This window comes from Magallana gigas, chromosome 7, assembly GCF_963853765.1.
Source record: "Magallana gigas chromosome 7, xbMagGiga1.1, whole genome shotgun sequence".
NCBI classification, from domain to species: domain Eukaryota; kingdom Metazoa; phylum Mollusca; class Bivalvia; order Ostreida; family Ostreidae; genus Magallana; species Magallana gigas.
In genome coordinates, this window is record NC_088859.1 from 34,644,243 (window position 1) to 34,788,421 (window position 144,179).

The 144,179-nt window shown below is 33.4% G+C and overlaps 4 protein-coding genes across 11 annotated transcripts; 2 read left to right on the forward strand and 2 right to left on the reverse strand.

Annotated features, from left to right (window-relative positions):
* The first annotated feature begins 3,923 nt into the window (after nucleotides 1-3,923).
* Nucleotides 3,924-10,616, forward strand: LOC105322782 (beta-1,3-galactosyltransferase brn). 2 transcript variants are annotated; one of them, XM_011421664.4, is made up of 2 exons: nucleotides 3,924-4,495; nucleotides 7,906-10,616. In XM_011421664.4, exon 2 carries the CDS (start codon nucleotides 7,941-7,943, stop codon nucleotides 9,228-9,230), a length of 1,290 nt encoding a protein of 429 aa, XP_011419966.3. In that variant the 5' UTR covers nucleotides 3,924-4,495; nucleotides 7,906-7,940; the 3' UTR covers nucleotides 9,231-10,616. The 2 variants fall into 2 exon arrangements, with proteins under 2 accessions (XP_011419966.3, XP_065923755.1); XM_066067683.1 differs by having other exon boundaries at nucleotides 3,924-4,336.
* Nucleotides 10,617-17,440: 6,824 nt separating this feature from the next.
* Nucleotides 17,441-50,783, forward strand: LOC105333893 (uncharacterized). 2 transcript variants are annotated; one of them, XM_066065079.1, is made up of 9 exons: nucleotides 17,441-17,491; nucleotides 29,756-30,005; nucleotides 30,120-30,233; nucleotides 30,407-30,585; nucleotides 44,093-45,007; nucleotides 45,488-46,990; nucleotides 47,226-47,383; nucleotides 47,482-47,603; nucleotides 49,270-50,783. In XM_066065079.1, the coding sequence occupies exons 2-9, from the start codon at nucleotides 29,774-29,776 to the stop codon at nucleotides 49,443-49,445; spliced, it is 3,399 nt and encodes a 1,132-aa protein (XP_065921151.1). In that variant the 5' UTR covers nucleotides 17,441-17,491; nucleotides 29,756-29,773; the 3' UTR covers nucleotides 49,446-50,783. The 2 variants fall into 2 exon arrangements, with proteins under 2 accessions (XP_065921151.1, XP_065921150.1); XM_066065078.1 differs by lacking the exon at nucleotides 17,441-17,491 and adding an exon at nucleotides 26,367-26,513.
* A 3,436-nt stretch (nucleotides 50,784-54,219) lies between these two features.
* Nucleotides 54,220-80,941, reverse strand: LOC105333894 (receptor-type guanylate cyclase Gyc76C). 5 transcript variants are annotated; one of them, XM_066065080.1, is made up of 23 exons: nucleotides 80,924-80,941; nucleotides 80,695-80,806; nucleotides 74,905-75,448; nucleotides 69,694-69,997; nucleotides 65,252-65,398; nucleotides 64,429-64,604; nucleotides 64,054-64,189; nucleotides 63,507-63,655; nucleotides 62,671-62,776; nucleotides 62,362-62,440; nucleotides 59,952-60,087; nucleotides 59,445-59,600; nucleotides 59,229-59,333; nucleotides 59,039-59,110; nucleotides 58,335-58,497; nucleotides 58,024-58,167; nucleotides 57,746-57,920; nucleotides 56,913-57,053; nucleotides 56,512-56,635; nucleotides 56,122-56,365; nucleotides 55,635-55,733; nucleotides 55,436-55,527; nucleotides 54,220-55,211 (listed from the first exon to the last, which is right to left on the reverse strand). In XM_066065080.1, the coding sequence occupies exons 3-23, from the start codon at nucleotides 75,289-75,291 to the stop codon at nucleotides 54,606-54,608; spliced, it is 3,741 nt and encodes a 1,246-aa protein (XP_065921152.1). In that variant the 5' UTR covers nucleotides 75,292-75,448; nucleotides 80,695-80,806; nucleotides 80,924-80,941; the 3' UTR covers nucleotides 54,220-54,605. The 5 variants fall into 5 exon arrangements, with proteins under 5 accessions (XP_065921152.1, XP_034313977.2, XP_065921154.1 ...); XM_034458086.2 differs by lacking the exon at nucleotides 80,924-80,941 and having other exon boundaries at nucleotides 80,695-80,909; XM_066065082.1 differs by lacking the exons at nucleotides 80,695-80,806; nucleotides 80,924-80,941 and adding an exon at nucleotides 76,669-76,689.
* Nucleotides 80,942-90,022: 9,081 nt separating this feature from the next.
* On the reverse strand, nucleotides 90,023-126,344 carry LOC117685067 (uncharacterized). Of its 2 annotated transcripts, XM_066066033.1 has the most exons (24): nucleotides 126,223-126,328; nucleotides 119,307-119,367; nucleotides 118,971-119,081; nucleotides 113,330-113,479; nucleotides 113,041-113,250; nucleotides 111,302-112,786; nucleotides 111,077-111,185; nucleotides 110,931-110,989; nucleotides 110,151-110,371; nucleotides 109,949-110,036; nucleotides 102,243-102,316; nucleotides 101,975-102,011; nucleotides 101,495-101,595; nucleotides 101,296-101,412; nucleotides 100,965-101,110; nucleotides 96,383-96,518; nucleotides 96,113-96,262; nucleotides 95,851-95,950; nucleotides 95,289-95,353; nucleotides 95,037-95,165; nucleotides 93,309-93,434; nucleotides 93,073-93,227; nucleotides 92,720-92,855; nucleotides 90,023-92,521 (listed from the first exon to the last, which is right to left on the reverse strand). In XM_066066033.1, the coding sequence occupies exons 2-24, from the start codon at nucleotides 119,365-119,367 to the stop codon at nucleotides 92,459-92,461; spliced, it is 4,029 nt and encodes a 1,342-aa protein (XP_065922105.1). In that variant the 5' UTR covers nucleotides 126,223-126,328; the 3' UTR covers nucleotides 90,023-92,458. The 2 variants fall into 2 exon arrangements, with proteins under 2 accessions (XP_065922105.1, XP_065922106.1); XM_066066034.1 differs by lacking the exons at nucleotides 90,023-92,521; nucleotides 92,720-92,855; nucleotides 93,073-93,227 and adding an exon at nucleotides 94,431-94,510 and having other exon boundaries at nucleotides 126,223-126,344.
* Between the last annotated feature and the right edge of the window lie 17,835 nt (nucleotides 126,345-144,179).

The following is a 144,179-nucleotide window of genomic DNA, read 5'->3' on the forward strand; positions in this document are numbered from 1 at the left end:
CTTTAATGATTTAAAAATATGTAATATGCAAATGAAAAGCGAGAAAACTGTAGAATTTTTGTTTTCTGTCAACTTGTGTTGAGTATATTTGTTAAACCGTTTTTCATAAAAGAGCATTTTGTCAACCATAAATTTCCAATTGAAAGGGTACAGGACCCTGCACCTAAAAGGGTAAATCAAGCCCTGTCACTGTCACAAAGACTTCCATAACAAGTGAACTATAAATGAGAAATGAAAAAAATTTTAAAAATCCATTTCATATCCAAAAAAAATTTATAATTTGAAAATCAAAATATTAGACAAGATTTGCCAATGTCTGAGACAAACTTTTTTCAGATGTTATACAGTATCATAAAATGGCACAAAACTTGTGTCTGATGTATTCTGACTCAGAATTGGATGATTTTAGTAATTTCCTCTCTTTAAAAAAAAAAATCAATATGATTTTGGTATTCAATATCCTTCACAGAAACAGAAGTCCATGTTGCATATAAATTAAAAGAATTTTAATACTAGAACCAGACATGGGTATAATAACTATAATGATAGTTATAAAAGGAGAAGGTGGAAAAGCATAGTGTCCCTAAATATAGTAGTTCTATACTATATAATAGTCTGTCCCAGGATATTTATGCAGCGCATTTTTTAACATTATTTGATATTTATAAATACCTGAGGGTTAAAACGATGTTCATTCAACAGTATGAAAAAATCCCCTGCCAAGATTCCTCCTTTGAAACACCCCTTTTACATGTAGTTTGTCTGGTTTTAATATACACAGCTAAAAAATAAAAAGTCTATGGGGACTTTGAATTGCAACAAATTTTAAAATGTAAGTACCCGGATTATAACATTGAAAACTTGTGCAAGGCATTCTGAGTGGCTTTCAAATGTAAATAAGATCTAATAAAACATTTACCATTATAAATTTCCATGTGAAATCTGTTTTTGGTCCTTTGAATTTTTCCGATTAAAAAATGATAATGTGTCAATGAAGATATCTTGGATATTTTCCCTTTAAACGATCTCAAGTGCACTTATTTCACAGATTTTTGTATTTTTATCAAATATTGTTCAAATGTGCTGCAAAAATAACAGACTATATATACAGATAGATGTAGTTTCCCTAAGGGAAAAATGGGCCCATGGTTATTCTTCCTAAAGGGAAATACCAGGCCAATATTTCTGGGGGGGGGGGGGGAGTCTAACCCTGGGGAAAGTCTATGCTACAACACCTGTGTTAACAAAAATGAAAGCATTCGCTAACAATGTAAGTAAAGTAACAATACAATAACTGGAAGCAGCTAGTATTCTCAGTACTTTGATTATTACCAGTGGCATTATTAAGGTTATTTCCCCTAGCACTAGTTCAAACGTAGTGGATTGTTTACGTTGTTTTGTGAAGGATTGTTTACGTTGATTTTTTTTTAAAATTAAATCTACACTTTAGTAAATTGTAGGCCTACAGATCGATGCCGATGGCTGGCCTGAAATGAATGCTCGAAAATTTTACCTTTCCTGCATAGTGACTTAATGGAACTATTTTCTCTCCTTGCTTTACACTAAAGCTGAAAAAATTATCGGAGGTTTCTACAGTTGTCAAATAGAACAACATTAGGAGCATCATGACGGGGTTGATGATGTTGACCATCTTCCACGTGTGTCATTACATTGCGGTGTGCGAAACGTTTGTTTATGCTATATTTTCAAGAGTCGAATCAAAGCATTTTTGCACACTGACAATGCACTTCATAGGCGGATCTAAAGGTATTGTTGTAGGTTATAGCAAATTAATATTTTTTGCGGAAGCAGCGATTATTCGGTATTGTTCAAATATGTGACTGCCTATTTAACAGTTTAAGTCAATCAAACCTGTAATCTGTAATAGGTTAATTCATCTAACAACTCTCAACTCTCAATATATAAATCTATTTTAATCACGTAAATGTAACATACATGTTAACATAAACATCGCTAGAAATGCGCACTTATTGAAAAAAAAATTAAAGAGCATTTGCAGATCCAGAATTATCTTTTTCCCAGGATGCCAAGGGGCGGGGATGGGCGGGTTGGTAGTCCTAAACCTTTTTCGGTTTTCGGGGTGGGGGGGGGGGGGGGGTCAGAAGTCACCCCACCGAAGCCTCTCTCTTTATATCCATGCATAGAGAGTCCTGGGCTGCGTTTTACAAAAGAACTTATGACTTACGACCAAATTAATGAATGCTTATTAATTACAAACTAATCAATATTTGGTGAATTTATTGGCTATTAAAGATAAGAACAGCAATCAAAATGAGGGTAAAATAATGATTTTTTTTTTTAAATATTAACATTCTGTGAGACTGAAAATATTTACGACCCTGTCGCAAGTTCTGTAAAACTGACCCCTGAATTCGAAGTTACTTAAAAAAAATTAATTAATAAAGAATGTTTAACATGCATGGCTGTAATTCAATGTATTAGTTGGTTCCTCAAACCTGTTTGGCACATCCAATGAAGAGCAGTGAAATGGTAAAAATTTTCTTTTCAATGGAATGTTCTAAACTTTGTATCGAACGTCAATTGTTACACAAGTCACGCCCATTTCTTTTAAAACGAGGAAAATAGTATTCGTTTCAATGTATATGTACCTTCTTGGACGTACCGTTTCCATTTTTTAGGACGGTTTTAACATGCACACACTTCGAATTTCCTTGCGGGAAAATACTCCCCATTGCACTTTACGAGTTACACTATTTTGCCATTCTCTATTAGTTACCGAATTTATTTAACAAGAATCTTAGAACATTTTGGCATGAATAACTGGGTTATGTTTGATATTTAAAATGCAAATGAATGTAAGAACATTTTCACTTTGAAAGAAAAAAAGGGGTATTAAAATCGACATACATGTAAAACATGTTTTTAACTCATGTGGTTTATCAAATGTTTGGCATAGTCAGTTTTTAAATATTGTTAACCAAAAATGGGTTTCAACGGCAGTCAAACAAAGATTACAAGATCAATTTATTCCAAAGTGGCATGCTGATATAAATAACTCATCAAAAGGAGTAATATATAAAACCTTTAAAACAAATTTTGGATATGAAAAATATTTAGATATTTTACCCCTGAATTTCAGAAAAATTCTTAGTAAATTTCGTACTTCAAATCACCATCTACCAGTTGAACTGGGAAGATGGAAGGGTATCCCATTTTTCGGTTAGACCAAATGTGTTAAAATATTCGTATCTTATGACAACATGTAATATGAAATTGTTGAGAAAATTATGTATATTTATAACAAAGATATACGAGGTAGTCTGTCCTCCATGAGTTTCATTTTGTATAACTTTTCCTAACTCTCTAACCCTTATATTTATATATGTTTATCTCTGACCAATTTATAATTTATATGTATATTTTAATGTTATTTTTTGTCCTCATGTACCATATGTTTGAAATGGTTTTGAGCGAATAAATGAACTGAACTGAACTGAACCCTTGGACCCTGGACATGTTGACAAAAGCTGCATCCCGATTTTTAATTATATGTAATTATGTCTTTTATGTTGTTTATGAAATCATCTTTATAGCATTAAACGGTGTACTTTCAAAATATTGAATTGTACATTCCTCGTTTCAAAAGAGATGGATGTGTCTTATGTAACAATAATTTTTATTGACGTTCGATACGAAGTTTTGAACATTGCATTCAAACGAAAAATTTTACCACCTCAATGCGCTTCATTGTATATAACCATGTTATGTAACATGGCAGCATTTACGTCCGCTCCGGTACTTAGTGAGCCTAAACAGTGTATGTCTCAAATAAGTGCTTCATACAGATAGAATAACATAAACACTTTTTAAGGCCAACCCGATTTGCAGTTACTCTTAATTTCAAGAACTAAAACTTCATGTTCATGTAGTACATGTCTCTACAGATCGGGGAGAGGGCATGCATGTATGAAACAGGGAGTCAAATAGGTTTCGTCGTGAAGATCCGTCTAGAAATATGTATGACTGCGTTGCCATAGAAATGATCATTGTAACGTGTAGTAAAAGCATCATCATTAAAATATTGATTGCCGTTCGTATTGATTTTCCTCTATGTTCGGAGCTTAGCATATTGCAATAAGTATGCCACTAGGTCTCATGATGAAAAAGACTGTCACCAAACGAAGTAAGGGATAACTTCGTCGGTGAAATTGATAGGGTAGAACAATTTTAATTTGTTCTTTTTATTCATACTTGACCGGACAGTTCTCCTGGGTATAGAACCGGAACGGACATTTAAAAACACAGCATTTTACTGCTCTATTGTCATTCTACTCGAATCCAACACAACATACGGGTATGTGAAATCATAGCCATTGAATTGGGATTTAATTATTCGTTAAAATGTGTTAGTTCTACTCGCCTACTGAACTCTCCGAGTTGTCCATGTGCGTACTTGTAAGATATGGATTATACGTGATTGCTGGACATCAGAAATAATGTTTGATATGCACAGGTAACCTTTTTACCTTTATACCACATCTCTCTTTTCAATTGTAACCTTAACAAGACAGTCTCTCTCTCTCTCTCTCTCTCTCTCTCTCTCTCTCTCTCTCTCTCTCTCTCTCTCTCTCTCTCTTAACCACCCATAAGATAAACAAAAAATAGTCATAAATTTTACTGTTTGATGATCACACTTCCTGAGTGCTTTTAATTTATGGCCGAAGAGTAATCTGGGAAAGTTTTAATGCAAACGCTTTAAATGCATTACTTATAATAACCTTAATTGACTTGTACGAACAAAGACGTACTGCATATTGACATCATGTATCAACGCATTAGGTTGATACTAGAAGTGGGTGTGGAAGGGAGGGGGTTAAATAGCTCAAGGAGTAATATTTCTACATGTACATTCTCATACACTCATTTCACTTTCAGTATCATTCATATCAAGTGGAGAGCCACTTTGCCTCAATAATGATATTTTTCCACACCCCAATGTTTCGAGACCAAATCAAGAATAATAAGGCACAGCAAAATAGCAGGTCTTGCTCGACTTGATTTAGTGTTGGGAAATTGAAGCGTTTCTATGACAGGTGGACCATATCATTGGGAGTTTACAATTTCCCTCGGGTACCCCTGTCAAATTAAAATTCACACTCGCGTCCCTTCTACAATAATCTGCATTGTTTCTTACAATTCAGGGTTTTCAAAGGAATGCCTATGGGTTTAGGTAAGTTCGAGTTCACTTTTAAGTCTTATTTCCGGTTGGCATATACAAGCGTTGATCCAACAGTAATGTCAAAGATGCGATAAAAATTAATGTCAAAGATGCAATAAAATCGTGATAAATCAGCGTAAAGTGACAAAAAAGTATGGTTTGAGATTTCTAAATATTTCAATTCAGATCTTACGATAATTTTTTCTTAAGATAATATATTTTATAGAGCGTGAGGAGAGGCTACACGTTGCACACTAGCAACCTCCTTTTTGGATCCACGGCGCTCAGCTATACTTCATAATTAAGTACATTATAAAAATTGGCCACGATGCTCTGTTCACATATTTTTTATAAACTATCTTTTTCCATATTCAACATTGTGCCGGATATTATGCCAGTGCTAAGGTGGCATTTTATGCACCCGCTTTAGATGCAGTTTCGTAAAAATCCATAAATATCATATGATACATTCTCTATAGAGTATACACCTGTATAACCACTTTTGTTTTAGCGTGTCTCACCTGGCAGGGGAAATCTTTACCTTTAAAAATTATTATCCCATGCATAGGAAAATAATAATTCCCTAGGAGAAATGATTTTCCTACAGAAAATAATGAAAATCCTAAAGGATTAATATTTCCTGCAGGAATATGCTTCAAACAAGTAGTTTTCTCATTGGAAATTAAGATTTCCCATCGGATATTAAAATCCTATGGGAGTTTTGTTCAAACTCTTATGTAATTAAAATTCCTAGAGGAAGTTCTTTTATTCCGGTAGGAAATTCAAAATATCCAATAAGAAAATTGTTTTTCCTATGAAAAAATTATTTCCTGCAGGAATTTATTTCTTAAAGGTTACTAGTATTAAACATATCGCCGGACAGGTGAGATATATCAAAGACAAAGGTGGTTATAGACTCTTTAAACAATGGTCTATCATATGGCATATTTTTAATTTTCCGATACATGTACATGCAGCTTACACAGGTGGAAAAATGCCACCTTGGCACTGGCATAATTATTCGGCACAGTGTTATTTCTCGAGCTCATCAGAACAACTTTTATGAGTATTTATATAAAATATAGTATTGAGTTTCTCCTCAATTGGTAAAGCAGCTGTTCTCAAAATTGATTTTATCTTCTGTAGGTTTTCTTAGATTTTACTTTTTTTACTCTTGATCTTGTATCTTAGTATTGTAAGGTTCAATATGACGATATATTTCATTTGTGTATTAGATTTAGCGCTGTGTAAGGCGTGTTCCAGTGTGTCCAATCTTTAATGTGGCCCTGGCCTATGAAAACAGAGGACTGTCGTAGTCATCACACAATTAATGCAAACTAATTGTAATTTTATGCATTCAGTTTGTGAATGCACGATTAGGACTCTGCTAAAGTACTTAAGCAGACGTTTGTCTTACAATTTTGGATATTTTGTTACAGTACTGGTTTGACAGAAATAAACATGATATAGTGGATAGTTCGGAAAAATGATTAAATTGCGACAGAGGGAAAATAGCGATTGATTTTATTCATTTCTATAGCAATGGCTATACATGTGTATGTATATATTGTTACGATGAGTCAATACCAGACAGCTTACTTTTTGTAGTTATCATTATTTGAAAAGCAGCAAAAGCTACATGACACTTTATCTTGGTAACAATTGAATCACCTTCCTACTCAATATCACATCCTTATAAGAATGGACATAAAAAGCATCGGGTATATTGGTAAATTTACTGTGTACATAAGAGAAATCAGCATGTTTGACGTCCTTATTATTATGTATATCTAGAAGCAAACGGTTCTGGGGCTGAGAAGGAGGTGATCCCAGTCAAAGTACATGTACATGCATGTAGAAAATGCACGACTACTGAGGGGAGTCCATTATTGCTGTAACGACAGAGTATGTGTAAAGACATCTTCCCAAGTCAAGGGCTTCTGATCCGCTCCGCTGTACATAAATATAAAGTAGAGCGGATCAGAAACCACTGACTTAATTGGGAAGATGGTGTATACATATAAAGAAAACGAATACAATCTTATTCAGCTTTTAGTAGATTTCAATCACCATTTAAGTTTAGTCCTTATATTTTGCTATCAGAGATAGATTTCAGTCTTCTATAAAACAACATATAATATGAATTTACTTAGACGTATGCTTTCATTGTATTCATATTGTTTGTGTGTATATAAACGATATTCATGCATTTTACTTATCCGGGAATTTCATGAAATGATGGGGAGGTTACTGAATGGTGGAAATTTAAATGAAATGTTTGAAAAAAGAAAAAGAAAAGCCAAAGCACTTACTAACCCTGGGGAATTTCCGTTTCCATGAATTTTTTTTTATCAAAATACTAATTAAACCTCTTTTTTTTTTTTAAGGTATAAAACATGAATTTGTTTGTACATGCAGGGGTTAACATGAACGCGAAGTTTGAGATTTCTTTCACAAATATGTGAAGTAGCCAATCAAAACATAGCTTGAATTATAAATTTATGATGAATTCTGATATTGTATATTCTATAATCACATTAAATCACACGTTTAAGTTAAAAGCATATTGCGATGCAAATTTATTCATATAACTGTTATAAAAAAGCAAACATCTATATTAAAAAAAGTGAAAACAGATGGGTGCGAAGATAAAAACACTTCAGTTAATGATTATTTTCAGTTTATTTTTTCTCTCTTTTTTTCAGAGTTATCAGACAGCATTTATAAACACCGGAGTTGAATGACCGGATGCACGATAAAGATGCGGTGTCTCAAAATCTTACTGGGCAGAACGCTACGGAATACTCTCATTCTTATGGCTATTTGCCTGTCATTGCTCAATATGATGAACTGGGTCTACTATACCTATTCAGAAGAGCTCATTGAAACATACAACAAATACTCACCGCCGACAGGTGCAGTCTTTTTAACACGTTTTGCATCGAATTCATCGACTCCGAAATCGATTTCAAAACATCAAACCGCCACTGTGATACCCCAGAGTTTCGAAAGACGTTATCCGTTATTTGACCCAGGGGATAGCTATGACGATAACGGAATCTACATGGAAGTGGGAGCCCCTCTTGATACCAAAGATGTGCGCAAAAAGAAACTAAATTTTGACCCTTCAAAGTATCCGCTGGAAGTAGATCTTGTTAAATTAACAAATTATATTTTTGAGGGAAAAAAGATTAAAAACAAACCGATCAACCCTCATCCGTATCAATTTGTGCACGAAGCTGCTGATGCGTGTCATATTAAAAATCTCCATCTAGTTGTTATAGTGAAATCTAGAGCCAATAATACTAAGACCCGGGAAGTCATAAGGAAAACATGGGGCAACCCAACGATATACAGTGGGGTGGCTGTAATTTTTCTTCTGGGACAAATGCGTGGATGTGAGAAAAATATCTCTGAAGAAGCTCAAAGGCACAAAGATATTGTACAAGAGAACTTCGTCGACGATTACTCCAACAACACGCTAAAAACAATAATGGGGTACAACTGGGTAGTTCGCCATTGTTCCAACGCAAATTTCAATCTTTTCGTGGACGATGATATCTTTGTGGTGGTGAAAAACCTCGACAATTACAGAAACAACAAAGACAAAGAACCCCGGATCATGGCCGGGAAACTTCTTCCTCGCTCGACCCCCTTCCGGGACAATGGGTCGAAGTGGTTTGTGAGTTGGGAGGACTACCCCTTTGACAGGTACCCGCCGTATCTCGCCGGCGGGGGCGTTCTAATGTCTTGGGACGTTACAAGAGCATTTGCAGCGGCCTTTCCCTATGTGAAAACAATATCAATTGATGATTCCTATCTAGGAGTCATTGCTAAAAAGCTCAATATAGCGCCTAGAAACCATGCTGGCATGGTGATCAGGAACCCTGGCAAAGACACAAAGTCCGCCATGACCATGAATTTTGGCAGCGTTGTTGCATTTCATCGCATTCCGTCCAGTGAGTCGATGCAGGCAACGTGGAATCAGTATACAGCTAAATATCCTATTACACCCAAGCCGAAAAGGTAACGAGAGGCAATGCTAGCTGCCATAAAATCTCTGGTCGTGTTAACTTATTGATGTCTGCAGTCTTTCGTATGATGGCGTTTTTATGATGGTCTAAGAATGGTGTTCCTAAGATTGTTATTGATTTTTCTCATTTACAGCCTTTTTGACGTTCCAGTTTTCATAATCGATAAGTTTTAATGTTTTTGTAACCCATTTTTCATCAAATCTGTGATATTATACTGTAGTCGATCATGCAATGTTGCATGCCGTAAGACATATTTTGTTTTCCTGTGTACGACTTGTGTTCATTTAAAAAAAAAAATTCTACCAAATGAATACTCAGGAACAAGAAATAGGTGAGAATTATGTGACCAGATAGTCGTCAATATTATTGTAGTGACTGGACATTGGTTATGACTACCTTTAGATAAAGTCCTCAGATTTGAATTCTTTCTTAGGTCTATAGCCCAGTGTTACAGGATGCTGCTACTAATGCCCAGATAAAAAAAAAAAAATAAAACATGCAGGGTGTATTTACTCGCAATGATTTTTTACAAAAAATATTTTTTTGGCAAAATGGCATGCAAACTTCTTTTGAATCTTATGAATAGTAATTGTCACTTCACATGCTCAATTAACCTCCCTTGTGCATGCTTTATCTATTTCGACCGAGAAAGTGGAACAATAGGTACATTTATAAAGAGAGTATTTTGCCTCTTCTCTCTAGTTTCTCTTCGCTGCCCCTCCCCCCATTACCTTGCATAAACTAAATAATTCATATACTATATCAAGCTGTGACTGAAGAGAAGGCTAATGAGTTAATTGCCCGACCTTAAGTTATTTACATACAAGTAAATATGTATAACGACACTCCAAGGTAACTTTTTTACTTTTGAGAATTATAAAATCAATCGGTTTATCCATAATTTAAGAGCGGAGCTTCTACTATACAGTAAAAATTGTAAATTTATACAAACTTCTTGATAAAAAAAATTCTTGCTACACGATAAACGCCTCATTTGAATTCAAACTGCAATAAAAATCATTGAATAGTGTTGATACATCTTGCAATTATACTGATTTGTGTGCTGGTTTATGTCGTAAGAAGAAACTATACAAATGGTTGATCAATGGTATCCTGAGAGTAGGGGCATTCAGCATGCACTTTCCTAATTACTTACCATGCATTATTAACAGCCATATCCAGGGTTTTATTAAGCCCCTGTGAATGGCACTTTGTACAATTCCCTGCTAGTCTTCTCTAAATGGAGTAGAAAGTTCAAGAAGTGTTGGCGCGAGTTTCAATCGAACATGCTTGATGGTTTCATCAATTTTCGTAGATTTAAGGAGAAACACGGCGTCAAGAATACATAAATTCGTAGACAAGGAACTATTCAATACAATATTTTATTAAAAATGAATTCAATTTCGTGGACTAACTAAACAACGATATTCACGAACATTAGCATTCAACAAATACTGGTGAAACCACAGTGGAACACTACCGCATTATGGGATGTATAGTACTATTAGTATTACATTTGCTCATTACATGTACTTGTACCTGTCAGTGTATGGACGTCCCTGTTTTTATACCAAGTCTGTTGTTTTGTAATACACTTTATGATGACTACCACATGATATTTATAACTTAAATTTATACATTGTATTTTGATAATAAAACATTCAAATCGTGAACAAATGTCACTTTTTTAATGTCAAATTCCTTTTTAAATAAAAAATTACTTAAAAAGAAAAGGACATCATACACTCAGTCCACTGGGCATACCAGCGTTTTGACTTAGTAATAGCTGTGGACAACTTACATGACATGTAGCTATTGGCTGTAGACGTCTTGTACTGAAAACATGTAATTCTGGGGCATGGGCATGGAAATATTGCCACACGGACGCACGCATACTCTCTCTCTCTCTCTCTCTCTCTCTCTCTCTCCAGCTTTGTATAAAACTTGCTTTTGATGATAGTGTCACAAAATACACAATCTACTATTAATTTGATACATGCAGTGAATTTGAGAGGCCGTGACGGTGGTAAAGCTCGATTATAGGGAATTGTTATGTGTATTATATACCTTTTAACTCCACAAAGGGCATGTGTATGTTTATTTGAGAGCTATTGACCATCACTGCGCTGTAACATTTTGAATCTTCAGCTGCTATTAAACGATCTTTAACCAGGTTAAATGCTAGAAATCAATGGATTGCAGTGTTTCTATGGCGACAAAATATGTAGTTGCAACAGAAGAAATAAACCCGTAAAAGGAAACCAAGCTTTCTTTGTACAGGCTTTATGGACACAATCACCCATTATTTGCAAGTCAACTAAAAAACCCCACCGAAAAACTGGAATGTATATACACGTATACAATATCATAGATACAAAAAACCCCCAAAACAAAATGAATTTTGATTCAAATTTATCAGGTCTTTTGTTATAACATGCATGATTAAATGCAGTAACAATATTCTTCGACAAATTAGTGGAGAACCTTGTATACAACTGCTTCAACGCAGTCGCTGGATGTTCTAAATAAAAAACAATAACAGAGAAAAGTACAAATAAAGTTCATAACTAGTTCTTGTATTAATAGATAGTAAATAGAGAGTGTATACACTCTCTGCGTTTTTGATTTAACAAGACAAACAATCACTATGATTTATTGATGTTCAATACAAGTTTAAACTTCCCAAAGCGAAACGTATAAAAGCACATTACACTGTGCTTTGTGTGTACACTGAAAATCAATGGCTCGGGTTTATATCAAATATTGATATCAAGTTTCAGTCGTTGCGAAATTTCCATTTTATGCTTCATACACAAAGATGAGTTAATTTTTAAAAGAAATGCAGGATATCACATAAAGATCTAGAAAATCCTATTATAAAATTTGAATCTGTTTTGCTAGTTGCATGCATGAGAGATCCTAGTATGTGCATCGATTTCAGAATACTGTCATAGATCAATGGTAGGCATATTCTGGATAAATACTAAACAAATATTCAACAATAGAGGTAAAGGTTGCCGTAAGCTTTGCCATCTAGTCATCCTGATCATCTGTATTATAGTACAAAAAGATCTGTAGTGACGGGGGGACCATCGATGTATCCTAAAACTCACTGAAATGCAAACAAAACCAAATAAACAATCAACAAACATCCTAACAAATTAATACCTTTTTCTGATAAACTATAAAACACGCAAGCTGTTGGTACCAGAAAATGAAACAAATTTTAATATGACTATGTTTCATTATGACATACTTAGTACTTTGCATGTCATCACATTAAGTAACGAACCTACATTGTACAAGAAAGCTGCATGTCATCACATAAGGTAGCAAGCCTGTAAGTAAGCTACAAGTCATCATATTAGGTAGCAAGCCTACGAGTAAGCTACAAGTCATCATATTAGGTAGCAAGCCTACGAGTAAGCAACAAGTCATCATATTAGGTAGCAAGCCTACGAGTAAGCAACAAGTCATCATATTAGGTAGCAAGCCTACGAGTAAGCTACAAGTTATCATATTAGGTAGCAAGACTACCAGTAAGCTACAAGTCATCATATTAGGTAGCAAGCCTACATGTACAAGTAAGCTGCAAATCATCATACAGTGTATTAGGTAGCAACCCTGTAAGTAAGCTGCAAGTCATCATATTAGGAAGCAAGCCTATGAGTAAGCTACAAGTCATCATATTAGGTAGCAACTCTACAAGTAAGCTACAAATCATCTTATTAGGAAGCAAGTCTACGAGTAAGCTACAAGTCATCATATTAGGTAGCAAGCCTACGAGTAAGCTCATCATATTAGGTAGCAACCCTGTAAGTAAGCTACAAGTCATCATATTAGGTAGCAAGACTACCAGTAAGCTGCAAATCATCATATTAGGTAGCAAGCCTGCGAGTAAGCTACAAATCATCATATTAGGTAGCAAGCCTACGAGTAAGCTACAAATCATCATATTAAGTAGCAAGCCTACAAGTAAGTTACAAGTCATTATATTAAGAAGGAAGCCTACAAGTGGGTTGAAAGTCATCATAGAACAATATAAATGATGTATCTATAAGCTTGGCGTTTTACAAATCATTTTGGAAGCCAATCTGCATACAAACTTTTACCCATGATCTTTTTTTTTTACAATATTTTAGTGTTTATGTGTAGTTTTAGGAAACGATCTTGTATATTTAGATTTAACCGCGATAGGCGATCGAGGGTTGTAGCGAATTTCCCGAGAATTATGAATGCGGGTCCCGAGATCTCACCAAAATTATTTAGATTTTTCGACAGCCCCATCTATCCCATACGGAAGGCCTTATTGACATTTTTTTCATGAAATATGGAAGCAAAATGTATAAGTGTACCCTTAAGAAAAACAACAAAGAACAGATACATTTCTTTTAGGATAAATACAAAAGTTATAAAAAACGACAAGAATTTGAATTGGGTTCGTCATCTGTAAAGCACAAAGGGCTCTCAAGGTTCTACTCCAAGTACCATTTTGGAAAAAGGTCCCCTTTCGGAAAACGACACCTTAAAAAAAACAATGTAAAAGAGAGTACATTATTTAAAAAATATTAACATCGTTATAAATATACAAATTCTACAATTTTTTTGCCAATTGCATTGCTATTCATAAGACCTATATTAGATTGAGACAATAAAACTGCGAAAATAACGTATTCATGAACGTTAACTATGTACGTGTAATTCATTATAATTATTTTTTAAAGACAAATGCGTGCCTAATTAAATTGAATGTCATTTTATATGATCGATACTCATTCAATAGGTCATACTAAATGTGTGCAGGAACTTAGCAAACAAAGAGAGATAACTCCAATTTTGCACAGTATATGTAAGCTGGAGTAGCAAGCCAAAGCTTCCCCCCCCCCCCCCTTCCCGTTGGGTTACTTAGTATCAATTACTTTGAATGTGTCATAATATATAGTAATATCTGAAATAATGGTTTTCTCTGATCTATCAAATTCGAGTTTGGCACAGTGGTCTCCCCTTCACTATTATTCGGAAGAGAAAATGCTCATATATTTATTTAAAAATTAATAAGGAAAATAAGCTTATATTCAAAACTTTAAGATACGATTTGTTGCCCTTTGTAACTGTGACCAAAACTAAGATACGTTGAAAGGCAGACGGAATATAAAACAAAAGGAGAGATGGGTGTCTAAGGTATAAAAACGTGATAGAAATCATGAGAAAAAGGTACATGTCTTCTTTCTCAATAGATGAACAGCAATGGAAACATGACACTTATCAGTGTTTTTTGTCACACAATTAAAAAAAAAATTGATATTCTTTTCTTCTTTGTTGTTTGGTATGTTTTGCATCTGATTAGTGAAATTTGGTTTGTAAGAACAAATGTAGCCAACGTACTTTCGCATAGAAAAAAATATTCTAAAACCTTTAAGCTACAATGTAGCATATTGATCTGCACCTTGCCATATCACAGGTAATATTTAGAGTACCTTTGAGCGAGCATCTTTTGATACCAGTCGACAGGCATGCACAGACCCAGAATTTTTTTCTAGGAGGTCAGATAAATACTTAAGTTTTTTTTGTTTTTTGTTTTCTTTTGTTTTGTTTTATTTTTTGCTTTATTTTTTTTTTGGGGGGGGGGGGGGCATATTTTCGGTAATCTTACTACGTAATTTAAGAAATTGGAATTTTCCCGAGGTGTCTGGAGCATCTCCCCGACCCCCTTCTAGACCCGTGTGTGTCAGGAATATATGCATTAGAAGTTTTTAATTTTTTTTTTTACAGTCAAGTAAATATTGTTTTATGAAGCAGTCTGGAAACTGAACGTTTACCTACATTTGATGGGCGTTTCTAGTCGCACAATCTGATTAACGTTATCAAACGATAAAATCTCCTACGTGTACATACATGTAGTAAAAATTATGACGATGTTTTTGTCTCATTATGTCTGCACAAAATATCGCAAACAGCCATTCTGGGGTCCATTGTGGAAACTTTAAAATAGTTTTACATTGGTAGAGTGATTAGGATAGGCATTTTTTTGCCCTATTGTAAAAAAATGGGTTTTCCGTTGCTTTAAATGTTTTGATAATAAGACATCGGGGCTTTCAGAAGATTAGAAGATCATGCTAGTAAAAGTGGAATACCATTGGTCGAATGAAAAAGGATGAATAAAACGCATTACTGTTAATCTCCAAATGACAGAGTATTTATGTCTGTTTATTCATTTATTAATTCAATTAAAAAAAGGAAACCGAAATTTTTTCACGGAGGTCAGACAAAGTTGTCTTTTTTTTTTTATTTTGGCGGGGGGGGGGGGGGGGGTGGGTGGGGGTCCGAGACATATTTTCGGTAATCTTACTATAAAAATTAAGAAATTGGAATTTTCCAGAGGTGTCAGAACCATCTTCCCGACAAAAGTACAGTACGTTTATATTGTTTTATGAAGCTGTCTGGAAACTGTACGTTTACCTACATTTGATTGTTTCTAGTCGCACAATCTGATTAACGTTATCAATCGATAAAATCTCCTACAAAATATAAATTATAAAATTGTGTTTCGTCTCATTATGTCTGCACAAAATATCGCAAACAGAGCATTATGGGGTCCATTGTGGAAACTTAAAAATAGTGTTATATTGGTACAACGTAGAGTGATTAGGATTGTACTATTGTAAAAAAGGGTTTTCCATGGCTTTAAATGTTTTGATAAAAAGGCGTTGGGGCTTTAAAAAGATTGGGAGATCACGCTAGTAAAAGTTAAATGCCATTTGTTAAATGGAAAAGGATGAATAAAACGCATTACTATTAATATCCAAATGACAGAGTATTTCTGTCTGTTTATTCATCATTAGTTCAATAAAAAAGGAAAAATGCAGAAATCGTTGGGATTGAATGAGAAAAAAAGGAATGAAATCTTCTTTGAACGAAATAATAAAATATCTTCCAGTTCATACATATTTGTGTCAGAGTTTCTGATGTTTTATGTGATCCTTTGCGTGACTCAGTTTAGTGAACTCTAGATATGTAATGTGTAATTACAAGGTGTAATGTTGCAAGACGTTTAAAAGTAGTTTGATCTTTGTCAATCGTGCCGATGATACGAAAACTTCATATCATTTGAATACCCGAACTTAATTCTTTAATACCACAACCTTAAGGAAATGCGTTCCTGACGAGTGTAAGGAGAAAGGAGGAAGGAGGGGGGGGGGGGGGTATCAGTCTGAGGAAACATGGGGTCATATGACCAAAAATAATGTCCCTAGTCAATAAAATCATACATCGTATACCCTTGTAAGAATTCAGTCTTTTTTTTTTTTTATAAAAGTAAATGGAGAGAAAATACTCATTGAGTGTACATACCGGTATAACCAAATGAAAGAAAACATTTAAGACGAGAACCCCCCCCCCCCCCTTCCCCGTTATGAGATATAAAGAAATATATGGCTCCATTAACTGTTTTTGAAATCTTTTTAAAGCAATGCACATTCTATGTTTGAACTGCTTCAACATTGAATAACTTTAAGCAAAATATTATGCATTTTTAAAAGTCAATCGCACCTTCTTAAACATGCAAAATACATACATGTACATGTATGTACGTTCAAGTGATGAAACACACCAAACTACACAGATTTGAATTTCCGATTGCGAATACCTTAAACCACAGCATTACATTAAATAAAAGAAAACATATATAAAAAACCCAATTTGAGAAAGCTACTAGATGTGTTTTACTTTTTTGAGTGGTTAAAATGTTTTGGTACAGATTTTAAAAAGATTTTATCCTACGAAATACGAATAAATCTGCAAACAGATAAATGAAATAATGATCAAAACCATAATAAATGGATCATCCGAAGAAAACTATTTTGTTTTATAAATGACGACAGAACGCCAATAATCTTACATATCATGGTAATCTTCCAGAGACAGGTGTTGTGAATATCTAACGCTACACAAATGGGGGAATGAGTGCAATTGAATAACGCGGTGTAATGTCGCCTGACCACTAGCAGGCTCACGGGTTGATCTCTTCCTACTCTCTCGTGTTACTGGAATTTCACTGAAATGAAAAATTGACTATCGATGAATAAACACGCTGTTTAAGGAATATCAATACTGCTTGTCGTGAAAAGAAAACTTTAAATGTCTATTTAAATGATAGACAGTGAAAATAATTTAAAAGGTTCAAAGCATGTACATGTAATAAGAGCAAAACACTTTGAATAAAGTTTTAATATTTTTGATTTTGTCCGCCAACAAGCAGGTAAGAAATTTTTACGAAGGCTTAAACAGTCTAGAAAAGCACACAGTTTATGAATGATAGACAAAATTTGGGCAATCGGTTTTTAGAATGCAGTTCGCAGTTCGCAATTGAATAGTGAACTGCGTTCTATAGAACGCAGTTCGCAATTCAAAATTTAGTGCGATTGAATAGTGAACTGCGTTCTATCTAGAACGCAGTTCGCAATTCAAAATTTAGAATTCATATTTGGGGCCCGCTTGCCTTATATGCAATTGAATAGTGAACTGCGTTCTATCTAGAACGCAGTTCGCAATTCAAAATTTAATTCAAATATGAATTCTAAATTTTGAATTGCGAACTGCGTTCTAGATAGAACGCAGTTCACTATTCAACAATTTGAATTGCGAACTGCGTTCTAGATAGAACGCAGTTCACTATTCAATTGCATATAAGGCAAGCGGGCCCCAAGTAGGAATTCTAAATTTTGAATTGCGAACTGCGTTCTAGATAGAACGCAGTTCACTATTCAATTGCATATAAGGCAATCGGGCCCCAAATATGAATTCTAAATTTTGAATTGCGAACTGCGTTCTATAGAACGCAGTTCACTATTCAATTGCGAACTGCGAACTGCGTTCTAAAAACCGATTGCCGACAAAAACACTTTGGGCAAATATGGGTTAAAATTAGCTGCATGACTGTAGCCCCCGGTCTGAAAAAATTCGGATGGACGGCCTGGGAACTACAGTGCCTCCCATAGTAAAAAACTGCAATTTACTGCGCACAAAAAATGCGCTAGGTTTTGACTGATTAATCTCATTTACGATCACATTCTGTACAAATATTTAATCCCAAAAAATTCCTCGGACATTTTACTAAAGATATCGTCACTTCACTTGCCTCTGATATTCTTTTAAACACCATCCCCAGCCCTGTCAATTAAAGTGGTGCAAGTTTGTTTACATTTAACGAGGCTGGGTCTAATTTGTTCTGCCCTAGATTTTTGGATGAAACTTTTTACATGAATTTCTACTGATATAATTATTATTTTAAGATTAAAAAATAAGACATTTACCACACCGTTTGTTTAGGGGGTCATCTCAAAGTGTGTTAATCTTTAACATAGGACCCTATGGGATTTTGCTTGAAATGTATCAATTTTGCATATTTTTTACTTTTTTTTAAAACTTCTGCCCTAGGGATTCCTTTTTCTGTTCTACATATTAAAGTTATTGCTAAAAGGCATCAAATGGTCAAATATGAAAAACCTTTTACCTCCTGGTTTGTCCCAGGGGTCTTATCAAAGTTGATTTTTGTATGCCCAGTTTCCCAGATTTGTCAGATAATGGCTATTTTTCATTTGACAAAGGTGGAAAAGGTGATCTATATAGTATTATTAAAACATTCAGACATATTTAAGTAATAAAAGAATATATAACATCACATATTAAGTGTCATTAATATAAAATACATGGTTACTGCCTGAAATATATGAATAAGCTATATTTAGGCGGGTTAAGAAAACGTGACAGAGGGCTAGGCTTGCTGAACCCTTTTCACGTTTTCAACTCGAGCCCAAATATAGCTTATACTTCGAGACATTTATGTTTATTCCACAATATAACATTAATTTTACGCATCAAACGAGCTATTTTCAACAATTTTCGCTGAATATCTGCAGATGAAACTATCACGCCATGGCGTCAACCAAGCAAAAAGATGACGTCACAATACAAATGAAACGCTGCGCGAAAGCGTGCGTACTCGCTCTGTACTCGGCCTCGTTAAGAATGGCGACTCTCGATCTCGACGTAATCCGACTTAACTCGATATGAGTTAAGTCATGTTATGGAAATGAATAGATTAACCATTTCACTAATTTATACATCGAAAGAAAGATAACTCCTCAATATGAGGTTCTCGTAACTTTTCGCACGGCCCCTTTTGGGGTCCTTATATTACGCATGCGCAGTAGTGTATCGACCTTTCTCAGCTTCAACCTGGAAAAAATTCAATGCATTGTTCATCACGACTGATTAAATCGCTCGATTAATCATCGGTGGATAGTAATCGGGTAATCTTGTGTAATTCAATCAATTGTCCAAGTTGCGGTACGTATTCACTTCCATTTATTTTTTTAAAGGGTTTTAAAACTTTGCAATACAAGATAATTTTCTTATTTCGTCTGCTTCTCTCTTTAAGGCGGCCATGATTGTTACATAAGATAGTCATTACGATGTAGGTTTATTTCAAGTCAAATTGCGGGCCATCAACAGCTATAACTTGGTTAATAAAAAGTTTAGTCATCATCATTAAAATATAATATTCCATTGTAAAATTTTTATTTACAATAAATTTAAAATATTCAAATACTTGAAGGCCTTAAAGGGCCTACATAGCTAAAAAAAAAAAAAAAAAAAGTCTGTCCCAAGATATTTATGCTGCACATTTGGACGATATTTAATAAAAATACACTTACCTGTGAAAGAGGTGCAATTAAAATAGTTGAAAGGGATATTTTTCAAGATAATTTCATTGACACATTATCATCTTTCACTCGGAAAAATTCACAGGAACGAAAACAGATTCCTTACGGAGATTTATAATGGGGAATGTTTCCATCTTTTCTCCATTCGGAATACACTCGGAATACATCGCGCAATATTTCAACGTTATCATCCGGGCTTGCTGCAATGCAAAATCTCCGTAGACATCACATTTTTTAGCATTGTATTGAAACCTGATAAGCTAGCAGGGGCGTTTTGACTGAGAAATCTTGCATACTTTTGAATGAATATCGTTTGAATCCTGAGGTATTTATAAATATCAAACAATTAAGCCAAACGTGAATCCAAAATATCTTGGGACAGAGTATAGTGCTCACCTAGGACTACGGTTGCATATATTATATACTATAGTGTCATATAGCATAAATACGTAACGTTAACATACAATAACTTTAATAAGTATTTCTGATGAGCTTGGGGTTCATGTCCCTCAAACCATCAAAGACAAAATATGGTCAAAACAATACATTGATCTGTCAAAAATCATCAATTCAGAAACAGTTGATACATCCGCTCAGGATTCGCACAAATTTTCCATAGTTGAGGGTCAGTTAGTTATTGAACCAAAAACTAAAACAAACAAAATCACATCAATTAACACCTGGCTTGATGCGTTTTTGATTTTCTCAAGCATATACCTGGCTAGACACCCATCAGACATACAGGGTATCTTGAAATATATCCACACAATACGTTTAGGATATAGCCGTAATATAAATGGCAATTGGATTGAATACGACAGGCAGTTCCGTCTCAAAATGTCTAAAAACACATCAATATCATTTGGCTCTATCGATGCGGAGTTATGGTTATTGTATATGCAGGCTCAAGTTCAACAAGCTCCACAACAGTCAAAATCTTCACTCAAATGTTTTGATTATAACTTTAAAGGTTCCTGTCCCAAACCCCAGTGTTCATTCCAGCATATATGCATGCATTGCAACAAGTCACAGTGTGACACCCACGCATGCATTGTTGATCCTATCAGTCGGCCCAGATCCAAGTCATCAGATCCCCCCATCCAAATCCAGCACACCAAAATTTCGCCCCGCAAAATAGCATCAATTTTCGTCCCTTACGCCCAAGGCATTATCAGCCACAAAGACCAAGATTTCATGCACCTAGGTTTAACTCCAATTAAGATCTCCGTTTTAGAGCAGTATCTCGCTACATATCCAGATATTCAGAATGCTCAATTTTTATTAAATGGTTTCAAATCCGGCTTTTACTTGAATTACATAGGCCCAAGAGTCTACTTACAATCCAAAAATATGAAGTCCGCGAGTGAACATGCTGATCAACTTTTGGCTATCATTGAGACAGAAATTACGTTAGGAAGGATGTCAGGCCCCTTTTCCCAACCCCCTTTTCCCAACCCCTTTTTCCCAACATTAGATGTAACCCTGTTGGGGTCCTGCCCAAGAAAGATGGAGGCTACAGGTTAATTTCAAACTTGTCAGCGCCCATTGGCAATAGCGTCAACGAGCATATTGATCCAATTCTGTGCTCAGTGTCTTACGCTTCTTTCGATCAGGCCATTTCTATGATCCAAGAGAATGGTAAAGGGGCATTGCTTTGTAAAATGGATTTGTCTAGCGCATTCAGACTTTTACCTATTCACCCTTCAGATTTTTCACTGTTAGAAATATGTTTTCAAGAAAAATACTATTTTGATAGATGCATGCCCTTTGGTTGTTCCATAGCTTGTTCATCTTTTGAAAAATTCTCATCATTTTTGCATTGGCCGTTAGCATAAAAGTCTCAAAATTATAATATCATCCATTATCTTGATGATTTTTTGTTTGTTGGCGAGCAAAATACATCACAATGTTCAACGCTTGCTGAAACGTTCATGACAAGTTAACTTGCAGCGAGTTGGGCGTCCCAATAAACGACAAGAAAACTGAGGGCCCATGTACTCGTCTATCTTTCTTAGGACTAGGTATTGATACCATAGATAAGGTCATTTTTATTCCTGACAATAAGGTTGCAGAACTTAGGTCCAAGCTTTCATCAATTACTTCTTCTAAAAAAGTCACCCTGAAAGAAATGGAATCACTCTGTGGTTCGCTTAACTTTTTCGCCAAAGCCATCCCTGGTAGCAGGGCCTTTAACCGCAGGTTTTATAACACAACAATTGGTATTAGGAAACATTACCACCTGATCAAGGTCACACAAGCAGTTAAAGAGGATGCTACCATCTGGCTCACATTTCTTGACCAATACAATGGGCGTTCCCCATTCCCAGAACTACACTGGTCTGATAATGAAACCCTAAACCTCTTTACCGATAGTTGTGGTTCCTACGGTGGAGGTGCGATTTTCCAGAATCACTGGGTTGTCATATCTTGGCCAGAGTCTTGGGGTCCAGATATAAGAAGAGATATTACATTTTTGGAATAAGTGCCTATTCTTGTGGCCATCTGGATTTGGGCAGATCAATTTACAGCTAAGAAATTGCTAATAAACACTGACAACATAGCTCTGGTCGATATATTGAATGCCAAGTCTAGTAAGTCTCAACGTGTCATGTCTCTTGTAAGACCATTGGTATTATTATGTATGAAAAATAACATTCAGATTAAAACTAGGCATATTCCAGGTTACCAAAATTCCATTGCAGATTCAATTTCTCGATTTCAGTGGGAAAGATTCAGGTCCCTGGCTCCGCAGGCAGACAAGACTCCAGCCCGTTTACCTCCGGAATTGTTGTTCCTCTTAGACCCCATGTAGAATGTTTACTTGAAGCAGCAATATCCAAAAAATACTGCGTCAACGTATCAAAAAGGCATCTTTTTGTACCAAACACAATTTTAACTTTTGTTGGCCTCCATAATCAACTACATCGCATACCTGCATGCAAATAAAGTGTCATATTCAACAACGAGATGTTATTTGAGCGGTATTAGTTACAAGCTTCATTTTAGAGGGTCAAATTGACAACACTAAAACTTTCATAGTTAAAAAAATGTTAGAAGGTTTCCATCGGTTAAATCCAGCGAAGGATGTACGGTCCCCAATTTCCCTATCTTGTCTCAATAAATTAGTTTCTATACTACCTACGGTGTGCACAAGCTTCTATGAAGCTGTTATGTTTTCAGCAGCCTTTCATTTGGCATTTTTCGCATTATTGCGCATTAGTGAATTTACTTTCACTAGTAACAACGCACCAGCCTTATTATTTCACGACGTGACCATTAATGAAACACACATTGGTCTGTATATTAAAGGTTCAAAAACAGACCAATACAATAGGGGTACTAAGCTACAGATTGAAATAAATTCTCAAACCCAGTCTTTATTCAAACATATGCGTGAATTTTTGGCAGTTAGACCACAAATACAAGGCCTATTTTTCTGCCATTTTAACCACAAACCTCTTACTAAATATCAATTCACATCCGTACTACATAAGTCGGTCAAATTTATTGGCCTTGACACAACAACTTTCAAATCCCACTCATTTAGAATAGGTGGAGCTACACATTTGTACTTACAAGGGCATTCGGAGGAGGACATTAAGTCAAAAGGCAGATGGAAATCTAACGCGTTCTGTTCATATATCAGATTGTAAAGCATAATCTTATGTCTGTTCATAACATCCTCGTATTATAATTCAATACTAAGTTTTCAGGTCCCAACACCACGGTCTGGATCATTGGTTCGTCAATTATCAAACATGCATCCCATCACGCTGTCCAACAATTTGGAAACCCACACCTAGACCTTCAGAAACATAATATCACAGTATTTTGGCACGGAAAGAGTGGTATGGTCTGGGAGGATGTAGAGCCCACAATTACAAATATCATTGAACAAAGAGGCCACCCAGATTGGGTAATGTTACATTGCGGGGGCAATAGTATTGGGACCATGCCGTTGCTAAGACTCCAAAAATTCATGAAATTAACCGTTGTTAACCTACAAACAATTCTGCCGAATACAAGATTCATATGGTCCCAGATACTCCCACGAAATTACTACAGACATATGTTATCAAATATTGCAGGCGAGACCGCTCGAAAAAGAATTAACAAATCATTAGCTCCATTTATAGTCAAGCGTAAGGGCGCCTGCTTAAAGTACCCTGATCTTCAACAATGTTCACCAAAATATTACCGTGATGGTGTACATTTGTCTGATACTGCTCAGATTACATTTTTGAAAACCATACGTGCTGGCCTTCTAAACATACTACATAATAATGTTAAAGTTTATGCTAAATCCCACGCCGAGTAATTCCGCAGTCTTATTGCCATGGCATTGTGCAAAATTGTGACCGCTTGTGGCGGATGTCTTCATGCATCATATCATAGATTTTTCATACATGAAGACATATGGCCGAATTTTGCTTAAGCCTGCCCCGGATTCTGTTTACTTCCAGGTCCGTGGCCAATAATCGGGCTTATTTTAATTGACACTTTGTTTGATTCAGACATTGATTGACAGTGAGTCATTGAATACACTGAGTAATTGAATAATTCTATTGATACATTGGGTTGATTGTCATAATTGAATACATTGAGTAATCAATTAAATTGATACATTGATTGTCATATTGAGACATTCACTAAAGCAACACATTGATTATACTTTATTGATTTGCATATTGATTGATTGATTGAAATATTGTTTGAATTATTGATTGATTGATTCATCTTGATTGATTGATTGATTGATTGTTTGGTTCATTGAAGATCTAACATCATAACTACCCCAAAGTCGATGTTGATCATTTAACTTACTCTATTGATATATTTGCAATATTTTGCATACAATTGAATAGTTTATGATGTACTGATATATTAAAATAAAGCCATGACAAAGACTGCCAATACGGTGTTGTTAATCTATTTTATTGAAATAAATTAACATACTTCATTTTCCGAGGTCTGTTATCATGTTTAAAGTAAAGTGACGATATCAGACAGTAGTAAATTTGCTGAAGAATTTTATGGTTCTAATTATTTTTACAGAATTTGTGTGAAAATAAGGTTAATAAGTCCAAACTTAGCGCAATTTTTTGTGCGCCGTAAATTGCAGTTTTTTTTACTATGGGAGGCACTGTAGCTCCCAGGTCGTCCATCCGAATTTTTTTCAGATCGGGAGCTACAGTCCTGCAGCTAGGTTAAAATTAGACTATTTTTCAGAAGTGTATGTAGTCGTTTTAGCAATCCTTTAAGAACTTTTTAATAAAATATTGGCAAAGGGATCCAGAGAAGAAAATTTAACATATTTAAGTTAGCACCGTAGACACCAACAATAACAACAACAACAACAACAAAACACGCCAAACACAAAATTTCTTTGCAAAAATACTTGGGGGGGGGGGGGTTAAACTAAAACAAAAAGAAAAAAGGTAATATAGACATAACAAAAGTTTGGTATATTTAAAATAAACCCATCTTGTTTTCCTAAAAAATATAATATTATATAAAAAGTGCCTGTTTGGGAGGGTAACTGTTGAAATTGACACCCCGAGACAACCATTGTCAACCGACGCGAAGCGGAGGTTGACAATGGTTTTCGAGGGGTGTCAATTTCAACGGTTACCCTCCCAAACAGGCACTATTTATTTTATTATACTGAATGTCTTAATTTTAAAGAAAAATTTACTGCTGTTATATGAATTCTACGGCGAACCGTACGCGCATAATTTACGCGCATGTAACAATTCGTTGTGTTACCCGTTGCCAAGTGTGTTGCTAACGCTGAAGGTAATAGAACGGATTATCAACTGCGTCTAAACCAATCAGATTTCAGTATTTAACATGAAAGTATAATAATATAATTTATAAATTATATTTAATTTACATACACCCTGCTCCTCCCTACTCTATTTCAAACTCCGCAAAAAGTAATGGTTGACCTGTTTTTTTTATTCAAAACTTTGCATTTCGTACTCTTGACTTGTTTTAGTTATTACCATTTTTTAATAATGGAATGCAAGAGGTTCACGGCAAGGTATATTTTATATACATGTTTTTATGTGTGTAATTATGTAGCTGTATCGCATTGTACAGTATACATGTAATGAAAAGAAAGACTGCATTACTGCAACAACAACAACAAACATTTAAATTGATATTATATACACCGAAAAAGAAGGAAATGCTATAAGTATTGTTTTTTTTTTTTAAATGAATACGTCCTGAATTGTCTTTTTATTGGATATGCATTCCTCAGTTGTAAATGGAATTCTTGTAACGCACTTGTATTAGATAATCTTCGAACTTCCAAATGATTAGGTGACACACACAAAAACTATGTCAAATCTTATGAACTTTTTTTTGCAAACCCTCAGTGGGTAGTTCGCAAACCAAAACAAGAATTTCCCTTCAATCTAAAATAGAACCAGTGATTATCAGAGTGAAGTCAACTGAAAACGGTCCATTTAAATCATTGAATCCCCTTAAACAGTAGAAAACCCCACATTTTGTTGAGGACGGAAATGGTTAGGTTCAGTTGCAATTAGAGTAAGTTTAATATTATTTTTTTTCTATTTAATGAACTGTTATATACGTATTTTTTCTTTCTTGCATTATAAAAGTAGAAACGATTGCGAATTATGTGATTTTATTTCGAGACTTAGGGGTTTAACATTACGGAATAATTTATACTTTGACGCGTCACCGGGTGTAGGAAATATCATAAAATCATTCATGCCGCGTATTCCTGTCTCGTCCCGTCTCGTTTAATTCTTTTCGTGGCACTTTTAAATCCAACCTGAGATCAAATGAATATCAGTGGTTCATGGACTAGGTCACAGAATTACTTCGAATGAACAAAACACTACTTAGTGTGGGCATGTTGATTGCACAGTAATCAACCGTACGATACTGTGGAATCATTAGATTTCGTGGTGGCTCAAATTTCGTGGAATTCGTGGGTACCTCTTATCCACGAAATAAAATCCTCCACGAATTGATAAATTAGGGTAATAAAGTCATATTTCCTTTTGTAGATATATAAGAATACACGAAATTACGTCCACACGAACCTGTAAAATTTAAGCCATCCACGAAAGTTGGCCCCCACGAAATTTAATGATTCCACAGTTGTTATTGTTATTTTGCTTACTATTGCATATTTGATACATGTATATGATACATAATGCTACAATCATAACATTTATACAATCTTCATGAAATGAGTTTTTGTAGGACTCTAACCTGAACTTTGTAATTAGTGAGAGGTTTCGTGGCTTCTTTATAACCGCGTTATATACTGGACTTAATTTGTCTCATTGACGAAAGGAAAATGTAATGTTTATTTTAATTATGGAATTTTTACTAAGACTGTCTTTTGATATAAGCAAATTCAATATAACGTTGATGGGACTGCATTAAAGAACTAGGTTATGGACCGTGCCAGACAACAAAGCGACTAAGGACAAATTGACAATCAGGCAACTACCTAGAAGAATCGACAAGACATTTGCAACAAACCCTATTTACTGATCGTTTAAAAATTTGATTGATTTATTCTTTATTGAAGATGAACAATGCAATTTGTAAAAGTAATGTAACTGACCAATTCCAGCTTTCTTGGTAACAAAATTGAAAATATTCAGATTTGAACCAAACCAACTAAATGTCAACGTGTTTTTTTTTTAAATTTTGAATTATCTTCATGAAAAAAAAACACTTTGTAAGAAAAGTACAAAGGAGAATAGGCAACAAGTGCAAGTTTTTCGGAGAATCCATTTGATTTTAAATTTACTTCCTGCTTGAGAAAAAAGTCACATAAAATAAAAATAGGTTTGTTGTAAACATGTAGCTTTATGAAGTAATAAATTTATAGATATTTATCAACATTTGGCAGTTTGACTTAGTTTTAAAATCAACTGAACCATATAAAGCAGGCATTCAAAATGAATGATTTTAAACAAAGCGTACACGACAGATGACACAATGGTTGGATAACCATCTTTATCTACCCACTGCAAAATAATTTTAGTTATGAAATTCTAGATTCAAAACATGCTATGATGGATTGCCAATCACAATTGTCTTTGCTTTACAAATTCTGTCACAAAGTAGTATACATATACTCGCTTTATTTGTTCGTTTTTATTCTTTAAATAAATATCTGTTATTTTGATAAGATTTGCATGCATAACCATGTATTTCAATTCATATACTGGCATCGAACCAAGATTTGCCATGTACAGGGTGATCCATAAATTCTGATACAATTTTAAAACCACATAAATTTTTTACCCAATGAATAAACTGTTAAATAAGGTATCATTCGAATCTCCCATGCCTAAGATTTTATATCATTTGTAAAGTACAGGAAAATATCTACTTGAAAAAGAAGCAAATAGGTCATATAATTTTGTTAGGTTTTTCACAATGCCCCATCTTTACTAAATGGCTACAAAATCAAGCTATTGTTCTTAAACTTAAATGGTATAAGCAGGTCTTCTGGCTTTTGCAGGCACACATTTTTTTTTAGAAGTAGTAGGGTAGTAAAGAATATAAGATCGAAGAAAAATAAGTTCACCATACAGGCTTATATAGTGAAAGAACTAAGGACAACTATGAACAACAAGGAAAATCAAGTTCTCTGTTTTGTCCAGGTTCTCAGGCTGATTATCCGAAAAAGGCTGAATATATTAGCAAAAAGTGTATTCAATGATATCCAAAATAACATAATTGTAAACAATTATAGATCAAAGCAAGAAAAATGTATCCTAAACACATCAAGAATGGTTGAATGGTTTGAAACAAAATTGAAGAAAGTTTCATTCCATTTAGAACTTAGCCTAGATGGTGACTTACTGCTGCATTACTCATAACCCTGGTGTAAACCTGGGGTGGGGATATTTCATTTGATGTTATTGAATGATCAAGTTAATAAATAAAACTTAAAGATATTAAACATTAAAGCTGCCAATTGAAAGAAATACGGAGAGAAACCAAACAGATGACTATTGCAAAACAGGGTGTGATGACAATTTGTCATATAAACTATATTTCTGTACCTGCAAAACAAAAGCGTCAAATAAATACACCATAGAACGTAATTTTACTATTTTGATGTAAATACTAAATTTTCCTTGTTCTGGTTTGTAAGGCAGGCAAACGGCACTTAATCTATACAATATAAATCCGTACGTCTTTCATTATCATACGACATGTTTCACTGAATTTAAATTTGTTCTTTAAAACTGTAATGGGCATTCAAAACAATGGACCACCCTGTACCAGTTGTGCATTGCAATGAAAAGTCACAATTAAACACACAAAATAGAGCGGAGGCAAGAACAGGTAGCTGGCGAGATTGGTCTTAATCCTTATATTTACATATGCAAATGTGTTTCCTTATATGAACAAATAGAATACTGTAGTGAAAACGTTAAATTCGGTGTTAACTTTTTCATGACGTCACAATTTTCATAGCACGAGCTTATCACTTGTCGCTTGGATTATTGTAAACATAAAATCTCGATAATTTTAACAAATCTGCACAATTTGCCTTTTCAAACGTAAATATAAGTAATAAATTAAACAGCAATGTTAAGAAGGTCACCGGGATATGAACTTGGTTGGTAAGTGTAAAATCTTCTTAGAATCCGTTCGAACTTCACTGGATTTGACAACGTGCCCAACAAAGTATATATCTCGGTGAACCATATAACTTGCTGTTTATTTCTCAATTGAGATCAGCGTTTGCCGTCGATTTTGATGATGATTTTATATGTTTCATTTAGTCAAACGCTAATTTGGACATGATTACTCCTCTTCACTATTTGATTCTACTAACTGGCTTGGCATTGTCCAAAACCTCTGGAGAGACAGCGTTTCTACAGGGGGATTTTCACATCGCCGGCTTGTTCCAAATATATACAGATGACCAATGTAGTCAGGAAGTTGATGAAATGTCGGTACGGAACTTTGAGGCAGTGAAATGGGCTATCAGAAAGTTAAACGATGCTAACTATGTACCGGGACTAAAACTTGGTGAGACAAATTCTTCTGCAAGATTGCCCATTAAAGAAAAAAGCGTTTAACAGTCAGATAACTTGAATAGCAAATGAATCAAAACGCGATGTACGAATTATTATGTATTTGTAGGTTTGGAGGGGTTTCCTACATGCAATGTGCATGGAAGAGCTCTGGAGCATGCAACACGAATCATGAACAGAAAGTTTGGCGATTCGAAGGATACTTCCTCTACTCCTATTATTGGTAATTTTAACTACAACAAATCAATACAAATCACATAGATTGAATCACTAAGATTTTTCTAAACAGTCATGTATTATAATAATGAATAAGATCTCTCTCTCTCTCTCTCTCTCTCTCTCTCTCTCTCTCTCTCTCTCTCTGTATTCATGCTCCTCTTTTTTAAATCTTCCAAGGTGTGATCGGTCCAGAATACAGCCATGAAGCTATGGACACATCTTCATACATCAGTTCGCTAGGAAAGAATAACTTCATTTTACAGACATTGTTTTCTGCGACGGCATCTGCTCTAAGTGACGGAACTAAATACCAAAACATTCTCAGGGTCATTCCGGAAGATTCCAAGCAATCATCGGTAACAAACTCTTACATCTTATCATATGCAATCGCGTATATGTACATTGTAACAGCCGCTGGGAGGGGGGCAGCTTAAAAAATGTACTTGAAAATTAATGGTACACCGAATTATTAAACGAGGCAACCCCCTCCTTTTAACAATTATGTATAAACAGTGTGACATTTAAGTCCGGACATGACAAAGTCCGGGCTTTTAGCTACCATTTCCGTTGGACATAGCTTACTTTTGTTTATATATCTTGGTGGGACATTTTACTTTGATCCTATCATGTCAGCATGAATGTACACATTGCCCTAGTTTTCTTGTAATTGTCTCTCAAATATCAAAATCCCATGGGATTTTGGTGGGATTTTTCATCCCATCTCAAACCCCACCAAAATCCCATGGGAGAAAAAGTATTGTGGGATAAATTGTCCCATGTGGGAGAAAAAATCCCATCATTCATAAAAGATGGGATTAATTCTCCCATATAGGACAAAAAATCCCACATAATAAAGAAAATAGGATATATCCCATGATTTTTCACATAGGATAAATTTTCCCATATATCAAAGATATCTTTCTCATGATTTCTCATAATAAATTATTTTCTTTTGTTATTTCACCTTAATTTGCACATAACATTAAACTCTGTCTCATGGCAATTGATTGGATCAACAACTGTACAGACATTTCATATTTTCATCTGATATTAATCTTTTAAAGACATGTGAGATTGTATTGTGTTGATTTTTCAAAACACTGTAGGTGCATTTTTGCTATAAAATGCAGATTCTAATCCTAAATAAATAGTTATTTGGTTCTTCATTTTTAATCCATCTAATTAGACTTTCTTGTTATCTATTTCTTAGGAACTGTCTTCCCACAAATGTTTATTTAAAAATAAAATTTGGTGTTATGACTATATAGTCATAACACCAAATTTTATTTTTAAATAAACATTTGTGGGAAGACAGAACTAATAATTTCATTACATATTATATAGCTCTTTCTGGTAATTACCATAGGCGCTTCCCACCTAAAATCAGTGTATTAAAAATCCATCCGAAAAGAGATGAAGATTTCGCACAATGATGTATAGATAGTGAGCGTCTAACAGGTGCAGTTCTTTACCTCAGCAGATAAGAATGACCGTTGTAAATGTTGCTGTGCAGTACTAATGCAACGCTAAAAAAATACCTTATGCAGATTGTAAACAACGAAATGTTTACCCAATGATGACGTTTTTTTTCATATCTAATGCTCATAAACTTCTCATATTTCTCATGTACTCATTTCTCAATGTTCCCAGTTTCCATCTTGGAGTGTAATAATTATGTTGAATTGCGAACCCGATTGTTAAATACACCCCCCCCCCCCCCCTTTTAAAAGAATTCGGAATACTAGGACAATCTCATATCATGTTTCATGGAGTCAGGTGCACAGAACAAGAACCACATCGTCAATAACGGCGATTGTCTACGCCGCATTGTTACCCATTGTACGGATTTTTTTTAATAAAAGAGAGTAAAATATAACCTTTGAAAAAAAAATGTTTTATATTGAGTTCAAAATCATGCTTAAATAACTGTATCAAGTTTTGTAGTTTGATTAAGTCATTATAGTGAGACTGTTTGGGTTTTTTTTTTCAATGTGATTGTTGTTGTTTTGATACATGTAAGAAGGTAACAAGACTTCAAATTGTCGCTAAGTTTAATAAATTTCACAAACGCTATTTCTATTGGTTGGTTGCACCGAGCTCAGCTTGAGCGAGTTTCTGTACTTGTGTACATTACCTGCATACGTGTAAGTAACAGTATATCAAATAAGTGTATTTTAAAAATACATGCACATACATAGTACAGAAGATCAAAGGTGGCAATGTTGCATACATCAACCCGTTAATTGCCAGACTGTCACCTTGATTAAAATTCTTATCCCTCGGTGGTTCGTTTTATATATACATGTAATTATATCCCCGACTGTTTAAGACTTGTTACCTGTAATTAAATCCGAGATGTACGGTTCTAGGATAACACAAAAGTGAAATTTTTGTTTCAAATTCAATTAACGGGTTACAATATTATTTCCCTATAAAAGAAATTATATATGAATTAACCATTAACCATTTACCAAATGTTTCATTTTATTTTTTGAAATCTCCCTCTCTCTCTCTCTCTCTCTCTCTCTCTCTCTCTCTCTCTCTCTCTCTCTCTCTCTCTCTCTCTCTCTCTCTCTCTCTTTTGAACATTTGATGAGTACTCATGCGACCGCAGTTAAATTTTCAGGATGTTTTCACATATAGATCTCCATCATATCAAAAATTGACCGCACTTTACACGTAGGAAGTCTAGATACCGTTTGTCCCTGGTGTACTTTTCGAGATATTTGGGGGAAACCCGATTTCACACCTTCAGAACGATTTTTAATCAAGCCGATTTGGCGCGGGATGAACTGTGGCGTCACTGGGTCAACTACTATAATATGAGAAACAAGAATATCGTATGAAAACTGTTTGTTTTCTTGCATTGCATTTTCTACATATGAACAATTTTTTTTATCGACCCTGAATGACTAAATATACTGTTGTTTGAGTTTAAACCCATATTTTATTGAACAAAAATGCCGAATTTGGAAACTTGTTAACGTTTGCTTCATGAATTTAGTCAAATGTGTGACACATTTTGCATCACATGTGTATCCTATGTAGCAAATTGACAATCAATCAAGGCACTGTTGTTATAAGAAATATTTTTTGAAAATTTTTTTTGTAAAAGGTAACGTGGGGGGGGGGGGTGTCTATTCCTCGTATGAGACATAAAATTCAGGCACATAGCATCGGGGGGGGGGGGGGAGGGTGGGAGCTTGCATTTACCATGTTTACATATAAAAAATTGAATTATCATGGAGCCTCCCCCCCCCCCCACTTTTTGGGGGAGTATGTAAGTATTAATTAAGGAAATTAAGAGTGAAATCGAAGTTACAGATATAAACCACGCCAGCTCCCCCCCCCCCCCCCCCCCCCCCCCCCCCCCCCCCCCCTCCCACGAATAAGGATATTTAAGATTTCAATTTCCCCTTTATTTTTTATTTTTTTGCCTGCTTGTCAAGATTTTTTGGATGAGTCTGAGATGTAATTTCAGGCAGGTAGCATCATTTTTGAATTGTGGGGGGGGGGGGGAATCAAAAACGATGCTACCTGCCCAATATTACATCAATATTGCCCGATTATTCATTTTAATATTGATTTCGGACTATTAACAATCAAAATAGCATGCACATTTTAACAAACCAACGAGGGATTATTAATGGATCAAGGCGAAATTTAAGTCCAAGTTGGCCGCATGATGAAGTTTGTCTCGTAACTTCTTTGAAAATACGATAATGGAATTTTATTTTACACTTATTTACATCCTTTGTCAAGATATGTTAAAGTTTCTTTCAGTTTTAATAATGATTCGGTGTTAGTATAACAATTTAATTTAAGCTATTTGGAGTTAAATTGCTGACTATAGCGCTCGAAAGAAAGGTGTTCTTTATTGGACAAGAAATTAAGACCAGGGACGTAATTACTTCCGAAATTATTACTTCATTATTACTTGATTGCATTTTTTAAACAAGGTTTAAATTGCTGAATTGTGAGTTTTGTCATTTTTTAAATGATAAGATAAGTAACAATTAAGGCATATTTTGAACATTAGTTTCTTTTTGATAGTCTCATGCATGATTCTTTAACCACTGATTGACGGACTATACCCGTGTATTAGCTAATGAATGCTTATTTTACACAGTCTAATTTAATTTATGTTTTAGCTGATAATAATTGAGTAGCTAATTATACACAAATCAATTTACCAGTCTAGAGGTGTGAAACCTCCTCTTTGTTCTCCAGACTCGTGTACCATGTGTATACATACCCCAGACACACACGTGTCTGGAGCAGTAGCTTCGTTAGTTTACCGGTGACATCGTCTCGGGTCATTCGTGTGTGAAGGGAGATTATGTAATCAGCAACTGAATAATGAACATCAATCTGTCCATGCAAGCATTTAAGATATCGTAATCATCGGTAAAAAAGGCGACGAGAATAGCCAACATCCCTAAAAAGAAACTTGATTGTGCCAAAATAATTACGGATACAAATTTCTAAATCTACAATACTTAAAATAACTAGATACGTCAAAACATCAGAGCTCTATCAATTTTTTGTAATTTTTTACTGCAAAATGGTATTTATTTTGTAAAGCTTTTTAAGGTAATTCCCTTCCTGTTGATCTCGTAACCTCTTTTCCGCATGTTGAATAAGCAAATTAATCAAATAATGTTAAATATGTCGCCTTAACTATAATTATATTATGTAAGTAGAACAAATAGTTTTCAATAATATCAAACTGATAGCATTCATGCCGTAAATACTCCATTTCATAGATATATTATTCACCAATTCCTATATATTTGCTTTGTATATCTGTTTGTATTTTTTGTATTCATGTCGTTTTGTATGTACATGTATATCGAGAAGGTCATTGTGTACACATCACAAGTCAATCACAAGTCAGTGGATTTTGTCTAGATTTTTGTTTTCTCTCAACTTGATTAGCTAGTGATTAATTTTGTGATTAATTTTGCTCTAAATTATAAAGTATTAATTATGAAGAAATTTTGGGGAAAAATCAGCGCCGCGAACGTGATTTGATCCCACGCTAGTATAATAGTGCTACTTACACCGCCCTCCGCGCAGCCACTGCGCCACTCCCGCTTTAGTTGCAAAGGCTTTTATTTTAAATATAAGGTAAGGCTATTTTATTAAAAAGGAAATAAACTGACATTCGATTAAAGTGAAGCTAATTTTTTCTTCGGAATAATATATTCTTAAAAATATAGAGTATTTCACCCCTTGTTATGATTCTTTATTCAAAACTTGAATATTTACATTTCGATGTTTTATAGTACATGTACTACCAGGGACATTTATGTATATATATGTATCACCGGTGCTATGGACACGGAATGCACCGATCCAGCTTTTTTTCCTTGGGGAGGGGGGGGGGGTGGGTTCGGAGTGACAATTTAGTTTGCCAGGGGGTCAGAGGCATATTTTCGATATTTCTTTCTGTATATTTAAATTTTCAAGGGGGTCCGTCCGGTCAATGATACGCGTTTTGTCACTGCCGGTTTAGATTTACTTTTGATACTCAGCTTAGCATTAGCTTTGAAATTCATGATCATTTATACGTTCTAATTAGAAACCAATGATATTTTTTCATTATAGCCGAAGCACTTGTTCATGTCTTGAAAATGATGCTCAAAATCACGCATGTATTGCATTTAACTTGGATTTACACGAAATAATTTAATTGAATAATCAGCCCTAATTTGTGGGATCCCGTTTAATACAGGTTAAGAAGCCCGATAATTAACAGTGTTTTAAAACTTATGCACACTTGTATTGATTGGCAAAATGTGAATATAATAATCTTCGTTTCGGGGTAGCATTGTAACGGGATTAGCAAAACCAGGCACGTTGGTGTCTCAATGGCAAAACAACTACCATTTACTTAAAATGATATATGTCGCATTGATCCACGTAAATATCTTAAGCCAAAAGCTATCTGATTAATTAATTAAATAATTCATTAATATTGCTAGTAACGATTAAAGTTAACAAAATTGGTTAATAATGTTTACATTCACGTAATAAAAACTGTGTTTGTTTCGTGGAGACGGAAGACCTTAATGATAAGACAGTGTTCGGTGAAAACTTTCTCGCTTCTTTCTGAACTTCCAGTAAAAAAAAAAAATAAGAACCTTAAAAATGGATGAAAAACACTCCAAAATTAATCTAAAGATTCACAATTCACTCCTTGTATGTGCCAAATTTCCATTTTATCATGCAACTTGATAAACTGGTTCACAGTTTCCAAAACTCGGAAGTGGAGTGAAGACAAACGAGGGGAATAATTTTGTTATCATGAGCAGTAAGTACATGTTTGTTCTTATTTATTTTCTTCACCCAATTTTAGCCCCAAGCGAGTTCACCTGTGTCACGTGTTTCTGTTCAATCTGGTTTCTGCTCGCACGTGTCTTACACGTGTATATCTCCATTATTTGTAGAACAATAGGGTGCTAATTAATATACACAGACTGACACCTGTAGATACTGCCATGTAAATTGGTAGATGCTTTAGGACAATAGGATAGTTATTAGGTATACACAGAATGTGTCTCCTTGGTCAGTTGACTTATCTATAAGTAATTCATAATGAACACAACAAAGACTTTTGATGCTACATGTAAAGCTTATTTGTAATTGACATCAACACAATATTTAAAAGTTATTAAAAAGATATTATAAATGAAATGAATGTGCAAGTAATAAAATGTTGAAAAAGTATATTATCATATATAGTCAATGTAATACAAATCATTGCATTCCTAAAACTATATGCATTGATCTAAATTGATAACGTTTAAATACAGTTTTGTTACTATACTTGTATTGTTTTCATTTTAAGGAAATATTTATAAGTAATATGAACAGAACCATATTTTAATTTTGTCATTAGTACAATTGGCAACATTTTAAAAAACATTATATAGTCTGGCATCATGTCTATATTATAGACTGTGCACTGTTGTATTCTCTCATGGGGGGGGGGGGGGGGGGGGGGGGGAGTGAAGACTTTTGTTAGGAACCGTTTCTATTGTTATAGTCAAATTATTTTACTACTCCTATTACAAAGTAAACTCATATATCAACTTAGGAGTGAAGACTTTTGTCAGGAACCGTTTCTATTGTTATAGTCAAATTATTTTACTACTCCTATTACAAAGTAAACTCATATATCAACTTATATTCTTCGAATAATATTAATTATACATGTGTATAAAATTTTTCTTTTTCTTTTTAAAATAAAAGTTTTCTTCTGAGACTGTAATCTAAGTTCATTTCAGAAGAAATTGGAATGTGTCCTCTACATGTATTTCATCTACAGAGTTTTCATGTGCACTCAGTCTAGACAAGTTCACCCTGAAATGGTGCAGTCTCTATTTTCAGGGGTAGTACCCCACATCGAAACTGTGCTATTGTTGATCTAGCTAACAATATGTTTAGGAATGTTCATTGAGATGTATAATTTTCTAGGGAAGAATTTTCCTTTGATAGTTTTTATGTTCTTAATTTAGGAGTATTTAATGTGGATATCCATTTGCCATCTTAGTTCATGTTCTAACTGCTGTTTACTGATATGAGTTAATATATACATGAAGTACATGGGGGGCATATTTCCATAGGCTGCCAGTATATCTACATCATCTAGAATAGACATTGTGGTTTTATGAATAGTCCTTGTTACACTACTACATGTACATTTTAATAAGTGTATTGTCAAACAACAATATTCATGTACATGATATACCATATGACTGCCCAGAAAGACAACAACTTCAGTAAATAATGAGTAACATAAATACAAGGCTTTTAGTTACTAAAACATCTTGTCAATGAATAGAAGAAGTCGATCAGAAATAATTAAGTACTACATGTAGGTAACTGCAAGTTAAAAATCAGAATTAATCCTTTAAAACCTATGGCCAAAAATTTTCAGAGAATCGAGAGAAAGAAAACAAACCCGGTATATATAATCATGTTCATATTAATTAACTTTGAAACAAACCGAAATCATTCATTAGGGGAGAGAGAGAGAGTTGTTGAACATTAGGGTTCACTGGTTAAAAATACATGTATGTATTCAGAGCTTTATTTAAGCTCATTGAGCAGAGTATTAGGACCAATATTCTATGTCTGTCTGTCGGTATGAATGAATGAGGTGATGGGTTTATAAATGTAGGAATGAATGTGTTCATGTATATGCTAAACAACAAGTTAATTTATCATCATATGACAAAAGTCAAGCTTATTATTTATCATCCAATTATCCTTTGTTTTGTATACAAATATATCAATAACATATCACTCTGTAAACTGGTAAATTATACTACATACTATATTATACTATATTCTATGATTATTTTATAACACCACTTCTTGACTTTTTATTTTGGAGAGGGTTTATATAGGCTTTGCCTGTTGCCTAATCCATTTGATTACTCAATAAAATATGCTTAAATTAGAGTATTAGGAAAAATTTAATATGAAACATAACTATTGAATAAACATTTAAGTGTTTATAGTATAACCTCACAATATCCATAAAAGTACCACTGAGACCAACATAATACAACTGCATAATAAACTAGTAGGCTAATTGTTCTCGAACAATTAGAGGTCTTTCCACCTAATATTTTTATGAATTGCTAGATTGGTCAATAAGGTATACAAAAAATTATTATACCTATGATACATGTTGTACTATAACATGGGAAAACCACGAAGCCATTGATAAATGGTTTTTAAAGAGATTTTTTATTATTATCAAGCCATTTCTTTAAGAATTCCATGTTGTATATATCGTAAAGATTTATTAAATACTTTTCTGAATTTTTTTTCCACTTACTATGCACAAAACTGAGCCAAGTGAATATTCTTTACACAATCATATAACAATAGAAGAGAGCGTTCTATAGGCTAGCTGTCTTTGTACAAAATGAATGGGTTGATTGTAAAACAAGTTCCACTTGAGTAACCACAGGACTTGATGTGATACCTGGCTGACCCAATTGAATACCTTATTGCGCAATCCAGCAAGCTATTGAAACCCTTACTATAATTCTGTATTTCAAATGATATGAAAATTCGTTAATTAACAGACTTCCAAATGACGTTGACCTTTGACCTTTATGTCATTTTGTTTGGCCAAGGTATACGCTTCTATTCCAAGTGGTCCGAACTTTCTATGATAGATAGTAAAAAAGTTGGAAGTGATTTTATCGAAGTTTCAATACTTTCAGGGGCAATAACTGCTATAAGGGGGCCTCAGATCCTTTCGGTATGAATAGATTGAAGAACCCTCTAAGTGTACTGAAGACAATGGTAAAAGTTCCATATCTCTATCTCTTATGGTTTCAGAGGAGTAACGATAACAAGCATTTCGTACAAAAGGGGCTATAACTCTGTAAATATTCAAAGGTATGAGCCAAGGGGCTATATTTTAGAATGGCTTAAGATGTCCTACTACATCCATAAAAAAGTTTTTCTCTACCACCCTAAACAAAAGAGATATAAAAACTCATTAATTAACAGCTTCTCAAATGACCTTGACCTTTGACCTTTATGTCATTTTGTTCGGCAAAGGTAGACGCTTCCATCCCAAGTGGTCCGAAGTCTCTACGACAAATAATAAAAAAGTTGGAAGTGATTTTATGGAAATTTAAATACTTTCAGGGGGAATAACTACTACAAGAGGGCCTCAGATCCTTTTGGTATGAATAGATTGAAGAACCCTCTAAGTGTAATGAAGACATTGGTAAAAGTTCCAAATCTCTATCTCTTATGGTTTCAGAGGAGTAGCGATAACAAGCATTTCCTTCTCAAAGGGCAATAACTCTGTAAGTTCTGGGAGTTCTTTGACACAGGGTCAATTGGTACCATAACTTTTAATGAGCAATTACATAAAGTTTAAATTGTTTGGATAACTCTAATAATAAAAAAGTCACCCCGAGCTAAATAGAAAAAAAGAAGAAGAAGAAGAAGAAAAAACATAAAGAAAACAAGAGGTCTTTCACCTGAAAGGTGGAAAGACCTAATAAATGTTATTTAAGAAATTAATGGGTTCCAGCTTCTGATCCGCCATTCAGTAGATATTTTAAAACAATCTTGACTAATAAATGTCAGTCATATAATAATGATTCCAATATAAGTCGATCAGATGAGCAAATCTAATGTTTTGAGGCTGTATGATCGAGCCATAATTTTTGAGAACCTAAAATTTATCACTATTATGGGACCCAGTTCATTTAACAGGCATATGGGACAATTACTTTTTCATAAAGGAAAAGCATGGGACAAAAACTTCCTTAGGTACCCGTGGGATGAACACTTCTTTAAAAATGAGTTACAATTCTCAACTCAAGAAGAACAATTAATATCTTTAAACATATTTCATTTTAAAAAAAATAATCATTTAGGAGGGAGTTACTCTCATTATTATCCAAAACTGTGTGACTTGCTCTCTTTAACTTACACTAAAATTCTATGAAAAGATGAAATTAGAAAGCTTATGCAATTCTGAGAAAAAATATGCATCATATTGCCAATTCCATTGAGGTCTAAGAAAAATATAGCCATTTAAGTGAACCTACCATTTCCCCACTCCTCTATTTAACACAGATTCATGGGGCTCTCCTTTAGTAAAACATATTAACTTAATCTTTTAGACATCAATTGTTGTTCAACCTCCTTGAATAAGAAACCTTATTCAGTACTACATACATCTACATAATATTACCATGATAAAAGCATCAAATCACTTAGAAATACTCTTACATGTATTACACTCCCCCTATTTTGATTGTCATAAAAAGCATTTATAGTTTGAAATATTTTACCTAATATTATGAAATTTGTGGCAATTTTCTAGGGTCATTTCTTACACATATTTGAAATAATCATCACTGATGCTCAGAAATTGCTCTTTTTTTGGTAAATTGGATGATTTGTAGCATTTTTATTCACAACTAGACATTTTTTTTTTCATGAAAATGGAAGTTTAACAATCATATTTAGTGAATATCTTATCTATTCTGGTTTCTAGTCTCCTTTTGATAAACCATATGCATGCTAAAACAGTAGGACCTGCAAGTATGATATGCCTACCTTTAATTTAAATAAAATTCAAACACACCAGGGTAGCTGGAGATGGATAAGAATTTCATGAAAAATGTTCATTTTTACATGTATTTCTACATTTTTGACGCATATATACAATAAAAGGGTAAAAATATGTTGATTCTTGTTCGATTCAATAGAAGTACCATAAATATAGTAGCTAGATGTTATTTGAATGTCAGGTGTACCTTTACATATCATACATGTATATATGCGTAATAAAAGAAGAGAGATGATTTTTTAACTAATGTAAAAACATCTTAAATATCACTTTTGCACAGGATACATACACTTGGGTTTTTAAGGTTGATACTATGATAACTACATTTGTTTACATGTAATTACTACATTTGAAAGAGACATATTCTTATAAAAAAAAAATGGGTATTTATAATTAGTCAGGTTTCTTAATGTTATTTCATAAAACCAGAGAGCAACTTCACTGCAGATTTATAAATTTAATGATTAAATTGATAAAAACTGTTTTTATTGCTTATCTCAGTAATTAACTTAAGCCTATAAATTGTCATCAGGATAGGAAATTCCAACTTTCTGGGTAGGCCAAATTTTACTCAAGTGGTGGCCATTCTACACATGTAACCGAAGAGGGAGTATTTATAAACTCTCCTTCTGTATGCATATAAAAATAATTGTTTACATTGTACCTTTTGTAATTAAGTCTCCCAAAAGAAGTTTGGAGACATTGTTTTTGAAAGCGGTTTCTTCTTTTTCTTCTTTCTTGCCTTTGAACTTGTCCATCGCGTTTCTCAGAGATGGTTGAACAGAGTTGTACACAACTCAAGGATATGATAGGCCTGCATACCCTGTTTTAAATTTTGAATTTATTGTTTTTAAATTGGGGTTGGGCAACCATAGTTTTGGGGGGTCAAATAGGGGTGGGGTCTAACATTGAATCCTTAGGGAAAAATTATACACTATATTGTAAATGGTTATAACTTGAAAACCGTTAAAGATATTGACATGGATTTTTCAAATGCTAAATATATTGAGTGTTAATTATGGTCAATACATGGTACATTATAGATATGATCTCTGGGGACTATATATATTCTCCAACCCCCAGGTTAATGGGAAATTACTTAATATTTGAAAAACCGTGACTCGATCCTCACCCTTAAACCATAAATATTCTTGTTCCTTGTGTAATGGGGCATCATATGGTATATAGGTTATGGCCATATGGGGGTGGTTCTGTCTACCCCTGACACAGGAAGTGCCCTAATTTAAATATCTCATTAAATTCCTATGAGATCCCCAACCCCAGACTACTTATATTCTTGTCATTTGTGTTAAGGGGCATCAAATGGTATGTAGGTTATGGGCCCTGGGGGTTTTCCTGACCCCCATTGAACAGGAAGTGCCTAAATATCTCAAAAATGGTTGAGATCCCCACCCCTAAACTAAATATATTCTTGTTCCTTGTGTCAAGGAGCATCAAATAGTATATAGGTCATGGGCCCCAAGGGTGGTCATGACCGCCCTCCCCCCCCCCCCCCCCCCCCCCCCCTTGAACAGGAAGTGCCCAAATATCTTGAAAATAGTCGAGATCCCCGCCCATTAATCATATATTTTCTTGTTCCTTGGGTCATGCCGGTTCACCTGATGTACAGTATCAAATCAAATCATATCAATCAATCAAAATTTTAAACAAAAATGAGTCTCCTTGCAGCAGTGAAAAGTAAGAGTTTATGGGTTTACATAAACAGAAATATTTTCATTAATATTCAATAGAATTGGTAATTTTTGGTATTTATTTTCTCAGAATTTGTTAAATCTTATTGTTATAAGCTCTATTAAGTCATTTCAAGAAGAATATGTTATCGATAGTACATATAATTTAGCACATGTAATTCATTAGATGGATATAATGACATTATCTAATAAATTAATACATTGGTTTTTTGAATACTAGTATTGCTTTTACTAGACTATATGATCAGACAATTGAATCATAAGAGTTTGTGGGTTTACATAAACAGAAATACTTTTATTAATATTCAATAGAATTGGTAATTCTTGGTATTTATTTTCTCAGAATTTGTTAGATCTTATTGTTATAAGCTCTATTAAGTCATTTCAAGAAGAATTTGTTATTGATGGTACATATAATTTAGCACGTGTAATTCATTAGATGGATATAATGACATTATCTAATAAATTGATACATTGGTTGTTTGAATATTGCTTTCACTATACTATATGATCAGACAATTGAATCATAAGTGTTTAGTTAACCCCAACATACAATCAATCAAGATGATATATTTAGAGGACTTTTTATCCTCTGGGATAAAATATCCCAACATGGTGATTCATAGGATTTTAAATCCTATAAAAGCCTTTTAGAGGATTATTTATCCTATAAACACCAATGATGGGAGAAAAAATCCCACGGGAGTTTATATCCCACAAAGATTTTTTTCTCCCATGGGATTTTAGTGGGGTTTGAGATGGGATGAAAAATCCCACCAAAATCCCATGGGATTTTGATATTTGAGAGACAATTACAAGAAAACTAGAGCAATGTGTACATTCATGCTGACATGATAGGATCAAAGGAAAATGTCCCACCAAGATATATAAACAAAAGTAAGCTATGTCCAATGGAAATGGTAGCTAAAAGCCCGGACTTTGTCATGTCCGGACTTAAATGTCGCACTGTTTATATTTGTATTATTATCTTTTAGCAATTTTAAACTAATTTTGTATTGTTTACAGGTCATTGTCTCTTTGATGGAAAACCTTTCCTGGAACTACATTGGTGTAGTTTACGAAAATAACTCGTATGGAATAGGAAACTATGAAGAACTCAAGAAACTGACCAAAACGAAAAAAATATGCGTTGCCTTACAGTCTTCTATATCTGTCAAAAATGGTCTTGTGTCTACAGATGAAATAACAACGACAGTAGAATCCTTAATTTACCACAGTATTAAAGAAAGCAAAATTCTTGGAGTTGTAATATTTGCCTCAACAAAAACCGCGGAGTCAATTTTAAAAGTTGCACACAAAATTAAGGAAGACACTGATTTCCAGCTTGGAATGATTTTCTCAGAAGGATCTTCTGATGTTGGTATTACGACGCTGAGTCGCTTCCCTATTGCTAAAGGTTCTTTCTTCAGCAGTCCCCCATGGTTACAGTTTGATGGTTTTAAAACTCACTGGTTGGATGTCTTGACAAACAAGACTGCTTTCACCGAAGAAGTAGCTTCAAATCCTTGGCTTAGATTAGTTTTGAAGAAATTCATTTTGTGTGATGTGCAAGATGCATCGTGCTCTATGCCTGTTAGAGAAGAGATAATAGTCGAGCATAACGTGTTTGAAGGATACGCCATTTTGGCTATAGCGCTACAAGCCCAAATTTTGAAAGATCTACAGAAAGTGTCTTGTGGAACAAACAGTGAGTTATGTCAGGAATTTAACAATACGTTGTCAGAGAAAGCATACACACTTGTTGACAAAGGAAGAGAAACTCAAGTTAACGTAAACAGTATGCCAATAGATTCAGGATTGTCTATGAACATTCATTTCGATGATTTGGTCGAGGCCACCATTACAGGAAATGTACCTGAATACGAAGTTTATCATTTTCGAAATTGTATTAGACAAAGTAACGATGTGTGCCTAGAAAAAGTGAGTACGTTATTTATTTTGTTGAGTTTTTGGAGCATATTTGCAAGGTGGGTTTATTGGACATGTTTTCGTAAGTGGATATCATTTACAAATTATAAATTTTAAAAGTTTATACACGTAGTTATCTACCGTCGATAGGAACGTTATTTATAATTTCAGAATTTAATCAAAATGATCTGGTTCACAATACAGAGGGTAGTTAATTTGTTTTAGCTATCAATAGTCCTTCTCGTGTATACTCTTTTTTAAGTATTTGCATAGAGTATCATTATATGTGTTTTAGAAATTTCCCGTATACCGAATTTTAATTCACCAGGGGAAAAGAAAATCCTAAATTTAATAATTAAAATTTGGAAGTTTCTATGCGGTATAAGCTCTGAAGATTTTGGAGTTTCTGTGGGATATATGTATATAAAACATATAGTTTGATGGGATCTGCGTTTAATAACCATTATTCAAAGTTGTCTTTCATTTCCAAAGGTTGGCGATTACAACAATTCTTCATTGACATTGAACAAAGAAAAGCTGAGAGATTACACAAGAAATGCAGATGGTTTAGCGTGGCCTGACATTATACGGGCCCAATGCGACTCTGGAAAACTATGCAGATCATGTCTTGATAAGAATCTGCCAAATGAAATTCTGTTCAAAAAAGGCGACCTATACGTTGCTGCAGTGGTCCCGGTTTATAACAAAGACACAGCTGACCCATTGAAATGCGGTAAGATTCGAGAAGCCAACGGATGGGAAGTAGTTGAAGGGATTAGGTTTGCTGTTGAAACAGTAAACAAAAAGAATGGAATATTCAGGAATTATTTCGGAAGCAAACAACTTGGGTATGTCATATTGAACAGTTGCAACCAACCTCTCCATATCCAATCAATCCTCCTGAAGTTGTTTAAGGAGGGAATACAATTGTCAGATGGGTCACATGTTAGCGACATTCGAAATAAAACTCTTGGATTCGTGGCTGCTTATGGTAGTAGCGTTAGTGTAGCAACTGCTAGCGTTCTCCAAGAATTTAAGTTTCCTCAGATAAGCTATGCTTCAACAGCAGCAGTGCTTAGCGATCGGACAACATACAAGTATTTTTTGAGAACTTGCACCCCAGATGATAAACAAGCACTTGCCATGCTGAACATTGTTAAAACACTGAACTCTTCATACATTCAAATAATGTACAGTGAAGGAACGTACGGAGAAGGCGGAAGAAATGCAATTGTGAACGCTGCTAAAGAATCCAAAATATGCGTGGCAAATGAAATAAAGGTTAAAGAAAATGATTATAAGAGGATTCGAGATGACCTTCTTAAAACTCCTTATGCAACCATTATTCTTTTATTTTTGAAATCTCACGTTATAAATGATGTATTGGAAGAGTTACACAAAACAATAGAGCAATGGTCTTATATATTCATAGGCTCTGAAGCATTCGGAACGCGTAAGGATATAATAGCCAAAAGACCAAAGCTAGAAGGTACTATATCTTTGTCCCTGCAAATGAATCCTCTAACAGGAGTTTCAGAATTTAAGAAGTACTTGTACGACAGATTGGTCACCAGAGGCAGTGATATTAATCCTTGGACAAGAGAATATTTTGAAAAAAGGAATGGCTGTTATATGTCTGGCAGTTTCAACAAAATGTTTGACTCTCAGTGCTCTGATATCGCAGAACAATTTAACAACAAGGACTATAAACCAGAGATATGGACTTCGTTTGCCATAAATGCCGTGTTTTCTCTTCTTCAAGGTTCAAACAAAGCATTCGAAGAACTATGCGGAACCCAGTCTTCGTCATTATGTAAGCAATATAGGGATGATCCGGATACCGTGTACAATTGGATACAAAAACAGAGAATGGTGATCGATGATAATGGGGTGCCGTCCAATGTCTTTAATGATAACGGCGACGGGAACATTGGATACAAAATTTATCAAGTCCAAAAATCACTCTCGGACACCAGTCAGCTTACATATGAACAGGTAAAACTATACAATGTGCAATATCAATATTTTTTAAAAATTTGATTGGTTATTTTTACGTTTTTTGGTCATTTTTTTTGTGGGGAAAGAATAGTAAGAAATCACCAAGCAGGGTTATCAGTTCTAAGTATAGCGCTAAGTAGATAATTTATTTTTCAAGTTTATATCGGAGAGCATAATGTACTGCAAATGATAATGTGGTTTCTATAATTTCTAAATTGCATGCTTGATATAGATCGGTCGATTTACGTTGGAGGAGAATGGTTATTCCATACATAATAATCTGATAAAAGATCCACATAAGGCATTGCCATCAAAGTGCCCTAACCCAGTGGAATGTCAGAAATGCAGCAATCAGATATCGATACAGACAAAAGCTCCATCAGCGTCAGGGTATTATTTTAATTTCATAAATGTGTTTAAACAAAGAGGTTTGAAAATTGAATTATAATAAAATTATTTTTAAGTAACAAAATTTATTTTTCTTGTAGGAATGGAGATGATTCTGTCATGACGATAATTTTGGGAGCACTTTTGGGGTTATCGATAATCGCCCTAATAGTCACCGTTGTTCTGTTCAAGGTATTCCGTAGGTGTAACTTAGAAACTACAGGTGAGATGCTGTTTGAATGTGACGTCGCGTGGCTATGCTATCGGGCATGTCATTATTTTTTCTGTGGGTGCAGTTTTTTGCGCTTTGATACAGGCGTGCGTTTCTTTTAGGGGTTTTCTTGCAACTACCGAATTGTCACTATAATGGTATTTTTAGAAAATATTTTTACGATGGGGATAAAACCACAAAAATGAAATTGAGCAAAACAGAGTGTCCCGAATAAATTCATTGATTCATTGAAAATACTGCTATTTTTACGTAGGTTTCATTTTGTATATTGAATCATCGCCGATTTCTCCGCAGGTCACAAACATTTTAAGTCAAAATCATGTCTTATTGATTTTATTGTTTTAAATACGACCATTTCATGTACATTTTTAATCATTGATATCCCCAAGTACCCAAACTCGTTTCTCTGTAAATTATTTTCTGCGGTTTTTATCATTTGCAATCACTAAATATAACCTAAAACGTTAGAATTTATAAAATTATTAACAAAAATATTTTTATTATTATTCAAATAAGCCCTCTGAATACGACGTTTCTCACACGTGGTATCATATCCTATGAACCTAACTCTGTCACCCACATGATCTATGATTCGGCAGGGAATGAAGGCACATTAACAATTTAGTTTAAACTCAACTTGTATCAAGGCCAACTTATAATAAGTAAAATCGGTGTATACAATTTAAATTGTATTTAATTTCGTCAAAGTGAAATGGTCGCCAGAAAAAAAAAATGGGTTCTTGTAACAAAAATCACAATGCCCTTTTCAGAATGTATGGATGCCGTTTGATTTCTGTCCTTAAATATTTCACATATATCATATCAATAATGAATATATTAATGATTATATTATTTATTTTTTTACATTTTTAATAAATGTAGCATATTCTAAATACCGACATAACGTATATATATCTGTAACCCTGTATAAGACAAAAATTACGTCATGAGCGATTTGACGTTAGCACCAAGTGTAGTGCATAAACGCTATCGCGGACTGAAAAAATGTATTAATTACCTTAATAAAAAATAAATAACATGTGAAATGTTTCCTCTTGACCTCTTTTAAAATGACTGACCACCGTAAATCATCGAAAGGGCCCGCATGTCAGAAATATCGTTATTTTAGTGCACCCGTGAAAAAGTGTTAGCTTTAAAATAAAAAAATTATATAATTAACGTGCGAATACCCATTATTGCCGGAAAATACACAATTTTTCTCTATTATTCTCTTCATGTAAGCTGTCATGCTTGTCTATCTAACCGTGAAATAGTTTCCGTGCTATCTATTCAGCTTCCTACATTTTTAAATTCGGAACACTTCTGGCGTAATCCGATCGCTACATTAAATTCAAAGTCCGATAACTCTAATTTGTTTATTATTAAGAAATTCTGCTTTGCCGAAAGATATATATTTACTGACTGATCGAACGATAGCAAGTTTATTGTCCCCCTCGACAGCAACAATTTCCCTCGGCTTCGCCTCCTGAAATACATGGTGTTGCTGTCTTATTTTTTTGGGGGGGGTGGGGTGGGGGAGGAATAAATGTCCTCATAACCAGTAAAAAGTATATAATATATATCGCAAAGATAACAAATGAATGTTATACAAATTTACCTTATACATTATCAACATGTACATCTTCATACACTGCAGATAATCTGTACCTGGACCCCAATTTTACAAACGTGCATGGGCACAGTGATACAGACGACAGCGGCTACTCTGCCAACGCCGGCCAGGGAGAACATGAACAAAGTCCAAGGATGCAAACGCACCGCCGCCATAACCAAATTATCCACGACAATATCGCATATCATGCGAATAATTAATTATACTGCGCAAAAATTCCGATGCAATATACAGTATTAATCATTTTGTGAGAGAAACATTGAATTCGCATGGTTATAATTATATATACGTGGACTGTACATGTGTTACAAAACAGTAAAATTGTTGGATTTCGGTTGTGAACTTGCGCAAACCTATTGTTGATTAGCTATTTCAAATCTTCTTTGAAAGAACTAAAACACGAGAATTCATTTCATTTCAGCTTGTGTTTATTTAAACCTGTTGATATGGCTTTAAAGATAATTGATGTCTTCAAAGTTTAAAAGAGAGAGAGAGAGAGAGAGAGAGAGAGAGAGAGAGAGAGAGAGAGAGAGAGAGAGAGAGAGAGAGAGAGTAGTCATCAGAGTTAATTAATGTGCTGTCAATTTAATCTTACTAGTACTTCATTAATTCAATTCAATTCAATTCTTTATTTCTTTAAACTTTACAGTTAATCAGTATAACATATGTATAACATGAGGTGGTAGTGTATTTACAGGAGAACTTGTGCACGTACAAATAATAACATGTACTATACTATATATACACGTTGAGAAAACAGAACAAAAGACTAACAATCATGTAATACAGTTGTCTCTTAAAAGCATTCTTTTAGAGATGAATTTAACAAGATTACAGAGATCTTTAACATTTTTAGTTTTAAAAAGCTGAATAAATTTAAACATAGAAGGTTTTTTATAATAATATTCTTTCATGTATAATTATAATCTGCGCAATGTTCTGTATAAAGGACAAAGAAATAAAAAATGGAATTCATCTTCAACACTAGTTTTGCAATGTGGACATAATCTATTTTCTCTGTTTGTGTTATTACATGTATATCTACCAGTTTCAATAGCCAGGCGATGTGATGATAATCGTAATTTAGTTATATATTTCTGTAATTTAATGGGAATAGGTTTTCTTAAATAGTATTGAAGATGTACACCATCGAAAAGATATTTGTAAAAAGAACACTTTTTTGAATTTTCAACATTTGCAAAAATATCTTGTTTGGCCTGATCAAAAATTCTTTGTTTTACAAGTTGTAAAATACCATTGTTTTTTTGGTTAGTCCATATATAAAAGAAACCGAGGTCAATGAGAATTTTCTTTACATCGAAAACCCAGTTTTTATAACCGTGTTCTTCACAATTAATGTACATAACTTCGTAACAACGTCTAATTATACAATTGTCACTGATTAAGACATTTTCCCAAAACTTAATAATGTTAAACATTCTATAATGTACAAGGGGCACCGGCCTAATTCAGAATATAAATAAGCAGTATTTGTACTTTTCTTAACTCCTAATTCAATAAAAAAGATATAAAATAAGCACAGTTGTTTCTTGTTACGAATATGTGGTTTACAAGAAAAATGTTTGTAGGAGAAAAAGTGCGCCCCACAATTTTACGTGCCTTCATTTGGGTTAATTGCTAACGAGGAGCAAACGTGCATTGCTCGGTCATCGGTCTATATATATGTAATTCATATGCAACACAGATGCAAGTAAATGGCAGCAAGTTTCATAAAAAGTGAAACAACACAATCACAGAATGAAACTTTGCCATTCATAGTCCACTGAAATTTGACTGAATGGTAACTGAACGACAAAGTTATGCCATTTAGTAACCTTTTCAGACCTTTCAGTTAACATTTAGTTGATATTCCTTTACTAATTATTATAACCTTCAGTTTTAATTCTGCTAATCATCGATAAAAAAATTTCTGCCAGTAAGCCATTCTACATATGTTTATTTGTATATATGCAAAGGTTGCTCCCGATAATTGTATTAATTAAGACAAAACCAAATGTATTAAACTAGACAAAACCAAATTTCTGTTGTTTAACCAACTCAAATTTCACTTGATCTTATGAGATTGTTCACTTGATCTTATGAGATTATCCGAGAACATTGATTTAGTCCATTCTTGCAATACTGAGGTCGAAGCTTAAGTACTGCATTTTTATAAACCTCTTTCTATATATTAAACAAATGGATGCACTGATTAATAAGAGATAAGTTTTTATTTTCGTTCTCTTAAGAACCCTCCTAGGGGATAGCAAACTTTAAACAAGAGGCCCATGGGCCACATCGCTCACCTGAACAACAGCTCATTGTAACATTCTATTTCGTATATGCTATTTCCATTTTAAACTTTGAACCCCTTCTGGGGCCCCAGTATTGTTCGGTGGTTTTTAGTTTGCTTTAACAATTTAGAATATACACTATTTTAGGATGCTTGCTTAGTTATATTACAAGCTGTACATTTGTAATTCTCGAAAAGAAAATTTTCTCTAAAATATACATGTATTTCTATGTTAAACTTTGAACCCCTTTTAGAGCCCAAGTAGTAATCCGGTGTTCACGCCTTCATTAACTACATTATTCAAGGATATCTGTAAAGTAATCTCACAAATTGAAGCATTGTAGTTCTTATAAACATTTTTTCTATATATACGTTAAACTTTGAACCCCACCTCAGGCCCCAATATTTAACAATATAAACAAGCTTCTGTGTAAATATTGGCTTTTCTGGTGGAGTGGTTCTTGAGAAGAAGATTGAAACATTTTTCCTACGTATTTTTATGTTAAACTTTGAACCCCGCCTGGGGCCCCAGTTTTGTTCTGGGGGTCACGATTTTCACAACATAAAAACAGGCTTTGGTGTAATTATTGGCATTTCTAGTGCAGTGGTTCTTGAGAAGAAAATTTTTAAACATTTTTCCTATGTATTTCTATGTAAAACTTTGAAACCCTGCCTGGGGCCCCAGTTTTGGCCAGAGGGTTACAATTTTTACAATTTAGAATCTTCACTGTAAAAACAAGCATTTGTATAAATATTGGCATTTCTGGTGCAGTGGTTATTGAGAAGATTTTAAACGTTTTTTCTATGTTACCCTTTAAACCCGCTTTGGGCCCCAGTTTTGTTCAGAGGGTCACGATTTTTACAACATAAAATCTTCACTCTATATAAACAAGTTTTGGTGTAAATATTGGCATTTCTTGTGCAGTGGTTCATGAGAAGAAAATTTGTAAACAGTTTCCCTATGTATTTCTATGTTCTTGAGAAGAAGATTGAAACATTTTTCCTACGTATTTTTATGTTAAACTTTGAACCCCGCCTGGGGCCCCAGTTTTGTTCCGAGGGTCACAGTTTTTGACAATTTAGAATCTTCACTGTATTAACTAGGCAAGTGTAAATATTGGCTTTTCTCGTGCAGTGGTTCTAGGGGAAGAAAAATTCTATCGTATTTTTCAATGTTAAACTTTGAACCCCGCCATGCACCCTAGTTTTGGTACGAGGGCCACGATTTTTACAATTTAGAATCTTCACTATATGAATAAGCTTTTGTAAAATATTGGCATTTCTGGTGCAGTGGTTCTTGAGAAGATTTTAAAATATTTTTTTTATATGTTTAGCTTTAAACCCCGCCTGGGGCCCCAGTTTTGGCCTGAGGGTTACAATTTTTACAATTTAGAATCTTAACTGTATAAACAAGCCTTGGTGTAAATATTAGCATTTCTGGAGCAGTGGTTCTAGGGGAAGAATATTTTTAACATTTTCCCTATGTATTTCTATGTTAAACTTTAAACCCCGCCTGGGTTCTAGTTTTTATATTAAGGTCACGATTTTTACAATTTAGAATCTTCACTATATAAGCAAGCTTTTGTGTGAATACTAAAAACCAATTTTATTCGCGGTGACTTAATTTCGCGATTAACGGCCGATAAACTGGTTCGCGACGACTAATGTTCGCGACCAAGCCTTATGAAGACCTGAAATGTTAAAACAAAACTATAGACAAAGGATTGGTTCGCGGCGAGAAATATTCGCGATGACAAGGCTCTCTCTAACCTCGCGAAAATTCGTCGCACGCAAATAAAAGTTGGTTTACAGTATTGGCATTTCTGGTGCAGTTGTTCTTGAGAAGAAGAATTTGAAAGACACAGACCCTATACTCACTGTTTCGCAATTATATCCCTTTTGAAAAAGGTTACGCCCTTTATTTCAACAATGCTTTGTATAAAGTTTGGACTATATATGATATGAGCCTAAAATGGCCCCCTAAAATGAACATCATCATTTTACTGTTATTCTTTGTTTTCTTTGTACATATATGTATGACTGTGATGTTTTTACATAATCATTATGTTAATTTTGATTCAACTGCACACAACTTAGAAATATGACATCGTAAAGACAACTTTTTCCAGGCGTTTTTGCTTGTTTTCAAGCAGTTTTTCTTTCAAAAAACATAGAGCGCATGCTTGAACAAACAAAATATTTTAATCAGAGATGTATCTAGCCAAGGCTGATAAGTTACAAAAAAACTTGTTCAAGCATGCGCTCTATATTTCCCATTCGAAAAAATAAGTAATATGTCAGTTTTTGTCTGATTTTGATTGAATTATAGAAATAACGTCACTTCTGACGTCATATACTGCCAGTGAGTGCAAATAAATCAAATAAATAGGTGAAAAATATATTTTACATCACCTCTTCTAAAATATAATATAACATTTAATTGTACTAGAAACACTTTAAAAAATGGCGAATTATGGGGGCCAAATTTAACTCATATCATATATAATAGTTCTTTGGCCTAGTGGTTTTAGTGAAGAAGTAAAAAATGTGAAAAGTTTACAGACGGACGGACACTGGACAACAGGAGATCAAAAATGCTCACTAGAACCTTTGGTACAGGTGAGCTAAAGATCCCGTACACGATTAATTGTAAACATAATGAAAATAAAAGCAAGTAATGATTAAGTTACTGAGATTTAAATACTCATTTTATTATACTTCCTCGAGCATACATAACATACAATATAATAAAACATTATAGGCAATTCTCTCTCTCTCTCTCTCTCTCTCTCTCTCTCTCTCTCTCTCTCTGACCCGTGAAATGGAATTGATATGGTCGCACACGAAATGTTCATGTTTGGAATGAAATATATCACATTGCGCTTTATTTTATACAAACAATCGATCAAAATGCATTATATATGATCTGACAATGAATTATATCATTTACATTCACCTGTAAATACATCTGTAAATGTATCTGTGACAAATAGATTATTCTACTTAAATGCAATTATAAATTTGATATTCGTTGGCCCCGTAGCTGTATCTTGTTCATATAATGGCATCACACTGCCGAGTCCGACATCAGGGACGTGTACTCTGGCACACTTTCCGAGTTTAACTTATACATTTCCCGGTTATTGTTCCTGGCACTTCTCGGTCTGTCCGGGGCCCTGTCCACGAGCTTGATCTGAGTTCTATTGCCCACGGAGAGATGCCGAGTCTTCTCCTGAGCGTCAGGGTCACTGTCGTAGAAATCGTGGTCAGAGATCAGCGCCGTGCGCTCTACAATGTCCTGTCCGGAACCCATCAGTTTGATATCACTGAATCGTTTGTCTTCTGAGAGAATTCCATTCGGAACATACCGCAATTTGGAGGAAAATGAGCGGATGTCTTTTGGTGAGCTAAATTGATCGAGGTGGTTGATTTTTGGAGAATCTTCACGTGAGGAATTGTTCTCATTCTCTCTGAAAATCTCCATAAATGGCTGACTGTCTTCGCCCTGGGAGGGTTCACTGATTTCCGGTTTTGAGAACTGCATGTAAGCTTGCCGAGTAGCTTGGGCCCACGGTGTATTCATTTTCATTGTTTGACTACACCTTTGTAGTCTCTGGCGCCTGATGTGAGCATCCTCGCTAATTAACCAGTAAGTAAACATTTCTCCTTTACCCTTAAATAGAAAAAAAATTGACTGATCCGACCATATATTTACAGGGACACATACATAACAAAAAGTATGACATTTTGACAAACATATAACTATATAGTTTAACACTAGACAGACCTTTCAAATCTATTACGGATAGTCAAATTTAAGTATTCTTTCACGAGTGAAAGATTGAAGAAGTCTCTCTCTCTCTCTCTCTCTCTCTCTCTCTCTCTCTGTGTATTCACCTTCATTTCCACTAGTCCCCTTGGCTCCAGCTTGTAACCACCTAGTTTGTCTAATAAACCCTTGCAGGCCTCACTGCAGTGAATTTTTAATGCTGAAACAAATTAAGAAAAAAACCAAATTATCATGTATTCCGCCTGTTGTTTTACATTTTAAAAAATCATTTCAGAGTGTTTGAAAAATCATGCACAGAATGCTTACGTTCGCCATTGGATTCCATTCTAGAGGCCGTATTCACTGTGTCACCAAACAGGGTATACCTCGGCATAGTAAGGCCGACAACTCCAGCAACACAGGGACCTATAAAAAAGATCGATGTTAATATCCTGAGAGATTGCAAAATATCCTTATAATCAATACTAACTTTTAATTAGTGTGCATCAAAATGATACCTTTTGAATTATGAGTATACATGTTGCTTTAAATAATGGCAATAAATAATCAATATACAATATAGATACTATTAGTCTACCTCTTTTAATGTCCCAAATACAATAATTAATTAGGCGTGATAATTGTTTTCTTAAAGTTTCGGACATGAATATAAAGAGCCGACGCTTGCATACTAATATTATTACGAAATTAAATATCCCGAAAACATTTTTGATAAATAAAAAAATACGGAAAATTTAGCCCCCCCCCCCCTCTCATTTTTGCTCGCAGTCTAAAGACAGCATCTTAGACTGACCTGAATGCATCCCGATTCTTAATTTCAGAGTTTCGTCTTGAAGGAAAGTTATTCGGAAAGTTTTTATGGCACGGAGAAGTTCCAGCGACATCGAGGCTACCTCGCCAGCATGTGTGTCGCCGTTCCTGATTGGAAGACCACTGACGACCATGTAAGCATCACCAATGGTTTCCACTTTGTATACGTCATAATTCTTGATGATGGAATCAAACATGGTGTACAGAGAATTCAACATCCGAACTACCTGGTTACAGGAAAAGTAAAGAAAAAAGCATTTAATGGTCGTTTATATTCACAGCAAAATTTTCTCTTCTATAATAAACATCTTGCATTTATTAAATCATTGAAAGTTTACAATGTCATTTAAAAGAAAACTTGTTTACAGTTTACCTCCATAGGGGTAATTTTTGCCGAGAGTGTTGTAAACCCACAGATATCACTGAAGTAGATCGTAACGGATGCATAGACCTCTGGCTTTACGAAATGTCCTTGTTTAAGTTGGTCGGCTATTGGTCTACAAACAAGAAGTATATATGTGTAATACTATAGACGTATTATATTTGGAGTGTACGATATTATGCGGAAATTAGTTTTTTAGTAATTTGGCATGGAATTGAATTAGCGTATTCCTGAATGTTTCTATTCTTTAACAGCGATGAACTTATTTAGCAAAAGCCGCATTCTGCCAAAAACGCTTATTAGAATACACAGCCAAAGTACTCCATTTTCGGAGCAGAATAAAATTTTCTCCCCTATCAGCGCTTTAGTATTATATTATACAATAAGTTTACCGAGGCAGCATTCGGTGAAGAAGTGTTTCCGTCTTTTTCTTTTCGTCCGCGAGCTGTATGGTCCTGCTCTCCACCAGTTCCTCTAGGTGGTTCTGGTACGACTCCATCATTGTCATGATTTGGTCAAAAATGTTCCTCTTCCTGTTTAAACAGAATATTCAATTGATAAACTTCACACAACATATGTACATTGGTTGTATTATTCGAGGAAAATACACATCTCAATCTATAACTCCAACTGTATACATCTAATACTGTAATTTGTTTTCTAAAAACATGATTACTGCTTGACCACCGGCACACATATTTATATTTCTTTTGTCGTTTTACTCAGGGTTCTGGAATAATCATCGTCCGTGGTGGCTTTATATTTGTGAATTTTGTGGATGATTTACATGTACATCCAAACGAGCCACAAACTTGGTTTTTGCATTTCTCGTACTACATGTACACTAGTAATAGATATCTGTCTTACTGAGTCGATTACAAATGAAATAAAATCTCCACAAACCAGAAAATATTTTACTTTTACTATACCAATGATAAACAATAATTTCGCAAATTGTGTAAACCTGATTTTTTTTAATATAAAACGTGTTTAGCAATAAATTCCAAATAATGCTTTGTAAATCAGTAGAACTAATTTTCTTAACGAATACTGTGAAACTCTCTTACTTTTTTCCTATTCATTGTATTAAGAAACATTAAAGATAAAAATCGAAACTTTGATCGTGTAATTATAATTCCTCTTTGTAGTTAAAAAGCTTATTAAGTAATCCGTAGATTGAAATTCATAAAATAAAAAAAGAAAGCAAGAAAAATGGAAAACTTACATTCCCTCCCGCATTTTATATAGTGTTTTGTAAATACACCGGAAATCGGGCCTGTCTTCCGGCGATTCACTCCAACAATCCACCATGCAGTCAATTATATATTTATCACATTTTAAGGAACTAGTGTCTGGTCGGAATGGAAACACACCACCATCAATAACACGGTACACAATATCTGTAAATATAACCAAATATCAACTCAACAGGTACATGCACATGTAATGGCTGAAATGTCCTAATCGATTAAAATGTTTTAGTGAAAATCAAAATTTTGGTACCTTTTGGGACCATGTTACAGAAACCAAAAGGTCCACATCTCCCAAAGATTTCGTGGAGAATGATACCGAAAGCGTAGACATCCCCTTTAGACGACCCTCTTTTCTGAGGACTACGTAACTCTTCTGGGGCCCGCCAAAATAAATCTGTCGAAAAAATTAAAAGTGCGAATTATTTACAAAAGTGAGTTAAATTTATATAAAAAAAAGAAAGTGTTAAAACAAAACCTATCTAACTAACCGTTATGTTTATACATATACCATTTAAAAAAAAATCTTACATCGTTTGCATACAAATGATAAATTTTAATTACTTCTGTAGTACGCATGCTCGTCCTCCTTCCGGTACGTTTTGGCGCGGATTTCTAGCAGAGCAAAGTCGGACACTTGGAGCGTCCAACGACTGTTTACAACACAGTTAGACGACTTAAAATTGCCGTGACATCCTAGCTCGCTGTTATGTAGAAATAGCAGTCCCTGGAACAATATATTCATGAATCAATTTATTACAAATGTATTAATTTTTTCTACTCTCATTTGCTTATCCCATTGTTTAACGTGCAATATAGTATAGTCATATATTTTATGTATGCTCTAGATATCCAGTCTTTTGTTAATTCTAGCTACATGCATACCTAATTGAAATTGAAATACAAGAATATAATTATTCGTCCACTTTTGTTGCATGGAACAACTCGTTACTTATTACAATATATCTAATCTTTAAAACCTGTCAATGTTAATTCACCCACTGAGAGTAGTTGATATTTGAGTAACTGTGAATAACTTGCCATTAGGTTTTCCATTTGAGAGGAAAACAGAAATAACCAAGATTTATTTGTCATTCGTATTTGTTACTTTGCAAAACATTTTATATTTGTACTTCAAACGGAAGATAATCAAAAAGAAATTTTGGAATAATAAAGACCACACAAAATCACATCACACTTCTGATTAATATCACCCACGTGCATTTATCGAAATTAATCATTCCAAATATTCAGTGATGGTAATGTACCTGAATCATGTCTTTAATGAGGGAGGCGATAAACATATCGTCGAGTTTCACGTCTTCATTTTCGAGGATATCCTGTAATGCACATTACTTTAGAAATATCATAATAAAAGCTATTGACCAGTAATAATATAAAGGAATATTTATTTTTAAAAAAGGTTTTCATATTCATAATCCTAATTGCTATTCGTACCTGTAAACTGCCCTTCGAACAGTATTCAGTGAGGATGGTAAACCTCGGATGATCAATGCAGGCTCCAATAAACGCATTGACGTTGCTATGTCGCAAGTCTTTCATCTACATAATATCAGTTATATATACATGTATATCAGTGACGTAGCGTTGTACACATAAGAATACATGTTAATGGAGAATGCCACTCAAAAGTTCGGCCATGGAATACCATACCACTTTCATTTCCTTTTGCATTTTTCGATTGATGACCAGTGACTTGATTTCATATTTCTTGATGGCGACTAGCTGGCCCTTATAGTAGCTGGTGACAGCGTACACTTGTTGGTTAGACGCTCTGGAATCCATGGAATGTTGGCTGTTTAACGAAAGCTGTCAAAAAAGAGACCAGTTCCTTAACATGTAAACTGTTTACCAAAATATTCGTATCTTCAAATTAAAAAAAATCATAAAAAGTTATATTTGTGTAACCCTCTCCTCCCCCAATTATTATTTTTTTTAAAAACCTAACAGACCAAAACAGCAAATACATGCCAGATAAAAAATTATCAAAGAAGATTAGTCTGTGACTGTGGCATATCAGTTTGCATTATTTAGCAACAACTGAATGATACTAAAGTTCAAAAGTACATCTGTCGATGAGAGACCTAAAAATCCAAATATTTTCCAAAAGATCCTTCGCTCGATTAATCTAAAACGAGTCGGAGCTTTATTCTGCATTACCTTGCTACCATATGCATCTTTCTTGTCCTGGTCCATGACGAACTCTGCGTTTTTGTGGCCGGACAACGAGGCGTGGATCTCAGCTTTATCCACCTTCCAAAAGAGACCGGCGATCTCTTGTTCATATTTCCAATTTCTGAAATAAAATCCAATTACTGGTTGGGTAATAAATTATATATATCATCATTTATTAATCATATATAATTATATATATATATATATATATATATATATATATATATATATATATATATATATATATATATATATATATATATATATATATATATATGTGTGTGTGTGTGTGTGTGTGTGTATAGTTTATGTGACTAAAGACAAAATATACGTGTTTTCAATTTCAACGCAAGTATATCTGATAACAGAACATTAAGTATGCTACAGTGAAATAAATCTGAACCTATTTAGATCAACTTGTATTTTTGCACAGATGATCGATGCTTTAAATAAAATGAAATACGTTGTTTCAGATCTGTCTGGTATTCGGGAAATGGCAACAAGTCAATAAATAAGACCAATTTAAATTAATATACAGTTTTATTGACTGCCTCGGCAATTTATACAGGAAATTCTGTACATATATCAGAGTTCACGAGTATCGCAGCATCTTACTTCAATCACACTAAAACAAATTTTTACGACTTTCCCCTTCTCTTGGCGGTTGGGAATCGGCCTATATCTGAAAGCATTTTTTTACCATTACATTAAACTTGATCAAAAAGCTATTAATTACAGTGCAATTCTTTCCTCTGGTGTTTTAGATTTTATTGTTTCTCAGAACTACACTTTTAACTCCCCGGCCCGACATACTCCAGGCCTATCTCTGCTGGGATGAGAACAAACGCTATTCACTACAGCGGAGTACAGTATCCACTTTAGGACCACTGTCATAAAAATGTACTTAACTTTATTTTTAATTCATTCACATTTACGTTTTTATTTATTGTAGAAAAACAATAGCTCCGCGGTTCGGTGAACAAAGGGTATATCGACTACATTCATAAAACGTACCCTTTTGTACATGTTATAAAAACTGATGGTAAATTTAGTGTATGTTACAATTATTGTCATTGGGAAACTGATCATTTTCATCAGACGACAAGAACAGACTGGGTATCATTGCGCGATGATAACAAGCAGACATGGTGAGATCCTATTTGGTTTCAGTGTGGGTAAACCGATTAGGAGTTATATAAAAAAAATCGAACACTTGAGAGTTCCATGATGAATGACAGATCCCCCATAACTAGGTTAAGAGATTCGCAATGATGGAACACAGTATCAGTCTGACGGAATGCATTCAATTAACGTAACTGGTTTAGTAGCGTCGAGGTGAAATAAATAGTAGTGTGTACGATAAACAGCAGTATACAGTATGCCAATGATATAAGATTTTGATATGTTGTTGTAATATTCTATATGATGTACTTGACTGTCCGTTTGCCTTACATATGTAGAAGTCTCGAAAGATTTATACAAAAAGAGATTATGTGAGCAAAAACAATTTATATTTTAGATCTTCAGTTTCGTTACCACAGCAATTACTTATGAGTTATTTGTTTTCTTCTTATTTATGGGTCTTTGAGATTAGACATATTATTTTAACACACCTAGTCCATCTAAGAATGTCTTCTTCATTACAGTCATAACACAGTATCGTAATTTGCTGGAATATTGTTTCTGTGGAATGAAGCATACAATTTAGAAACTACAAAGGGGAAGGGATTTCTAAGGAAAATACCATGAGGTATATTAATTTAAATACTTTCATGTTAAATACTAAAATCTGATTGGTTTAAATGCAGTTAATAATTCGTTCTATTACCCTCAGCGTTAGCAACGGGTAACATAACGAATTGTTACATGCGCGTAAATGATGCGCGTACGGTTCGCGGTAGAATTCAAGTCATTCCTATAGAAAAGCATTTAAGTTTTCTTTAAAATTGACATTCAGTATAATAAAATAAATAGTGCCTGTTTGGGAGGATAACAGTTGAAATCGACACCCCTCGAAAATCATTGTCAACCTCCGCTTCGCGTCGGTTGACAATGGTTTTTTCGCGGTGTCAATTTCAACTGTTATCCTCCCAAACAGGCACTATTTATATAATAGTTACTGGTAGAAGGTGACAAGAAATTATCGTTATTTCAGGTCACTACAAAAACAATCAGGTAATTACCCTTTCGGCTAACCTCGTTTTTTGGCTATTTAAAGTAAAAACCAAATTCATACACAGTCTTATCGACAAAACAAAAAACGGTTTGGATGGTTTTTATTTACTTTCAATGTACTAGTATCTGTCCGATGGAAATGATTGCTGAAATTCACTAGAAAATGCTGTTGATGTAATGATAAATACGATGGAATATACCTGGGGGCAAATGTCCTTACCTGTATGCTATCCCTGCCCCTATCAGACAAAGCACAAGAATGCCTCCCACGGTGCCCAGTACTATCTCCAACGTATACTCTGCAAGGTAAAAAAACCCCTCAGATTAGTAAAAACATACGTAGTGCTTGAGCTTAATTTCAAATTGCATAATGATCGATTGATGAAAAAATTCCAAGACTAGAAACCGTTAATAATATAATTGAAATGCGTGTGTGAAGGTGTATTGTTATCTATCATGAATCATCTACTGTGTTATCCTAAGGGTTTGGATGTGACGTCATGTGACGTCATGTATACATTGTACTAACGTTTTGGGGGAATACACCTTTGTCTTCTGTACCCACATTCTGGTTCATCAATCGGGGGGAAGCCCGAGACCCAGTCTATGAGGTCAGGGCCGTACATTCTCAGCACCTGGAACAAAAGTTTGCTAACTTTTTATAATGTTAATTCTGTTCAATATCATAAACCAAGATTTACCATTGTGTGTTCTATATGATACGTGTTACAAATGCTAACAATGTTGCAATGTGCGAGCTCTATTTTTACTGAGTATATCATTAAGAATGTCTTGATATAAGAGATTTGTACTGCCTCTTGCTACTAACACAATAAAACCAAAAGAAAATGGAATCATGATTTTGTCAAAGCTACTTGTTTACAGAGCAGTTGCTGTGTAGCTTTGTTTTTCTTCGCTTTTTATTTAAACTCCAATATAAAAACTAATCAAATTGCTTTCGTAACAAATGAATATCATTGATTCACTTGACATCCAGTAATGACTGGTGAATAACACAAGATAACATGTTAATCTTTTCTTTCTTTAATTTTGGTCAGATTCCAAAGACTCTGAATGTTTTTAACTAAAAAGGAAACCATCCCAATCATCTAATCAGCGGACCATTTACCACGGGCCGATGAAGGGGCTCTATTATTCCAAGTCTCTCATTAATGGACAGTAAATGAAACAAAATCAATGGGAACTGGCATCCTACAGTTTCATTCATTCAAAACTCATTTTTCTATCAGGAAATTACACAGAGGCCTTAGTAACGCTACTTTGCGGTGATTTCACTGTCTTCTGCATTTCCATCCTAAGAAAATGAAACGTCGACCCAGATCAAGAAAATTTACTTCAATTTACCGGAAGAGAACCATCGCTGGATTGAAAATGGCCGACCGGCTGCATGGAGTACTTTGTGACGGGATTGTCGATCTCCATTCTTGCCAGCAGAGTATAGTTCCCTTCCGCGTCGCCGTTCTGGTCTATGAAGGTGGATGTCCCTTGAATACCTAATGAGGAAGAGTATAGTAGTTAGTTAAAAGATTAATAAGGTTTACATCTAAAAACCCTAGTCTTCTGCATATTAGTGAACATCCGATTAACTGACCTAAACAAGTATCATAATACACAATTATTTATGGTATAATGGTTGAAATAGAATTTTTTTTTATGTAACCTTCTTGATATAAATGTCTAAATTTTTTATCTTTTTTTCTCCAAAATTTTTATTTGCTTTGTCTCGTTATAAATTTCGTTTGCTCATGTCTATTCTAAAAATGTTTAAAGAAAATGAAGTTAATCAAAGTACTAAAGAAAATATACTGACGTCATATTTGGATACAAAGAATAATTCATTATGCAAGATCATCAGACAAAATCTACTAATATTTATTAAAGTTCAACATACTTTCATAACTCTGGTTTAACAGCGAATGAATAATTGCCGTGCCATTTGTGATTTCCCCTCCCTCCAGTAGAAGGTGATGAGCAGCCTTCGCATACAAGATAACGGCATCGAACAGATAGGCAGCATACACAGTAATCTGTAAAACACAAATAAATCAAAGTACTGATAGTACTGATATAAAGGTAAATGTAAACAAATTGATCGTCTCTCAAATTGTCAGCTATAGGTGCTACACGTAGTTAGTGGCTTTAACCTGGCACTTGAACAGTTCTAATAAAGTAAATAAATGCTTACGCAAAAAAGACATCACTGTTTTCCTGTACAGAAAAAATGGAGTCTAAATGTTCACTTAAAGTAAACTTAAACAATATTTACCACTTTTTGATAAGAAGAGAATGGATTAAAGAAGTTGAATGGCGGCTCTTCGTTGAATACCCTGACTTTATCCTGGAACTGTGTGTAGTTTTCGCTTGAGTAAGGACTAAGGGTGATGATCAGCAGAGATCGGGCGGCGTCCGCGTTTCTCTTCTCCTCAGGGTTATCTATCGTTCCTAAGAGTCATATATTTAATTCACGTTGAAATCAATATATGTATGTACATGTACAATACTATCACCGAGGTAAAATCTTAAAAGAAATATGGATATTTGTACTAATACATAGTACTGTTAGTGAAATTATTACCACCAATAATTTTATTATTATTTGTTTTATTCACACGTAATGCAGAACGTCCATTTCAGTAAAATATCACTGCATAGAGATACCGAGAGTAGTCAGTTCTGTTACTTACTACGTTTTCGATCAAATTCTTGTATTAGTGACAGCTAGATGAGATAATTAAAGACACATTTTTTCTAGTAATGGAGTTTTTATGTCATCTTCTGAAGGAAATCGTACGTTTGGTATTTTGCCAATATATACGATTCTGCTCAGTGTCTATTCATTTATTTTTTATGCAGCATCATTTTTTAAAAACCCAGACAATTAGCTAAGTGTTTTTTGCCAGCGCAAAGAGGCAAGCAAAACAATATAATCTAATACGGGGTATCCAGTAATCATATCGAAAAATAACTTATTAAGCTAATCCATGATAATAGTTGGCCTTTTCGAGACAAAACGTTACCGTACGATCAGTTTTAGATGCACGAAGTAATCTTGACAAAGTGTACATTGTACATGACGTTTCGCAGCTTACGTTTAAAGTATTTGAGGGTATCTGTTCTGTCAAACGTCACGTGATCCACAAAGATGACGATGTACTCGCCAGTGTCCAATAGGCCTCGATCGTAAAGGTTGGTCATTAGATCCACCACGCCATTTAAATCTCCCAAGAAAACATACACTGCAAATACAAAACTTCATGTATCATATCGTTAAGACACAGGCGTCGGAACGGGGAGTGGGGGGGGGGTGACTGGAGGGTGGGGGCTTAGCCCCTCTCCACTTTTTTGCAAAGTTAGACATTACCATAGCCATAATACTTTTTTCTGCTTGTCACGATTTCTGATGAGTGAAGCACCCTTCTTTCAATTTGCTGCCGACGCCACTTAAAGATTGAGATAGGCGTCACGTGTTATTCAGCACTACCTTTAACGTAATGCCATTATTGCGACTTATATCTTGCAAATAGATTTTGCACAGTCATGTTAATTTTGCCTTTTCCTCCTTCCATTTCAGGTTAATGAAGTAGGAGCATGGTAAATAAAACCGCCTAAAGATTGAATTTTTGTTAATTACATGTATGTCAAGGCTATTTTCATTATTAATGGAGCACGCATATTCTGCACTACTCAGTATAGTTATTGGGTGAAGGCACTGAAACCAATTAAAATCTTAAAATTGAGGAAAAAAACCCAAACAGTCTTCCGCAAAGACTAATAAACCGTAACTCAGAGACTATGTTGGTGGCACCCTACGGAAATTGATAAAAACCAAACTAATCCCATCCTAAAGTAAAATGTATCGATACAGGTTTGGTTGTTTGCCGTGTTAAGGCTAGGTTGTCATGCAAGACTAAAGGCGGTGCTGCCTTGTTTTGCTACCGAACCAATTTCCTATTGTCTCATATCTTATCGCATTTGATTTAATGACATAGATGTAATAAAAACGATGACATAACAGTTTCACTGTCTGGAGGAGAAAGTACTTTCAATTACCGGAGAAAAGCAATAACACTCTTTTGTTTTGTTTTTTTAGTTTTCGTGAAGTTGAAAAAGTGTAAGAATATGAAAACTTCACATTTACACTTCTTGGGGAAAGGTGCTTTTCAAAATTAATTTAACGTTAATTTTTGTTTTCTAACACGTACGTACATGTATTTGACGTACATCGATATTCTAAACATTTGTTGTAATGTTGTATCTGCTGATCCTACATAGGACTATATTTTCAGCACAGTTGTGTAAAGAGTACCTGACTATAGTAATACTATAATATCTTGAATGGATAGTAAGCACTGATCGAATAAATTAATAACTTCAAATTCCCCTTCTCTTCTCAGTGCGTCAATGCCATTGTGACTATTTTTAGACACCAATCGTAATCAAGTGACACTCAAAATCAATGTCTAAAACAACTCGGGCTGTTTATATTTCGAATTACGATTTAGTTCTAACGACTTGTAAACTGATAAGTGATGACAAAGAAAAAGATGGTCCAGTGTTGGTCCCTCTGAGTTAGGGCGCATTTAGTTTGACCTTTTTTGCACTTTTTTGCAGTGTCTTCTGAATTGACATTTGTTGCCAGTAACGACAATTGCTTCAAATTATGTCCAGTAATCAGATTGAATACAGTGATTTAAAAAGAAATTGTATAAATCCGCTTAACTTCTTTCATGACCTGTTTGCACGTACATCTAGTTATTTTTCCATAGTAACAATTTGATTTAGAATAACATCTTTCTGGATATCAATCTTTTTTTATATATAAATTCAATGCAGTTTGTCTAAAAATGTCCTTAGTATGTACTTGATATAATAAAACATGAGCATCAGTGATGTAGGTTTTTGTAAGAGGGCTCTAAAGGTAAATTTCTTGCAAATTTTGACTAAAAAAATCAGACTTTTTGTATATCTTTGCACAATTTTATCCAGGAAGTCAATCAAATTCCTTAATATTTTTTTTTAGATGTAAAACGGACCTTATAGATGTTTTAAACTTACCACATGTTGAAATTGGATAAAAAATATACAATAAAATGAATAATGTTAATAAATTTTCAAAGATTGCATGATTTTGATCATTTCTTTCGGCAAGCCTTCCGCACGAAAATATAGTTCACTACAAAACTGACATGTTTATCAATTTTACATTAATTATTTGTTGTGAAAGAATTAAGTAATAATTTCTCTGTGCAAAAATGATAAATATATTTATTCTTAAGGAAATGTGCCCAGTGAACTTGAAACGTGACAAGTGAGATACCTTTACATGAATAAATTGCATGTCGACATAACTAACTTGCATGTCAACATATTTCTTTGCATGTCGACATAACTAAGTTGCATGTCAACATATTTATCTTGCATGTCAAAATCAAGATTTGCATATGTTGACATTAATAAGTAGCATCTAATATGCTGGAATTCACGTGTGGGAAATATTTGGTTTTTTTTTAATAATTCTTTTTTTTTAAAACGCGGGTTATGTATTTTTTAAGCAACATCGCTACCCTCATAACCCGCATGAATCACCAAAGAAAGCATCTTATTGTTTACATATATTTAATATTCAGACAAATAAACGAATAGATTAGATTAAATCTGAGAACATTAAAAATAATATTATTGGTTGAACTGGCATGCTTTTAAATTTTACCTATGTACAACGGTAAAGGAGTTAAACGCAAACATGTAAAACAAACAAATAAACATGTCCCTGCTCTTTGGAGAAAATATACTATGTCAAAGTTAATCGTTATTCATCGGGGGCTTAGATTATTACAAATTGCAAACCAACAAAGTTAATATGTTTCTTTAAAATGCAGTGTTTTTTACGGTAATAATGGTATTAGGACGGGAAATCTATTACGCATTTCAAAGCTCATGGAAACGATGCCATTGCGTGTAAGGGATTTATTATACATATACAACAAAAACTAAGCGACTTTCACTGACATCTTGTAACAACAAATAGCGGAACAGATCTCGGACAGGAGAAATTGGGTTTCTATGTTATACAAAGCGATGCATTTAATCAGGATGCTCCCGGAATAGCTTTGCCGTTCCATAACTGATAGATTCCGTGTTATCGTTCACAGGGACTACTCTAAAAGAATAAATCTAGTTTTATGACCGTCTGGCTATAAATGGCAGTATGGCCATGAAACACCAACAAACCAAAACAACTCCATCTGGGGGTTGTTTTTAATAGTAGGCGGCAGCTCCGAACTGGAGACTTTACAGTTTTTGTTTCTGATTCTGTAATTGTGTGATTATTGATAAAAGCTTGTGTAAAAATAGCCATTTTGCCTTTATAGCTTCGTATGTTGTATAAAAGTTTACAGGAGGTCGACGTGTAAACCGACGACGACATTCCAGTTATAAATATAAGGTATCATCATTTGCATCTCCCTTTATGATTGCTAACACTAGCATCTGTTTCACTGACAGATGTGTCTCAGTTTTAAAAGAATCAATGTCAACCGATTACGACACCTGAATAAATCTTGAATATTACCAACAGATTATTTAGTCAACCTTAAAGCAGATCGGTGCAAAAGTTTCACAATTCAGATCTTCAGCTTCTGCATCCTTTTAACCCCGAGTAATGTTAAACCGATTGAACTTAATCCTAATTTACAATTTTCATAAAGATATGTAAATTATTATTATAAGACCCCGTGAAAAATTCTCACAGAATTTGATGCTTGCATCGATTTTGCAAAGTTGACCGACTTCGGTTCGAATGACTTTTAGATAATGACTTGGAACATTAACGAAAGCATACGAAGAAATTTATAGCAACGATGTTCACGGCAAAACTCTAAGTGCTCTCATCATTATTCCTTTCGGCTGTATTGAATTTCAATTTGATAATTATATCCCTTTTTATATTACAACACTTTTTTGCCTGTCCAAATTAGGGCCATGTTTTATCTAATGTTCTTGTAATAGACGTATTTCTGCTATTTACGATTTTGGAAGAAAAATCTCAAGATACATTCAATACAAAGAATGTTTGGTATTAGAAGTTAAGATAGATTCGTTTGTCTTTTTCACCATCATCAATCATTCATTTTATATGATCTTCTGTCGACAATAAATCATCACTGATTGAAATGAAAAAAAACCCTTAAACCATAGTGACGTAAAGATAGATTTTTAACCGGACATTGTCTTTGTTGGTTTATACATACACGGATCTAAAACTGAGTGCAAAAAAGTGTTAGTTCATCAGCCCCCATTTACACATAAACATCTACCACTCACCCAGATAACCACCAATCAGTTACAAACGACCATTAATGGCATTATAGTCAGAGACGGTGGGCAAAAAGCTTCGGCGTTAATGAAATTAACCATCAAATAAACTTATAAAAATCGAATTGGTCTTTAACATTGTTTTTGTGAAATATCAAGTGTCCATGGTATTCTGACCAAAAAAACCCCGATTTTTAAAAGACTTTGATTCTTTTACCTCTTGTATCAACATAAGTTCTGTCCACGATTCCGGGGAATGGGTTTCCATTGGAGAAGGGTACGTAAGGCTCCACATATTCTTGTTTGCCATTAACAGTGATGTTGAATAGTTCGGCGTACTCCAAGAGCTTGTCGGCTATTGTCCGTTGTTTGTGAGACGAGCCAACGATCATTGTGAATTTCATCCATTTGAAATGAAGAAGTAGAGCCACGAGGGACTTGGTCACTTGGACGACGGGAGGATATGTTCTCGCAAAGGTGGGGTATTTGCTTTTGATGGACACGTCATCATCGGCACATTTCTGTAAAACAGATTTCAGAAGTGCAAATTTAGTCCATTGAACATAGCCCTCCATAGTATGTTCATCACATCATTTTCAACGACCTCTTTTAATATGTGTTAAGAAATAATAAAATCCATTATAGTAACTAAATAAACATACATACAAACACATTAATGCTAAGAAGAAGGTGTTTGGTTTACGTTTGTGTCACAAGAGAAAGAAAAAAATACCTAGCGCTTTTTATACGTAATAAAATTATCGGTTATTATGAAACAAACTTAATTGAATGATAACGTCACAAATACAATTTTTCAGCAGCATTACAGAAAACATGACATTCATCTTATAACAAAAAAAATGAGCATTATAAAAATATACATGCAGTGCATTCAACAGGTAAACATAAGATTTCGTTTGCTAAGAAATGAGTATGACCACTTTTTGCTAGACACCATTCCAATCAAATTTATATGTAAAACTCTCTCTAAAAGCTTGCATAACGCTAGCAATGTACAAATTGATGCTATACTATTTCCTCTTATTTTGCGTGTGGTGATTCTATGAAATCAATTGCTTCTTTTGATCTTGATATTTTTAGATTTTGAGTAGTTGTATCAAGTCATATCTAAAAAAATGTTTCAAGATTTCTGGCAATTGCGTTTTTCTTTAAAACTTAAACTCAAAGGAGCAGATGCAGTGTTTATATGTTTTTCATTGAATCGTGCATTTTTTGTAATTAATGACATGCATTAGTCTGGGATCTCCAACTCTGTTTGGTTAGTATAACGAGAAATAAATCAGTGAAATAAACATATTTTAAAGAAAAAATGGATGCAAAGCTTTCTGTTTATTCCATTTAATCCAAAATCTCAGAAATGTGTCTGTGCTTGTGCGCTTTCTATCTCTGAGTAATAAAATGCATTATACAAATGTTTACTTAAAATTTTACGCCTTTAGAGAAAACTCATCTAATAAACTGCTATCGAAAGAGCATAAAGATATTTAAATTTGATTTTTCCATAAAAGAAATATTCTCTTTGAATATACAATTCAGGAATGTTCGCGCCATTGCGTAATTGATGCCAAATTCAATCTTTTATCTAAGCCTTTGAAAAGAGGTAAGTGATCATGACCACTTACATTCATTTGAAATGCACATAAATTGAAGCGGTAAGCAAATAATAGGCCTATAAAGATTCTTGTCAGTAAAAAATAGGCAAATCGACATTGAAATTAATAAAACATTAAGCATCGACAAACATAACGGGCCTATAAGACTGACTGACTTGTGGAGTGTAGTGATAAGGGGAATAAAAGAAACACAACAATTTGAAAATCGAACAAATGTTCAAACGCCGGCTTAGAAGTCAAGTTTTGTAAGTGTGTGAAAAGGTAAAAAAAAATCAATCGAGCTACAATACACAAAACACATTTCAGTAAGATATTGCGCTGTCAAAACGGTTTACGGGGGAATTATACTTAATTTACCCCTTCAAAAACGATTTAAAAGCAATTGGCATTCGCAGAGCCTTGTATATTTCTCATTTTTGAAAGTATGAAAACATACAAATGGTTCAGACTAATGGAAAGTATCGATATCTTAACCTGGACAAGGAAACGATCGCAAAAGAAAACAAACGTGAGAGAGAAAAGCAACAGGAGGGAATGACTTACTTTATCTAAAATAAAATTTTGATTTCTGTTTACAAATCAAAGATATATTCCCACACGTTGCGCTTTTTCTCTAAATTATTAATAATAGAGGTTAAGTTACATGTACTCAATTCATACACAGGTCAAATTCAAGCATACAAACTTCACGGGCGAAACCTCTATGTATTTTGGGTTATCCAAAGGCAAGTGAAACAGTATTTTCAGTGAAAAGACAATGATAATTACTATAAACAATACAAATCAGTGTTTTTAGCAAATTTAAATGCTAAAGCAGCACTGATTGGATTTCTTCCTTCTCGCAAAGCCAAAAACATGACACCATCTTTTCCTTCCTATCGTGCAAAAAGATAATAATGTAAAGGAAATAAATACATTAAGATCTTTTCGATAACAAAACAATCAATGTTATATTCTGGGTCACATACAATACTATTACGTCCTATTTTCTTTTTTATTCTGTTTTTTTGTTTGTTTGCATAATCCGTGACCGCGTCTGACACCATTCACCTAGAGATCTAAAAGACTTCCGCTTTCATGAATAATTATGTATGCCACATTTGTAGAAGACCCTTCTTCCATAAAGCATTCCCTACCATCCCCACACGTATACCACATAAGTCATTGTTTTTATATGAAACGCATGCAGTGTCTAATAGGAATCTTTATCGTCCGGCGGGAAGGGAAAATTTTCATTCACTCGGTATCGTTTTACCCTATCTTTCAATAGATTATAATAATTAGAATAAGGAAGTCACACTTGTACGTTAAGAAAGGAAAGCTTTCATTTGTTTCCTCAAATGTCCTTCTGAAAGAACCTGCTACAAATTCGTAAAATCTACTAATGTAAGTTGTAGCAAGAATGCAGTGACATTTTTAAAACGCTCGTAAAATCAGCGTAAGCTCTAGACGAAAAAAGAATATCTTTTTGCAGAATACACAGCAATAAAGTTCCAATTACTTTGAATTAATGCTGAAACCAAACTTGAATCATGATAAGTTAACACTTTTCGCAGGCACCAGAGAAAAGCTTCAGATTTCTGGCTTATTTTATCTTCAGAAAATCAAAATAACAAACCATGTTTTCAATCACCACGTGTTCTACACAGGTGCGATAGAGCTGTAGGAATTGAATCGCATAATTCTTTTTTTAATGAAAGACTACACCATGCGGCTCAATGTTTGAATCAAGATACTGGTTTTTATAAACAGCTTTCATAGAGAAGTTGTAGAAATTAAATTTTATTTACGTATTCTATCTAATAAACACCCCCCAGCGATCGCCCGACACGTGAGGACGATATAAAAGGCAGCTAGTGTGCAAGAATTACATGTACAGTTTTTATATTTAGAGCAGAACAATTAACTATTGTCTGATAAAATTCGTCTTAATTCAGGCTTTTAATCAAATCTACTCCACAATTGTCGGGAAGTTTATTGTACACTCAACGATGATTTTCCCCCACATATTTACTCTCATTGACAATTATGTAACACAGAACAACATAAAAATGTACCAACAAGGTTACGAAAATTTTTCTCAATTCAAACGACACGCAACAAATTAAATTGTATGACTGTAAGAAACCCGATATTCCTTTCATATCTTACTTGATTTTTAAAACGGCTCGCCTTAACTATCCTATACCGTGCCCGGATTTTAATGTAAATCAGAACATAAAGAATTCATGGTCATACAGACAACACTGTACATATCCGTTTATCCCGGGTTCTTTTTTGGTGTCACTCAATAACTCATTAATCATATTTGATGTTATGACTAATATTCATGGAAACGCCTGACTTTTTTGAAAGAACATCTTCTTTGAGACTAAGAAGAATTGTTAAATATCTAATATAATACTGTTTTTTTTTTACAATTGTATTTATACACTTGAGTTTGTTTTTGTAATATGACCCACGACAATTTAACATAGAGACTTGGGCGAATAGTTAGACAACAATGTCCTAGACAGGTTATCATTGTGTAGATGTTTTGAGGGGGAAAATTACAAATAAAAAAGCTTGTAAATATAAGTAAAATTACAGTCAGCAAATATTGAATTGTATTTATTAAACTTGCATGCTTTTTTACGTTCATTTTCTTTGTACAGTGCATAATCTTTATTTTCAGTTTCAGTAATTTGTTCGAAAACGGTGAGATAACTTTTTTTTATCTTTTAAAAGTCCACATATAGAACATAATTTACATCTCAGTACACAATTCAATAGTCTTTCTAGTTGAAGATTCTGTTTAAAAAGCCATATTTATTTGTATGAATGACATCCTGTGTTCTGATGGCGCGCGCTGACGCCATCATGAACGTGCCTCTGACGGCCCAACAGCTGTTTACGACTGCAAAGTCGTTTACAACGAGAGACCTAAAGAACTTATAACACCATTCTCAAGAGATAATTGTTTCTCCATGAAAGCTGTTGCTTATAGGTTAAAGGTCATGATAATATCTCAGTCTTGACCCACATAACATTGCTGAACACCAGAGCAATCAAAAATAAAAACATAAGGGGAAAAAAACACGTTATTTCGATTTGTGTTGGTATCATGGTGTACAACATGACATACTAATATATAAAATATTACTATGAATCAATTCAGTTTCATAATTAAAGAAAAAGATTGGAATTTCTCAAGTATTTATGGCATGCAAAATTATATTACATGAATTACTTTAAATGTTAAACTGTGATAGATATGATATTGATTCATTGTAATATTTTTATAAAAATTATACATGATATGTAAAACTTTGTAATCATTTTGAAAATCCAATGGATTTGTATCATTTGAAATGTCAACAAAATGATAAATACTATGAAAAGGAAAATCTTTTAATATGTTTCAATAAGCTAGATATTTTTTTTTTTTACATCTTTCAATCTTATGCTTCAGAAGTGAAAAAAAAGGAAACTAATTATATTTTTTAAAGTCTGAGAAAAGATAAGTCTTTAAAATTTAAAATGAGATAACTTGATTTTGTTTGCTGTCTTGGCTTTATAAATACGCGTTTATACTTGTTCCGTATATATCAATGACCCCCCAAGACGTTTATAAAACTTATAAATATATATGTATATATATATATATATATATATATATATATATATATATATATATATATATATATATATATATATATATACTTCTAAATATATTTCGCAACGCATTTCTTACTCGGGGTACCTAGAAACTCAAACAGTTTCACAACCTTTTTGCTATAATGATAATTACTTACGTAAGAAATAAGGGGTAGATTCCAAGCAGCTGCCACTCTGGCTTCTACACTACAACTGTCCTCTAGCCCGAAAAAGGCCACCACCCCCTGTTTCCACTGGTCTGTTAGTAGCTTGACCGCGGTCAGTGTGTCGCCACGAGTGTCTCCCCATATCAAGTGCAAGGTGTGGTTCGGGAGAATATGTGGATTAGCGTTGACCTGCTGCAAGGCGTAAGTTATTGCCCCTGAAATTATCCTTCCCTGGCGATTTCTGATGTATTTGTCAGTCTTATCCACCGTTAGGTACCCAACAGTAATGTTAGTCCTCTCACAGACAGACAGACGGACCAAGTGGGACAAGGAAATCACAACCACAAGAAAATCCACGATAAAGCAAACTCTCATCATTTAGATGTGAAGTTGAAGGTTCATAATTTTGACTTGTTGCTTGAATCATGTTCCGAGAACAAGCCTCATTCATCAAATTTTCCACATCCTAGGTACGAATTCTCCTCGTCCTGATCTATATCTTCTCTCATTAGAAACATCGATTTCAATATATCTACTGCAAAAAATGAAAAGAAGAATAGAAAAGGAAAATTAAAAGGGATAACTTTATCTTATTCATCTTATTCCTAATGATTGTGTTATTTCATTTAGTCCTTTGAAGTTCCTTACGTTTGCATTGCAAAGCAAAAGATCTGCAATTAGATTCAGGATAACAAACCAGCGATGGCATAATCTTATTCTTTTTTTTAATAACAGCAGAACATAGTCACCCACCTTAGTCTTGAACTTTTCAGAGAGCATAACGAACCCTAACACTTGAACACAGACACTATTTTAAGAAAAGATGTAGGATAAACATGTTCTTGTTGCCGACTCCATAATACAATAATCGTTGGGTGTCATTTCTAATATCCATCTCACTAAGTCCCTCTAATCGTTACTCAGCATTGCAATATGATGGTGGTGGTAGGGGGGATATCATAAACGCCTACTTTATAAACCCATGGTAGCATAATTTGACGGGAACTCGCATGGACTACCCATGAGGGTTACAGTTATTAGCAGTGAGCTGTAGAATCTTGTCACTTGTAGCTTGTAGTACTGCCGTATTTACAGCATACATATTGATTAACAATAAAAGCATACAGACATGACATTGTTCTTAAGGAAAGAACAGCAAAAACTCTATGGGTGTTGTCAGGACCGTTCCTGGTAGATATAAAATATAGTTCTATAGAATCGAAAACCTTGTAATTGATAAGACAATCGAGATAATTGAAAATCATGAGGGTCGTAAATTAACTGCGCTTTCCGAATTATTCAAAAGTACATGAACTATGAAATGCGATAAAAACGAGTTTCAAATATAGTTAATCTCTCTAATTTTTGTTCTCCAAAAATTCGATAAAGTCAGGGCATTTAAGTCAAGAGGAATTATTATTCATTTCCAAAGCCGTATCAATAGAATTGTGTAATCTATCTTAGATATTCTCTCTTTTCAGCCTGCATTGATCAGTTTTTCACTGTGGCATTCTAAATCTATCGGCAATTATAAGAGTAGTCGAATAAAACGTCAGATATTTATTCCAAAGTCTTCGATTTCTTTACAAACCAAAATATTGTGCTTTGAACTGGAAGATCTTCAATTTGAGAACCCTCATGTATGAATTCAATTTTTTAATAACAGAAATCGATTCTTATCTTTATATCATTAAATAAAATTTACCCGAGTATAATGGAAGGATTTTTGAAAATTCTTAATGATACAATGCATACCTTTATTATAGAGAAAGATCAATCCTGTTCTATGGAATAATTCCCTCGAAATCATTAAATGATGAAGAGTTTCATGAGAGCATATTTTTGTCCTTGCAAAAGCCGTAAATCTGGAGTACACCATTTAAAGATTAGCAGAGAAAACCAATATCTTGGATGCAGCACGGTCTGCAGTGTTCGGGGTTTGTTCGCCGTTTTCTTCAACTAGTGTACGTCGTAATTCATTGTGAAGCCGTTTTCATTCAATACTCATTACACATTTTACACATCATATCAGTTTAAGCAAGTTACTAAGAGTCGGCAATAAAAAACAAATCGCTTTCAATAAATGATCATAACATCTTGGGTTTGTTGTAACCTAAGCCGTACGTTTTAGCTGGGATAACAAATTCAAAGATAATGCTATCTTTGACTCGTATGCCAAGAACGAAATGAAATGGCAACAATGAGCTCCTAATGTGTTAAAGAGGTATAGATTTGAAATTTATTAATAAATAACACTCTAATACGAATTCTCTGATGTTTCCAATTTACATCAAACTCACATCTGAGTCCTTGCCAGAACGATCATAATCATGAAATAACTGGGTTACGCTGTTCTATATACCACGTAAGATGCATATAGATATTTAGCAACATGATGTCGATTGTGAAAAATGAAGAAAAATTCAATAAGTTTGAAGATGATTGTTAAGATGTATTGTTGACCACCAATCTTACTTGTATTACATTAAATAAATCTTGATGACAAACGTACCAGAGCAATTCAGGTTTACTTAGCTCCCTTGTGTTTTACACACATGAACAACTTTCAGAATATTAATCTTTTTAATTTTTCTTTTGCTTTGGAGTATGGGTTTAGCTTAGGCACAGCGCAATTCAAAACCAAAGTCCATTGACCAGCATTATATGGAATTAGAACAGACAAAAAATGGCTGTACGTCTAATGTTTGCCTAGAGGGAATCACCTGTAGTTAAGAAAACAAAGGCAAAATCTTTCCTCTGTGTCTGAGGCAGGGGATACCAGAAATAGTTTTGAGATTAATTTGTTCAAGGAAAGATGTTTCCGTGTCCTCGTGACCTGCCCACGTGACTTGATACACGTATATTGATCAAGGTGGGTTTTACTGGGATGCTAATCTGATTATGTTACAAAAATATTCGTCCTCCTGATCAAAACAGCTTTCGACAGTTGGTCATGCATAATGCAGTATGACCGTATTATTCTTAAGACAACTGCTCGTAAACACGAAAGGCAGAAGAGAAACGAAACAGAGCGGGGGATTAGAAATATCCGTGACGTCTGTACATGATTTATTTATTGGCAGAAAAGCTAAGAATAACGAATGTTAATCTGACTTTTAATCCTTCAAAATAAAGGGTTTAATGCTGTGTGAAATAGCTCTCTCAGATACTAAGGCATCAATAAAGTATATATCCCCCTTTCCAATTACGGATTCGTCCAACTTTTAGAGTAAATTAGGAAAGGAAAAAAAATTCTGATGATACTCTAAATAGCATGCACGTTTAATGACTGATAATTCTAATTACAATGAATATCAACACAGTCATTTATTCTATACTTGGTGGGTGTAAAATTTGAAAATTTACATTATAAAAACAGTATAGAATACGACAACGGTACATACAATTGCATGTTTCATACAGATATTGAATTTTCCCAGAAATGTCTGGAAATAACCATAATGTTGACATTTATTTACAAAACTCTCCTAACAGATTAAGATGTTAAGAGACTGGATGAAACATCGTCAAAGAATTCCATCAGCTTAAATTCTGTTTTAGATAATTATCAATATTTACTTAACGGGCTTTACCATACCATGACAATTAAACTACATTGCCTATGTTTTACATGTAAAGTAATAGACCTGTGCCTACAATGCCAATTTTCATCCTTTATTAATTACACGAAGAAAATAAAATGAATCTGAATACATCTATAACTTGCACTCTAGCATTGTTATTTATACAGGACTGAAACGTCTTTCTCTGCAGAGATTTAACAAACCTTTGTACGTTTAGAGCAAAAATTCAAATAAAACTTAACCATTTTTATGTTTTCATCTTTCATTAAGGAAACGTGTGTTTTTAGACACTTTGATATGATCCGAAAGTAAAAAATAACACTAGAAAGTTCATGTACATGGCCAGAGTTGCAGTGTAATATGTGTATGTGAATACACAGTTGTTCTTTGGTGAACAGATAAATTTAATGGATAGAGTAATTTAATAACTTAATGGACAAAATATGCATTTATGCTCGCTTCATGTATATACCCCAGAATGTATATTGTGCATAAAGAGCTTGTTAAGATAGGGATTTATTGTAAAGTTAAATGTCGTCAATCAAACTTATGTTAATACACGTCAGTTACTGACTATGTATAGCAGAGTCACAATCTTAATGTTGTTAAATTTTGTTGTTCTTTATTTTTAGATATATATCTCAAGTGTTAGTTTTTGTCGATATTTAAATATGATTTTGTGGCATACATGGCGCTCAAAATCAAAAGGAGTTATCCATTAATATGATTTAAACGGATTATATGTACGTATTAATTATATCATAATGAAAAGTCTAAATACATTTGGATAAAGAATACTTTATCTTTAATGAAGATTATGACGGGCTAGAAATAGCTTTCGCTTACTCAGTACGCTATTAAAAAGCGGGGTCGTTTAAATATTGCATATCCCATTTTCCCTTATAATCTCCAAAGCTAGCTCTGTTCATATCAACAAGTCAATATAAACAAGGAATAAAAATTCGAGCAATATCTGAAGATTTTAAATTTTTCACACATGTGATATTTTTAAATAAACATTTTTAATGCCTTGATGGATTCATAGAGAGTGGGAGAGTGAAGAAGATGCATTACCAGCAGACAAAACGTCAACAGCAGACAAAACATAGGGAATTTGATCTGTTTTGTCTGTTCAGTGATTTTAACCTTTTTCCTTTCTCTTTTAATAGTGCAAGTATGAAGGTCTAAAGAACACCAATTCTAAATCAGAAAAAAAAGTCAGAAATCTTGATTTCGCTGCGAAGAAAAGGATAACACGTAGGATACAATCAGTCAGATTTGATTTACACGTATTACGGATAATGGACTAACAAAACACCTCACATGGATCCACCCCTGAGTTTTGCCTATGCATGTAAGTTATCAGTGACAACGCTTTAAAATAATCGAAAAATGAATAGCACATATTTGTATATTGTACACGATTTACTATTCTTCAATTTTAAAAAAAAGCACACCATAATTTTAAAATACCGTAAGTTATCTACACGTTTTAAAATACGTATTTAAAAATAAAAATAAGAATATCGCATGGCCAGTCTCTCTATTTCTAGAAGCGACAGAGCAGTCGATAGTCACCTCTTACTTTTCTAGGTCGAGGATCTTCGTTTAATAGGATCTCTTTTTAGCAGGTGCGCCAAATCATTGTTCTCGTAGAAATATGTAAACATTGGTTAAACTAACCTCCAACAGTTTTTTGAACAATGCACGCTTAGAAAAGATTCCCTAGCATACAAGAATCACGAAGAGAGAGTTTCTCAAACCTGTTATTACAGAGATCATACGTTCTATACATGCTTTTGATACACAATTCGATTTCCCAACTTGAGTTATACTTGAAAATTTCATTGGCGGAATCTAAATCTCCAGAAACACTTATGAGTCCGACTAGATAAAGATTTTAATCTATTCAGAAGCTATGGACATTACACTTTGTAGCAAACGAAAAATTGTTTATGCTTTAGTTGGCTGAAGGCAATAATTTACAAGTTCGAGTATTTTAACTATCCTAAAATAGAACATGGACATTAACTTTCTACTAAAATAGTGTGATATTTTTGCAATTAACAATCATTTTCTCCATTTACATTTCCACACTCGATAATTTACACAATTTTTGTCATTAACGATTTTTGTAAAATTCTAAAGAAAGATATTTTGACCGTTGATTTAACAAAACATGATTCCTTTAACTAACCTGCTGCGTCGCCTTGCTATGCTCCACAATAAGCCGAATACAGACTGAAAAAAACACACAGTGCTGTCTGTGGTACAAGTCCTGATGATAAAATCTTGATCTGTCCGTATTGCTGCAAGAAGATTGAATGCTTTACGAATTGAAATGATTCCAATAATCAAGTTTAAATGCTAATTGCCTTACATTAGATTTTCGCTAAATATAACCCTGCCGTGTTATCCAGCCTTACCCGTAAGTCGGTAGGGTTATACAAAGACGAACCCTTGTAGCATGACTTGCATTGAATAGAGTCTTAGACGACCTTTAAAATTCTCGACAAGCAGGGCAGATCTTAAAGATGTCATATTGCAGTTTATTGTGTCTTTTTATAGGTTGATGGAAGATATTATTGAACATTGTCTAAATTCTGACTAATTAAAGATGCATAGAACATGTGTTGTGAACAAATACGGTCCGTCTAAGCTTAACGCCTTTTAAATGACTGCGCTAAATTTAGAATATTTTATTTGATATCTTGTGCGGTAAAAAAAAAGAAACAGGAAAAGAGAAGCAGTTTAACTCGAGATGGAATGTTATTAATGAAATAAAAGTACATTTTTTGTCATTGCCACCCATAATTCATTGCTGCGATGCCAAGATATACTGAAAAGCAAGCTTAAGGAACAAAATAATTTCGAATGCCATTCGATAAATTGAAAATGACAACCGGACGGCCTTGGCTTGTCTGTTTTCGTGTCAATCTGGACACCTTATTTGTGAACACCAAATGTGCCCTCTCGCGTGGGATAGGCCAGTCCAAAATCAATAACGTAAAATGTGTAGAAATATTGTCAATGCTTTTATGATGTGTTTCATTGTCCCGATAAGTTTGACTTTAACAGAGACAGTTATTTCAGAAATGTAGACATTAATATGAACACTATTAACTGGGACTCTCAATGCATGCGAGCTGTTGTTGATTTATATATCAACAAAATTTAAGAAAGATTCTGAAAAAGCTTCTATTAAAAAAATTCCATGCTATAAACTTTTCATAGTCTAAAGAAATAAATATGATTAACTTGGTTATATTTCTAATATTTCAATAGAATTTTCTATGATTTTATTAAAGTGAACCACTCGTTATAAACTCGTGCAAAGATAAAAAAAGATGTTTGGAATGAAACATTCATATCATTTGAACATGAATTTTTAAATGGGGCCGTTTATCCACAAACGATCATTCAGAATTGACTACCCTTTATAGCACTCTAAAATAACTTCAACCTTTTTCTATTTCTGTCAATCGTCTTTGACTTATGACAGTTACCGTTATTTTCATAATAATTGACGAATATTGATTTGAATTCACGGCAATGTAAAGGACCATGAAACCTCAATCGAATCAAATTATACCCTGTCGCGATTGGGTGCTATGATGTATTATTTCAGTTTCAACGCGGTTTCTTATGGGTTTATTTTCACGAATTGATTAATGTAGTAGCCTGGCAAAAGTTAACTTTTTTTGCAATATCAATAAAAGTTTTTGCCAAATGCAGCAATTCAATTTCAGAAACACTTGGAGTGAGCAAGACGCATTTTATAAAATCTAAACAACTTCATTGATGTCTTATGCAATAAGTGAAAAAAAAATTGGTATTTCATCTGAAAGCAATGCGATAAATTTCAATAAAAACAAGCAATAAATATGGTTTATAATAATAGTTGCAGCTCAGAAATGAACCAACTGTTCTGTCTGATCAAATATCATTTCATGCATCCACAGGTTGCAACGAAATCTACATCACGTTGCCAGCCTCGTAGTCTTAAGACTTCTTTTCTGATCAATAACCTCTAAATAACATGCTTCAAAGCACATCCTTTTGTCTATTTATATTCAATTTTTGTGATTATAACAAAAAATTGGACATTTAACGGCGGCATGCCCTATCTAAAGAAAGAAAATAATTCCCAATCACTGATAATATTGGTCAGCAATGTTTATTAACTCTTACAGTAGCTAGACCCGCTCCATGTCATGAACTTAGCGTTTGATTCAATTGACTTACTGTCTATCATTTGACCGCAAGCGGGACCTGTGGACATGTTAAGGAAACTATCTTAGGACTATAATGTGTCCAGGGAATGCCTAAGGAAGCGTACTAGTTTTTAAGTCAACTTCTTAAAGCTTTCCAATATAGAAAAGTAGGGATCCACCATAGATCCGTTCTAAGTTTAGGACACAATGAACCGTATCCTAAGATTATTCAAAGTTTGTCAACGGCTGTGTCAGGGACTCTCGACTCTTTTATGACTCCCCCCCCAAAAAAAAAAATCTGCAATGTAAGACGACCATCCAAAATATTTCGCGTATAGGACGACGACTTATAAAAATACTTTTTTATAAATGCATTCATCAAGTGCTTCTGCTGAAGCTCGACTTTATTTAAAAAGAAGACGTTCATAATATGCATTATCATAATCTTTATCCTGATATTTGCCTGATTTAAGATTGTTTAGTTTGTAGATTAATTATTTAGGTTTTACATATGTTACACGAGGAACATGCTTACGCATCATATATTGCAAAACATGTTATAAAAAAAGATGTCAAACTTGTATATCATTGAAAAAAATATTCCTAATTATAAACATGTACTTACTTCGTATTGTTCTTTACATCTGACAACCTGTGCCCTATTCTAAAGTAATTATCTGAACTCTCCGTTGATTTTCTAATTCGTTCTTTATGATTTATTATTTTATAATCAGAGAATCGAACAAGGTTATTAAAAATGACGAGAAAAGAGGGTATAGAAAAAAGTACAAGGAAGAAATTCTGGACATGAATGTTGTGTTCTATCCTAGAGATGCTGTAGGTTGCTTTATCACTGCTATTAAATGAGCACAATGTATTTTTAAGCAACACCAAAGAAGCGCCTAGCAGTTGAGAGGTTAGTGGGTATAAGCTATTAAAATAATGAGCCCCATTTTAGATTTAATGCACAATCAGTTAGTTCATTAAGAATTTTTTATATGACGGGCATATTTTGTTCAGCCAATTACTCAATATAGTATTGAGCTTGACACGAAAGCACACTCTCCGAATAATAAAACATCGCGATAATCTCAAAGGAGAATAATGTGAGTGTCCTATATTATTTAGTCAGGCGGTGCATTAAAAAAGAGGAAAGAAAATCAACAGTTTGAATATTAAAAGCATTCTTTTAACAAGAGGCCCAAATGCCTTAATGGTCACCGGAGAATGATATAACCGTGTAAAAGATCCACAGCATTGCAATTTACTAATTATGCAATTAAACGAAATACTGAATGTTTCATTGCGTTATTGTGGATTATCTAAAATTTAGATATGGTAATCTGAAAAAAGTATTCAAAATACTCGTATCCTAAACCTAAATTGTCCTGTAGAGCTAAAGTTCCAACTCCTTTTGGAAGAGTGCAACTATTTTAACATATTAACAAATATATTGTACCCACTTCATTTTTAATTTTCAATTTAATACATTCCCTTGTCATGTTAGCCTTGGGATTTTGCCATATGATACATGGTATACTTTTTAAGCAGGAATATGCACTCGCGATTGTTGAATATCTCTAAAGTTATAATAATTTTAATAGTATTGTACATGTAATAGATGTACGTGTATAACTTTTTTAACACTTCACGTGGTTGCCACGAGCGAGTCATGCATACTTTATCAAACAAACAAACGCGAAACAAATGATACAACATGCAGTGCCATTTAAATATTTTCAAACTGAATCATGTCCTCAGACGGTAATCATTGGATCGATAAAAGAAACATTTTTGAAATGGATTCAATTTTGTCATAAAAATTAAAACATGGACCAATTTTTAAAATATGAAATCTGATTATTCTTACATCGTTATGGGTAAATAATTCATTGTTCTACATAAAATCATATTCAAATGAGACGAAAATATTCCCATACCCTATAACGCATTGTATTTTTCCGATTATGAAAGTGTTTTTTCCAGCTTCAACAAATGTGGAATGTGACAAGGGTCAAGACGAAGAAATTCCTCAGTATCAAAATATTAATTAATCAATTATTGTTAATCAACGTGTGGTTTTTAATGCAACGAACACAAACTATGTTTAGGTAAATTATTGTTTCATTGGGTGTGCAAGAATCAATATACCGATATCCCTGTTTTCTTGTCCCATAAAATCTTGTATGATATTCCAATAAAAGTAATCGAGCATGGAATGCGGGAAAAAAATAAAAGGGAAATCTTTTGTAGAAGACATACTCGCAAGCCCTTTAAAGCCTCAGTATAATTGCATAGATTTGCCAGTGAAAATTTGATATTTAGTGAGACATATAAATCAAGGTCATTTGGGACCACTCATTTACAAAACCGAAAAACAATAAAACTTATTAATATGATATTACATTACCAACTTCAGTAGTTACTGTAATAAAACATGACCCGAACTAGAGTTCAAAGATTTTACATGAAGCTTAAGATTCTGAACAACCTTGACGTAATCTTATGTTATTTGGGGGTTTCTTACTAAAATACAGCTAGAAATATAGTTGGCATGTAACGAACATAACAATGTCAAATGATTAATTTGGGAACATGCTTTTTGGGAGTTGATTTTTAATCAACTCTCCTATGCAGTCACTCGGACAAACCGAAAGTGAAACAGTGTTTGGACCTCAGCACAAATCATTGCTCCTGACAAGACTTAGTTCTTGAAAATAATCGATGAATTCGATGTAATGTATGCTAAAGCATTGTTTTTCAATGAAACTTATTTACAAATACCTTAAAAATAGTCAGATTTTAAATGGTACGAACAATTTAAATATTTTTTGTAGTCGTATGTATTCCTACGCCAGAGTTCAATATAGTCTCGTTCAACTCGACGCTCGGCTGTCTCCGTAAACCCTTGTCGGAGATTTACGGTGTCAGCCGAGCGTTTGGTTGAACGAGACTAGAGTTCAATATTGCTTGGATCCATACAATTTTCGAGAAATATTTCTACCTCTCATACATAGTTTGATTGAATTAATTTTATCTTTAAATATTATTTAACATGATTCATATGGATGTTTCTCGACATTCTAGTCTAAAAAGTTCAAAAATTCATATTATAAAAGTATGCGTAATTCAAATTAGAAACTACGTATACATGTACTTGTCATGCAAAATTACATATCATTGATTTTAAAATAAATAAACATCGACAAAATCAACTCCCGTCAGTTCTTCAGTACTTTGATTAATACTGCTTTAAAGTATGTGAGATCGTAATGGAAACTACCAATCCCTTGCAACCATATGCTATTTTTCACTTTGTAGAAAATGTGTTTTATTAGAAAATAATTCAAAGTCATAATTGCCTTAAATGAAACTTTAAAATTCGATAAAAACGGAATGAAGCAAAATATAAGTTGAACTCATGGTACATTTATATAAAAATCGAAATGATGTAATACTTACTTATTAAGAACACTAATAGGTCCACTAAAATCAAATTTTCTTTGAATGCCGCCAATACAGTTGAGGAAAGAATCAAACAATTAAGATTTTTGAATAGAGCCTTGATAGTATCAAACTATGTATATGTATGCCTCTGACATTAACAGGAAGTAGTGTATTGTCCTTCAGTAAAAATGATGGAAATCGATGTAAACGAATCGTCTTAATAATTTGACGTGTATGTTGTGGACACATTAATCCCATCATTATTTCTATGTCAATGCTGTCTGTGATAACAGTCCTCCACACTTACTGAACAACAGCAGTTTGGACTATAAAATCTTTCTCATGTTAACATGCTTATTGCAATCTACAATTTATAAATTTATGCAAAATCACAACCAATATTGGCCAAATTTAATCAATTTATTCATTCGACACATACACACTAATGTACTCGAAATATTTCTGTTGAATGACAAGTGGTGAGTGCATGGAGTAAAATACCTGGAAATGATAGATATCGATATCAAAACTGGAAATTTTGCCTAATGCAGGAATCAATCATATATCACCGCTCGAACGATGTTGTTCAGTCAAAAGCGTAATAAAATAGCATACATTTATTAAACAAAAACATTTAAAAGATATTCATTTAAACCTTTGAGGAAATCAAGACTGTTTAACATGTTTCATATAACAAAAATAAAGTAGAAACACATATACGGCAGGTTAGGCAACGTCATAATTATAAATATCCTGATTAATTTGTAAATAAAATCGAGTACTCTTTATATATCGCGAATAATAAATTCTCTGTATCGAAGCCTGTATCTGAAGTATAAGGCGTGAAAAACTCGCACAGATAGCGAATGTGATTTATAAATTTAGAATAATACAATATTTCAGTTAATTTCTACGTATGAATAGAACAATGAATCTATTTATGGTTGTGTTCACTCTCCATACGCTATCCACCACGTGTTTGATTCATAGTTTGGGTTATATATATACATACCCAACATTTCCCCATAAAATCTGCACACAACGTCAGGCAAGAAAACGGACCAAGAACAAAGCAAGTCTTATAAGTCTGAACACAGCATTCATTTTCTATCTGTACCAATTAAAATGAAATCTATTTTAATCAAAAAGTTATTTAACAAAAACTATTAATTGCAATGAATTCAGAAATTAAAATGTTAACTTCATTTATTTATTTCTTCCATATGTATTATTGAAATGAACTGTAAACTTTAGCATCAATTAAAATATGATGGTATGTCATTATTTAGACAATACTCAGCTTCATCATGACATTGATTTAACCCTATCTGGTGTAAATATGACCACATTCATTAGATAGGTGCACTTAGGCAGCAATATGAAACGGTATCACTACTTCTTATTTGTTATAATAAAGATGCAAGGACAAATTATGTACATGTATTGATCTGTAGGTTCTACATGCAGGAAAAAAGAAAAGGAAGAAAACAGTGCTCTTTAATTTGCAAAAAGAAAAGTTTTTAGTTTGTCTCATACGTTTTGAATAATCGAAAGCCTAGGTCAAAACGTAACTTTCAAAGAAATTGCACACCGAAGGCTTGTAAATGTTCTGTGCATTTTGTTGTCGATAACGTTTACAATGTGTTTTTTCAACCTGCAAAATAGTTATGAAAATATTTCCATTTTGCACATTGTATCTTCACTCATAACTTGATTTTATTAAAGCAATTTTAACAATAGTCATCGAGAGAGAGAGAGAGAGAGAGAGAGAGAGAGAGAGAGAGAGAGAGAGAGAGAGAGAATGATTGACATACCAACTTACACAGTGGATCAATTAGAATGGCTTTTGGCAATTCCAACTTCTAATGTTGAAGTATGCCCGGGATCATTAATAATTTATGTACTTTAAATACAACAGATGATAAAACCATAACAAGTACACAGGCTTAGGTACATGTCACATTTAATTATCAATAATATTTAAAAACCAATGCCCACTTTAGATAGATTAATTATAATAGCTAACATTGTTTCCTTTTCTTTGTTTTGAGTTTTTGCTGAAAAAATATTTTTTTTTAATCTCGTTTGTTCCATGAGATGCGTTCTTTAAATTTCAAACCATAGCATTGTTAACGACAGCAATGCATTTAAATTAATTTTTAACTCTGAGAATCGAAATCTTTAAAAAATACCACGACCATTTCATTTTGTAGTACAGAAATCATACTTTGAAACAGAGCATATCATGCATTGAACTGCAAATAATATGCTTCTAATATTTGTAATATTACTCTATCACTCGATGGTATTTCATTATTTCAAGAAATAGTAATGTTATAACAGAACACCTTTTCAACGACATGATTGATTCTTCATGTAGCGACTCATCGCATTATAACAAAACAATATGTTCAATATAACAAAACAAACCTTGTAAAACTCTATAAAAATGTTATGTCAATTCCTGATTACATGGACATATTCTTGATCAATTCTAGTTTTAAAAAGGTTTATGGAAATACTTTTTTAGAAAGGAACAATGGCAAAGAAATGTTTCTGTATTTTGAGACAAGCGTTCAATTACGATATGAGAAAAAAAAACCAACGCATAAATATATTAGGATAGGTTGAGGACAATAGATCAATCTGTACATGAAAGTAAAAATATAATTATTCAGTAAGACTTCTTATTGACATCGGTTTATAGGGAATTTAACATAACAGTATTGTATCTATCATCAATCACTTACATAGTTATTTACCCCAGTTTGCTAGATACTATGAAAAAGTGTAACTTTGAACATTAAAGTTTATCCGTTTTGACATACCAAAAACACATTATTTGAAGTTATTTGTAAAATGACAAGTGACCTAAAATGGTATGTCCTTGAATTTAAACAACTACGGAAGAATCCGCACCCAAATCATTCAACATAAGAAAAGAATACAGTAAAAAAAAATTGCAGAAAATATTTCTTCTTGTACAATCATAATACAGCAAAGTTAAAGTGGCGTAACTGCAATTTTCTGTACATATTTTCCCCCATTATATTTATTCCTAAATTGTCTTATTAGGTTTGTTACTGACTGACTACAGAAATATATCAAGTTGATATATATATATATATATATATATATATATATATATATATATATATATATATATATATATATGTCTCGTGCTATGTTTAAACCAATGAAAGTATTCCATTTTAGTCTGAGGGCAAACTAAATTAAAATTCTATGCATCTATTTTTGATTAAATCATGTTTTCAAAACAAAACACAACATCAGGACCAAATCAATTAAACTGTAAACACAAGTAAAATAAAGAAAAAATGATGAACATACGTCTGCAAACTAAATGACAAGTAACATCATTTATAGTCTTTTCCAAGTTATTGCTTCCGCCACTTTTTGATGATTTTTAATAAAAAAAAAAATACACATACCTGTGAAAGAAATACAAATGGAATCGATAAAAGAGAAAATATCCATGATATCATCATTGACACATTATCATTTTTCGATCATAAATGTTCATAAGAATCGCACAATTTTTCAACGTTATCATCCGGGCTATTTCATTGTTGATGCAATGCAAAATCCCCGTAGACTTACTATTTTGAGTTGTGTATTAAAGCCTGAAGCGATAGAAGATAAAACAGATAATCTGGACTTTTTTATTTATGATTATCGAAACATTAGGCAAAAAGTGGTGGAAGCGAAGACTCGGGACAAAGTATAGTTAGAAAGTTAATTTTGTGCAACGGTTAAGTCTGTTGGCTATACTATTTACGCCAAACGTAAGGCGGATTTCAATTCCAAAGTCAACACTAGACAGCTAGAAATAAACAACAAAAGTAGGAATTTAATATGTTGTTTATTGAATAAATAACAATCTGTATAAAATGTATAAAAATGTGAAAGAAAAAGATGACGGGGAATTTTCAGCAAATATTTCATAAATATAACGCAAAATATGATTATCATTTTCAGAAATGTTTGATTTTGATTTAAATCTAACGGTTAGCACAGTTAAGTTAAAGAAAAGTAAGGACTATGTGCGGTATTATGCATTTTTTTAAAATTTAAATTCAAAGTTTTAGAAAGAGCTTTAAAAATAAGGTGAAATATAGTTGAAATCATAATGGAAATAAAGGTGTAAAAGGTTATCACCACAGTGACGTCATAATGTAGAAATGACGTCATGAAGGTATTGCATTATTTAAGGAATGAATTCAATATTTATTTGTTTTATACGATATAAAATGGTTTGGGACAGTTTACGCTTTATAAACCGCGAAGCGGTTTATAAAAAAGTGTAAACTGTTCCAAACCATTTTATATCGTATAAAACTAATAAATATTGAATTCATTGCTTATGATTTAATTTTTTTACTCTTCATTTTAGATAAAAACGATCATTTGACCTTTAAAAAGACATAAAATTGTACAAAATTCAAATGTAACGTCAGGCGTATTGATACGTTTTTGACGTAAGCCTTACTATGACGTTGGCAACATTCTTTATACGATATAAAACAATTTTTTAGCCAATCAGAAAGCGCGTTACAACCAGAATTAAATTATTCTGATAAATTGATGTTCTGTAGCAAATTATGGGTGTTTTCCGATGGTTTTGCGACTTGGAAACATCGAGCGCAGGCTTGCTCAAGTACCATGTTTTAGTACAATGTGTATAACTATCTGAAGAAAAACATTTAAAATCATACTCGAGCAGACCTGCGCTCTATACTTCCGAATGCTAAATATAGAGCAAAAATGAGAATATTTCATTTTCATTTGTTTGCAAATTTGCGGGAATTAGGTCATTTTTGGTGACGTCATAGATAAACAGCGAATGAGCAATGATGACTAAAATCAAAATTAAAGTTAAAGGCATTCTTTATACAATGATTTGTGAAGATTTGATTTTTATACGATACTTTTTAAAAATTGGTTGAAATCGGGGGCAGATATTTGACCATACCGCACATAAGTCCTTCAATGCTTATCAAAAATGAATCAAATCAAGTTAATAATATTATGAACGATGGTAATAAAAACAATGATAATTATAATAATTAAAAAATAATACAATAATGAAAGCAGACACATTATTCCACCGGGTTATTAAAGTTATTTCACATTCAAAATATGTAAAAAAAAAAAATAATAATAAATAAATAAACATTATCCACCAGCATCCTTATTTGTTTAACTGGTTTTTTCATAGTTAAGATAATCCTGACATGTACTACTCAGTAAAATCCAAGTATGAGTTATCCATCTTCATGCAAATGAAGCTGATTTTGCAGCGACTTGCAAACTTTGCTGCATGATCATAATATCGCAAAAACATTGTATGTAATATGAACTGTAGTTTAAGGACTTTTTTTTTATAAGTGTCAGAAATTTTAATTTTTTTCAACTTAAAGTACATTTAATATATATGGAAAAAAAATTTAGTGTATCTTTACGAAGAAAAATTAAAACTATTAATGTGTATTGGATATTAACAAAATTAATTGTCTCAGATTATTCATTTCTTACAAGACTCCTTAATAAATAAACAGAGCTTGTTAGAGAACTATTATAATTCTTTATTTGTTTTTGGTTGAATTGGCATGCTAAGGAAGTATTTCGAATGCATATGACATAACCAAGCATTATGATAGAAAGTTACCGGTATTGTGAGAACACATTTACAATCAACACAGATTTATCAAAATGTAATAATATCACCTAGTTTTGATTACCCTTTTGTTAATGATATTATATCCTAACAACGTCAGACGTCCTTTGTAATTTCGTCGCCGTGAGATGTTCATGGTCACGAGTGGACTATGATCTCCAGGAGTTGTGAGGATGACAATATCTATATATATTAATTAAAATAATTTTCTGGAATATTTTTATATGGCTTTGAGAAGAGTATTGTCCAGCTAAAATCCTATGCAAGATAAACTTTAATATCATTATGTAACTACAGAAATAATGATAAATGAAAACGACACCCACTATACATTGTCAAGTAAGTAGAACACACGAATAAATATGTTATAGAAATATAAAAATATCACTTTTTTGCATTATTAGCTGAATACACGTATATGTGAGACAAACTAAATTAATTAGTGACATAATATTAAACAAAATTCAATAATATAATAATAATACAAAAATCTCAAGACTTAAAACAAGCCATAAACGTAAGAAACCTTCAAAAGTGTGGTAAACATTTGTTGTATGTAACTTTTTTATGCTATATAATAAGAAAAAAGAAAAATACGATGGCTAAACTTTGTTTCCAGACTCAAGATATTTCTTTATAAAGTCGTAAATATATTCCAGCTGTTCCTGAAAATGCATAATTATGAAACATAGAAAGATAATTTTTGAAGAAAAAAAATTAAAAAGTATACTTTTCAGTAGAATCTGCTTCTAAAGACAATTGCTTAAAATTACAAGCATGAAATATTAATGGTAAATATTAATATCCGATTGCATCATCACGTTTACATGTATGTTAAGCATGAAATATAACCATTCAGTTACCAAACAAGGAACGATCTGCGGACGCCGGTGGCGAACATTCAGCACTGTCTGTAGAATGTCCACAGAACCAGAGAGTTGTAATTGTTCTACTAGATTAGCCAACACACAGAATAACCCACTTCTTTGAGCTCCATCCCTGGGATATAAGTACATCGTTAGTTAACGTACATTTCTTCTTACATTAATCAAAGGGGATGCAAATCATATCATTATGACACATAGCAATTGTCTTAATTGTCAAAATAATAAAACACGAAAACTATATCGATTTTTATTATTTTTATTTTGAATTTCAATGAGAGTAAAGAGATAAAGAGGGATGACTCTTTGGATGACAAATAAGAATAAAATACCTGCACACAACAACCACTGGATTTTCCATTTGTTCTCTACGTCGGTTTAGAATCGTCTCGACGAGAGAAATCATTGGTTGTAAATCGTTAGGAACAACATGGCTACCTTTCCAGAAGCGTCCTCGATACAGCTTCACATGTCTTGAGACTAAGGCCTTAAAATAAATTTACTTTACATATTTTTTATCAAGATCTAAATAAAAACAATTGTGATTTTTATATAACGAAAAATATACGTGATCATCCTGAAAGTGGCAGGCCAACAGTTCAAAGTTGCCGAATGTGGTTTTTTCTTGCGGGTTCAGTTCAAACGAATTTTGAAAAAACGTTTCATCTTTACTCTGACAACGATTTCCAAAGACCTAAATAAAATTTATAAGATTTAAATACATCTTGAATTACAAAATTTATTTCATTTCTTTCAAAAACATTGTATAAATTCATTTACAATTTTCTACGCAATTGAATTAATGTATCAATTTTTATTAGCCGGGCTCTGCTGAAAGCAGAGTCCTGACTCTAGGCAGGCAAATCGCCAATGTTACTATAAATAGCACAACTTCAAAAGTAAACAAAACAAAGTAAAAGCCTTCCCTATACCAAATAGTTACACATAGAGCCACGTTTTGTCAAAAGTGTTGGCATTCTGCTTCTTTTTTCTTTTTAATTTCGAGAGAATTGTTTATCATTTTTTTGGTTATTAATAACTTATTAGTAACGTGTTTTAAAAACAAGACTATGCATTTTGGACAGTCATATACAATGCGCATGAATTTCTATGAACAACATGTACCTTGCTGTGCGTTGAAGAAATGGGGATTGAAAATATAAAGCTTTTTGCAAAATTCAAGGCAGCAACTGTTGAACTTTTTTCTACTAGACAGACATATTTTTGTTTATAGCCGCTTACAAAATTGGGTCGCTCTCTGAGAGAGAGAGAGAGAGAGAGAGAGAGAGAGAGAGAGAGAGAGAGAGAGAGATTTTTAGTTTTTACTACACAATATGCATAAAGACACACCAAAAGAGCCTGGATTTCAGTACTTCAGTACTTTGATGAATATTATTAATTTGTATCAATACTTAATTAATTTTTCGTTTACGTCATCTAAACGGTTAAAGTTTACTAGTATGTTAAAGAATTGTAACTATCTGTGAAATTGATGGTCTAATAAAATGACTACTGTTATTGGTGATAAAAAGTGTCATAAATAGAAATTAAACAATTTGATTATTTAAATCTTGCTTAAGAGTCCCAGTTAGCAAACAAGATAGCTAAAGACAAGGTAGCTTAGATTTTATATAGAGAATAAATCCATAGAAAACAATAACAAGTTTTAATGCATATGTTCATTCATTACCTAGAGATATCATAGAGGTATTAACATCCGATACATCAATGGGAACGGATTCTAACCATGCATACATGCATAGATGTCATCTAAAAAAAAAGATGTAAGAATAGTATCATAAACATAAAGAATAAAATAACATTCCAGGATGAGGTTGATCAAAGAATACATAAAATCATGTATAGAATGCATATACAGCGATATCTTAGGAAAAGAAAATGTAGAGAGTGATTTGCTTGTCATAAAAACATGTATATTTATATTATGGAATCACTGGCCAACAGCTCCTCAGTAGCTGCCGGGTACTAGCAGTTCCGGCGGAGCTGACCGCTTTATGTATATACATGTATGGGTAAAAGCGTTAGTGAAAAACGATAGCTCGAGAGTCAGAGTTAGAAAGTGACCTATGTTAACGTTTGTGTAAATCGTTAATATATACGAACGAAATAAATTTGTAAAAAGATAATTGGACTTTTATTTTACGATACCAAAAAAGGAAATTAACGAGGAATTAAAATGTATAGACAATTATGGAAAATCAAGACCGCACGCTTGGTCGCGCTACAAAAAAAGTTAAGAAATAGAGTGAAACTAAACAAATAAATGTTTACTAACTTCGTCAGCGTCATTATCTAATTGCACGATGGTAAGGACTTCGTGGTCAGCCATCATTGAAAAGAAATCATCAACAGTTTCTGGTAATGGCGTGTGAGTAATTATGTAAGCAAAGTTTTGCTGAGCGCTCTACAAAGTCCGAAATATGGCCAATATAAAAGCTAGTATTTTTCGATTTTCTAACACAATTGCAATTAATTTAATATGAGTGACAAAGATATTATAACAATTTGTTAATGAATTCGTGCTTACTGGGAGCGAAATGGCATTTATGTAGTCACCGTCCTGTGTATTAATATATATTCTAAAATTGTCATCTAAAATATATAAAATAAACACTGTTAAAACACAATCAAATAGAAAGTCTATGCGGATTTTGCATTGCAGCAGACATGAAAGTACCCTGATAATAACGTTGAAAGATTTTGCATGATGTTTGAGTAATTCCGAATGGAGAAATGATGTAAACATTTCCAATTATAAATCTCTGTAAGAAATGTGTTATCGTTTATGTTAATTTCTCCGGGTAAAATTAGATGAAGTGTCAATGAAGAAATCCTGGATTCCAACCTCCCTTATTATATCTATTTCAATTGTACGTCTTTGACAGGTTTGTGTATTTTCGTTAATTTCGTCGAAAAGTGAGAAAAGCAGTTGCCTGGGACATATTATAATTAAAAATGTGTCACTCTTTCTTGAAAATATTAAAATCATAGTAGATTTTTCTACAATTCAAAGTATTAAAAGGACAGCTGATATTTGGTGAAATAACCCTTTGCAAACGATAGTTAGATGTTGATGGAAAATAATTTACCTGCTAGGATGTTACTGTGCCTGTTTTTATGTCTGTTATTCACAGCCTTTGCAGTTTGATACCGATTCTCATCTATGTCTGGAGCCAACTTCTCAATCAACTTTGAAAATGACAAAATAATTCATTCATGAAAAAATTTCCCCGAGATCAGCTGCAAAGAATTTATGCAATGCAAATTCTAAATTTTTCTACTTAAACCTCAAATCATTGAAAGATTGATTAATAATCAAATGGAAAAAGTTTTGTTTGGCTTAAACTTTACATTAAATTCTTCTTCAATGAACGTTGTTCCTGTGGACTGATTGATGCGTTTCATCTGACTGTAATATGTCATGAATTCATTTTCCTGTATTCCACTCTCTTTTCCAGTAAGTTCTTTTGTAACAGCACCGTACAGGTAGTTATACTGCTCCTAAGAAGATGTAAGAAATACATATCTTTAGATATTTCTATAGTATCTTTTCTCTCTCTCTTTCTCTCTCTCGTTCTATTAAAGTGCCCGAAAGATTCGTAGTGAGAATGGGTTCCTTACCACGGTCTGTACGAGGTGTGTTCTTTGGTACCTCAAGTTGGTTACACAACTAACAACATCCACACTCCCTTCCTTTTGTCCTTGGTTAATTAAGAAGTCGAGGGCAATGAATGTTCCTGTTCTGCCAATACCGGCACTAAAACAGAAAAAATATTTTACATTAAGTTAAAAAAATTAAACAAATATTAACTGGATACAGGTTTTTTAAAAAAAGATTAAGCAATCTACAGTATTATTAAAGTTTTAACTATGACTAGAATAATAGCTACGACAATGCGACAGCAATTTCCTGAAATTCATAAATAAGCTTTGATTTCGCGGGTGGGTCGTGTAGGTTTAGTTAGAGTCATAACATGCATGGAGGATGTTTTTCATAAAATATACACAAATAGTGAAATAAACATTAAAAACATAAAATTAATTTCTTCACACCCTTTTTTTTTTCATCGAGAATACTACTTGCAGTGGCGTAGTCACATCGGGCTATGACATGTATTTGGATCATATTTTAGTTTGAAACATTGCGTGTTGATTTGTGACGACAAGTGGTCAAAAAAGGAGAAATGTCCATTATTTCATTATTCTCACTTACTATTTTAATGCATATGAAAAAGAACACCCGGGAATGGGGTAGAGAGTGAAGACCATTCAACCCATGGGATGTGTACTCTCATGGTCTTTGTCCATGTACTCCCTATTGGAAAAATCTTTGAGAAAGGGGTTGTTTAAAGGGTCTGGTTGTGGCAAAACTTGTAATATCTTCGTTTTCAAGCTTTGTTCATCTTACTCGATTAGCTTGTGCGTGCACAGGTTAAATCTATTTACATCATTTGTATCCTCCAATGATTCATTCACAAGCCCTTTCATATTTTATCATAATGATGTGTATCTAGCGGTAAAAGTGTACCTCGAAATTAAATTAATCATCTAGCTTCGATGGAGATGATTCAAGTTTTTATTGACCCAACATTCTGTTGTGACAATCTTAGTATGAATACGTACTTAAAATTATATAATCAAAGTACTGATAGTACTAAAAAGCGCTAATCCAGCTTCTGTATTTATAAAAAGATATATGTATATAACATTTCAGCTTCTCTATACGCACTTTAATTCCTCATCACTGCATAACAGTCCCTGCAATGATGTATGTAAGCCCCGTACATTAAATTCACAATAGCCTGTACAATAGATTCACAATAGCCCGTGCAGTTATGTGCATAAACCCCTGAAACTGGTTCCCTAACCAGTTTAACGATGTATACTTCTGCTCATAGGGGGCGGTTATTCGATGCACCGGAAGTAGAAGTCTAACGACAATAAAGCGCCGAGCTATGCTTAGCGCTTTAAAAAGGTCCATACAAGGCTTCAAAAAACAGACAGACGATGTTATTGGTTTAAACATTTTTGTAGGAAAAGCATTAATGGACGAGACAGCAAGCATATTCTATACCAGTTGCTGTCAGATATTTACAAATTGGATACACCTTTGTGTGCAGTGTTAAGCAAGTATAATTAATGTAACCTGCAAGTGCTAAAAAAATTAATTTTAACTCCATCTTGTTCATAATCATTTTTCTGAAATCTTTACCCCCCCCTACCACCCCCCCTAAAAAAAAAAGTGATGGTGATATCCCATATTGGGGGAAATCTACAGTCGCGTGCAATAAATGAGTTCGCAAAAATGGCCGCCGTAACATCCTTTTTTCTGAAAAGAAAATAAAGCCTATTTTTTACGATAACGAGAATTCAAAAATCTTCCGATGATTCTCCGACTATTTTTTTTTTGCCTTCGCCGATGTTAATTTTGGTGTTATTCTCCTTTGGTAAACAATTATCGTCTGCAAACCAACATGGCACTGAACCGGAGAAAAAATATTGGAAGGCAGAAACAAGTCGTCATACATCTGTCAGATGTTAGATTTTACATGTATAAAACTGGAAAGATCATCGGAATAAACAGCAAAAACTGCGAGGTAAAGTTTTTAAATACTGAAGACTGGAGTAATGCTAAAATCGTAACTCGAAGTGAAAGTTGTTGAAAAAGGACACCGAGAGATGATTAAATACTTAGAGTCCCCGGAAATAACAAAAAACATGCTTTTAAGAATCGAAAAGCTTGAAATACTGCAGGATCAGAGTCTAATGTGTTGAAAAAACCCATAATAAGACTGCTTCTTAACGGCCATTGTTCGTCACTTTACACATCGCTGATAGTTTGTTAAAAAAATAACACGAATTCTATGTCCAATTCGACGGTAAAGGAACACAGTATCAACACTTATTTTGCAATACATAACGTTCAGACATTTATATCATTAACAAATAACAAAAATATGGATAACACTAGTACAAAGGTCAACAATTTTCATGATCTAGGAAGAGTTGTTTTGACATTTCGAGTAGTCTCGCTTTATATTCAATACAAAGCCTGTGCATCGCTAAACAAAGGAAATATATATGTCAAGTCATTTTAGCTCACCTGATTTGAAAGCTCAAGTGAGCTTTTCTGATCACATGTTGTCTGTCGTCTGTCTGTCCGTAAGCTTTTCACATTTTCGATATCTTCTCAAGAACTACGTACTTTTCCAATTTTAACCAAACTTGACACAAAGCACCCTTAGGCAACGGGAATTCCAAGTTGTGAAAATTAAGGACCACGTCCTTTTTCAAGGGGAGTTAATTAGGGATTATTGAATTTTTTTCGACATTTTCAAAAATCTTCCGAAGAACCATTGGGCCAAGAACTTGTGTGGAAGCATCTTCAGGTAGTGTAGATTCAAAGTTGTGAAAATCCTGACCTCCGGGGGTAGGGTGGGGCCACAATAGGGTGGGGTCGAATTTTTACATAGGAATATATAGAGTAAATCTTCAAAAATATTCTTCTCAGAAACTAATTAGCCTGGTGATTCTTTAAATTTGCTGGGATTTTGGCTCCTTGGCGATTCTTGGGCCTCACAAGGGGTTCAGATTTTGATGTAGGTTTATATCACATATATAAACAATTGCTTAGGATTTTTTTGAGAATTGCAATGCTTAACATGTGTTATGACTATAAAATCATCCTGTTAGAAAAGGGGCTAATGATTATAAAAATAGGAATATCAAGGGGGGAAAATGGATTTTCATTTACAGGGTATACAGGATCTACATGTATTATACTACATTGTCCAGATAGTTTGTGTTATGACTCCATAAAGCTATTTTTAAGAGTCATCATACCCACTGTTCCTCAGGTAAGCGGTGTGGCCCATGGGCCTCTTGTTACCTTGTTAGATATAATTCAGATGATGACGAGACCAGAGTAAACTCATTTATGGTCAACTTTAAAACATTTTTCCGGTGTTGGGGGTGTTATAAATGAGGAAAAGCTTCTATAAAATACCTGGTTTATTCTTAACATGTTATTATTTACACAAAAACCTCACTGATGAGTTAAAAGTAAATGTTTCCTATCTATTTAACGTCACACTGGGTATCAAACTAAGAAAATTTTCATCGTTGATCAGATTGACCGAGAATTATTAAATCTCGTTAGTGCAAATAGTTATTGTTTTGTAACAAATAATATACTATAAAAAACATTTCATCAAATATATCTCGTATAATTTTATTTATTAACGTAGCTTATGGGCTGTTAAAAAGTTATTATCAACAGATGCTTTTATTACGGCATAAAAACAGAATGTAATAATAATAAAGTGCACAAGATACATGTAAGTTACATCTACCAATTCCAGCTTTTAAAACAGTCGTTATTGATTTATAAAGTATTTTATTGAGAATTTATTATAAAAGTTCGTTATAGTGTGAGAAACCGAACACAAAATATTTCTCAGAATGAGATTTCATGCAATACGATGATGTAGAGTGCAAATTGACAATTATTGATGATCACACGGACAGAGTTTAACCCATCATATTTGAGGAAATTTGCAAGTTTCAGTAGTTGAATTGGCACCTTATGCAAATGAGTAGATATCCTGTTTCATACACGCGCGGTTGTTGAAAATGTATTAGTTACTCTTAATTACCTTTCAGTTTCATGTGTAAAGAAAAGCCCCTATCAAGGAAACTCACAGCAGTGTAAAAATACCCATACTTTTTTACGAAATCCGATTGCTAGAAGAGTTAGAATAGACAAATTATTTCAGAAGTGTTTTTAAGTAACTTTTGCACAACTTTCATGTTCGAGGATGTCACAAGTACTTCACAGCTGTTTAGGTTATGATAAGTATCATATACAATTGACGTATACATGTTACAAGCTGGCTCGGAAAAAGGAAAAAGGAAAAACACTCATGTTTCTCTATCCGTATCGTGCAAACTTTTTTTTTCAGCTGAGTAGAGCGTGATATCACAGGGAAGCTTTGTTAGTGTCAGATTTATATCTGACTCTAAATTTAGTATTTCCAACTAATATAGTTGTAATCATAATGATGTTCAGACAGTAATAAATTTTTGAGTTAAAAACAAAATTACAGAATCAAAATGAAAATTTCAGCAACTTTTAAAAATCAGCTAAACGGGGACCCTTTCCTTGTTTCTCTTTATGCACAAAAGTATTGATAGCTACATGTACCTGCAGTGTACAACAATAGGACTTGTTATGTCTGCCTTGCGTCTGATTTTTCTCCTGAAATCTAGTATAGAATTGACAGAACTAGGCACACCTTTATCTGGCCAGGCAGTAAAATGAAACTGCTTTACGGTCCGAACTTCATTTTCCTGTTCGAAAATAAACATGTTAAGTTGAGAGAGAGAGAGAGAGAGAGAGAGAGAGAGAGAGAGAGAGAGAGAGAGAGAGAGATTTGTCTTTACTTGTGAAAAGTGAAACTATTTCTTTTTTAAATCTCAAAGAACGGTTATTACATTTTATGTATATTAAATTTCATTTTAATGTATATTCTTACCAATGTAATTTGGAAGCGACGCACTTTGTAACAAGAAGAGGAATCCGAGGATAATGTCTTCACTTGTATGTCTCCATACATCGTTTCAGTAGTTGGCCAGTACTTTCTACACTTTTTCTTTAAAAAATGACTATATTAATGTTCATAATAAGGAACACATAGACACCAGTTATTGCGTTTGGGATATGAATGTACTTACGACACCATTCTCTTCCAAATTAGTCAGGACAACAATTGTATTAACGTTCTCATTCCAAACCATTCTCCAAAAATCCGTAACTGTTTCATCAGTAAATGGACCTGTCAGTTAGAAATGAGGTCCATATATATATATATATATATATATATATATATATATATATATATATATATATATATATATATATATATATATATACGCACTGACAGAACCACAATAAAACCGGGACTACGATTTTCAATATTAAAACATTCTTTATAAATTGAGGTTCTGATACCCAAGGGAATAGATATTTTTGGTGCCAATGTGACATCGGTTAACCTAAACTATTTATACAAATTAGCAGGAAGAACGAAATACACTTATAAGCATGTTGATTGATTCTTAACAAAACAAATAAGTAACACAAAGATCAAACAACAAATATCCCATTATGCATTGTATGAAAATGAAATAAATTTTATTCGAACATAAACTTGCCTTGAGATGCTATATATTCTTTAAGGGCTTCAAATCCCTGAAAATAAATTTTTTGTCTCTAACACATTGTACATGTATATCTATTCGTTGTCGATAATGAATACATAGATGTATTTGTACCATGTTGTACAAAATCAACTCATAAAAATTATACAAAGTATTATTTTTAGGATAAATGTATTCTAAAATTGTATCTTATTATAAAAATATTTATTATTATGAATACACCTACTTTTACAATAGTATTGAAGAAATAAATCATACTTACATTTATGTAACTAGCATTGATATAGCTGTTGTTACATTTTTCACCTGGTGGAAGCATAACTCTGTTTGCGTCATCTGTTAAACAAAATTAAGATAAAACGGTTAACCTAATGTTAGAAAAAGTCGTCTACTCGCGCAGAAAATCCATGGATATATATGTATGGGGTAATATTATAAAAAAATATTAAAAATAAGAAATACTAAACTTTGACCTGTGCGTGCACAAGTTGACATATTGCATATGATATCGGACATTCACGAAATAGATACATCGACACACCGTATTGTTGACATTTACATAACCAAGCTTTAAGCCTACAATAATGCTATTAATTTCACTTCACTCTGCTCAGTTAGAATAATCTAATTGTGTCTCGAGACAGGCCTTCACCACAGTTACAAACGTAAAATGCCTCTCATATACCCGTAATGTAGCAAAAAATTACAGAATCGCTCCGAAACGATTTTGGAGAAAATTATCAAAGCTGCATTGCAAATAACAGTCAAATTCATAACAAACCATTCCGAGGCTGTAAATACCTTTCATCTAATAATTTAATTCATATTGTTGACATTCGGAACTCTTGGAATATAGCAAATTTTCAATGAAAATTTAAACGTATTGTATTATCGTTTCTGAGTATCCATGCAAATGTGATATTATGGAAAAGCCTCCCGTGATTTAGCGTGAATGTAATGCACATGCGCAAGATTGTAAAATCAAAAAAATCCAGATGATTTCCGGATTTTTCTAAGGAATTTTCATTGATTAATAATTAGCGAAGCTTGATTGAGAAAAAAATAAAAACAAATTGGTAATCTTCAAGTACTAATAATGTTCAAAATATAAAAAAAACAAAAGTCAGTACTCTATTAAAGCCCAAAAATTCTATTATTAAGTCTATTATTTCAAAATAATACAGATTTAGTATAGATGTTTAATAGGGCTGATTGGTCCCGGCCATTGTTAGATTGTATTGATGTCCTTTAGAGGAAGAGATCTGTATAAAGATATACATACTCAAAAATAAAACCTAAAACTATACAATTATTCTTCACTACAGAACAGTTTATAGCTTAACAAATCTTCTCTGAAAATTTTTGGCAGAACTGATGGTTAATTTGCTAACCATCCGGCCTCCTCAATCAGGATATTTTCGGAAAAACAATTGATATTTATTGAAACAGAACACAAATGACGTTTTAAGTGAAATCTTTTTCGATCAGACTCTAGTTTTAATCTTTGTCTACCGACTCTCTTCATAAATAAACGAGACATAGCCTTCTTAAATATTGGAACAACTTGTAAATCAGTTTTACTACTCTGTTTACTTTTCATTATACAGTAAACCACGCTTATAGTCAACACAGTTATAATAAACTGATGCTTATAGTGAAGTGATTTTCATTCCTGCTGGGCTTTAAACATGTTTAAAGCTAGCGGCTATAACGAATTACGCTTAAAACGAAGCAAAATCGCCCGTCTCTAGCACTTCGTTATAAGCGTGTTTAACTGTATAAGCATAGTTTCTAGTACCTCTACTTGAAATTTTAATAGTTGAAAAAACGGTGTGCATCTTATCTCTGTAGTTCTCAATGTTTATTTGAGAGGTTTTAAAAACTTTTAATCATACAAAGTAATGACGACCTAAACTACAGCGTCAAGAAAGAATTCGAAGCTCCTTGTATGGTGATACAATGCATATTTTTCTGCTTTTTAGAATGATATTGGTTCAAGTATTTTGAAAAAAATAATTAAAATAAAACTTTTAGTCTATAATAGATGCTATATCAATAAAAATTAATTAATTTAAATCATTTAAGCGCATATCTTAATTAAATAAGGTTACTCTCATCTTACCGCACAAAAAAGTACAAGGCATTATTAAGGTCTTCCGTTTCCAACGGAAGACCTTCTTGTTATTGCTTTGTTTCTTTTTCCCTATTAATAAGGTCTTCTGTCGTTCTCCTAAAGTATAAGAGATATTAAGCTCAAATTTCTACGGTTGGTAAAGGAAAGATTGAAGTTTTGCATGATTGTTGTTTTGTATGTTTAGCACCACTGGCGCCAAAGCTCGCTAGGGCTCGAAAATTGACATTAAAAAAGCGTCGTAAATTTTCGTGCTTTTCTTTCTTTATCTTTTTTCTGGAAAATATTTTATTAAGACATGTAATGTAAAATAGGCTTATATTTACAAGACCTTTCAGCTGATATCATGAAAAAGGGGCTGGGCCCTCAAATTAGGGACCTAGAAGGCTCTAAAGTCTTTTACCCATAGCTCTTCACCAAGGAATATTTTGTAATAGATTATAGAAGCAAATATGTTTATCTTACAGTTATGTATTCAAGCAATATAATCATTTTATCATGTGTTACGTAATTAAGGGGTTTTAGGAGCCAAAAGTCCAAAATTTCGATCACCCATATCTCAGAAAGTAAATATATTTTGTAATGCAGTACAGAAGAAAAGTTGTTCAAAATGATGTTCTCAACAATATACGACCTTCAAAATTTCGTTAAACGGCCCCTATAAGGAGATAAGGGATCGGCCCCTAAAACCTTCTGTCTCATATATCTCCAGAACGGTAACGAATTTCTAAACACTTGTTGACAAAATGTGTTCAGAATTAAATGTTTTTCATTTGAATCCAAGAAAAAGGGACTTGCCCCTAAAATTGGGGGACCAAAGGGCTCTAAAGTCTTTTATCTATAATCCTTTATTGAGGGATATTTTGTGAAATGTTATAGAAGCAAATGTGTTTATCGTATAGTTATGTATTCAAGCAATGTAATGATTTTATCATGTGTTGCGTAATTAAGGGTTTTAAGGGGCCAAAAGTCCAACATTTTGATCACCCATATCTCAGACAGGAAATATATTTTGTAATGCAGTACAGAAGAAAAGTTGTTCAAAATGATGTTCTCAACAAAATGCAACCGTCAAAATTTCGTTAAACGGCCCCTATAAGGAGATAAGGGATCGGCCCCTAAAACCTTCTTTCTCATTCCAGAACGGTAACGAATTTCTAAACACTTGTTGACAAAATGTGTTCAGAATTAAATGTCCTTTCATTTGAATCCAAGAAAAAGGGACTTGCCCCTTAAATTAGGGGATCAAAGAGCTCTAAAACCTTTTATCTATAGCCCTTTGATGAGAGCCATTTTGTGAAAGGTTATTAAAGCTAGATTAGGTATAATACGTTTATATATCCTAACAATATAATGATTTGCTTGCGTTACCCAATTAGGGTTTTTATCTTTTCTATCTTAATTGAAAGAAATGCAAGTATTTAAAAAAGCAAGAGAACTTATAAAAAGCGATACAATAAAGCATTAGTTCTTCACTCCTTTTTCCATAATATGTTTTGTTGTCGAAAATCAAAGTCGATGATGTCATATTTCATTCTAAAAATCGAACGGAAGACCTCCTCGTTGCTCGCAACGAGATCGTGTCTAGTTAAGGTCTTCCGTTTCGAACGGAAGACCTTCTTGTTATTGCTTTGTTTCTTTTTCCCTATTCTTATTATTATTATTTTCCCCCTTTTTTTGTGCACGCGATATCTCAGAAACGGCTCGGCCGATCTCAATCAAAATTTTGGATGTGATAGATAGTGGTCTGAACTTGATTGCAAATTTTTTGTGTTGATGACGTCACATCCGTTTTTGAGATATTGAGATTTTTCTAATTTTTATATGGGTATTTTGTCTTCTGTTGTTCTCCTAAACTATAAGAGATATTAAGCTCGAATTTCTACGGTTGGTAAAGGCAAGATTAAAGTTTTGCATGATTGTTGTTTTGTATGTTTAGCACTACTGGCGCCAAAGCTCGCTTTGGCTCGAAAATTGACATTAAAAAAGCGTCGTGAATTGTTGTGCTTTTTTCTCTTTATCTCTTTTCTGGAAAATATTTTGTAAAAACATGCAATGTAAAAAAAGTTTAAATTTACAAGACCTTTCTGTGATATAAAAAAAAGTGGCTGGCCCCTTAAATTAGGGACCTAGATGGCTCTAAAGTATTTTACCCATAACTCTTTACCGAGGGATATTTTGTAATAAAGTATAGAAGCAAATATGTTTATCTGACAGTTATGAAGCCAAGCAGTATAACAATTTTCTCATATGTTACGTAATTAGGGATTTTAGGGGTCAAAAGTCCAAAACTTTGATCACCTATATCTCAAAAAGGAAAAATATTTTGAAATGCAGTATAAAAGAAAAGATGCTCAAAATGATGTACGTAAAAACATGAGACCTTAAAATTTTGGCTCAGTGGCCCCAATAAGGAGATAAGGGACCGGCCCCTAAAACATCCTTTCTCAGATATCTCAAGAACGGTAACAAATTTCTAAACACTTGTTGAACAAAATGCCTTTATAATCAAATGACCTTTCATCTGATACCAAGAAAAAGGGGCTGGCCCTTCAAATTAGGGACTTAGAGGGCTCTAAAGTCTTTTTACTATAGTTTTTTACCGAGGGATATTTCGTAATAGATTATAGAAGCAAATATGTTTATCTAACAGTTATGTAGCTTAACAATATAATGATTTTCTCATGTGTTACGTAATTAGGGATTTTTAGGGGTCAAAAGTCCAAAACTTTGATCACCTATATCTCAAAAAGGAAAAATATTTTGAAATGCAGTATAAAAGAAAAGATGCCCAAAATGATGTACTTAACAACATGCAACCTAAAAAATTTGGTTCAGCGGCCCCAATAAGGAGATAAGGGACCGGCCCCTAAAACATTCTTTCTCAGATATCTCAAGAATGGTAACAAATTTCTAAACACTCGTTGAACAAAATGTCTTTATAAACAAATGACCTTTCATCTGATATCAAGAAAAAGGGGCGGGCCCCTCAAATTAGGGACCTAGAGGGCTCTAAAGTCTTTTTACTATAGTTCTTTACCGAGGGATATTTCGTAATAGATTATAGAAGCAAATATGTTTATCTACATGTAACAGTTATGTAGCTTAACAATATAATAATTTTCTCATGTGTTACGAAATTAGGGATTTTTAGGGGTCAAAAGTTCAAAACTTTGATCACCTATATCTCAAAAAGGAAAATTTTTTGAAATGCAGTATAAAAGAAAAGATGCTCAAAATGATGTACTTAACAACATGCAACCTAAAAAATTTGGTTCAGCGGTCCCAATAAGGAGATAAGGGACCGGCCCCTAAAACATTCTTTCTCAGATATCTCAAGAATGGTAACGAATTTCTGAACACTTGTTGAACAAAATGTCTTTATAATCAAATGACCTTTTATCTGATACCAAGAAAAATGGGCTGGCCCCTCAAATTAGGGACCTAATGGGCTCTAAAGTCTTTTTCCTATAGTTTTTTACCGAGGGATATTTCGTAATAGATTATATAAGCAAATATGTTTATCTAACAGTTAAGTAGCTTAACAATATAATGATTTTCTCATGTGTTACGTAATTAGGGATTTTTAGGGGTCAAAAGTCGAAAATTTTGATCACCTATATCTCAAAAAGGAAAAATATTTTGAAATGCAGTATAAAAGAAAAGATGCTCAAAATGATATACTTAACATGCAACCTAAAAAAATTTGGTTCAGCGGCCCCTAATAAGGAGATAAGGGACCGGCACCTAAAACGTTCTTTCTCAGATATCTCAAGAATGGTGACGAATTTTTGAACACTTGTTGAACAATGACTTTATAATCAAATGACCTTTCATCTGATACCAAGAAAAAGGGACTGGCCCCTAAAGGTAGGGACGTAGAGGGCTCTAAAGTCTTTTTCCTATAGCTTTTTACCGAGGGATATTTTGTAATAGATCATAGAAGCAAATATGTTTATCTTACATTTATGTAGCCTAACAAAATAATGATTTTCTAATGTATTTCGTAATTAGGGGTTTTTAGGGGTCAAAAGTCCAAAACTTTGATCACCTATATAGCAAAAAGGGAAAATATTTTGAAATGCAGTATAAAAGAAAAGATGCTCAAAATGATGTACTTAACAGCATGCAACCTAAAAAAATTGGGTTCAGTGGCTACAATTAGGATATAAGGGACCGATCCCTAAAACGTTTTTCACAGATATCTCAAGAACGGTGACGAATTTCTAAACACTTGTTGACCAAAGCTCTTACACCTGAAACAAAATAGTATGTGGCCCTTAAAATGTAGACCCTCTTTTCCTGTTTTAAATCATGTATAGCTGTTAAATAGCAAAATCAAGATCGAACATCAATCTCAATTTCTAAAATCAGACGGAAGACCTCCTCGTTGCTCGCAACGAGATCGTGTCTAGTTATTATTATTTTTTTAAGGTCTTCCGTTTTCCAACGGAAGACCTTATTGTTTTCGTTCGGTTTCTTTTTCCCTATTATTATTATTTTTTTTCTTACAAAATTTTTGCAGGCGATTTCTCGGATATGGCTGAACCGATTTTCGTGAAACTTTCAGATCTAATAGATATTAATCCAAACTTAATATACATTTCTTCATTTTGATGACGTCATTTCCGTTCTTGAGAAAATGACGTTTTAGTGATTTTCAGAGGGTCGGCTGGTCCAGGGATCTTTTCCTAAACGGTAAAAGATATTGAGTTCAAACTTTCAGGGATTGTAGACAAGAGATTGTAGATGTGCAATTTGGCATTCATATTTATCATGCTCAAAAGGTGTTAAAGCTCGCCTGGTCCCAAAAATTGAGACTAAAAAAACGTTTCATGGTTTTCTTAGTTTATCTCTTTTGTGAAAAATATTTTGTTTACACATGTAATTAATTTTTTTTTCTTATTTACAAGATCTTTCATTAGATATCAAGAAAAAGGGGCTGGCCCCTAAAATTAGGTGATCAAAGGGCTCTTAAGTCTTTTATCTATAACCCTTTATTGAGGGATATTTTGTGAACGGTTATAGAAGCAAATGTGTTTATCGTATAGTTATGTATCAAAGCAATGTAATGATTGTATCATGTGTTGCGTAATTAAGGGTTTTAAGGGGCCAAAAGTCCAACATTATGATCACCCATATCTCAGAAAGTAAATATATTTTGTAATGCAGTACAGAAGAAAAATTGTTCAAAATGATGTTCTCAACAAAATGCAACCTTCAAAATTTCGTTAAACGGCCCCTATAAGGAGATAAGGGATCGGCCCCTAAAACCTTCTTTCTCATATATCTCCAGAACAGTAACGAATTTCTAAACACTTGATGACAAAATGTGTTCAGAATTAAATGTCCTTTCATTTGAATCCAAGAAAAAGGGACTTGCCCCTTAAATTAGGGGATCAAAGAGCTCTTAAACCTTTTATCTATAGCCCTTTAATGAGAGCCATTTTGTGAAAGGTTATTAAAGCTAGATTAGGTATAATACGTTTATATATCCTAACAATATAATGATTTTCTTGCGTTACCCAATTAGGGTTTTCAGGGACCAAAGGTAAACAACTTTGATCTTTTCTATCTTAATTAAAAGAAATGCAAGTATTAAAAAAGCAAGAGAACTTATAAAAAGCGATACAATAAAGCATTAGTACTTCACTCCTTTTTCCATAACATGTTTTGTTGTCGAAAATCAAAGTCGATGATGTCTAATTCTAAAAATCGAACGGAAGACCTCCTCGTTGCTCGCAACGAGATCGTGTCTAGTTTTTTTTACATTTGCTTCTATTAATCTTTGTAACAGTATATTGTAAAAGAAAGCAATAATGAACAACAGTACTTACAGGGGTATACGTATTTGTATCTATTTCTTTTTTTGTTTTCAGATTTCTTGGCTTCCTTACACTTTAAAAGTAGTCCTGTTGGCTGATTCTGAATAAAATAAAAACCCTTTTCAGGAAATAATACTTGCAAAATAAAGAATAATAACCATTTGTTTTACATCAGTTGTTACAATTGCTAACTGCATACACAATTTCAATGAACCTTAAATTCTGTATTTATTGAATCGTTTGCTGTATTTTGCAACTTGTATTCCCACAGACGTTGTACAGAAATGCGTGTCATGGTCACATTTACGTAGTTATGACTTTCAAACTCATCTATGTCGGTGTTGTTAGAGTTTTCATCAGGATCTATTTCTTCAAGAAGTGCCTGCGACCCACGAGTGTTATAAACAGATATCCCAGCATTTTCATAACAGTGTCCTGCAGTATTAAAAAAATGCAGGTTTTAGAAACTGTAGTCAGTGTGTAATCGGATACATAAATAACACAGATTGGAAACTGATCGAAATCTCGCCGTCCCTATTGTAAAGTATTCCCAGTTTAAATCAGTATATCTTTCAAATAAACATTTATATCGAATAATAAACAGCGAAAACCTATTACCAAAACATTCAAAACATTATATATTTTCGAGTTTATGTCATGGAAACAATATTAAAAGAGGATTTTTAGGAGGCAGTTGGCTACCCGTCGTCCGAGAATTCGCCGATGTTTTATAGCTGGCCAATATATTTTTTATATATTAATCTTATTTTTCAATTTTTTGTTTTAAAAACGTCTAAAACCTATGCCTATTTTTCATAAAAACAATATACTTTGGGTTTAAGATCATTTTCTGGTTTACTAAAAAGTAGCTCCCAAAGTAAGTTTGGTCTCGTAACATTTTTCAACAACAAACACCCTATTAGTGGAGTTGCCGATCTCTGTTATTTATATCTCTGGTGTAATTTAATTGTTAAAGTGTGTTTTCGTTTTTTACCTGTTCTTTTTAGAAGTGGTTGTATTGTGTGTTGGACTATCAAACTTCTTCTGTTTTTCCTAAATCAAATCAGCATTGATAAAATATCTTCAACAATACACCTATAATTAACGAAGTTAAAATCTCATGAATGTGATGACAAGTACCATTTTTGCTTCAATTGTCCAACTATCAGGCAAAACACTGAACTTAATATTACAATCATTAAAAGAATTGGAACGACAGAAGCTATCAATGTATGTGTAGTTGATGGCACTGAAATATAAATTTAAATGAATTAGAATTAAAATGCTATATTGATCTCAGTAGAGTAAGTAAATAATCATTTTCTCACGATAAATGTATACAGTAACACAAAAAATGGTACGTACGTTGATTATTACAATAACTTCCATCAGCATCGTTTTCTTCAACACTACCATTATTATGAGTCCTTCCGGTTTTACACTGTGTGCAAGTTGAATAATTTTCACATTTTTTACAATATTCAGGACACATTTGACACGATTCCCCAAAATATCCATCTTCACATTGCAAACACATTGTTGAATTGTGACAAGTCTTACAATGTTCCAAACAATTTTGGTCACATCTGACGCCATATCTACCGTCTTCACATCCCTCTTTACAATACCCTGTCATGTCACATGTCTTATTTATACAGGCTGTGTTACATGTTGAGTTGCAAGTCTTGCCATGGTAAAAATTGTTTTTACACTCCAAGCATTCTTCATCTGACATACAAGAAGAGCAATTTTTAGGACATTCGAAACAATCTGTCTCCATCAGGTACCATTTATCGCTGCATTGTCGACAAACCGTAGCATTTTCTATCCAATCACATTGCCCACATTTTCGAATAGCGTGGTCACATTTATTATCACATTGTGCACCAAACCATCCATCTTTACAACCAAACGCACATGACTGATTGCTAAAACATGTTGAATTCATACAATTACTGTTACAGTGTTCTGAACAATTCAGTCCATACCAACCAGCTTTACAGGTTTGACAGTTCCCTGTGCTCTGATCACAAATTTTGTTCGAGGCACAATTGCTACTACATTTCTGAGTGCATTTATTCCCATAATATCCAGCAGGACACACATTGCACATACCTGATTTAATATTACAGGACCCGTTTTCACCACAACCGGGGGGACAATTTAACTCACATTTAACACCATACCATTTATCAGCACATCTTTTGCATTCGTAACCGTTTTGACTGCAATCCTCACAGTGTTCCGGACAGCTTTCATCACATTGTTCTCCCATATAACCTATCTTACAATTTTCACAATAACCAGTGCCTCTTTTACAAACCCCTGCTTCACAATTTTTAGGACATGTTTGATTACAATAAGTACCATATTTATTGTTAGCACAGATTCCACATATGCCTTCTTTATCACACTGACCGTAGCAATCACCAAAACAATTCAGGTCGCAAAAGTCGCCATATGTTCCCTTATGACATACCAGGCAAGTTCCTTTTTCTTGAAGACACTCATTATTTAAACACTTTGGTGGACACGTCAATGAACAATTTGACAAATAGAACCCTGATTTACATGAACATATTCCCGATGTCATGTTACAAATATTTTGACACCCAAAAGAACATTCTTTGTCACATTTCACTCCATAATATCCAGAAACACAACCATAACAATCGCCTGTGATAGAATTACATGCATTTTTATCACAGAACGAAGGGCATGTCTGGTTACAAGAGTTTCCCCAGCGACCGTTCTTACAAACACAGTCGCCCGTTTTTTTATCACACTGTTTGTTACATCCGTCTGGGCAAATTTTACTGCAATGTTCCCCGAAAGTACCATTTGAACATTCTACGATTGGAAAGAATAACAAAGTAAATAAATATATTATAAAAGTTGCTTAGAGTTCTAAAAACTAAAGTGAACCAAGTAAGGGTGATTTAGCTTTAATTCTATCAATCATGTTAATAAAATACATATATCTTTCATGTTTATGAAAATACATCTAAAAATTATTAATACATATCTTTATAAATCAAAACCGTATTAGGGATCGTATAGTTTATCATCAGTATAACGAAAAAGATTAAAGGTTGTGAACATACCGAACCGCTCAATTTCAAACACTTTTAGAGTTGTTTCTGAGGGACTCGAGGCAACAATAACAATGTATTTTCCTTGAAGTGGCCGTTTACATGTCACTGTAACAGTTCTCTCGGTACTAACATCGTTGTGTGTGAATTCGTAGCAAATCTCCGACTCAAGAAATTTATATGAAATTTGCCTTACAGAAACTGTGTAGGTTATCCCATATTCTACCAAAATATGTAAATTGCATTTTATTTAATAGAATGTGATAAGGTATCTAATAATAAATAGTCTATGCATACTCACCTAGCACAAGGGTTATGTCTAGTTGATCAATTTTTGCTGAAGTGTTAAATTGAGATCGAACATATGGATCATGACCTTTGTCCACTTTGTAAGTTTTTGAATCACCGTCGAAAAGTTTATCCATTGCAGGTAATTGAAAAAAAGTGTTTGCTGAAAGAAAACGTAATATTTTATAAAAATGTGTTGTACATTTTCGTACGGCGGCGTGGAAGTGCTAGATAATTTGATCGGACGAATTAGGATTTGTTAGGACGAATTAGCTATTTGTTCGGACGAATTAGCTATTTGTTCGGACAAATAAGTTATTTGTTCGGACGGATTAGGATTTGTTCGGACGAATTATGATTTGTTAGGACGAATTGCGATTTGTTCGGACAAACTAGGATTTGTTGGGACAAATTACGACGCGGCCATGTTAAGGCTGCCCGATTAATTTCACAGCGATATGTCTGTACTTCATAAGATATGACGTCATAGTTAACTTTGACGTCACGATCTGCATTCCTTTCGATCGTTCTTAGGGAATGTATCGTAACGTAATAAGTGATATTCATTGTGCATAATATAAAACCGCTTCATTCCTTTTCATAGACACTGTTATAAATACTAGTGATACTAAATTCAATATCACCGATATGGAGTATTAAAAAATCAACAGTTTTTAAGCTTCGTAATAGGTAAATAACTATTCATAAACTAATGGTTTTGAGACTCCCCCTGCTACGTGTAATCTAATGAATGGTGATATGTATTTGCATATAAAAAACGGCTTGGCACAAATGAAAGATAAAAACAATCTTAGTATATTTTAAGTGAAATCGGGAGAGAAAATAAGTACCAATGTGAAACTTGCTGGGGGAAACCTACCGATTGACTTGATTTTGTGTAAATCGAGCCTAAAAGGTAAAAATGTGCCTAATTTAGATGGCGGTGCGAGATGTTTTGACAATATTTCAAATAAACGAAATATTTATATGAACCCCCAGCAAGAACTGCAAAATACATTACTTATCGAAGGATTTTTCATTAAAATATTTTTGATTTAATGACATTATTCACTTGTGCCGATGCGATTCTTATAGATTATTTACCGTGTTAGAATACACCCGTCACGTGCTTAAGAAAAATATATGACGTCACAAAAATACATGTAATTTAGTGTTGGATGTCACTGTTAATTTATGTAATAAAAGTTTAAAGAAACTCGCTCGGTTAAAGTATTTTTCGATAATTAAAATAGTATCATTTTTCGATATATATTTAGCTTCGGACAGCCTTAACATAGCCGCGGATTTGTCGGACGAATAAGGATGTTTGAACAGGGGCGGCAAAGGCGGTCTCCGCCCCAATAATTTTGCCAAAAAATGAATTTGAAAAATTAAGACTGAATCGAAATCTAATTACGGCGCTCTGTATTCATTGGCGCGGTGACGATAACGGCAATTTTTGTTCAGTGGAGCGGCAAAGTGTTAACTTTATTGTTTACACGGTGATATGTGGGGAAAAAATACATGTTTTCAGGCGTATTTTGAAAATCAGCTGTGCGTTAGTTACATAGGTTCGACATTGAAGAAAAACTGTTCTTCAATTTTGATGATCAATTACAAGTTGTAAGTTAGAAACAACTAATCTCATATATTTTATTAGCTATGAAAATATATATAATATGTAAGGTAAGCACACGATTCAAGGAAATCCATTGAAGGATTTTGAACGTCTTTGAAGTTCAACAGAGATTGATAAGTTACAAGTAAGTCAAGTTTACGTGGACATAATTGGTGCTTATACTGTTATACATCCACATGCGCGGATCCAGAAAATGTTTCGGAGGGGAGGGGTTGTAAGGGATATCTATGTTTACTGAGGGGGGGGGGGGGGGGTGGGGGGGGGGGGTCCTGGGCCTATTTTGGGTAACTTTACTATGTAAATATAAAAAAAATGAATTTTCTAAGGGGTACGGTTGATGCACATAAACTTGTTAAATATAAATGTGAGTTGCGTTTTCTTGATTAGATACACATATTGTGTCGTCAAATGTAAGAAATAACGATAAAGTACAACTTTGCTTGGTTTCTTATATAGTGTCATCAAATAGGCGACTATATAATTTATCAAATTCAAGAATAACTTGACACACTGTAGAATAACAACTTTAATCTCTTTCAGCGCCCCCCCCCCCCCCTTATTGATCAATTTCGCTGCCACAATATGAAATATCTTTGTATGCTCCTTCATTTATACAAAATATGTCATATATTGTTGCCAGAATATAAGATGAAGTCTTAAAATCTGTAAAAATTTTGCATGTCGATAAATATAATGGCGGGAGTAATATTATTTGTTATGGCATAGCGCGAATTATTTTTTATCAATCACTTTAACAAAAACCTGATCTGCCTAGAATGGGCATGTCCAGGGAATGTATCTCAAGATCTCAAGGGAAGTTGGGGGGGGGGGGCAAAATTATCTTTAACCCCTCCAACCCCTGATCGGGAAATTTTCCTAGATCTGCGCATGATCCCGTATACTGATTCAGACTGTTCACATCTGCATATCAATGATTATGAAATCTCTCTCTCTCTCTCTCTCTCTCTCTCTCTCTCTCATGTATAATAACAGTCTGATTAAATTCAAACCTTCCACTAGCTCCTTTATTTTGATGGTCGCGTGCACGACCATCAAAATAAAGGAGCAAGTGGAAGGTTTGATTTTAATCAGACTGATATAATAATAAACTAATTCAGACCAAATATCTTTTTCGCCAAAACAAATAACTTATTTCCGAACAAATAGCAAACTCGTCTGAACAAATCCTAATTCGTCCGAACAAATAGCTAATTCGTCCAAACAAAAAAGTTCTTCGTCCGAACAAATTGTAATTTGTCCGAACAAATAACTTATTTATCCGAACAAATTCTAATTCGTCCGATTAAATCATAATTCGTCCGAACAAATAACACAAGGAAAAACAATCTTTAAGCAAGTCCTTAAAGGTGGCTTAAAGGTGGCGTAAAGGTGGCTTAAAGGAGATACAATCTTTAAGCCACCTTTAAGTCACCTTTAAGCTGAGCTTATAGGTCCTTAATGTCCAAACTTCTTTAAGTCACCGTTAAGCCATCTTTAAGCTACCTTAAGTTAAGCATCTTTAAGTGGCATTTACGCTCCCTTTAAGTTGTCTTTAAACCATCTTTAAGTTTCCTTTAAGTCAAGTTTGATCAAACTGAACAAAAAAACATGTATTAAATGCAAAAGCTCTTTTATAGGGAGGGGAGGGGGTGATCCGAGTGATGATATAATTTCCAAGGAAGGGGGGGTGTTCCAGGCGGATTTAATTGGCGTGCCATTAAACACATATTGCTATCATCAACAACGCTCCGATGGACACAGATTGCCGTTATAAAATTCTTTATAAATTTTTTTTTTTGGTTTCAAAATTATTCAAAATTATTGTAGGGGTGAGCGCAGTCTCTGTATCTAAATTTGTGCACGAAATTATATTTAATTAAGTATGTTTGTTTCCTTTTATAAATTAATCGGTGAAATCTCTCTCTCTCTCTCTCTCTCTCTCTCTCTCTCTCTCTCTCTCTCTCTCTCTCTCTCTCTTAGTTCATCCGGTTATTAAACAAAATAAAGATAATGAACCAAAACTGCATGATTTAATTTAATAATCGGTTGAAGGTATGAATTTTTTTTCAATTTTTATTATTTCTAGGTCTAATTCTAGATCTGCTAGATACATGTTAAAGATGAAAAGACTCTCAACTGCCTTTGTTATATCGGGCAGGATATGACTGCTTTGTTTGTCTAGACATAGTTTTGTTCGTTTGTGTATATCTAATTAGAGTCTATTGTTTGTCCAACTGAAGAAAACCCCTGGAACTAACACAGAATATACAAGATATACACAACAGTTGTGTCGTGTGCCCAGGTGCACGTTTGTGTACATCTAATTAGAGTCTATTGTTTGTCCAACTTAAGAAAACCCCTGGAACTAACACAGAATATACAAGATTTACACAACAGTTGTGTCGTGTGCCCAGGTGCACGTTTGTGTATATCTTATTAGAGTCTATTGTTTGTCCAACTTAAGAAAACCCCTGGAACTAACACAGAATATACACAAGATATACACAACAGGTGTGTCGTGTGCCCAGGTGCAAATCAGGGTTTCTAAAGGCGTTGAAATCTTAGTATGTACGTGTATACGATAAGTCTAGTGAATAAAAGTTTATTTACATTTGTAATTCATTTTTAAAGTATTATTTGCCAACTCTGGGTTTTAAAAATGTTACGTCTACAAATTAAAGATACATGTATGTAAGAATAAAATCTAGAAGCTTATCAATTCCTGTACCGGTGATCATAAATAGGGGTTAATTGTTTAAATATATGTATAAGAGTAAATATGTCACATACCCGGCCTAGTACATCATACAATTGTATGTACAAGTATATGTATACATCATTTGCAATTGCCACATGCAGTAAATACGTCACCCGTAATTGGTAATATTGTTTGTCATAGAATTGATAGTCTAAAAATCATGTATACAAGTAAATGTTTAAACATACTGGAACGGCGCCGTGATCATGAACACCGGGAAAATTGCGTAGAACTAATACCCTAATAGTTTCAATGCATTTAAGAAAAGAAATAATTTCATCTTCTTCCTTGCATTTCATTTAGCTGTGAATTAGATAAACGTTTATCTACTCAGTTTAAATTTATTTACTAAGTAAGCCTAACGGATTCCATTAAGGTATAATGTATTTTTTTTCACTGAAGACCAAACTCCGTATTTCATTCTAAATATATGCATGCATGAAATCTATAAATTAGATATGATTGATTGTTACAATTTGAATGGAAGTCAAAATCTTTTCAAGTAAAAAATACACATTGAATACATTGATTCAATATCCACTGATATATAGGATATAAAAACCTCCCATAACATGTCAGTTGCCGTGGCGCAGAGGAAGCGAGGTCATGCTGGGAAACGAAGGGACCCGGGTTCAATCCTCGTCTTCGGCGTTTCGTTTAATTTTTTTTTTTCATTTTATTTTCTAGAACAAAAACCGTTTTAATACCTTTTCTATCATAATCATATAGTTAATATATTTTGTTGGTAAATTAGGCACAATATTAAATTAAAAGATTTTTTAAAGGCTTAAAAGTGGCTTAAAGGTGGTTTAAAGGTAGCTTAAAGGTGGCTTAAAGAAGTTTGGACATTAAGGACCTATAAGTTGTCCTTAAAGGTGGCTTAAAGGTGGCTTAAAGATAGTCTTTAAGCTGCCTTTAAGCCATCTTTACGCTATCTTTAAGGAGAAGTTAAAGATGGTCATTCATCCTGTGTATAACTTATTTATCCGAACAAATTCTAATTCGTCCGAACAAATCGTAATTCGTCCGAACAAATAACTTATTTGTCCGAACAAATAACTTATTCGTCCGAACAAGTCGTAATTCGTCCGACAAATAACGTATTCGTCCGAACAAATAAGATTTACGTATTTTTTTATCTGGCCCTTCCACTCCGCCGTGTTTTCGTTATTAAACGTATACAAAGACCTTCAAACCATAATATTTATCACCATATACAATTTTATTGGTTTGATACATCTTATATGTAAACCCTACATTTTTGACAATTATTTGTTGTAGATCCGCTCCATCCAGGTAAACAGGCGGTACATCCGTAAGTACAGTTTTCACAGTGACAGACACATGTCCCATTGCTTAAACATTGACCTAAATAGAAATTAAAAGCCCAAATATTCAGCCAAAACACGTATTTTGTAAACAAGCTCATTTTTTAAAAGTAAACCTTTCTCAGGAATGTTTTATTTATTTGAAAAAAAAAATACTGTCTTAATAATAATTTTTCTGGCAAAGTCATTTGCATGATTGCTTGTTTATTAAACAATATTTCAAATCTTTAAAACACGCGACAAGACCTACCTCAATTGGACTTACCTTGAGTTATATTCAATAAGTTCAACCAATAAAGGACAAATAGCATAACAACGGAATCCATCTGTAATTATTAACATATTTGATTGCTTTACAATCTTTAATTAACATTAATTTAATATTTTTTTCTTGTTTTAATGAAAACAACAGTGGTTACTATTGTGTATAAATTGTCTGGTGGTGTTAAGAAGAACAATGATCCCCGTAGAATAATGACCGATTCGACGAAGAACAAGAGGCCCATGGGCCACATCGGTCACCTGAGGAACAATAGGTATGATAAAATCAGCTTAATGGAGTCATAATACAAACAATCTGGACAATGTACAATAATAAATGTAGATCCTGTATAAATAAAATCCATTTCCCCCCCCCTGGATATTCTTATGTTTATAATCATTAGTCTCTTTTCTAACAGGATGATTTTATAGTCATATCACATGTTGAGTATTGCAGTTCTCAAAAAGATCCTTAACAATTGTTTATATATGGATAAAAAAAGCTACATCAAACTCTGAACCTTCTTGTGAGGCCGAAGAATTGTCCTGGAGCCAAAATCTTAACAATTATAAAGAATGATCTGGCTGATTAGTTTCTGAGAAGAAGATTTTTAAAGATTTACTCTATATATTCCTATGTAAAACGTCGACCCCCCCCATTGTGACCCCACCCTACCCTCGGGGGTCATGATTTTCACAACTTTGAATCTACACTATCTGAGGATGCTTCCACACAAGTTTCAGCTTTCCTGGCTGATTAGTTTCCGAGAAAAAGATTTTCAAAGATTTACTCTATATATTCCTATGTAAAACTTCGACCCCTCCCCCATTGGGGCCCCATCCTACCCTCGGGTGTCAAGATTTTCACAACTTTGAATCTACACTACCTGAAGATGCTATCCGATGCTTCCACACAAGTTTCAGCTTTCTTGGCTGATTAGTTTCTGAGAAGAAGATTTTTAAAGATTTACTCTATATATTCCTATGTAAAACTTCGCCCCCTCCCATTGTGGCCCCATCCTATTCTCGGGGCTCATGAATTTTACAACTTTGAATCTACACCACCTGAGGATGCTTCGACACAAGTTTCAGCTTTCCTGGCTGATTAGTTTCTGAGAAGAAGATTTTTTAAGATTTACTCTATATATTTCTATGTAAAACTTCGCCCCACCCCCCATTTGGGGCCCCATCCTACCCCCAGGAGTCATGATTTTCACAACTTTGAATCTACACTACCTGAGGATGCTTCCATACAAGTTTCAGCTTTCCTGGCTGATTAGTTTCTGAGAAGATTTTTTAAGATTTACTCTATATATTCCTATGTAAAACTTCGCCCCCTCCCATTGTGGCCCCACCCTATTCTCGGGGCTCATGAATTTTACAACTTTGAATCTACACTACCTGAGGATGCTTCGACACAAGTTTCATCTTTCCTGGCTGATTAGTTTCTGAGAAGAAGATTTTTTAAGATTTACTCTATATATTTCTATGTAAAACTTCGCCCCACCCCCCATTTGGGGCCCCATCCTACCCCCAGGAGTCATGATTTTCACAACTTTGAATCTACACTACCTGAGGATGCTTCCATACAAGTTTCAGCTTTCCTGGCTGATTAGTTTCTGAGAAGATTTTTTAAGATTTACTCTATATATTCCTATGTAAAACTTCGCCCCCTCCCATTGTGGCCCCACCCTATTCTCGGGGCTCATGAATTTTACAACTTTGAATCTACACTACCTGAGGATGCTTCGACACAAGTTTCAGCTTTCCTGGCTGATTAGTTTCTGAGAAGAAGATTTTTAAAAGATTTATTCTATATATTCCTATGTAAAACTTTGACCCCCAATTGTGGCCCCAACCTACCCTTGGGTGTCATGAATTTCACAACTTTGAATCTTCACTACCTGAGGATGCTTCCACACCAGGGGTGAGCAATTACCATCACCTGACGCCCGGGGCTACCGATTTTAGGGGTCGGGCTACAGAAATCCTCACTGTGGTAGCCCGTCAGGCTAGTAAATAATAACGATGATAAACGAAATCAGAACTCCGAAAGTCAAAGTGTCATTATAACGTCGACTGATTTTATGTACGACTTAACTGTTATGCAAAATCAAGATCTCTCATTAGCTTTAATGTTTGTTCATTGTGCGTACTAATCGCTGGTCCGCATGACAATGACGCTTTGTTTTAAACATGGAGAAGTACCTGACGATAAGTAAGCGTAAACGTTCGTTTGATCGCCTTGATGATAACGACAATCAGCAGTTGGATACTTCTGATCGTAATGTCAATAAAACTGATTAAAAATAAAAGAACAGTAACTATTTATATTGTTTGCATTATTATCTATTTGACATTGTTGAAAGTTTTAATTCAACTGATATGAAGAAAATGTTGGGCTAGTAAGTTTTAACTTTGGGCTAGTAACTTTGCTACTGCCAGTAGCCCCTGGGCTAGTAGCCAATTTTTGTAATTGCACACCCCTGCACACAAGTTTCTGCTTTCCTGGCTGATTAGTTTCTGAAAAGAAGATTTTTAAAGATTTACTCTATATATTCCTATGTAAAACTTCAACCCCCCCCCCCATTGTGGCCCCATCCTACCCCCAAGGGTCATGATTTTCACAACTTTGAATCTACACTACCTGAGGATGCTTCCACACAAGTTTCAGCTTTCCTGGCTGATTAGTTTCTGAGAAGAAGATTTTTAAAGATTTACTCTATATATTCCTATGTAAAACTTCGACCCCCCTTGCCACCCTACCCTTCCTCCGGTTGTCATGAATTTCACAACTTTGAATCTACACTACCTGAGAATGCTTCCACACAAGTTTCAGCTTTCCTGGCTTTCTGGTTCTTGAGAAGAAGATTTTTGAAAATATCTCGAAATTTTTCATTTATTTCTAATTATCTCCCCTTGAAAACGGGTGTGGCCCTTAATTTAACAACTTTGAATCCCCTTTGCCTAAGGATGAGTTGTGCCACGGACAGACGGACAGACGGACGACAGACAAAATGTGATCAGAATAGCTCACTTGAGCTTTCAGCTCAGGCCCCGCCGTCACCAAGTTTCCTCAAGTCAATTCTCGGCCTCAAGTCTGAGTATTGACCTCAAGTTTATGCACTTTCCTATAAAGCATTTGAGAAGAGGAATGAGTTGAGGGATTTTAAATTGTTAGTGACGGTGGAGCCAGGTGAGCTAAAAACGGCCCTTTTGGCTAAAGAAAAAATTGTCACTTCAATCAAAATCGGCACATCCTACGTTAAGAAAAATGAACCCTGTTAAATAATAACTCCCTTATTTTAGTTTGTTTGGAAACAATTCAAACAAGTTATGTTTACTTAATGACAGTTTGTGATGAGAATTTTTTTTATTATTAAATATCCTTACAAAACTTAGTTGATGCTTCTATATTGTTATGTTTGAGTAAGGTTTTAGGTTCTGTATACAGTTAAAGTATTTTTGATAGTTTATAACTTTATTAAATACTTTTATACAGTATGAACACGAGCGTTCAGTTTCACGTAGTTTTATACTAATAGTCATTTCAATAGAGCCAGTTGTTAACCACTGTTGTAAAGATCAGAACGAAAAAAAAAACGAAAAGCAAAATCAGATCGACTTGTTTCTGTAACAGGCAGATCAAAATGTCTCAAAATTCATGGAAATAATTGAAGTGATGGCAGATACACGATCGTAATGTTGACATATCCAAGACAATTTACAAAATATTGTTACTCGCGACGAAACATGAATTTACTTTTTCGAACAAGTTAGAAAATTTGGAAACAAAACATGACTTACTAAACACGGTAGAAAGTCTGTAGTGAGATGTGTGAGATGACGAATTGTACCATCTATAGATGGTTTTTTTTAGGGTAATTATTTTATTTATAAGTTAAAAATAAAATGCAAATCAAGGATCCACTGGGGATTGAACCCTGTCCGCCTAGACCAATGATTTATCCAGTAAGCCACGATGACTTATGTTACAATAGATTTTTTATTACATCAAAGAATCACTGTTTGTTAATTTATAGGAAAATAAGCAAAATCGTCAAAATTCAAACATATATTTGTGTTGTTGCGTATCCAACCTTTATATCACTTTACTTATATTTTGCTTTCATGCTTTAGTCGATGTAGCACTTATCATTATTTTTCTTTATTTTAAATTGAAAAGATGTACTTTCAGATAGTATAAATACGGTAGTTCACCTACTGAGTATATTCCACCAGCCTTAATTCGCCGAATAATTGTTATTGAACATATTGTACATTTTTGTTTATTTTATTCACACTAAATGAACATTTTCCGGAAACGTTTGTTCTTAATTATTAATATTTGTAGCTTAATTAATAGAGGTATTGAAAAATGTTTGACAAATCGTTTGGTTTTTAAGTATTTCAATACCAATACCAGGGACAACTGACTATTTTGGTATCATTAATATAGTTTGCTTCACTCTTGCAACCCAATTAGTTCGAGACAAGTCTTTCCGGATTTGCCTTGGTCTGTTCATAGTTACAGTAAAACACGGCTATAGCGAACACGCTTAAAACGCATTGAACAGCGAAGTGATATTTATTTATCTTGACTTAACATGTTGTAAATTTGACGTACCGGTATATAACGAATTCCGCTTTTAACGAAGCAATATCGCTCGTCCATGGCACTTTGTTATAAGCGTGTTTTACTGTATTTTAATTTTTTTAAAAGTTGCTACTTCTGGTTTATCTTTCAATGTGAAGGAAATGGTTGAACTAAATTCCCCATCAAAATTTTTGGAAATAAGCTATTTAATAAAGCAAAGGAAATTAAAAAATCGCACAACAGGGGGAAGATTATTAATGATTAAAACATTGATAATATTAAAAATTAACCACTTGACCCTAACAATACCAGACCCTAGTGTAGAATACCTGCAACTGTTTGAGAAAAATTTACTGGTTTTTATTGGGAGGCAAAGTCCATAAGGTAAAGAAAAAACATTACAATTCAAGATTTTAGATAATTATGGGGGTTTAGAATGGTAGACTATATGGAATTTATTTGTGCATTGAACTCTACATTGATACAAATTTTAATCACCTTTAATACAAGGTGAGTAAAACTTTTTGAATCAGAACTAAGATTAAAAATAAAAACACTATGGGGAAAAAGGTTAAGATTTTATTACCGATATTTGTAATAATATAAGTAAGAGGTTTTGGAAAGAAGTTCTATTGGATTGGTTTAAAACTGTTAAGTCTTATAGCCAACATAACATAAAAGTGCTTAATGGACTTATATGGTTTAATCCTAACATTAAGAATAATAACACATAAACTTTTATAAAAAGGTATTTCAACTCTGAAATTCATTAAGGATTTGATGGCAAATTTGTAAGCCTTGAAACTCTCAGAAACTGAAATGCTAAAACCACATTTTTAAAGAATATATGGGTCTGAAAGAGGCCATTCTTGAGAGATTGGAAGCCTCAAATAAGAATAAGGTAGACTATGGACCATTTGTTCCAAATTCTATCGTTATTTTGTTTTACAAACAAAGCAAAGAATGTAAGTATATGTACTGTGTACTTATCAATAACAAAAAAGAATCAATTCGTTCAATAAACAAGTGGACAGATACTGGATTTTTGTAAAGAGAAATAGAATAGAGTAACATTTTTGAACTCCCATTTAAAACCTTATTAAAAGAATCCAATTTTCAATAGTTGCAAATTCAGATTTTACATAGGATTTTGCCAACAAATGAATACCTTTTTTAAATTCAATATAACTGATTCTCCAGCATGCTAATTCTGTTATCATGATATAGAAACAATAGAACATTTATTTGTTGACTGTTTTCACGTCAAAGAAATATGGCTTAGAACTACACTCTGTACTTGGAAGAATTGTTCAGAGGCAAGTTTAATTTTTAATGACATTCGACAAACAAACCATGCTTTTTGGTTAATTCAAAAATAGACATATTATACTATAGGCTACAAGTAAACTTGGATCAGTCACAAATGAAAACAGTAACGCAAATGAGAAAAGCTCGTTTCAGTTTAACTGCGATAAATTTGTACATCTTCGACATGTAAAAAGAAAATAAGCGTTTAAACCTGTAATTTGTTTAATACTTTTCAAGTGAAAAAGATATAAATCTTAAAGTTCTATAAAAACAATTTGAAGATATTCAAATTTGTAATGTATTCAATTTCTCTATTTTGTATTCTTTCCCTAAAATGTTTTCTTTACACTTTTATATCATTTTAAAAAAAAAACAGCTATAATGTGTCATTTACATACAAGTAAAACCTTATATGAAAATATAAACTTAAATCTTGCTTTGCTTAATCAATTATAAAGAACTGCACAAACTGAATTTTGCTGAAAAGTGTTATGAAAAAGGGGATATTTAATTATTATTATCTTGGTCAGAATAAAACCTGTTAAGACATGATTATTTTTGGCCTTTATATCATACATGTCAGTGATATTATATTAATAAATTCATTCAAAAAATTCTATATCTACAATAACCTCTGGGCAATCTTCTTTAAGGATATTTTTCTTCACAGTGCCAATAATATTTTTTATTTCTCTTAGAATCATTTTTGACATCAAATGATACCAACTGAATATTGAATTCTTTGCAATATATCTGCCTGTATTTCTTTTTACCTAAAAGTTATGGTCAAGACATGAATGCTCGAAAAGTTCGGACAAAATTATCTGTACAGACAAGCCGAGACATAAACATATACCGTGATTTAAAAAAAAACACATTTCTTTCCAGTGATTTTAGGTCAAAGGTTTATTACAATACTGTCGTAAAGAAACATGACCTAAAATTATTTTGCACATCATTAATCTTTGGGAGTCAGCCCTGCGCGTAACAGGTATTTAAAGAAATAATTGCTTACCTCTGAAGTGCGAATTACTTTACTGATCTCTCCAAAGTTTTGGGTACATGTAAATGTATAATTGTCAAAATCGACTACCACAACTACGAAACAAGTATGAAAACATCACAAGTTCGCATTAAAGGGAAACCCTTTTAAATGTTTTAAGCATCAACTTCCTATCAAATTCGAAACTTCCTGATCTGGGTTTGCTTAAGGGGGATGTACAACCAACTTTTGTACATGTGAATTAAAATGTAAACTGACTTGTTTATGTCAATCACCGACCAAAACTGCTGTCAAAAGAAACAAAAGCAATAAATATGAGGTTATACGTGTTATTTTTTAAACAAGTACAGAACAATTCCATTTTAGAAACTACCCATACCTATCAAATGAGTTTATAAAATGTATATCTTACCAGGCATCATTTTTGTGCAGCTGATACCTTAAATTAAAGAGTTGAATATCTAAAAAACATGGTCACCGGAGCCACCCTACAGTCATTTGTTGAGTACAAGTTGAATCTTGCTCAATTATGTCATAGCATTGTCTCAAAATAGGTTACCCTATTCTTATCAATCGGTATTTTTAGAACAAGAAAAAATATCGTCTATAATAAGAATGTCTGTGTCTATGGAGGTACACTGACGTTATTCTTTCATTAAAAACAATCTGTTTGGAATGTGACAAACATCTCTATACAGGCCACGAGTTTGGTGGGTTTTTTTTCCAGTTTAATATGTATAAATAAAAGTAAAATCATTTATGAATTAGGGTAGGGGTAAAAAAAATAATTGTTTAAAATAAAGAAAAAAATACAAACATTTTTGATAAATATATCATTAATGTACCTCAACAGACTCGGATATATATATATATATATATATATATATATATATATATATATATATATATATATATATATATATATATTGCGCAAAATGATATTTTCTGAGACCCTTTTAAAAGTATCTTACCATTCCTTGAGAGAAAGCTAGAACTTAGATGGACAAGCGAGAACCTAAAGAATAAACAAATGGTTGTAGAGTGGAGACCAATGACCTTCTTTCATTTTTAATTCGGATTTTTAAATCTCTAATGTAAATCTGCACCTGCGCAGTTCTAAAGGATTACAACAGGCATTAGACTGTTTTTGTATGCGTAATTTTCATACAAAACAACATGTACAACCTCATATATATCTCTTTTTTATATATTTTGACAACAGCCTGGGCAGAAATAAATCAGTTCAAGAAATGTTTTCATTTTTGTGGTCAAATGTAACAGATGGACGTACTTTCTCCTAAATTGATTTCAAATGCCAAAATACTGACACTATTTTAACAGTTCTTTATTTTGTAGTTAATTATTTATGTAGTCCATCCAAATAAACATGTATAAATAGCCCAAGATATAATATACAACATATTGGTAAATTTTTTATGGTTTCCCTGCAAGTTCTACGCTCTAATGTTATAAATATTCATAAAAAAAATTACCTGTCAGCTTAAACGATTATTTTACCGACTCAATAAAATTTTTAGCACAACAAATTTCATTATTTATTTTACAGTGTTTTATCCAAACCTCACAGACCAAAGTCGCTTAACATTTTCATGCAATTGTTTAGTTAGAGATAAGTTATCAGGAAAATAGTGCATTCTTGCTTCTATATCTTACATATAATTAAAATCATACATTGCTTGTTGTCTGTTTCAAATGATAAAAATTTCAAATACTACAAAACATGTAAAAAGGTCTTAAGGGACCTGCCAGGCATGAGTTTTACTAAGCTTCTTATCTTACGCAAAAATATTACTACTTAAGAACTTCGTAAGTTTTAACTTAAGATAAGAATGTTCTGTTTTACTAACGTGTTCGTAAGTTTTATTCGTAACCTTAACTTACGAAACGTTCGCAAGTTTCCGTAATGGAACTCTCTTACAACGGAGGTGTGAATATTTGTAGTTATGAACGCTGCGCAAGCGCAGAGGGCACTTTCGTTTTCGCGGCTATTTACATTTTATCGTCTGCGAAACTGTTTTGAACAATGGAGAAAGAATAGGTTTACGATACAAAGAAATGATAAATAAATATGTTTAACCCGTATGAGTGTGGAGAGTGAATGTTTTTAATAAAGTATATGTGTGTAACTTTGTAATGAATTATCATGAAAAGCTACATGTAAATGTTTTATTCATTAAATTGCCCAGACTGCTCATTCATTCATTCTTATTATCTTTATTTCCTCCCATAGGAGATTGCATGAAGAATAACATTTTAACACAAATAATAAATACAGCACATGAGTTACAAAGTTGATAGAAGTTATCGTGAAAAAAGGAATATAATTTAATGGAGTAAAGTTAATTTACGATATTCATTGTATACTGAATATGGTGATCGATTCATGATATGAAATCCAGTAAATAGGACCTGCACTCAGTTCCATAAATTGGTAACTAGGCTATATGTTTCTGTCATTGCTGTAAATAGGTTTATTGATATTTATAACATAGTTAGTAATAATTACAGGTTTTTTTGCACATGTGATACAGATGGCATTACAAAATCCGTATCGGCCTCCGGGGCTGATACAGGTTATCAGCCCTCCAGGGCTGATACGGATCCGTAACACACCCCTTGCGGAACTCCTCTGTCTTTTTTCGCTTCGGCATTTTTGCATGTTTACAGACAAAAAATACACATTTGACAGTTACAGTCGACATTTTTAAGTGCAGATGAAAACTTCAAATGCTAGCTAATGTTTTAAAGCAGTCAACTTTTAAAACCTGATGAAATTCCGTTCTGTAGCTTCATGTTTGTTAAAGATAGAACTCATATTTTTATTAAATACATGTACATGTCTAGACTATATTTTCAAATAATATGAATAATCAATTTGTTCAAGTTGATGTTTTTTTTTTAAATTTATTACTAAGTATGTAATAAATATAATAATAGATACCTTTTTCCATATGACAGCTTGTATCATCCCGAGGCACCAATATCAGCCCGAGGCCTTCGGCCCTCGGGCTGATATTGGTGCCTCGGGCTGATACAAGCTGTCATATGGAAAAGGGTATCTATTATTCTATATTTATTACCGTAAATATTTCTGATCATTTGGAATTTATAGTTTAAATATAAATTATCAAATTATCGCTCTTTGCTGATAATATTACTAGGTGACTTAAGTAAATATATGTTTTATGTCAATGTCTGTGCGATGTTTGTGTTTGTATTGTCTTTGTCGTGTGCTTATATGTTTTATGTATGTGTTGTTCTATTGTGATTTCCTGCAATTACCATATTCCTACAATTTATTGAAAAAGGAATCGAACCCTATAAAATCGACTTGGTGTTATTATGTCATCTGCATCAAGACCCGGTTACAATACATGTACTAATCATTAAATGAAATAAAGACTTTTCAAAGATAAAAAACATTATTTGATGCGGGGGAGGGTGGGGGGGGGGGGGCGAGAAGGTTCAGAATTTTTTAACCAGACATTAACACAAGTAGCGGATAAAAGTGTCATATACATTTATATCGACTACCCCATTAGGCTTAACACAATTTTATAGGTCTATTCATTTAGTTAAAAAAAGTCCATGACAAAAAAGCCTATCTTCTTTTATTTCTTTAATTCTTTAATAATGTATTGATTTATTTCCTTGATCACCATTTTGCTATATTATGATTAATACTTGAACTATAATATTGCTTAGTATGGGTATGGAAATATATTCTAACTATACTTGACTGTCAACAAGAAATGATATGAATTTTACACAATAAATCAAAAAATTATTTATATATCTTTTAGGCAATATTTATTTTAAATTTTATTTTAAATTTGTATGGATCATCACACACAATCTTGTTAAAGGGGAACAACTCGATGAAGTAATAATACAGTTGTGGCCCTTTTGTTTACTCTTCATCCTTCTTTCAAAATAGTGGACAAATAGAAATGTTTGTAAGGATATCATTCGGAATCATTCTTTGAAAATAACCAACATAGTAAGTGTATTTTTTTTATCAATATCATGAGTGTGATGTTTTATGATATTAATATTTTGTAAGAATTTGATTGATAGGATGCTTTATAAGTCCAGCTTCATTTAGAATTTCCTCTGTTATTTTTTTTAAAGGTCATATCCATAAAATTATCTGGATGTAAGCTGGAATGGCATGCGACCTCAAAGGTTGTGGTTGTATGTGGTCTTTGACATCGTCTGTCAGCTGCAGAATAACTCGCCTTGGAAACCTATATCGCCCAATTAGCTCGCTGTCGGTCAACATATTTTAAAAGAACTTGACTCCTGTCTCTGAAAACGCGTTCACGACGCAAAGCCTTGTCTTCTTTTTCTCTCAAAACTTCAATAAACAACAAGCAGGCGGCCATTTTTATTCATTTATTTAGAAAAATACGAAAAATTCTTAACTTAGAGTAGCCCATAGGCTGTCGTAAGTTACGACGATATTTTTGACGTAACTTAACGTTAAGAAGTTTGGTAAAACAGATATTCATCGTAACTTACGGTTACGATGAAATCTTAAACTTAAGAAGCTTAGTAAAACTCATGCCTGCAATATGCTACTTAATATTTAATTCATAAACAAACCGCATGGCAGTTAATTACGGCACATATAGCGCTGCTGATTAAAACAACGTTGTTGTTTGTGAAAGAGGACAGTGTTGACTTGCCTATACCTATGATATTCTGGAATTATTCACTTTTTCTAAAATAGAAATCTTTTTGCCATCATGTCCTTGCTTGATGTCCTTTATTTCAGAATCAAAGTACTAAAATACTGGCGGAAGTTGATTTTATTGATATTTATATATTTTTAAAATCAACAACGTGTAATTTTGCATGGTAAGTTGTTTCCTAGCTGTATTTGAAATAATAAACACATTCTTTTCGAATTTGAATTACCGTGCATTTCCGACAAGAATTCTTGGCTATAGACGTAAAAAAACATATTAACCATATTAACCGTGTAATATTTAAAGATAGAATTTACACTATCAAACTCTGCGATGCATTATGTATGAGTTATCGAAATATTTCTTAAAAACTATTCCAGAATTTTCTAAAACAAAAGTCTAGTCTAAATTCCAAACGCATCCGCTGTAGAAATGGCGCGTTGGATATCAATGACAACGTACTAGTACTAATATTATTGAACACAAGCGAAGGAATACATACACGTACGACTACAAACATATCTGATTTATTCGTACCATTTAAAATCTGACTATTTTCAATCAAGGTATTTATAAATAAGTTTCCTTGAAAAACAATGCTTCTGAATACATTACATCGAATTTATCTTTTCTTTTTTTTTCTCGTCAGCGGTGATGGTTTTCCATTTATGATTTCTGCTTCGGCCCAAACACTGTTTTACTTCCGTTTTGTCTGAGTAACTGCATAGGACAGCTGATTAAAATCAAACTACCAAAAAAACGTTCATTTCCTATTTATTTCTAAGTGTTAGTACAAATAAAACAATTGAATTAAATTATTTGTTTTGAAACGTTCAAATTTAACCAAAATGAATGTTTTTATGATATATTCATTATAAATACGAGGGTCCATCAAAAATACGAAGTCAATTTGGCTCTTTATCATATATTTTTCATAATAGTTATATCTTCAGGTGAATGTACGCAGCAACACTTATTTAATTGATATACGAAGTTTAATTCCATTTTATGAAAATTTATGTTTGTTAACCGATTTTAAAAACATGTTTTGTCACCACACAGCACGGTACGTAAAGTTGAAAACATGTCGTCAAGATGACGCACACACCGTTTATAGAATAGCCCGATCTTTGTATCACGCTTAGTCTATTATATTTACATCTACCAAGTATTGTTCCCTCTATTTCTTACGGAAACTTATATTTAATTCATAGCTCTCTAGAAACAGCCAGACTGAAATATACATGCCCCGTTTATCGATTGGTCGAAATCTACAGCGGCTGAAACTGAGAAGATATTGACAGGTCTGAAATTGACACGCCCTGTTTATCGATTGGTCTAAACCTTCTGCGACCTACAAAATATCACGGACTGCACGAAGTATCCATGTTGATGTCAGACTCAAAGGCTCACATGAGACGATTTGGCTGTTTCTTCTAGCTAACGTTCTTATGTACATTAACAGTAATTTAGTGAATTTTACTTATTTTTTATAATAAATTTATTAATTAGTTTAAAGAGAGATGTTAATATAAACAATAAAATGCTTTCTTTGATGATTCATGCGGGTTATGCAGGTAGCAATCATTGCAGGAAAAAATTACATAACCCGCTAACGCGGGTTATGTATTTTTTCTGCAATGTCGATACCTTTATATCCTCAAAGAAAGCATTTTATTGTTTAAATATTTACATTTGCAAATACATTTCCTTATATGAACCTATAGAATAGCGAAAACGTTCAATGCTGTATGAACTTTTTCGTGACGTCACAATGTTCATAGCACGCGCTTATCGCTTGGATTATTGTAAACATAAGATCTCAGTAATTAAAACAATTCTGAACGATTTGTCTTTTTCAAACGTAAATATAAGTAACAAACAATAATGTTAAAAAGATCACCGGGATATGAAGTTGGTTGGTACGTGATCAAATCTACTGAGAAGCCCTTCAGGCTTCACAGGATTTGATCACGTGACCAACCAACTTCATATCCCGGTGATCTTTATAAATTGCTGTTTATTTCTTAAGTATTTAAATTTGCAAATACATTTCCAAATATGAACCTACAGAATAGCAAAAGCGTTCAATTTTTTATTTTTAACTAGGACGTCAGTTTTGATTAGCTTAATTAACTCCATCAGGTGTGAAGTTGACAGTTGATTGATTTCTCCAGAGCGATCGGCCGCATTTCCAAAACCTTACCAACATCGATAATAAAAAATGTATAAAATGAAGTTTTTATTTTTTATAGTTTCTTTCGAAGCGTTAGTTGTAGTGCTAGATTTTTTGGTATTCAATTGTTCGTGTCGTTATCAATATTCAGTTTATATTCAGTTATATGATTTACACCTGGCCCATCGGTTGACAATGGTTTTCTCCGGGTGTCAAATTTCAACTGTTACCTTCCCAAACAGGCACTATTTATATAATGAAGCCTTTTTTAATTGAAGAAGTGGTGTTAGCGAAGTCTGAAGCTCAGAGCATTGATGATTTGGGATGAAAGTTGTTTGTGTCACAGTACTAGTGTCTATACCAGGGACTTAGCATCGGGAGGGGGGGGGGGGCTGACCCTTCCTCCTTTTTTCTCGCATCAGGAATTTTGGAAAAATTACATATAATAAAATGGAATTATCCTGGAGTTGCCCGTCCCTTTTTCTGGAGTATGTAAAAAATTCTTGAATTCGTTATTTCAAAGTTTTAATCTGTACTTTCTGTTTTTTTAAAAATCGGTTATAAAGTATTTTCATCCAATTTGTGATACCAAATGTCATAAATTGTGGGGATGAATTTGTACCCAGTGTAGAAATAATGAAATTCTTCGAATGTTGAGCACGCTTTGGAGCATCCAAAGGGCAAACACTTGTGAAGTTAGGATTTACCCTCAATACACATGTCAAATAGACAAAAATCCGAAGGGTGAATTGGCATAAGCGAAAAGCCTTTGACAGGTCCATTTTACATAACAATGTTCCTTTATTCAATAATTTATCCACTAACAATTCGTAGATCGTAAACGTACGAGTACACTTACGAATTTCTGAAGTGCATGTATACGAACGTTTCACTAAACCTATCGTAAACGTAGCACTTACGATTTGCGAGTTACGTCCAAAAGGTTGAACAAATCAAAACTTTAAAGATATTTGGTGAGTAATGTCTCTGTATCATAGCAGTTAGTACGAAAACGTTTCTTTGACTGCATGTTGTATTTTTCCTTTGTTGTTTACATGTACCATTCATTAAATAAAATTATATAACGGCAGATAACTCTAAATATACTTAGTTCAAGTCGGACTCGGTCTTCAGTAAATTTATTCACCTGTGTGCAAGCTGACAGTGCATGGCTCCTGTGGGTGTCCGCCTCAACGACCTCTCTGACAAGATCTATGAAGCGGAAAAGAAATTCCCTTGGTAGACGAAACCGCTCGATCACATCCGTGTCGTTCAGAGTGTCTAAGGGGTGTGTTCTATCTCGAAAAACACGTTCTCTTCTTATTAGTTTTCTCTGCTCGTCGTCTGCTAATAAAAACACGGCGGCTATTTTTATTTGTTTACGTGCACGTAAATCAATTTAAGAGTGCCTCGGACTGCTCGTAGACTTAAGAGCAACTTCCATCGTAACTCGCAACTCTTAGTGAAACGCACTTACGTGCTACGTTCACGTTTACGCCTACGTTTACGATCTACGATACGTTAGTGAGACGGTCACCTGATCTGTTGCGACCACTGTTGAAATAAATCCACTATTAAAATAAATAATTTCAATAGTGGTTGGGAATGTAGTTTATTAGAAAAATCACCTTGCAACCACTGTTGAAATGAAACCAATATTGAAATAAATTATTTCAGTAGTGGTTGGGGACGTATTTTATCAGAAGAATCACTTTACAACCACTATTGAAATACAACTACTTTTGAAGTAATGATTTCAATGGAAGTTGGGGATGTATTTCATTATAAGAACTACTTTACAGACACCATTTAGGTACAACTACTATTATTATTATTTTTAGTCGAAGATGGGAATTAATTTCTTTATAAATATAACTATGTCATAACTATTGTAACACATTTAGAAAGAAAGAAGTTGTATATCATATTTGCAAACTTTTTTGAAATGCAAGAAATCTAACGAATAATTTCAAATACGCAATTATGTTACAATGTTCACTGCTGTGCAGAAATAAATAACCAATTTTCGCAAATAAACATGCATATACATTTGTTTTTATCTAACAAACAATTTCAAAAACACAATTAAGGTACTAAAGACTTGCATATTTTACGGTTATAATAATCAAGAATATGAAATTATTGTACTTATACTAGGCCTAGGATTTTCACTGTTGTACAGAAATAACCAATCTTCGCAGATTAACATATAGAATTGTTTTCATATTTTTTCTTTACCTTTCTCTTTCTAAAGATATATCATGTTTTATGAAAATTGTAAATTATTTGTACTAGAAGACAACGTTGTAAATTGCTAGAACTTCTATTCAAAACCCCTGCGTATTAAAAAATAAATTATAGCTTATATATTATAATAGATATTAATATGTTATAACGAATATCACTATTGAGATAAAAATATTTCAATAGTGGTTGGGGATGGATGTACTTCATTATGACCAATATTGAATGAAATAAATTAATTCAATAGTGGTGGGGTATGCGTTTCATTATAGCCACTATTGAAATAAATTATCTCAATAGTGGTTAGGTATGCATTTCATTACAATCACTACTGAAATAAAATATTTCAATAGTGGTAGGAATGCATGTCATTTTAATGCATATTATTCCGACTGTGCATAACACTTTCGGTTCCAGATGACAGGTGGTATGGAAAACATGACCATATAGAGGTAAATCAAAGAACATCATAATCAAAAAGGAATTTATCATCTCTTCGTATCTTAATAAACTCCCCTAGCAGAAAGGAAAATGTTACAAACAGACATAATAATAGACATAAAACTGAAATGCATCATCAACCACTATTAAAATACTTTATTTCAATAGTGATTGAAATAAAAGGTATGCCTGGCCACTATTGAAATACTTTATTTCAATAGTGGTTGAAATGAAACGCATCCTTAACCACTTTTGAAATAACATATTTCAATAGTGGTCGTAATAAAGTACATCCACAACCACTATTGAAATAATTTATCTCAATAGTTATATTAATAATAATATTTATCAATAAATAATTATTCAATATACAGTAAAACACGGTTATAGCGAACACGCTTATTATGAATTGACGCTAACAGCGAAGTGAATTTCATTCCCCAAGTCTGTATTTCATGTTGTAAACTTGACGGATATAACGAATTACTCTTATAACGAAGTTAAATTGTCCGTCCCTGGGACTTCGTTATAAGCGTGTTTTACTGTACAGGGGGTTTGAATAGAAGTTCTGGCAATTTACAAGACGTTCACTATTGTGCAAAAATATACAATATTCATAGGACATGACATGTCCGTAGAAAGAGAAATGTAAAGAAAAAATATAAATTTTCAAAGTAATTTTTATAAAGAAATTCATTTTAAGCTACGATAGAAAAAAATAATTTTAATAGTAGTTGTATTTGAACAGTGTCTGTGAATTGATTTTCAAAATGGAATACATCCCGGAACACTATTTAGATAATTTATTTCAATAGTGGTTGTATTTCAATAGTGGCTGCAAAGTGATTTTTCAAATGAAATACTTTCCCAACCACTATTAAAATAATTTATTTCAATAGTGGTTTTATTTCAATGGTCGTTGCAACATGATTTTTCTGATCAAATGCATTCCCAACTACTATTGAAATAATTTATTTCAAAAGTGGTTTTATTTCAATAGTGGTTGCAACACTGGTTTTTGTGATTGCTTGATCGAAGAATGCATACGAAACTGAACATAATGCATCATAACACTGGTTACCAGTAGGGGCAGACAGGTTTGTAATTAATCTCCAATCCCCATCCATTTTTACGGAGAATTCCTACAGGATTACATATAAGATTGAACATTGGTTCATTGGTAAAAGTTCCTGCCATGCAACTAAGTCTTATTTCCTTATTGATAATTGCAAATATGAACCTTGGCTGATTTCATATTCTTGGGATTAAGAAGAAGCCTAAAACTAGCGTTATTTAAATGAAAACCAGTACGGAAACCAAGTGATAACAATTCAACAGTTTCTTTATTAGGGTTATTATCCAAATAATTATGCAAATTTCGATCTTAACTAGAGTTACTCTTATGTACTATAATCCTTTGTCTGGCTTGAAATGTTTGGCGTGGGCGGGGAGGGAGCTGGTGCAGGTTGAGATGAAAAGGAGTATTGTTTTGTTGGTTTCATTGAGAGGGGTTATGACAAGTGTTGGTTGATTGTGATGACTAGCAATGTATGTGTTAGATGATTTTTTTTGTTATGGCAATACATGCACAAATGTTGGTAGGGACAAGATTGTCTGATACAAAAGCCTTTGAAATTAAAGTCGTTGCATTTTAAGTTTGCTTGAGTGTTATTCCAACCAACTTGCATTTGGATTTCAGCTAGCTCCTAACCTGATAGTTTAAATGTACTTAAGGATGTCCTGAATGTCTGTTAGGTATCTAAACAAATAAATGCTAGAAAAAACGATAAATGCTTTAGTCCAAGAATCGACTGTTGTAATTTTCTTGAGAGTAGTTTTTGAAGACATAATTAACTGCCAATTTGTAATGGAAAATTCGTGGTCTGGCTTGTCAGTATCCCGAAGGAAATGCAAAAGTTTGGCTAGATCAACATAATCCTAATACCAAATTTTTTCTGTAATGGATTAGGGACCATGAATAACAAGATTGTCTGAAACGCTGATAAGGGGCGTTGGTTTTGTTGCAAAAGCAGATGACAACATGCTGCTTGCAGATAAACAGTACCTGAAGTTTTTGGGTACTGGAATTTGTTGATTTGCATATATAGGGATGGTGACGTCTGGCACCGACATTTTTATGGATTGTACAGGAGCATCGGGGGTGGACGAAGCAGGTTGGGGTTGCAGCTATCTTCTCGGACCCCGTTCTAATCTGTAGACCACTGAATTGGACGCAGCATATAGGGACGATGAATTCCTCAATGACTTTCTTGTGCTCAACATTTTTAAGAAACCGTAAGAGAGACCTGATTACAAAAATAGAACGTGGAGTAAAACGCTAATGTTTAACAATCATGTTTACAGAGGACAAAAAATGATTAATATGAGCTTCGTCACAATATGAGCTTCGTCACAATATGAGCTTCGTCACAATAGGAATCGACGTAAAGAGTTGACCGTCATAGTGAATTCATAAAATTTTTTTTAATGACAAATGAGATATTTAGAAGTATAAAAGAAAATATTTTAAAAAGCTTATATGCGGTTTATGACTGTTTATACAAAGATTTATAATATCAAGTGCTGAAAATTTAAAGATGTCACATACATTGTCACATTTTGTTCTATAAAGATAAAGATTGAGTGTGCGTTAGAACTCTTCCATTTAAATTCATGTTTTAAAATAGAATGTATGCATTAACTTCGCTTTTTTTTTTACAATTATGACTTCCGTAATCTGTACTACCGATTAAATTCTTAAATTTTTTTTGGCTTGAGATAACTGTTTTATTCGATTACTTACTTATAATGTCAGTAGTTGCCTGGCATTTTATTTTTGCATTGATTGACTCAGAGTTTCATAAAAACAAAAATAGCAATTTTCTGTATCTTTACAGCCTTACATTAATTGCATTTGATAACATTCACAATAATGTCTAATGAGCATTTACATGTTCTAAAATGTGTTAAACAGCTAGTCTTGTCAATAAATGCATTTCAATTTTGGTGTTCTAAGAAGTAAGGAAATGATGACGTCAGGCTAACGTCGTAATGAAAATATAAGGTTTTGAGAAATCTTTTAAATCTTTAAAGTTTTTTTGCCAAAAATTGGCCGAGAACACATACTGATATTTTTTTATGAATTGATTCATAATTATCTCCTCAGTTTTTGTGTTGAGTATGATTAATTTCGTCTGAATCGTTAAAAAGTTTGGAGCATAGTTTTGTAATGCGTTTCTCGGTTAAAATGTGCATTTTACTATATATTTCATTGAAATGGCGTTGTTTGATTTTATTAATGACACTGTATTTGAAACACAATAACATTATTACCGCGCAGACGAATCTTAAATAAATTTTAGAAATAAAACTGTAAAACCTATGGATCACGTTGACAAATTTTCAAGGTAGGTTTTCTCACAAGCAGGTAAACCCGCGAGCTACCTTAAAGCCATCGTACGAGCATGGCGACACGTGGTTTTTTTGTAGTAATTTAATTTTGCATAAATGCATATAAGTGGCGAAAATAAATGGAAAAGAATACTCACCGTTATGTATCCTTCAAATTAACTTACGAACTTTGCTGGTACTTGTTAAGATCTAAGGATCGATGAATCCTGATTGTTGGAAATCGGAGAGATCGAACTGGTGTTTGAAGGCAAAACACAAGTAAAGAAACTGGTTGTTGCGCATGAAGGATTGCGCGATTAACCAGGAACGATAACTCTAAATTATACATATGAGACCAATTGAGGTAATTAAGGTGTTCCGTTTCAAACGGAAGACCTCAGTGTTATTCTTCGGTTTCTCTTTCCCTATTATTTAGGTATTCGGTCTTCAGCGGAGAAGAAGCAAAAATTTTATCCGCGAGCAATGCTCTATGCATGTACAAGTTTTTCGATATGTTACATAATTCGAGGTTTTAAGGGGCTACAGAAGTCAAATATTTTGATCATTTATATCTTAAAAAAGAGAAATATTTAAAAAAAAATATACATGTAGATACATGTCAAGTAATCTAAGTATATTCAGCCTCTTACATGTCTTTTCAGTCCAAGTTCCATCAACCTGAAAATGTACTCCTAAATATACATGAGCATTTGATCTACAGCCAAATATTTTGACCATATAATTTTTTTTTTCAAGATCCTCAATAAGAGACATAGAAGGGGTAATAATTTCATTATCAACAATAGATCATGGTAATGTATCAACAGCAAATGATCAAATGTTATTTTATATGCGATTAGCAGTATCTTTAATATATACATGTACATGTATAAAAAACAAAAAAGGGTAAAGCACTGATACTGACCCTTGTAGTACATTGTATCCAAGATTCATTTTCAATCTCAAAACAACTTTACAATGGTATAAAGAGACTAATGATATACATTAACATTTAAGATTTTCTAATTAAATAACAATTATCCCAGCATTATAGTTTTATAAGTAGATGAAAAACCTTCTAAATTCAATCTTTGTTAATTGTCTATTGGTAAGATAAGCTTCAATCCACCCAAGGACATTTGCACTAAAAAGTAAATCATATCAAACTAACATGCTAAAATATTTATGTACATGTATATTATATTCAAAAACAGTTATAACTACAGAGTTTGTTGTTGAGCATGATTGTATTTAAACTAAACTTTAATGCATCTATGTCTGTTTTCCTTCTCCTCAAAAGAATAAATATTACGTAATTTTACATAAAATAAAATTCAACTACTATCAATCATAGAACAAACCCTTTTTAATTCTAAAAATTTACTTCTATTTAATATATTCAATTATTCTTTTTAAACATAATCTTTAAAAAAAAATGCCTGTTATTTTTTTATTTAACTAAACATTTACTTTAAAAGGTCAATAATTGAACAGACTATAATTCACCTGCAATTAATTTCCTTTGTTCTTTGACACACTTACATGTACCTGTGCACCATTTCCACTTAGCTAAAATCAGTCACCCATAAATTATTCAGAATTTTAGCTACATGTATGTGGGAGGACACCCGCCAAAGCTCGGTATTTCAATTCAATAATTGAATTATCAAAAGCGTCGTGAGTTTTCGTTCTTTTCTTTGTTTATCTCTTTTCCAGAAACTATTTTGATTAAACATGTAATGCAAAACAAGTTTAAATTTACAAAACCTTTTATTTGATACCTAGAAAAACAGGGATAGCCATTCAAATTAGTGACCAAGAGGGCTTTGAAGTCTTTTATCTGTAACGAGGGATATTGAAACAAATACTGTAAACGTACTACATTTGGCTGTGAATTCTATTTAGCGATATTGGCGGAATGCAGCTTCCGCTAAATCAAGTACATCGCTAAATGTCATTCATACATGTAGAATAAGGATTGGAACATTCAGGAATGCGCTAATTCAAATTAACTCCAACTTGTTCAAAAACTACTTTCCGGCCAATATATCGTACACGCCAAATATAATACGTTTACAGTATGTTTATCTTACAGTTATTAGCCCAACAGTATAATGATTTTCTCATGTGTTACGTAAATAGGGGTTATTAGGGGTTAACAGTCCAAAACTCTGAACACCTATATCTTGAAAAGAAAAAATATTTTGAAATGCAGTAAAGAAAAAGAGATGCTCAAAATGATGTACTTAACAATAAGCAACCTTCAAAATTTTGTTCAGCTGCCCAAATAAGGAAAAAATTAGCCGCCAGTTAAAAAGTTCTACCTCAGATATCTTAAGAACAGTAACGAATTTCTAATCAGTTGTTGAACAAAATGTCTTAAAAATTTAATCATGACCTTTCATTTGATTCCTAAAAAGGGGCTGACCCCTCAAATTAGGGAACTAGAGAGCTTTTAAGTCTTTTATCTATAACCCTTTACTGAATGATATTTTGTAATAGATTATAAAAGCAAATTTATTTATCTTACAATTATGTAGCCCAACAGCATAATGATTTTCTCATGTGTTAACTTATTAGGGGTTTTAGGGATCAAAAGTCCAAAACTTTGATCACTTATATCTCAAAAAGGAAAACTATTTTGAAATGCAGTATAGAAGAAGAGATGCTCAAAATGATGTACTTAACAATATGCAACCTTCAAAATTTATTTTGCTCAGCAGCCCCAATAAGCCGGCCCCAGTTTCTCATGTGTTACGTAATTAGCAATCCATACTCTGCAAAGATAGAGATAGTTGTGTAATGTTGAAATCAAATTAAGTCTAAATGAGTAATCTCTCGGCATATCATGGAATTAAAATATTATTGATGACAAATGCTGTCTAATAACAAAGCTTTTTAGTCCAAAGACACCTGACATACCCTCGTATATTTTGTGCTGAAAGCTGCTTGGTCCGGTTTCATAATATTTTTTATATACGCTGACATTTAACCAAAACTATTTTCTTTTAAAACATTTTCTTTGAAAAAAGAACCAATCAATTTTCCTGTTTGACCACCATCAGATAAATACACACCTCAACTAAGAGTTTTAAAAATTGCAGCTGCATTTGATGATCTTTAATGAGATATAAAACGCTGATATTTTACCAAAAAACTATTTTTTTCAACAACATTTTCTTTAATTAAAATAAAAGATAAGTTTATCACTATTTCCCTGTTTGACCAGCATCAAAAAATGACACACAGCTAAATTATGTCCTCTGAAAATCACAGTTACAATTTCCCGATCTTTACATAGTAAAGAAAGTAATGGACAAAGAATTTACATATAGCATTCAATTTGAAATGAAACACTGTCAAATTGAAGTAAATTCAATATAAGCATTTAAATGCCTATAAAAGCCTTCCCAAAAACAAAGTATTGAGAAAATACAAGACATTCTTCTAGAATACACGAACAAGGGCATGTAGAATCATTGGATTATAAAGATATTGAGAAAATTGTGGATTTAAAATAATAAAGAAAATTATCAAAATAATTACGTTAAAAAATTAGAGTACATGTAGGTCTAAAAACCCTGAAAGTGATACATGTATAGCTAATAATCATCCCCTCAACCAGACACCAGAAAGGCAACAAATTAACGAGGCCGAGTACAGAACGAGTACGCACGCTTTCGCGCAGCGTTTAATTGTATTGTGACGTCATCTTTTTGCTTGGTTGACGCCATGGCGTGATAGTTTCAACTGCAGATATTCAGCGAAAATTGTTGAAAATATCTCGTTTGATGCGTAAAAATAATGTTATATTGTGGAATAAACATAAATGTCTCGAAGTATAAGCTATATTTGGGCTCGGGTCGGAAACGTGAAGAGGATTCAGCAAGCCTAGCCCTGTGTCAAGTTTTCTTAACCCGCCTAAATATAGCTTAATTCATATATTTCAAGACAGTAACCGTGTATTTTATATTAATGACCCTTAATATGTGATGTTATATATTTTTTTATTACTTAAATATGTCTGAATGTTTTAATAATACTATATAGATCATCTTTTCCGCCTTTGTCAAATAAAAAATAGCCATTATCTGACTAATCCGGGAAATTGGGCATACAAAAATCAACTTTGATAAGACCCCTGGAACAAACCAGGAGGTAAAAGGTTTTTTTCATTTGACCATTTGATGCCTTTTAGCAATAACTTTAATATGTAGAACAGAAAAAGAAATCCCTAGGGCAGAAGTTTTGAAAAATGTAAAAAATATGCAAAATTGATACATTTCAAGCAAAATGCCATAGGGTCCTATGTTAAAGATTAACAAACTTTAAGATGACCCCCTAAACAAACGGTGTGGTAAATGTCTTATTTTTTAATCTTAAAATAATAATTATATCAGTAGAAATTCATGTAAAAATTTTCATCCAAAAAACTAGGGCAGAACAAATTAGACCCGGCCTCGTTAAAGCAATATGAGCTGTATTTTTTAGAATTATATTTTTTAAGATATCGATAAAATAACAACACTTAGAAATTTTGAATATGACTTTCGGTTCATGAAATAAACATTTCGAACCAAAAACTTCATATTTTGTGGGATGTACATCCTGTAAAGGAAAGAAGCAAGCGTGTTTAGAAATGGGGAATTGGAAGGATGTCCAAATTGAAAAACTGAAGCAAGCAGGAAATTAAATTCACCCTTATTTAATCAAATCAAGCAGCCGTCTGAGCGAATTTCGGGCTGTATTAAACGAATTACATAGAGAAGAACAAGTACATAATTCAAAAGAGACTTTGACGAATATCGTCTCGGGAATTCATTACATGTTAATCGGTGAAGATACTTTTACGAATATCGAATCGGAAATTCATTGCATGTTAATCGCTGAAGATAAGTTACCCTTCTTGGGGTTAAAAATACGACAATTATGTTAACCCAAATTTTCTCATAGAGCAAACTATAAATCGCCAGATCTTAGCTACAGTTCATTTTCAATATGAAACT

Excerpts from the sequence above, each read along its gene's own strand:
- LOC117685067 (XM_066066033.1), bottom strand. The coding sequence starts at position 119,367 with ATGGATTCCGTTGTTATGCTATTTGTCCTTTATTGGTTGAACTTATTG. Across the intron at positions 101,111-101,295 it reads GTCGCTTCCAAATTACATTG|GAAAATGAAGTTCGGACCGT; the intron begins GTAAGAATATAC and ends ATTTTCGAACAG. Across the intron at positions 95,166-95,288 it reads TAAATGCCATTTCGCTCCCA|AGCGCTCAGCAAAACTTTGC; the intron begins GTAAGCACGAAT and ends CGGACTTTGTAG.
- LOC105322782 (XM_011421664.4), top strand. The coding sequence starts at position 7,941 with ATGACCGGATGCACGATAAAGATGCGGTGTCTCAAAATCTTACTGGGC.
- LOC105333893 (XM_066065079.1), top strand. The coding sequence starts at position 29,774 with ATGATTACTCCTCTTCACTATTTGATTCTACTAACTGGCTTGGCATTG. Across the intron at positions 30,006-30,119 it reads TGTACCGGGACTAAAACTTG|GTTTGGAGGGGTTTCCTACA; the intron begins GTGAGACAAATT and ends ATGTATTTGTAG. Across the intron at positions 45,008-45,487 it reads ACGATGTGTGCCTAGAAAAA|GTTGGCGATTACAACAATTC; the intron begins GTGAGTACGTTA and ends TCATTTCCAAAG.
- LOC105333894 (XM_066065080.1), bottom strand. The coding sequence starts at position 75,291 with ATGATGAGAGTTTGCTTTATCGTGGATTTTCTTGTGGTTGTGATTTCC. Across the intron at positions 62,441-62,670 it reads AAGGTGTATTCCCCCAAAAC|AGTATACGTTGGAGATAGTA; the intron begins GTTAGTACAATG and ends TTTACCTTGCAG. Across the intron at positions 55,528-55,634 it reads AATGGAATCCAATGGCGAAC|CATTAAAAATTCACTGCAGT; the intron begins GTAAGCATTCTG and ends AATTTGTTTCAG.